Genomic DNA, 144,179 nt, shown 5'->3' on the forward strand with positions numbered 1-144,179 from the left:
CTTATAACTATGTATTTGAAACTATGACCTAATTGATCCACCTGTATTAGCAACTATATTGAAAATTCGATCACGTATCCCCATTATTGATAGATGCACATTGGCTACCAATTAGTCATAGGATTCTGAATAAACTTATGTTTCTAATCTTTAAGACCTTAGCATCCAATGAACCGCAATTTATATCTAAATCATTGATTCCTTATAAAACCCAACGATCTCTGCGTTCATCTGATCAAAGCTTATTAACAGTGCCCTCATTAAAAATTATAGGGACGAGAAGAGCAGATATGTTCACTGTTGCGGGACCACAATGGTGGAACACTCTCCCCCAGTACATTAGAACAGAACACGATATTGCAACATTCAAAAACTTTTTAAAAACTTATTTATTTAAGGATGCTTTTAACCTCTAGTATATGTTAAATTAATGCTTACGAAGTGTGCTTTGGTAAATTTCTACCCCACCTTTTGTTTTTTCCTTTTTACTTACCATACCCTATAATGTAACTATACCCGCTTCCCTCTCTCTCATGTTAGTCATAATTGGAATTTATTGTTACTACGTTAAGTTTCTTTATTGTATTTTATTATAATATGTACATCGCCTAGAAATTGAAATAGGCGATTTATCAAAAGCAGAAATAAACTTGAAACTTGAATGTCCATTTCAAACTGTCCATTGTAACTTGCTGGGTAACCGGCCCAACCTCTTGTAATGTAATCCAACTTTGAACTGAATAGGTAAAGATGGAATATAACATACTGTAAATGAGAGGCATTTTATTTCAAATGTGGTCATTGTGTCATCTGTGCAAGCACTTTTGAATGCTCTTCATTTGTGAACCCGTGGGACACTAGATTGATATCTTTATTGGAAATGACAACTTGTGAATTGAGGGAGTTATATATATTGTTCATTGTCCCTGTAAAAAACTTTATATTGGACAAACCTTGAGAACTTTTAAAACTTGCATGATGAATATGTAATGTTTATTGCATGCTAGGCTGGAGGCACCCATGGTACAACATTATATACAGTTTGAACATTTATTTTTGGAGCTACGTTGTTGGATTTTGGAACAAATACATCCATCAGTTCAAGGAGGAAACAACAAACATCTTTTGAAACAACATGGACAGAGATGGATATTTTTTAGTGCATACATGTGAACCTGTGGGACTTTATGCTACAATAGAAGAGAAAGCCTTTTTTGAACTTTTGCAAAGTTTTTGTGCACTGTTATTGGAATACTTTGATGTTTGTTCTTCCTCCCCTCCCCTTTTTTTTTAACAAAAGAGTAGTGTAATTTTAGCATGACTGCGGAAGTAACAGCTCCAATGCTCACAGGCATTCTATGAGCGCTGGAGCTGTTATTGTGGTGGCCGACACTAAAAATGCTAGCGCAGCTTTGTAAAGGAGGGGGTTCTGATTGGCTATGACATGTTGACATCACGCCAATGTAACTGATTTCTGAGCCATGCCAGATGCCAAGGAGGCATTTTAAAGAAGTTTTGAGGCAGATCGTTATTTTGAAAGGTGCCTTTATTTATTTTGGTGTTGTTAAACTTGTAATTAGGTTTTATTATTTTATTTTTTGCTTTAGTGGTTCCCCTGATGAAGCACAGGCAAAATGGGGGCCCTAGTTGGGAATTCTATTGTGGACTACAATCATCGTGAGATTAGCGGCCATGCAGTGCCATGAAGATTTGCAACTCTGCTACTCCTATTTTATTTGTGGACTGGGACATTTGAGATAAGTGAACTTTTTTTTTTTAACATGTTTGTTATTATTTGGATTATTTCAATATATGAGTGAAGAGAAAACCTTTAATATTGTTGAAGTTATGCTAATGGTGCTTTTCTGACCTGTGATGTGTCTTCCTCCTTCAGTTTTTATCTGAAGCAGGTTGTTCCCCTTTGGAAGCAGAAGTATTCTGCACTTGTGGTGACACTGAGGTATTTTCTCCATTTTTTTAATTAACTGATTCTTTATCCAGTCCAGGTATTTGTTCTTTTATTATTTAAATGGTTTAGGTTGTTATTTGGTCCTGTCCCCCTCCCCCCCCCCCCCCATTCTGCTTGTTGTTATTTAGAAATTTTATTCCAAAATATTCACTAAATGTTAAATGGAGTTCAATTGTGTTGCACCAGACTGGGGAGCTTGGAACATTTAAATCCACAAACAGGTTAATCTTTTATTCTCTATTGCTATGACATTCATCACTTACAATCAGAAGGTACCCTGGTTTTCTCAGAATGTCTTACGTATAAATGAACTATGGTTGGGTATGCTGAACTGCTGGTTTAAATTGAACTGGCACAGTACTAACAATAAGCTATTCAGAAGGATTACATTCTATTATTAGCCCTGGCAATATGCTAGAAACCAAGGTGACATCATGCTATCATATGGCATGGGAGGCTTAGAAGGCCTGCCACATGCTGATCATGATATCAAGGCTGAATCAGAGGAGTATGACCAAAAACTGCTGAATTGGTAAATCTGATAAGCAGTTCCTATCAAAAGAAATAAACTAGTTGAGCTCTCCACTACCATATTTTTATTTTTCTAGCTAAACTACATAGAATGAAGGAGCAAATCTATAAAGCACAACAGTATTTTGAAAAGTATTTCTCACCCTTCAAGCCTAAATCTCGGGGAGAGAGAGAGAGAGTCTAATTTGGATTATTTTAAACATGTTGCAACAGGACTACATGATACAATCACTTCTCCATCTTTTTAGCTAAGATCAGACCTCAGCAAAGGTCAAATGTAAGGTCCGGTTCGTGAGGATAGTCTTTTCTTGGCCTTTTATCTTGGATGGAGAATCTATATAATACAGGATGTTAACATCTTGCCACCCCACTTCCCTGGGGACATGAAACTGTTTGAATCATGCCCAAATTAGAATTATACTTTCTATTACAGAAAAGAACTTTTTGGAACATAAAACAGTTTGTGAAGACAGTGAAAGTATTTGAGAACAATAGTACTATTTTCCAGAGCTTAAAAAATTTCTCGCCAAACAAAAAATTCAAGAATTTTTAACTTGCCTTGGGCTAATATTTGGAAAAGTAATTAAACCCAAGTGTAAATGCTCAGAGGCTCCACCTCCCACATAGAGCTCAGCAATATCCACAATCTCTATGTAGTCCTTCAAAATCAGACAAGAGCAATATAAAAGGAAAAAAAAAAAAGTATAAAATGGAATTAAAAGTTCTTGGATCTGCAATATTCCTTGGACCTTTTCTTCTTGATTCTCTTTTTTGAATGAGCACCTTCTTCCTCACTGTTGCCAAAGCAGCTACTTTTCCTTTAAGAGACTTTAGCTAATTTAAGCTCGTTGAGTGTATTAGTGCTCAGGAGAATAAAACACTACCCAGGGTTGGTCGAAGGGCATTTGATGCCCTAAGCCAGGGGTAGGCAATTCCGGTCCTTGAGAGCCGGAGCCAGGTCAGGTTTTCAGGATATCTACAATGAATATGTAAGAGATGGATTTGCATACACTGCCTCTTTGAGATGCAAATCTATCTCATGCATATTTATTGTGGATATCCTGAAAACCTGACCTGGCTCCGGCTCTCAAGGACCGGAATTGCCTACCCTTGCCCTAAGCAAACCTTCAGCCATGCACTCCCCCCACTAATAGTTCAGCATGTCTGTCCTTCCCTACCTCCCCCTTGGTGTTCAGCATCTCTGTACTTCCCTCCCCTCCAGCATCTCTTCTTGCTTCCCTACCTCCTGTTGTTGCTGCCAATGCTGCCACTCTACAGTCTGAGTGCAACACAAGTGCTTTGAGCACCCCAGTGCACTGAAGGCTTGCTATGTCCCGGCCTCTTGGCCTGACCCTACTTTACTGCTGTCTTGTCTGTTGCCCTGGCACCCCTTCTATTGCCCTAGGCAGATGCCTATCATTTCATCAGTCCCGCTAATTTAAAGAAATGTATATCCCCTGAGAGAAGATAGGAATAGGGGATTTATTTGCTTACTTGCCCAAAAGAAAATAATTAGCAGAATATTTAAAGAATACTCATTGATTGAGAGGTGACAAATGCACCTGGGAGATTGGTTCCTTCAGCCTCTGTTCTAAATCTTCACAGGAGAAATGTAGGAATGCACAGTCTCACAGTTCTGAGTTGTTCTTCTCTGTCCTTTTCAAACAGTTTGAACCCTGGTTACAGCTTCCCTTTGTACCACCAGGCTTCCCTGTAACTGGATTCTGTACAAATATTCTCTCTATATAGTCTACTGGGATCTTATGTCCTTTGCTCCTTGTTTCAGCTTGTCGCTGGGTTAAGCTTAGCTGGCTTGCAGATTGTGACTTGCATAAACTGCACCACCCCCAAGCAGTACAACATCCGCATGGGTTACTCCTACTTTGGAGGGCCAGCTCCGCCTCCCAACCAAAATCAGAGATCTCAGTGGAACATGGGGAGCTCAGGAGTTGCTACTTAGCTTTTTCTCCCTGTGTTGGATCACGAAGAGCTTCAAATTTCACAGCTGTCACTTACTAGGTAAGAAGTGTTAGCTGCAAGATTTGAAGCTGTTCAGGGTTGCAGGTAAAGCAGAGATGTTTTTCAAAAGGAGTGGAGTAGGGGCAGCCATTGGAAGTTAGGTTCAAAATCTGCCACTATAAAATGCTCCTTTTCTGGAAACAATAACCCTAGATACCAACATTTCAAAATGACTAATAGTGCAGATAAGATTACCTTTCCCTGGACAAAATGAATGAGCTTACTCAATATTGGGGGTGTTCCATGCTCACTTGCATACACAGAACTGGCTCCTAGAACAACGGCATTTTCTATTTGCCTGACATCCTTGTAGGAAAAAAAGACATGGGCTCTTAAAGACTTTAATACTTCTCTCCTGTTTGGAAAGGTGACTCCTGCTGTCCAGAAACTGAGAGGCAAGTCCAGGCTCCATTACCGTATACTACTTTCTGAACTTAAACTTAAGAAGGGGTACTCCAGAACGGTTTTATGAGCACAGAGAAGGTAATTCTTTACAAGTCGACTAAAAGTTAGGTGCTAGGATGCTATGCACTAAGGGCGACTTCTATACTGGCAATTATGTAATTCAATGATCCCCAAAGCCCCTCCTTGAGGGTCGAATCCAGTCAGGTTTTCAGGATTTCCCCAATGAATATGCATGAGATCTATGTGCATGCGCTGCTTTCAATGCATATTCACTGGGGAAATCCTGAAAACCCGACTGGATTCGGCCCTCAAGGAAGGACTTTGGGGACCCCTGATGTAATTGCTGTTATAGACTACTAGTGTAATTGGGGATTTACATGCCAATATGTCGGTATGGCTGTTTACACCATGTCAAATGTCTGATGTAAATGTCAATGACTATATGATACAGTTGTGTGCATAACTGTCAGTATTCTGTAACTTTAGCACATAAGTGCTGGGCATGCCTCTGACCCACTCAATAACAATGAAGATGAAAGTGAGGTAATTCAAATCTTGATAAAGCAAAACTCCACCTCACTCTATGAGAAAAGGAAAAAAAAAATTATTCTTTCTTTAACACTTGCTGGAATCCATCATCCTCCAATCTTTCCAAAGGTAAGACAAACCAGCAAACAAGCAGCATTAATTGATAATTCAATCATTTATTCTTAGTGCAGAGTTACTTAACATATCCCCGACGGGACCCGTTTCACCCTAACCGGGCTTTCTCAAGGGTTCACAGTAGGCACTCTTTTTAAGTGTCCTCACATTTCAGGAACTTAATCTGCTTGTTTGCTGGTATGTCTTACCTTTGGAAAGATTGGAGGATGATGGATTCCAGCGTGTTAAAGAAAGAAGAAAATTTTTTTTCCTTTTCTCATAGAGTGAGGTGGAGTTTTGCTTTATCATGCCTCTGACCCACCCACACCCCTCCTATATCTGTGGAGGGACATAATCGAAAGGGACGTCTAAGTCCGTTTACGTCCATCTCGCAAGTCGTCCAAAGTTAAAAAGAGCTTAAGACACATTTTCGAAAGATACGTCCAACTTTTTTTTCGTTTCGAAAATCGTCTAATTATACGTCCTGCCGATCTGATCGTCCAAGCCACTAAATTGTCCATCTTTATACCACATTTTCGTCCAATTTTCCATCCAAGTCCAAAATGCCTAGAACAAGCCCTGTTGGACGTGGGAGGGGTCTGCAAAGTGATGGACTGCACACCCAGACATGCCACCTAAACAGTGGGATACCTTACAGGGCACTGCTGTGAACTTTACAAAAAGGGTGCTATGACTTCTCCTCCCTACAGCTCCCTTATAGGTTACAGTGAGCCCCCCAAACCATCTCCAGAATCCCCTAGACCCACTTATCTACCACCCCAATAGCCCTTATGGCTGCAGGAGCCATTTATATGCCAGTACAAAAGGGTTTTGGGAGTGTATAGGGGAGTGCACATGTTTCAATATCAATGCAGTGATTACAGGGGCTTTTGGGCATGGGTCGTCCTCTCCATGGGTCCCTAACCCAACCCCAAGATGGTTTAATACGCCTCTGTGCAGCACGACTAGGCTTTCCTATGCCAGGCGGCCAGGTGATGATGGTCTGGAGGCTAAATTTTAAAGTTGTGATTAAAATTTTTATGGGGGTGGGGGGGGTCAGTGATCACTGGGGTAGTGTATGGGGGTCTGTTTTATGTGTTTGCTATCCTTATCTGGTGACTTTAGGTGGGTTTTTGTGTTTTACATGGTCTAAGTCAGTGTTATTCAACCTTTTTACACCTATGGACCGGCAGAAATAAAATAATTATTTCGTGGACCGGCAAACTAATAAGACTGAAATTTTTTAAAAACCCATTGACGCCCTGTCCCTGTGAGCTCGGTCCCGTTAACCATCTAATCCCATCCGTACAAGCCTCAAATAGTTATGATTTTATATTGAACATATTTTATTAAAGTATAAAATGAAACAATATTCTGTACAATTCTCATTTTATAAATATAAATAATACAGGGCAAGGACCAACAAAACCCCTGTCTCCCCTCCCCTTCACATATATCCCCTCTACTATCAAGAAAACTGAATAAGCCAAATTATTACAGAATGCTACACAAATATCATGCTAACAAAATACCGCAGTCACATATGGCAGGAATGGTATTAGGGGGAGTGCAACTAGGGCAACTGCCTCCTGGTCAGAGAGAGCCCTAAGCCAGCTGGAAGCTAAAGACGCACTGCCTGGGCTTTGCACTCCCCAGTTATGTCTAACATCAGTTCTTGCAGGATACATATTTTAAATCTGATATATTCTAATCACAAGATAGAAATAAAATTATTTTTTTCTACCTTTTGTCATCTCTGGTTTCTGCTTTCATCATCTTTTCACTCTCTTCCATCCAGCGTCTGCTCTCTGTCTCTTCAATCCAGCATCTGCCTCTTCCATCCACTGTCTGCCCTCTACCCCTCCCCCTCCCATATGGTATCTGCGTTCTTTTTATGCCCCTCTCTCCTACACCAGATCTAGCATCTTTGTCCCTCTTTCCATATTTTTCATCTGACCCCCTTCCCAGCATCAATCTCTCTCTACCTTGTCATTCCTCTATCTCTCCCCTTTCCCTCATCTGATCTCTCCATTCCATCCTGACTCCTTCCCCTCCTCTAATCTCCATGCCAGCTGTTTCCTTCCAACGTTCCTCCTCCCCTGTCCAGCAGTACCTTCTCCCTTTCTTCCTTCCCTTATCCAACAGTAACTCTCTTCCCTTCCCCTTCTCCCCTGTCAGCAGTAGCCCCTTCCCCTCCCTTGTCCAGGAGTACCCCTTCTCCCTTTCCTCCTCTCCTTATCCAACAGTAATTCTCATCCCTTCCCTTCCCCTTCTCCCCTGTCAGCAGTAGCCCCTTCTCCTCCCTTGTCCAGGAGTTCCCCTTCTCCCTTTCCTCCTCCACTTATCCAACAGTAATTCTCGTCCCTTCCCTTTCCCTTCCCCCTTGTCAGAAGTAGCCCCTTCCCCTCCCTTGTCCAGGAGTACCCCTTCTCCCTTTCCTCCTCCCCTTATCCAACAGTAATTCTCATCCCTTCCCTTTCCCTTCTCCCCTGTCAGCAGTAGCCCCTTCTCCTCCCTTGTCCAGGAGTACCCCTTCTCCCTTTCCTCCTCCCCTTATCCAACAGTAATTCTCATCCCTTCCCTTCCCCTTCTCCCCTGTCAGAAGTAGCCCCTTCCCCTCCCTTGTCCAGGAGTACCCCTTCTCCCTTCCCTCTCCAGCAAATGTTTCCTCTATGTAGGCTAGCGGCAGGTCTGTGTGCTTTTAACTTCGGCACACAGCTGCCCCTAAGCAGTATTTTAACGCGGTTTCATGAGGTAGCCTCGGGGCCTTTGGTAGGCCGGCCCGCTTCGATGATGCGATGTGGGCCGGCCTACCAAAGGCCCCGAGGCTGCCTCATGAAACCGCGCAAAAATACTGCCTAGGGGCAGCTGTGTGCCGAAGTTAAAAGCACACAGACCTGCCGCTGCTTTTCTGGGAGTGCGGAGACATACGCGGCAGGAGTCGGTGGTGGCAGGCAGGAGTACCGGCATAGCGACAGCAACAGGAAGTTGCACGTCAGCTGATGCCGGCACCTTTTGCTGCGGCGGGGTCCTGAATCCTTTGCGGACCGGCAAGATTTTTTTGTGGACCGGCACCGGTCTGCGGACCGGCGGTTGAAGAACTGTGGTCTAAGTCACTACGTCCAAGTTCTGTCGATCGTGGGCTATATAACATGCTGTACAACTAAGTCTAAGCCGGCCCAAGTCCCGCCCAATTCCTGCCCTCGACACGCCTCCCAAAATGCCCCGTTTAGCTTTGGTCACTCAGCGGCACGATGAAGGCCTAGATCGTTTAGAAATACGTCCAAAACCCGTTTTTATTATCGGCACTTGGACGTTTTTGAGAAATGTTCGTCCAAATGCCGACTTAGACCGGTTTTTGGATGTTTTTCTCTTTCGATTATGAGCCCCATACCCTTTTGTAGATATGCACTATAGAATTTAAGTGCTAAGGTTATAAAATACCATCTAAGTGTAGATATGCACCAAATTAGCACAAATTAACCCCAATTATCATCAATAATTTTAGTGCCAATTAGCAGCTAATTTGTCAATTAAATTAATCATGCAATTGTAGGTATTCTGTAACCTGCGCATATAATTTTGCTGCAAAGCATATAATTGTGCAAGATTGTAGAATGAGGAGAAGGTGTATTTCTAGTGATCCTGTTACATTAGGGCAACAGCCAGATTTTTCCTCCTACTGGGCTGCTTTTTAAGGTGGTCCCTTTCCTAGGATTACCATATGGCTCCAAAGGAGGCCAGACTGAGACATCCGGGTTTTACTTCCATTGATAGCAATGGAAGTAAGGAGGATAAATTGAGATATCTGGGTTTTACTTCCACTGAAAGCAATGGAAGTAATATCTGGATGTCTCAATCCATCATCCTTTTCTGGAGCCAGGGGTGGCCCTATAATGAGGCCTCAGGTGGCACTGTTGAGGGAGCGACATCTCGCTGCTGGCCACTCCCCTTCCCGGGATCTAATTCTTTCACCCTTCTCCCCCAAAACAGCATTTTTACCATCCCCCCGCATCCACTTTCATTTGTAGTAAAAGTTGTTGCGATACACAGAGCCAGTGGCGTACCTAAGGTATGTGGCACCCGGGGCCCATAATTTTTTGACACCCCCCCCATGTAAAAAAATATTTTTTGTAATAACCATGAAACTGAATAAATGGTCATAATAGAAACAGGCAGTGAAAATTTTCTTTTATTGAACCTCATATATGTAACCATTATTCCAAACATACCATAACATAACATAAATTATGTCTGAATTGTCATGACATCAGAAGTACATATGGAGTAGTTGCAGGTGATGCTTGGGACAGTTCTGATTGTGTTAGTTCGGTTTTATGTGTTTTTTGAATAGAAGGGTTTTTATTTCTTTTTGAAGGTTTTGCAGTATGTGGTCGATGTCAATTGGTTGTAGGGTTGGGGGTCGAGTGTTGCAGCTCGAATGGCTAGGAGGTTGTCAAACTGTTTTTTTCTTTTGACGATTTTGGTTGGAGGGTGTGTGAATGGTGCGTGAGTTCTCCTATGTCTGGCTGAGGTGGATTGAATTATTTAGCTGAAGAAATTAATTACCCCCCCCCCCATTCCACACACATTAATTCTCTTCCATTTTTGTTTCCATTATAAAAAACACTGATAAGTTCTCAGAAAAAAATACATTAAAATAAGAAGTGAAAACAAAGGCCCCTACAGATGAGAACATAACATAAGAATAGCCTAACTGGGTCAGACCAATGGTCCATCATGCCCAGTAACCCATTCTCATGGAAGCCAATCCAGGTCACTAGTACCTGGTCAAAACCCAAAGAGCAGCAACATTCCATGCTACCGATCCAGGGCAAGCAGATGTTTCCCCCATGTCTTAATAACAGACTATGGACTTTTCTTCCAGGAATTTGTCCAAACCTTTCTTAAAACCAGCTACGCTATCTGCTTTTACCATAACTTCTGGCCACTTCATTTTTAAGCTGAGATCTTTCCTTCCAAACAGAGACTTTGCTAGATGTCAAATACAGCACAAGGTAACTTCACACGGACTTAGCTGTGCAGGAAATGTGAATCTCCTCATACACCCACCATATAGTGCAAAAATGTGCAAAGGTCTGGTTTTTTCTTTCGATCACTACATAGACTAATGCCACACAAGCAGCGCTGTTACAAACATATTCTGTAGGTCAGTGCTAAGGTTAACAAAGTTTCCTTCCTTGGACCAGAAGGAGATACTGACAAACCACTGGAAGAGATCCCAAAACAACTACCCAGGAACAACACCCAAAGACCCACTCAGTGTGTGAACCAGTTGAACCAGTTGTAGTGTGAACCAGTTGGAGTGGACTAACTGAGGGGTGGAAATGGGCCCGGAGTTTGCTCAGCAGAATTTCCCAGATCACCTCTTCCTCTCAACACATTGACACACTGCCACCACCACCACTAGGAACACCTCACCGGGTAGGCCCTCAATGCTATAAACTTTATAAAACACATTATTATATTTTCTTATAAAGCACATATTTTAACTGAACTCTCTGACATCCTCAGCCTTTCCATTCACAAAAATAGAAGGAAGAAAAGTTCCCATTTCCTGCTGTCTCATGTCCCCGGCCTATACAATATTTTTCTTCTGCAGAGTGCAGACCCTTCAAAAGTCTGACCAAATCCTCGTTTCACTTGCATTATAAAGTACTGAGGATGCCATCTCTCCCCAATCCCAGGTCCTAAAGTCTAAGACAGTAGCGCAAACTAGTGCTGCCAGATTCAGGAAAAAAATTTTGATTCGATTCAGCCTATTGAATTGGTTTATCGATTCGATTTTCCTGCCCAATTGGGTGTTTTTTTCAAACATCCTGGTGGGTTTATTTTATAGCTTTTTCACCCCCCTTTGGCTTCTCCTAACCACACTGGCGCTGTGGTGTAAATAAAATAAAGAAACAAAAAGGACTTTTCCTCTCTCTGTTAAATCCTAGCTCACGTTTGCGGTCTAACACCAGCTCTGGCAGGATACACATTTCAAATCTGACATATTGTAATCACAAAACAGAAAATAAAATTAGTTTTTCTACCTTTTTGTTGTCTGATTATTTTTCATATCTTGTTGGTCCAAGGCTCTGGTTGTCTTCTGATAACTTGCTTGCCAGGGTCTCCTTCTTTCTTCTTTCTTCGTGCTAACCATCCATCTGCCATCTCTGTCCTCCCCTTCCGTTTCCCTTCCCTCCCCCGGATGTCTGGCATCTTTCCTTTCTTTGTCTCCCTCCACAGATCCACCTTTTCTTAACTACCCTTTCATCCAGCAGCTCTCCCTCCTTCCCCGCCACCCCAGGGTCCACCATCTCTCCCTTTCTTTTCCCAACTACCCTCCTAACCAGTATCTCTTTCCCCCCTCCACACCATCCCTTGTGTCCAATTTCTCTCCCTTTCTGTTTCTTCCCTCCCTATAACCCATGTTCATCATCTCTCTCTCTCTCCTCTATTTTCAGACCCATTATTTCTTCCCACCCAAAGTCTGGCATATGCACGTCTCTTTGAACCCCTCCCCCTTCCCTCCGTGTACTTCTACACCAGGGCCCCTCTCTCTTGAAGGCCTGTCCCCCCTTAAAGGTCTGCATCCCACCCCTGAAGGCCTGTCCCCCCCCTTGAAGGCCTGCCTGCCTGCTCCTCTTGAAGGCCTGCCCCCCCTGAAGGCCTGTCCCCCCCTTGAAGGCCTGCCTGCCTGCTCCCCTTGAAGGTCTGTCTCCCCCTTGAAGTCTTGTACCCCCCTTGAAGGCCTGCCTGCCTGTTCCCCTTGAAGGCCTGCCCCCCCTTTGAAGGCCTGTTCCCCCCCTTGAAGGCCTGCACCCCCCCCAAAGGCCTGCATCACACGAAGGCCTACACCCCCTCGAAGCCCTGCCCCTCTGAAGGCCTGCACCCCCCCCGAAGGCCTGCACCCCCCTCGAAGGCCTGTCTCCCCTTGAAGGCCTGTCCCCCCCCCCCTCCACAAGGTCTGCCTGCCCGCCCCACCCTGAAGGCCTGTTGCCCCCCCCACTACCTCATAAGAACATAAGCAGTGCCTCTGCCGGGTCAGACCAGAGGTCCATCCCGCCCAGCAGTCTGCCCCCGCGGCGGCCCAACAGGTCATGACCTGCCTTAATCACCAGAAGGGGCCCCCTTGCCCTCTAGGTTTCTCATCGAAGTCCTATCTTCCCATCAATGTCCTAACCCTCCGGCCTTGCACCTGCACGACCTGGTGAGCTGTCTATACTTATGCAACACCCCAGCACCTCCCTCAGTACCCCACGATCCCCTTTTCCCTCAGGAATCTGTCCAATCCCTGTTTGAATCCCTGTACTGTACTCTGCCGGATCACTTCCTCCGGGAGCGCATTCCATTTGTCCACGACCCTTTGGGTGAAGAAAAACTTCCTTGCATTTGATTTGAACCTATCTCCCTTCAGTTTCTCTGAGTGCCCCCTCGTACCTGTCATCCCTTTTAGTCTGAAGAACCTGTCCCTGTATTTTGAAGGTCTCTATCATATCCCCCCTGAGCCTCCTCTTTTCCAGAGAGAAGAGCCCCAGTTTATCCAGCCTCTCAGCATATGGGCAGTTTTCCAGCCCTCTTACCAGTTTTGTTGCCCTCCTTTGGACTCTCTCAAGAACTGCCATGTCCTTCTTGAGGTGCGGCGACCAATATTGAACGCAGTATTCCAGATGTGGGCACACCATTGCTCGATACAGCGGCATGATGACTTCCCGCGTCCTGGTTGATATGCCCCTCTTGATGATGCCCAGCATCCTGTTGGCTTTCTTCGAGGCTGCTGCACACTGTGCGGATGGTTTCATGGATGGATCCACTAGCACACCCAAGTCTCTCTCAAGTCTTCCAGCAATCTCCCCCCCATTTTATACTCGAACAACGGGTTCTTTTTCCCTATGTGCATGACCTTGCATTTATCTACGTTAAAGCGCATTTGCCATTTGTTTGCCCAGTCCTCCAGCTTATCGAGGTCCCTTTGCAGTTCCTCACACTCCTCCCTGGTCCTAACTCTGGTGCAGAGCTTGGTATCGTCTGCAAATTTTATAACCTCACACTTTGCCTCCGTTTCCAGGTCATTGATAAATATGTTGAAGAGTAGAGGCCCCAGCACCGATCCCTGCGGCACACCGCTCGTGACTCCCCGCCAGTCAGAATATTGGCCCTTTACTCCGACCCTCTGTAGTCTACCTGACAGCCAGTGCTTGATCCATCTGTGTACATCCCCGCCCACCCCGTGGTTCCACAGCTTCCTAAGCAGCCTTTCATGTGGCACCTTGTCAATGGCCTTTTGAAAATCGAGGTAAATGATGTCTATGGGTTCCCCTTTGTCCACCTGACTGCTTATTCCCTCAAAGAAGTACAGAAGGTTTGTCAGGCACGACCTTCCCTTACAGAATCCGTGCTGGCTTGTCCGCCATTTTTCTCGATGTGCTTGCAAATGCTGTCCTTGATCATTGCTTCCACCATCTTCCCTATAACTGAAGTCAGGCTCACCGGCCTGTAGTTCCCGGGGTCACCTCTCGATCCCTTCTTAAAGATAGGTGTGACATTCGCCAGTTTCCAGTCCTCTGGTACCTCTCCAGTTTTCAAGGATAGGTTGCAAACATGCTGGATTGCGCCCGCTATTTCCTGACTTAGTTCCTTTAGAACCCTTGGGTGGATCCCGTCCGGTCCCGGTGATTTGCCGCTTTTCAGTCTGTCAATCTGCTTGAGGACATCCTCCCGACTTACCTCTATATGCCCCAATCTTTAGGCCTGCTCCCCACTCATGAGCTTCTCTGAGTCCGGTATATTGGACGTGTCCTCGCTCGTGAAGACCGACGAAAAGAACGTGTTCAACCTCTCAGCTACCTCTTTATCCTCCTTAATCACTCCCTTCCTATCCCCATCGTCCAATGGCCATACCTCCTCTCTCACTGGTTGCTTCCCCTTTACGTAACTGAAGAATGCCTTGAAGTTTTTCGCCTCCCTGGCCAGCCCCTCCTCGTATTTCCCTTTTGCTTTTCTAATCTCTCGGTGGCATTCCTTATGGCATTTCCTGTGCTCCTGGTGATTTTCCTCCGTTGGATCCCTCTTCCATTTCCGGAAGGACACTTTCTTGTCACTGATTACCCTCTTTACTTCAGGTGTCATCCAAACCGGGTCTTTTGACCGCTTGTTCTTGCGGCCTTTCCTGAAACTGGGGATGTACAGTTTTTGCGCTTCCTGCAGTGTGTCCCTGAGAAGGGTCCAGGCGCTCCCTACAGTCTCCATCCTAAAGCCGTTCCTGAGCTTCCTCCCCACCATTTTCCTCATAGCAACATAGTTCCCTTTCCTGAAGTTGAGCGCATTCGTTGCGGTCCTCCCCACTATGGGTGACCCCCTTTCTAATGTGAATCTGATCACGTTGTGATCACTGTTGCCTAGTGTTCCTCCCACTTCTACCCCTCTTGCAGGCCCCACTAATCCGTTAAGGATGAGGTCAAGAGTAGCATCCCCTCGCGTCGGTTCCTTGACTAGTTGCTCCATGAAGCAGTCCCTCACAGCTTCTACGAATCCTGCTTCCCTCGTGGAGTTGGAGTGTCCCGTACTCCAGTCTATCCCCGGGTAGTTGAAGTCCCCCATCACTGTTACACTTCCAGTCCTGCATTCCTGTCTCAGTTCTGCTTCCAAGTCTTGTCCTATTGTTTCTGACGCACCAGGCGGGCGATAATACAGCCCCAGCTTTATGTCTGCACTCTTCTTTCCCGGCAATTTGATCCATAGCGATTCTAGCTCCTCTGCCTTTGTTGCCGTATCGATCCCAATCGAGTAGATATAGTCCTTTATATACAGCGCTATGCCTCCCCCCTTCTTGTGGGTCCTGTCCCTCCTGTAGAGCTTGTACCCTGGCAGCGCCACATCCCATTGATTTTCCTCTGTCCACCAGGTTTCTGTAATTCCTATTATATCCAGGTCCTCCCCCTTGGCCATGACTTCCAGTTCACCCATCTTAGCCATGAGGCTTCTTGCATTTGCATATAAGCACTGTAGGTCCCGGTGTTTGTCCTCCACCTCTGCCTTTACCTGGGCTGCCTTCCCTTGGGTCTCAGGCCGTTTTCCCGCTCCCGGTGCCTCTGCTGTGCCCTCCGCCTTTACCCTCGCAACTCTCTTCCTCCCCATGTCCCCTCCACCCCACCTCCCCGCTTTTCCCCGGGGAGTACCAGCCCCCTCCCGTGCTATCCTCCCGTGCTGTTTCCTCCGTCGCGGTCCCGCCCCTCCTCTGACATCAGAGGAGGGGCGGGACCGTGGTGGAGGAAACAGCCGAAGCAGGCAAAGATCGCTGGCATCGCAATCTTGCTGCAGGCTGTTTCCAGACGCGACACCCGGCCCAGGGGGGGGGAACCGGACCGCACCGGGAGCACCCCCTCAGGGCTTGGCACCCGGGGCGGACCGCCCCCCACGCCCCCCCCTTGGTACGCCACTGCACAGAGCTACCCTGCTGCCAGTCCCAGCATCTTCTCTCCACTGCGGCCCGCCCCAGCGGAAACAAGAATTTGTCATAGAGAGTTGGGTACAATGGAGATAAGATGCCAGGAACGGCAGGCAGCAGGGTAGCTCTGTGTAGCACAACTTTTACTACAAATGAAAGGTAGATGTGGGGGAATGGGAAAAATGCTGTTTTGGGGGAGAAGGGTGAAAGAATTAGATGTCGGGAAAGGGTACAGCAGAGAAAGCTAATCAGTAAAAGGACATAGGGCAGAGCTCAAAATATTTGGGAGATGGATGGGGAAGACAGAGGTGCTAGAAGGGGGATAGTGAGAGATGGCGGGGGGGGTAGAAGGGGGACAGGGAGAGATGGACTTGGGGGAGGATGGAGGGGCAGGAAAGAGACAGAGATGGCCTTGGGGATGGATGGAAAGGGCAGGAGAGGGAAAGATGGCTTTGGGAAAGGATGGAAGTGGCAAGAAAAGATGGCCTTGGGAAAGGACAAAAGGGGCAGGAGAGGGAGAGATGGCAAATGGATGAAAGGGGGTTAGGGAAAGATGGTATAGGTATGAAAGGGGGAGAGGAAGAGATGGTCTTGATGGAGGAGGGCAAAAAGGGGAGGGAGAGATGAATAACTCAGAGATAGCAGAGGTGGGAGGAGATAAACAGGGAAAGGTGGAAGGGATATGGACTTGGGGCCAGAAGGGGGAGGGAGGGAGAAATGTCAGACTTGGGAGGAGGGGGTAGAAGGGCAGAAACGAGAGATGTTGTGGGAGGGAGGGAGTGAGGAAGGGAGAGAGAGAGAGAAAAGGGAAGGAAATGCTGGATTACAAAGGTGGAGTAAAGGACAAGGAGGGTGATGCTAAAAATGGTGGATCCATGTGGGAGAGTTGTGAAGGAGATGAGAATGAGGAGAGGAGATGAGAGGAGAATAATAAGTAGAACAGGGTAGAAATGTGATAATGGAGAGCAGATAAAAGGGAATAGGAAGATGGGAAGTGTGAAAGCTAGGGGAAAGAAGAAGGGGATAGAAAGTTGATTGCCATATATACTCAAATATAAGTCAATCCGAGTATAAGATGAGGTACCCTTTTTTCTCCCAAAAAGGAGGAAAAAAGATTGACTCGAATATAAGATGGGGTGTTTAATATTCATGTGCCCTGTCCCCCCTCCCTGCCCTGTACCCCATCAGGCCTCCACCACCTGGTAGGCCGGAAAAGGAGGGATCCCTCCCGTCTCCTGTCCCAGACGACTCTGTCAGTTTTTTTTTTACTTTCCTCCTGCCTCCCCCTAAGTACCTTATTGAATCCCTGGTGGTCCAGTGGTGTACCAGGCAGGAGTGAGCTTTCCGTGTTCCTGGCCTTTGCTGAGCCCTTCCTGCCCAGGACTGAGCTGCTCGCTAAATGAATGCCGTGAGTTCTCATGAGTCTCGCAAGAACTCTGGGCAGCCATTCAGCGAGTGGCTCAGCTCCGGGCAAAAGCAAGGATAGCTCGCTCATGCCCGGTACACTACTGGGCCGTGAAAACTCAAGGCAGCCATTTATGGAGCGAAAAATACGGTATTTCTTTCTATTTCTCTGGTGTTGTACTGCATGCAGAGCTTGGCATCTTAGGGTTTCATTAGTGTATATTAGAACTTTTAGTTTGTGGTCCTGTATTTGCATAGGGTTTATCTGTGTTCTGCACATGTGACCAAGGGCAGGCAATGGCATAGTAAGGATGAGCAGTGCCTGGGGCGGTGGTGGCCCTCTCCCGCCCTCTTGCTGCGCATGCCCCCTTCCCTTTCCCCGTACCTTTTTATTTATTCATTCATTTATCATTATTTCAACAAAATATACTTATTGAACAAACAAAAGTTTTTCCAAACTATAATATATAAGAAAAGTAAAATACTCATTCAAGTTTTCAAATACATACAAACAAACTTTTGAATAGCCCACATTAGAAAGAGAAACAATCCACATCCATTGGGAATGGAAAATTAAAGAATTTAAAAATAACAAAATCAAAATCAAATGGTAGCTCGTCTTCAATTTTAAATCAGACCAGTTATTGGGATCAATTGGAACTCTGCATTGTCACTCCCTTTCCTTCTAAGAAAAACTGCAATTGGGAAGGTTCATAAAACACATAAGTATTCTGATCCAAGTAAATTACACATTTACAAGGATTTGGGGGCAATTGAAATGTTGCCCCCAAAGTTTTCTCCAAAAGTACAGGACAAAAAATCACCTTTCTTTCCAAAAAAAAGGGAGAAAAGACCTCAGTATCTAATAGGGGCTCTATAGGCTTCCCACATAGACAGGCTAGTTTTAAACAGAATTTAATCCTAGTAGACATATCCTTGGTCAAAAAACTCCCAAATTACGTGTGAAATTCTATTCTTAATTTTTCTTATAGTTTTCAAATTTTCTTCTTGTTTTCAAAAATAGTCTCTTACATTGAACAATTATTTTCAAAATAGAAGTCACTTATCTGAGTATTGGTATTCAAGTGTAGTCCTGGGGTTAAGAAAGCAGGAGAAACTGCTCCAAGGAAGAAAAGCTACCAATCATCCAAGCTAAACATTCTTCCAAAACATCCAACAGGGCCCCCTGTTTCACAAAAAATGCTTCTTCAGGGATTTGCTGCCCTTCTGGAGTATAAGGCTCTGGTGCACTTCTGTTTCCTGGCAGAGAATGTCTGGTTCTCTTCTCTCTCCCTGTTGGGTTGAGGTCTTTTCTCCCTTTTTTTGGAAAGAAAGGTGATTTTTTTGTCCTGTACTTTTGGAGGGTGCAGTATTTTTGTGATTTATTTTGGGCATCCTTTTCTTGAATTTTTTTGATATCTTAGCCCCCAAAGTTTTAACATTCTTTTTCAATTCCAGGAATCTTTTCCTTCTTGATTGTGTCGGTCTTGAGACATCTGAGAATATAGAAATCTTGCCATCCATAAAGGAGACTTCTTTCAACCTAAAAAATAGGCGAAGCACTCCCTTGTCTTGTAGAAATACAAATGCCACTAGAAGTGTTGTTCAAAGTACTACTTCTTCTTCTGAAGTCTCCAAAATTCTATATAAATTTATAGGACTTAAATCCACATTAGACTGAGCAACTTCTGAAGAAGAAGGTTTTTTTTTTTTTTTTTATTATTTATTTATAATTTTATACATTATTCCCAAGCATAAACATCTTGTACAGTAAGATTGTTTTAAATACAAATAAAGAAAAAGAAAACAAATTACAATACAATATAGAAGATATTAAATATCATAACATCTTCTCCTTATAAAGACAATCTCTAGTCCACAATAATTGGATCCTAGACTTCAATAGGGTGGATTAAAACAAAAAGATCATAAGATTAATCTTATACTTAAGAAAATCTAAATGGATGAAATCGCGGGGAGCTAATCATGTATTTCTGTTGTTACTTCTATTTTTTCACCTTTCTCAAGACGTTTCAATGCCACAAATTTGATCCAAGATGGCCGCGAGTGGTTGAATTTCGGAGCGTCTCCTGAGCGTTCGGTAGATTGATAATTTACCTTTTCTGGATATTCAGCTTGCTCTGAAGGTTTCCTCATGCCTAAGAGGAGAGGGAGAAGTGCCGCCGGAGCCTCGCGGCGTTCTGTAATTCCTTCTCCTCTCACTATTGAGCGCCTCTTGACGCGGCTTCAGAGGGAGCCGGCAACTTCGGGGAATCGCCCGCAGGACTTGGCGGTACGGGGTGACGCCGCCAGAATCCAGGGGCTAGAGGTCACGCTGAGCCCGGAAGAAAGAGATACTCCCCCCCAACCGCAGCATACTAGCTCACCGCAGGCACAAGGCACGTCCATAGAGGCAGTGCCGGTAGCCCAGGAGGCTGGTTCATCTTTGAGCGATGTATTGAATCTATCAAAAGACTTTTTAAGTCTGGAGAGAGATACTGCGGCTGGAACATCAAAGGAAAGGGAGATACAACAAGACTCGATTCCTACAAGTATGGCAGGTGAGACTTCCTTCTTTTTGGTTGAAAAACCCACTGAAATTACAATGGAGTCTCTCTGGGACTTAGTAGTCAAACTGGGAAATTCATTGAATCCACAACTTAAAGCATTAGAAATGAAAGTTGATAAGCAGGAACAAGAATTGACCCAAATGCAATCAGAATTGACTATAGTCAAAGCTACCTCAGATAAAAATAAAAATGAGATAGTAGGGGTCAAACAAGTACAAGAAACTATGATTAGAGATAGTACAAATATCAGGATGAAACTGGAAATGATTGAAAATGGCCAACGAGCCAATAATTTGCGGTTCCTAAACTTTCCCAGGATATCTTCTATGTCTCCTAGGGAAATGTTAAAAAAATACTTCTTGGAGATTTTCTCAGTTTCAGAAGAATTAATTCCACCATTTACACAAGTATTTTACCTGCCTGATAGAAAATTGGATCAGCAATTGATCAACGAGGGACAACAGGAATCAAAATTGGACATTACTACATTATTGGAAAGTTCAATGAAAGAATTAGTTGAACCTGCGACATTACTGGTAACAGTTGTATTGATGCCAGACAAGAACTGGATTATGAAAATGTTCTTTAAAAATAGAACTAAAGAGTTCCTGGGTTAGAAAGTACAAATTTTTTCTGATGTTACCAAAGAGACTCAAAAACGAAGAAAGCAGTTTTTGTTATTAAAATCTGGTGTAATTTCAGTGGGAGGAAAATTTTTCCTTAGATTTCCTTGTAAATGTATTGTTCATTATGGTTCTGATAAATATGTTTTCTTCGATCCGACACACCTAACCAAATTTGTGGCATTGAAGAAGGTTTTTTTTAACAGAAACAGGTATAAAGTATATTTTATGTAGAGGAGGAAGCCCATCTTCAGGGTATTTAAAGACTTCTTTCAGAAATTTATAAAATAATTATTTTGGGGACATTGTAAGTGTTTTTGGGAAATTCAAGATTCTTAAATTCAACTGTTTAGTATAATTCTCCATATTTTCCTCAAAAGCACCAGTTTGTCCTAAGTAATTAAAGTACAAGAAGACTGAACTCTTTGAATAATAATAATAATAATTAATAATAATAATAATTTTATTTCTTATATACCGCTGTACCGTGAAGTTCTAAGCGGTTTACAGTAGAAACAGAAGACATGCAATAAGTAAGATTAATTAAGATGAAGAGAGAGTACTTAGAGTTCCCTGACTGTCCCAAAGGCTCACATTCTTGCTAAAGTCCTTGAGAAAAATAAATTAGTTAGGTTATAACATTGAACAGATTGTTCTAAAGATTTAACCTTCTCCCCTTGGACTTTTAAATCCTCTTCAAACTTTTGTATGTCTACATTTTGATTTTGAACAAGTGGTAAGATTTCCAGGCATGTGGAGGGAGTCCAGTGCAGACCAAATTGATTCCAAGGTGATTTCAGCAGGTCTCTCAAGGGGTTGAAGAGTTGGTAATGCTCCCTGCACTGCTGAAATTATTGTAGCCGCCTGCGGTAGAGATGATCCAGCCGGAGAGTCCTGAGAAGCCAGCAAGCTCGAAAGCTCCATAGACAGAGTAGCTTCTGCTGTCTGCGTTGCAGCCAGCGCTCCCTTTTCACCCGGCTGCAAAGGAGGGCTGGTCCTGCGGGCCTGAGTGAAATCTCGCTCCCCAACGCCGATGCTTCCCTTGCGTTTGGCTCAGCGGGAATGCCCCGAGGCGAAGACATGAAGAAGCTGGTGATGGCTCCCTGCCGCAGAAAGTATGCTCCGGTGGTTGGGCTACCGCCGCTCTACCTCTTCTTTTAGTCATGTCGATAATTGAGCTCAAGGAGCAAAAAGTAATGTTAGGCAGGAGCTGTAGTCACCGCATCTTACTACCAAGATGCCATCTTGTTTCTCTCCCTCCCCGTACCTTTTTAACTTCTCTGGCGTGAGCAGCACGCCCATGTTGGTGTCAGCTCGCCCTTTGACATCACTTCCTAGTTGCGAGTCCCGGAAGTAACTTCAGAGAAAGCGCCGATGCCAACACGGACAGCAACCTCGTGCCGGGGAAATAAAAACGGTATTGGGGAAGGCAAGGGGCCTGCGCAGGTGGCAAGGCAAAGAGTGGGGCAGGGGCCAAGAGGAGAGGTGCCACGCCCTTAGGAAGACCGTGGCCGCCCACCCCTCCTTAGTACGCCTCTGAGGCCAAGTGTTCTGGTAGGAATGAATGTCATGAAGTGTTATTGGTGTATGGAAGATATTTTTCGGCAGTTTGTCCAGGTTTTGGAAGGCCCCGAGCTCGGGGCCGCCTCTGGAAGACCTCTGTGCATTTACAGATGTCAAAGTGAAGACATCACATGCATACGCGCATGAGCATGTCAATGCATCAACATCCATGCATGCGCGGAGGCACTTTAGACATAGCCCCAGAGCTTGGGGAAGGAAACACTAGGTTTGGTGGAGGTGGGGCTGGGGCAAAATTGGAAGGGGCCAGGGGCGGAACAGGGCAGGGTCAAATGTCCTCTTTTTTAAAAGAGAAAATCTGGTAACCCTAGGATAGTGGATATTTTATTTTACCCAGAGCAAAGGATGAAGCATCATCAAACATGATTCTCTTTGAAACGAAAAAGTTTTCCAAAATTTAGGATAAAGAATTTTAAAATAAATTTTGCTGCTCAGGGCCCACGAGAAGGAAGAAGCGCACGAGCCCACTTTACGTTTTCAAAATTATACTCTGACCGCCCAGCTATTTCACAAGTGCCACTAGGCGGTCACGTGACCTAGGTCCACCAACCTGGAGTTCCAGAACTTTGGGGGGGGCTTCTGTCAAAAGCGGAGCGAGCGAAAGACAAGACGTCACAGAGAGAGAGAGGAATGGGAGGGGCGCCTTGCTGTCACTCTCCTATGTGAACCAATCGCTTAGCTGGGAGCGTGTGCGAGCTCTCTGTTTTCTGTAGGTCTGCCAGTGTTTCGTTAGGAGAGGGTTGTTGTGTGGGCGTGGTTTGGGGAGAGGCGAGACGTTGGAAGGGAGGGTACAGGGGGTTACGCTGCCTGTGAACCCTCGCGCCTTCTACGGCGGCATCCCCGAGCGGATGGAGCTGAGCAGCGTGGGGAGCGAGACTGGATTAAGGATGGAGGGAGAAAACCGGGAGGGCGGTCCGGGCCTCGGGGATGAGTATGAGAGTCTGCCGCCGAGCGCTTCGCTTAGCACGCACATGACAGCCGGAGCGGTAGCCGGGATCCTGGAACACAGCGTTATGTACCCCGTGGACTCAGTGAAGGTGAGCTCAGCACGTGTGAGAGACTATGTGGGAGTGATGTTACCTGCCTGAAGAGAAAATGACAGGGTATGTGAAGAAATCACTGTCAGTATGTGTTCTGTTGGTGGACTGTGTATGTGTGTATCAGTGGCTGCTTAGATATGTCTGTATTGTAAGACTGTGAATGCCCGTTTGGATGAGAGAGACAATATTTTTGCATGCATGTGACTAGTTATGATGTTTGTCTGATCGTGGGTTTTATGCTTTGACAGTGCTCGCTGTTAGGTCTGACTCAACTTTTTTGCATTTAGTACCCAAACGAGTTAATAGCCAAAGACTGGATTTTTTTTTTTTTGTATTGCACAATATACTGTAAATGAATGGCAGTATCAGAATTGAACTATAGGCAAATTATGCTACAGTAGCATATTCTCTCTGAGCCACTGCTTAAGTCTCATAAAAAAACAAACAAACCCCAAAATAAAATCGAAAAGCATGCAACCATTCAAAACGAGCATTTTAGGTTAGGACCTTTAATGGAAGTTGTTCACCAATAATTATATTAGAACCTCAGATTGTTATAAGACATTCTGGGTGGTTTAGCATATCAAACTTCTAAGTGCTAAGGATAGTTAATTTATATAGACTAACTTTAGTTGAAATCACCCCTGTCAAAACTTACTGGAGCTTGTAGTTAACTAGTATGCATGTGTTAACTTATTTGTATTGATAATACGCTGTTCAGTATAAATATTATAGAAATAACAGATACAAGAATGCACAAAGATAAACATAAACGCAATACAGATACATGTGTATAGACTATATTTAGTTGAATAGGCCAAACTCCTTAGGAGGTGTGTAAATATAGGGCTCCTTTTACAAAGGTACACTAGCGTTTTTAGCACATGTACTGGATTAGCATGTGTTACCCGAAAAACTGCCACCTGCTCAAGAGGAGGCGGTAGCGGCTAGAATGCATGGTAATTTAGCGCGCATTAAGGCCCTAACGCACCTTTGTGAAAGGAGCCCATAGTGTACTTAGCTGCAATAGTAAACCTAATATTAGATGTGAATATAGGTAGGATGAATGATTTGGTTTGGACATATGCAAATAAGGAGGACAATCGATGTGCCGGTAACATAAGTAGGATGATTGATTATGCCATAATTATACCGATCTTAATGACTCTGTATTGTAACACTGCTACAGAAGCTTCTGTAATTCTGTATAGAGTCCATATATTGTAACACCTCGCAGAAGCTCATGTATTATAACACCTTTTACAGAAGCTCATATGCACACCGCGCTGAATTGACTCCCCAGTCATTAGTAGCGGTATAGAAGCTCACAATAAACAATTCTGCAAGAGCCACCACACTCACATTACCCCTCTCCTCAAGTCACTTCATTGGCTCCCTGTCCGTTTCTGAATACAGTTCAAACTCCTCTTACTGACTTATAAGTGCATTCACTCTGTAGCCCCCTCAATATCTCTCCTCACTTATCTCCCCCTATGCTTTCCCCCATAAACTTTGTTCATCAGGTTCATCAGGTATCTGTACCCTTCTCCTCTGCTGCCAACTCCAGACTCTGTCCCTTCTTTCTTGCCGCGCTGTATGCCTGGAACAGGCTGCCAGAGCCAAAAACGTCATGCAGTGTTCAAATTCAAGCTAAAAGCCCCCTTTTTTGAAGCTGCTTTCAACTCAACTCACTCACCGTCAGTTACTTTTACTCATCGTATCATTCCTTCTGCTAGAAACACCCCAACCCTGAGATGTCCTTTCTGTCTGTCCAAATCGGATTGTAAGCTCTTCTCTCTATTGTAAGCTGTGGTCGCCGTTCAGCGCTATAGAAATGATAATAGTAGTAGTAGTATCCAGGCTACAAAACTAAGGGTCCTTTTACTAAGGCGTGCTAGCCGTGTAGCGCGTGCTTAATATTAGCACATGTTAAAACAGCTAGCACGCCTTAGTAATAGGACTTCTAACTTAGCTTTCTTATCTTCCTGATTGAGTGAATTATCTTTGAGAAGATTAGGTAATGCATATGCAATAATCCTGTAACAATTAACTTTTTACAACTTTTATATAATGATTTAATGTTCATTTTCATTGGTACAGGCTTTCAGAAAAGTATCAGACAAGTTGTAACTTCTTCCTGTAAACAAACTATGAAATTGTATTTTTGGAGTCCTGAACTAGTCAGAGTAATGGCAAATTCATTATCCTTAACATCAATCTCATTCTAAAGTTTTTCTGTTAACGATTTGAAACAGTTGTTTCCTTTAAAAATTGTGCAGAACTCATAAACTGAACAAGTTTTTTGATTGTGGTATTTTTTAAGGATTTAATAAGGTGAGTGTATGTGGAGGGGTGTCTAACAGGTTTTGTTTTTTTTTGTCTTTGTACTTACTGTGAATGATACTTTTTTGAATTTCCTTTTATGTTATGACAATCCATTTGTAATCTGCCTTGAACTGCAAAGTAATGGCGGAATAGAAATCCCTAATGTAATGTAATGTTATCACTGGTCTTATTAGTGAGCTGTGCATGTAGTTTGGGCAGCTTGGTAACAAATAACTAACTGCAAGGATGGAGAATACAATTCTTGGTACCTGCTAGCTCCAATGTGTGCAGGAAATTAATCTAAAATGATTTTTATCTGCTTTGTTTGCATTCAAAGCCTGATACATTCATGCATTTCAGAAGATTTGTTTTCTGATTAGCTTTACTGAGCTATTTATTGCATTTTAAATTCTTATATCAGGGAACATGACTAAATGAATAACAATAAAAACATAGATTCACATGAAATAAATTAATATTCTTCTTTATCTCTTGAAACAGATGAACCCAAGAGATCATAAAGAGATGGTATACAACATGAAATATTTAGAAAGAAAATTAGCATTAGAAGCTCATGCCTATATTAAGGGCCATTTATTAAACCTTTACACGCACTAACAGATATTACCATGAGCATGTCCTGCATAGTCCATAGGAACATAATGGGCCACATAGCTCTTAACCCATTTTAATGTCCAGTGTATGCTAATCTTTAGTAAACATTAGAACCAGTTCTACTTACATCACATGCTTTCTTTATATATGTGTGTGTATGTATCTTATCTGTTTATCTATATTTTTGAATCTACAAAGCTATATAAAAAATCATAGGAAGAATTTTCCAGCTTCACCCAATATTTACAAGAGTAAGGAATGAGTTTTGCACCCAAAGCATCTTACCTCGGTGGGTCTTGAGAAAGTAAGAATTGCCGTACCAAAGGTCCATCTAGCCCACTATCCTGCTTTCAGTAGTGGCCAATCAAATCACAAAACTTGGCAGAATCCCAAAGATTATTGACTCCATGAATAAGTGACTGCTTTGATTCTACCACAAAAAGATAGTGCTGTAATTCTCGTGGCTTCCCTTGTCAATCATAATTGCAGTTTATGAACTTTCCTTGCAGGAGCTTATCCAAACCTTTTTGAAACTTAGACTTGCCAACTGCTTTTATTTACCACAGTCTTTGGAAATGAGATCCAAAGATTACGGTAACTATTTTTGTTGAATGAAAAAATATTTTATCCTATTGGTTTTAATAGTATTATCATGTAACTTCATGGAGTATACCTCTTGTTTTTTGTACCTTTTGAATGAGTAAATTGGTTCACATTTTTTCTATAGTCTAAATAAAGCACAATAATCTCCAGTTAAGTGGATATGTTAACATCATTTCTAGACTTTTTGGCAATCTGTTTTGGGGTAGCCCGTACCTCTATTAGCCATTCCACTAAGCCAGTAGTAGAGTTTACTAAGAGATGAGATGGCATTTTCTGGTACCTTAAAAACTTCAAGTTTTACTTGAAAAGGAACCTAAATGGTTATAGCAGCAGGCTCAGATCTAGGGAAGGCAAGGTTGAAGTCCACCACTGCGCCTTGTTGTCTTGGGCAAATTACATACTTAAGCCTCTGTTGCCTCAGATGCCAGATTAGATTGTAAGTTTTCCAAGGACAGGAAAAGCCTTACTGTACCCCAAAGTAACTTGCCTTGAGCTATTAGTGAAAACAGCATGAGCTACATCTGAAATCCATTTTCTTACCTGTTGGTATTGATATAATCATGTTTTGGAAGTTTAACATGCCTAGATTGAATTGCTTTACAAAGTTATCCAGATTTCTTTTTTTTCAGTTTCCTGCAAATTAAAATCTTGTCCCCCTACCAGCAACTTGAGCAGTTATTTGTGTGGTTTCTTCAGTTTGAGATTTCTTCAGTCTGCTGGATCTGGCCTGAGAAGATGGATTCCTGAGCTTCAGAGCAAAAAACTGTTTTGAGAGGTTAAAACTGCTAATGAAATAACTTGATGTTGGGATGCCAAGGCAGCTCAGATACATTCCTATGTGATACTGGTAGCTCTGCTCATATGAAATATGGAATTTTCACTGAGATTAAGAGCAAACCAAACATAGTGGAGAGGACAAGATGCAAAACCTAAAGAAATACCAGTCTATTATACTTCAATATGACTCGACACAGGCCGTGTTTTGGCTATCAAGCCTGCATCAGAAGGCTTGAAGTGTTGGAAAAACAGGAATAGACTTCAAAAAATTATCATGTTCAGAAATCACAGGGCTTTTTGCTTCCTCCTTTTTTCTTCTATCTGTAACTTCTGAATGTGATATACGAGAGGCATTCAATAATTTATCTATCTCCAGTAGGAAAGAAAAGAGTTTTCATAACCTTTTGTTTTATTTTTCAGTATAGTACCTTGATAGCTCCATACACTTCATACATTTTTCCTACATTAATTTTAACCCCTTTGAAAATAATTCTTCTATTTGACCTTCAAACCAGGATGTCACAGCTTTCTTGACGTCTTCATCACTTGTACCTTCATCACTGCTGTCCTTGGAGAGATTTCTTCAAAACACGGAACAGGAAATAATCTAAGGGTGCCAGGTCAGGACTGTAGGGGGGACAGTTCAGCTTCTGAAACCCACATTCTTGGATGGCAGCCTCTGATTGTCGTGACGTGTGCACCAGCACATTGTCGTGAAGAAGCAGCATGCCTGCTGTGAGTTTTCATCTTTTCTCCTTGATTGACTCCTGCAAAGTGATTATTGTGTTGGTATAAATCTCCCTGGTTATGGTTTTCTTGTGTGGCATGAACACCAGAAGCAAAAGTACTTAATCATCCCAGAAGACAGTTGCCATGACTTTGCCTGTGTGCAGATTTTTCTGTCTTGAATTTTTTTGGGGTGGGGGATGACTAGTACTTCCACTGCATTGATTCCATTTTGTACTTGGGATCTCTGAGATAGATCCAAGTCTCATCTCCAGTCACCAAACGATGAAAAAAATTCATTTGATCTTTACAGAGTATCTCCAGGTTCTCCTGACAACACTGGAACCTCGTGGCTTTCTGTAGCGTCAACATTCTTGGAATTCATCTTGCACTAACATTGGACATGCCCAACTTTCATGAATTATTTTCTAAACTGTACCTGATGAAATGCCCAGTTCTTCATGGATTTGGGAAACCTTAATTTGTTTGTCTAACAAAATTAAATCCTCAACTTTTTTGTATATTTCTGTGGAAGTTCCTTCTACAGGCTGTCCAGTGTGAAGGTCACCTTCAATGGACTCTACACCGGTGTTCTTCAACCTTTTTACACCTATGGACCGGCGGAAATAAAATAATTATTTTGTGGACCGGCAAACTACTAAGACTGAAATTTTTTTTAAAAACCATCGCCGCCCCGTCCCCGCGAGCTCAGTCCCACAAATCATCTGATCCCATCCGCACAATCCTCAAATAGTTATGATTTTATATTCAAGTTTCAAGTTTATTAGGTATCTTGATGAATCGCTTAATCAAACTTCAAAGCGATGTACACATTAAAATTTACATTTGTTAGGTAACAGTACAATACATACGAATATTAAAAAAATAAATAAATAAATAAATTACACTGTTTAACATACTCTTGACATTAGGTAAGGAGGGGTGAAATACAATTCATTAAAGTAAAGAAGAGACATTCAGGGAAAAAACACAAGGGTAATAGTTAAAAAAAAATATAATAAAGCACAATGGAGTAGTAACATAAAAAAATCAGTTTGCAAAGGCATCTTTAAAAAGAAAAGTTTTTAAGTTACTTTTAAATTTTCCGAATTCCTTCTCCTCCCTTAAAAAAATAGGGAGGGCATTCCAAGTCTGAGGTGCAGTACATGAAAAAATAAATTGCCTTCTCGTACTTATACTTTTTAATGAAGGAATAGACAATAAGTTTTGTTCGTTGGATCTTAAAATTCTCCTTGCAGAATATGGAATTAATAATTTAAATAAAAAAGCGGGGGTCATATTATATAGAGTTTTGAAGATGATTATACAAAGTTTAAAAGTTATTCTGTGAATAACTGGAAGCCAGTGTGCATTTTTAAGAAGCGGTGTTACATGGTCGAATTTTCTGGATTTGGTTATTAATTTAATTGATGCATTTTGTATGATTTGGAGACGTTTTATTTCATGTAAAGCAATTCCTTTAAATAGAGAATTGCAATAGTCTATTTTAGACATCACCAAAGAGTGAATCAGAATGTTGAGTGATTTGGGACATAGAAATTTTGAAATAGAGCGAATTTTACGTAATCTGTAAAAGGTAGTTTTCATGATGTTACTAATATGGTCGTGAAAAGTAAGTTTATTATCGAAAATTACCCCTAAAATTTTAATATTTTGGACTAATTGTAGGGGAACGTTTTGAATAGCGACAGGAGTAACAAGAGGGAAACTATCCTTCCATGGAAAAAGCATGATATTAGTTTTTTTGATATTAAGTGCCAATCTGTTTTCATCCAGCCAGTGATAAATTTGGTCAAGTTTCCTATTAATATCTGAAATTTCAAGTACATCATTATTATTTAGAGGATGCAGTAGCTGAATGTCATCAGCATAGGCAAAAACCTGAAAGCCTACAGATTGGCATAATGTCAACAGTGGTGCCAGAAAAATATTGAAAAGTAAAGAATAGATCCTTGGGGAACCCCATGTGCAATGTGTGATGGTTTAGAGGAAGATTCATTGAAAAAAACTGTGGATGTGCGATTACTGAAATAGGATGTAAACCACGCAAGAACTTCATCTGTAACCCCAATAGATTGGAGTCTATTGAGAAGAAGTTGATGATCAATCGTGTCAAATGCTGCTGAAAGATCAATAGAAATTAACAGCACCGATTGATGATGATCTAAGAAATATTGAATGGAAGTTGTCATGCCAATCAGGGAGTGTTCTGTGCTATGGTGCTGTCTAAAACCAGTTTGATTCGGATGTAACACGTTAGTTTTTTCTACAAACTCTGAAATTTGGTTGAAAACAATTTTCTCTGTTAATTTTGCTAAAAAGGGGATGTTAGATATAGGTCTATAATTGGATAGGTCATCATGACCGATATTTTTATCTTTAATAATGGGACGGATGTATGACTTTTTCCAATCCAGAGGTACAATGTGTTGGTTTAAACTTTCGGTAACTAATGTTTGAATCAAAGGTCCAAAGATGTCAAAATATTGTTTAAGAATAAGTGGTGGTATCTGATCAGCTTTAGAACCTTTGATATTCAGAGTTTTAAGAATAGTTTCAATCTCATTTAGACTAGGTATTTTAAATTTGGAACATTTGGAAGATAGTGAATCTGGATTAACCTGTTCAAGATCTTTTAAAAGTAATAAGTTATTTTTAAATAATTTCCTAATGTTAGTAATTTTTTCAGTAAAGTAATTTGCCAGTTCTTGAGCAGTGGGAACTGTATTATTTGATTCACATTATTTTTTATTATTTGGTGTTATATTGTTGAGGATGGTATAAAGAAGAGAAGGATTTTTAGCTTTTAATATTTTATCGGAATAATATTTCATTTTGGTTTGATTTATTTTTGCTTTATAGAACTTCGAATGTTCACTGTATATTAGTAAATTGTTTTCGGTTTTATCTTTTCTCCACTTTCGTTCGAGAGATCTTAATTGTTTTTTAAGAAGTAAAAGTTCTGAAGTAAACCAGGGATTATGGATTTTACGAACAGAGATGATTTTACTTTGTATTGGAGCAAGTTTATTTATGGTAGATTGTATGGCCATATTCCAAAGATTGGTTAAATCATCAATTGAATTAGTGACTGATTCAGAAAAGTCTAATTTAAGTGTTGCTTGTATTGACTCGGAAGAAAGTTCTTTAAAATTCCTAAAAGTGATTGTTGTTTAGTTTTAGATTTGATACTTGGACTAGTATAGGCTAATGAAATCATGTGATGATCTGACCATGGGACTGGGAGGCAACAATTTAAAGAAAAGTTGTTTTTTGCAGATGCTGTTATAAGGGCTGTGTCAATAGTATGACCAGCTTGATGTGTTGGTTGTGTTATTAATGAACATAAGTCTAATTGCCTAATATGAGAAAGAATTGTTTTAGTATAGCTGTTGTTCTGATCATCAAAATGGATATTAAAGTCCCCCAAGATTAACGGATTTAAAGTGGAGCTACCAAATTCAAAAAGTAAGGACTGAAGGTGTGTAATGTTGTCAGAATTTATCGGAGGAGGTAAGTAAATTAGTAGAACGTCCGTTTTTGGTTTTGTTTGTATGGAAAATTGTAAATATTCAATAGATGCGTTGCCTGTAGACTTATCCACTTGTGTTAATAGAGATTCTTTAAATATTGCAGCCAAACCTCCACCTTTTTTGTTGGGACGATGGTTATAGAGACAAGATAAACCATTTGGGCAGGCAAAAGTAAGATAGGCTTCTTCACCATCCGAAAGCCAAGTTTCTGTTAGAAATAGTATATCTAAGGATTGTTGTAAAATAAGATCTCTAATAAGGTGATATTTTGTTTTCATAGAACGAGTATTGATTAGACCTATATTTAAAGGCCTGGTTTTTTGAAATTGTGGAGGGTTGGAATAAGCAGGGGAGGTTGTTTTAGTAAGGAGTAAATTAACATTTGAATTAATTTGGTTTGTCTCAGTCTTCATAGGTCTACGGCCCCAAAAAACCGGGATAGATGAAAGTGTATTATCCATATTTGCAAAGTTAGAATTAGAAGTATGAATAACGATTATGTTTAATTTCAATGAAATTAAGATACAAGAAAAAAAGAAAATTGTTGAGAAAGAGTAATTATTATTTATTTTTTTGAGAATTTTTTGGATTTTAAGCCAATTTGTTAAAAAAATCATCAGTCCGCACTGCAGTATCGCACAAAGGAGCGCATTAAGGAGCAGAACCTGCTCCTTAAGCGCGCTCCTTTAAGTGACAGGCTTTAAAGTTCATATACCGGAAGTTGGGGGGCGGTATCAGGAACGCGCCGCCGCTGTGCGGCGGCAGAGGGATCACAGAAAAATCAACTAAGGAAAATAAAAGCAAGGTAAAAAGCCTTAACACAACTAAAATCAAACAGGAACTTAAAACCATATAAACCATTTAAAACAAAACTAAAATTAAGTCTAGTGCCATGCAGTAGCTATCAATGCTGTTGAAAGTGCTAGCGTGCGCTGCAAAGTGACAGGCTTTAAAGTTCATATACTGGAAGTTGGGGGGCGGTATCAGGAACGCGCCGCCGCTGCGCGCTGGCAGAGGGATCACAGAAGGATCAACGGAAGTTGGGGGGCGGTATCAGGAACGCGCCGCCGCTGCGTTGAACATATTTTGTTAAAGTATAAAAAGAAACAATATTCTATACAATTGTCATTTTATAAATACAAATAATACAGGGCAAAGATCAACAAAACCCCTGTCTCCCCTCCCCTTCACATATATCCCCTCTACTATCGAGAAAACTGGATAAGCCAAATTATTACAGAATGCTACACAAATATCATGTAACAGAATACCACAGTCACACATGGCAGGAATGGTGTTGGGGGAGTGCAACTAGGGCAACTGCCCCCTGGTCAGAGAGAGCCCTAAGCCAGCTGGAAGCTAAAGAAGCACTGCATGGGCTTTGCACTCCCCCAGTTATGTCTAACATCAGCTCTAGCAAGATACATATTTCAAATCTTATATATTCTAATCACAAGATAGAAATAAAATTATTTTTTTCTACCTTTTGTCGTCTCTGGTTTCTGCTTTCATTGGCTTTTCACTCTCTTCCATCCAGCGTCTGCCCTCTGTCTCTTCAGTGCAGCATCTGCCCCTTCCATCCACTGTCTATTTTTCCCTGCCATCTCTCCTCTTGCCCCCCCTCCCCCCAATTTGGTCTGGCATCCATCATCTTCCTTCTGTTCCCCTCATGGTCTGGCATCTCTCTCCTTCCCTCCCTCCTGTGGTTTTTAGCATCTCTCTCTTCTCATTTCCTCCACTCAGATCTGATATCATTCTCTCCTCTCTCGTCCCTTTCCTTTTCTTCTCTGGTCTTCCTTCTCAATTTTCTGCCTCCATCTAAATTACATTCTTTCTTACTATTTAGTCCTGTTTCCCTCTTTTCACTGTGTCTACCCACAGCTTGTCACCTCTTTCCCTCACTCCTCCATTATCTTACTAACTACTGGATGGAAGGAGGAGATAAATAAAGGGCATATGCTGGATTGGGGGAACTATCTTCTTCCCCCAATCCAGCATATACCCTTTATTTATCTCCTCCTTCCATCCAGTATGTGTTCTTTCCCCACTTTCATTCAGCATCTGCTCTCCCCTCTCAACTGACATCCATCTCTCTCTCCTTCTCACTTCCATCATCTGCCCCCTTCTCTCTCTCTCCTCCCCACCACTTCCATCATCTGCCCTCCTTCCCCTCACCTTTACGGGTCGCTTTCTTTCCCCTAAGGTTGGCTCATGTCAGAGGGGAAGCTTTGGCTGAGCAGAACCACTTGCAAGGAACAGTGGAACTTACTTGACATTGATGCCGGGGCCCGTCGCTGTTTGAAGAAAAAAAAAAAAAGTTGAAAAAAGGGACCTGCAAAGGTGAGAGGAAGGGAGACCTCCAGGACAGCTGCTCTTTGCCGTCCTTCAGTGGCTCAAGAGTCTTTAGGCTAGCGGCAGCTCTATGTGCTTTTAACTTCAGCACAGAGCTGCCCCTAAGCAGTAGTTTAGCTGCGGTTTCATGAGGCAGCCTCGGGGCCTTTGCTAGGCCGACTCACATCGCATCATCGAAGCGGGCCGGCCTAGCAAAGGCCCCAAGACTGTGTCATGAAACCGCGGCTAAACTACTTATTAGGGGCAACTCTGTGCCGAAGTTAAAAGCACACAGTTGCCGCTGCTGGTCTGGAGGTGCGGAGACAAAGGCAGGAAGCATACGCGGCAGGAATCCTGGCACAGCGATGGCAACAGGAAGTTGCAGGTCAGCTGACGCTGGCACCTTTCGTTGCGGCGGGGACCCGAATCCTTCACAGACCGGCAAGATTTTTTTGCGGACCGCCACCGGTCCGCAGACCGGCGGTTAAAGAATAGTGCTCTACATCACTTAAACTGCTTGCTCCAAAATTTTACTTTGTAGAATGATGGAACAGATTCGCCATAAGCCACAGTTATGGATTTATGGATCTCCTTTGACTTTGTCTTTTCTTTTGTGAGAAATTTTATCACTGAATGGTGTTACAAATCTAGCAGTTTCTTACTTGATTCGCACGAGGACTGTCCTGTCGCTTGGAATATTAGATTAACACTAAGCTGCAGCTGTGCATGAGTAACCTTGAGACATGTCACAGCATGCACAGACTTGATTGGCTGGCTCGAACCTTCTCTCTGATGTCAGAACTGACGTTGGGGGAAGGTTTGTGGGCCGTTGATGTGCAATCGCTGCACACTGGCCCTTCCCTTATCTTCCTGGAGTTGCGGCGAGTGGTGGTGGACCAGGAGCAGAGGAGGAGGAATCGACGGCGGGTAGGTAGGCTTCGGCGCTGCAGGGAGGGAGCAAGGCAGGCTTCGGCGTGGCAGGGAAGGAGGGAGTACGAAGGAGACAGGCTGGAAGGCAGTGAGGGGGCATGAACTCGGGACATGGGAGGGAGGGAGGGAGGGAGGATGAAGGAGAAAGGCAGTGAGGGGGAGGGGGCACAAATTCGGGACATGGGAGGGAGGGAGGATGAAGGAGAAAGGCAGTGAGGAGGAGGGGGCATGAACTTGGGACATGGGAGAGAGGGAAGATGAAGGAGAAAGGCAGTGAGGGGAAGGGGACATGAACTCGGGACATGGGAGAGAGGGAATAGAAAGGGACAATTGTTGGGCCTGAGTGAGGAATGGAAGGAAGGAAGGAGACTCATGAAATCACCAGACAACAAAGGTAGAAAAATGTTATATTTTCTATTTAGTGATCAAAATTTGTCAGTTTTGAGAATTTATATCTGCTGTGTGTATTGTGTGTATATGAAAAAAGAAAGGAACAGGGTGCAGAGCTTGGCAGGGAAGGGGAGACAGGGTGCAGAGCCTGGCAAGGAGTGTGAGGGTGGGTGCAGAGCCTGGCAAGAAGTGTGGGGGTGGGTGCAGAGCCAGGCAGGGAGTGAGGGGAGCTGGGTGAAGAGCCTAGTATATATTAGAACACAATTTGGTATATATTATTACACAATTTGCTTTTTCTTGTTTTCCTACTCTAAATCTAGGGTGTGTCTTATGGAGCGAAAAATACGGTAAACAGGATGGAGTCAGTCCAGAGGAAGGGAACTAAAATGATCGGTGATCTATGTCCTAAGGTGTACAGAGACAGACTTAAAAGATTTCAATATGGTATACTTTAGAGGAAAAGCGAGAGAGGGGAGATATGATAGAGACATTTAAATACTTACGTGGCATAAGTACGCATTAGGTGAGTCTCTTTCAGTTGAAAGGAAACTCCAGAGTGAGAGGTCATAGGATGAAATTAAGAGGTGATAGGCTAAAGAGTAATCTAAGGAAATACCGTATTTGCCGGCGTATAAGACGACTTTTTAGTACCTTAAAATCCTCCCCAAAGTTGGGGGTCGTCTTATACGCCGGGTACAGTTTACATGCCTTACTTGCGGGGCTGGATGTACTCAGTCGCGCGGCTCTTCTTCTCCCTACCTTCTCTGCTTGCAGCACAGAGCCGAACGGAAGTCTTCCCGACGTCAGCGCTGACGTCGGAGGGGAGGGAGGGCTTAAACAAAGCTTAAACAAAGCCCTCCCTCCCTCCGACGTCAGCGCTGACGTCGGGAAGACTTCCGTTCGGCTCTGTGCAGCAGGCATGGCAGGTAAGGAGAAAGAGAGTAGCCTCGCGGTACCAAGAGAGAGGGGCGGCCGCCCCGCCCCGGTTGCAGCACAGCCGGCCAGGTTCCCTTACTTTTGTGGCACTTCCCCGACCGACCGATAACAGCCCGGGTCCGACAATCCTCCCTGCCCTGTAGCCGCGAATCTAAATACCTTCTTACAGCAGCTGTAAGAAGGTAATTTAGATTCGCGGTTAAGGGCAGGGAGGTTTGTCGGACCGGGGCTGTTGTCGGTTGGTCGGGGAAGTGCCACAAAAGTAAGGGAACCTGGCCGGCTGTGCTGCACCCGGGGCGGTAGAGAAGGTGTGCGGAAGAAGGGGTCGTCTTATACGGCGAGTATAACACAAAACTCTATTTTTTAACTAAAAGTTGGGGGGTCGTCTTATACGCCCAGTCGTCCTATACGCCGGCAAATACGGTAACTTTTTTTTTTACAGAAAGGGTGGTAGATGCAAGAAATAGTCTCCTGATAGAGGTAGTGGAAACGGACTGAATTCAATAAAGTGTGCTACAGGCATGTGGGATCTCTTAGGGAGAGAAGGAGATGGGGGGGGGGATACTGCGGATGGGCAGACTGAATGGGTCATTTGGCCTTAATCTGCCCTCATGCTTCTATCATGGATTGGCTCACATGCTGACAGGACAAAACTATTTTGTAAAGGCTGGCTGGATTTGCTAGCACTGACCTTGCCCCCCATCTGTCAAACTTCAAGAATTCTCCTCTTATGACCCCTTATAATGGTTAGGTGCCCCCATTTTTCAAGATGGTAGTGAGACAGGATGCCACTGGGTGCCTCCCCAACCAGGCAAGAAGTATTGGTCCAGGTCGTCAAGGGCTTCCCTGTGTTGGGTGCCTGATAGAGATGACCTGGACCAGATAGCCTTGGGATTGTTGTGGCTACCATACCCACTTGAGCTCCAAGTCCTCTGAGATGTAGTGTTGTGCTTCACCTCAGATGACTGTAGTGTTCCTGGGTAGGATCTTTATTTCACCTCTGAGTTGAAGTAGAATCTGTGCTAAAAGGAAAGTAAACAACTGCTTGAAAATTCAGCATGGTTTTATACATCAGAAGTAGTTCTGAATTTGCTGAGTTTGCATATGTTTTGCATGCTAACAAGGCTACCTTTAGTGCAGTAGTCTCAAACTCAAACCCTTTGCAGGGCCACATTTTGGATTTGTAGGTACTTGGAGGGCATCAGAAAAAAATAGTTAATGTCTGATTAAAGAAATGACAATTTTGCATGAAGTAAAACTCTTTATAGTTTATAATTCTTTCCTTTTTGCTAAGTCTCAATAATAATATTGTAATGTATAGCTAAAGAGACATATGATCAAGAAACTGTTTTATTTTACTTTTGTGATTATGCTAAACATACCGAGGGCCTCAAAATAGTACCTGGCGGGCCACGAGTTTGAGACCACAGCTCTAGTGCAACTTGTTTTTACAATGGATTTTTCCCTGCCAAAACCTTACTGCTTTGCAAGCTTAGTGTGAAAAAATCTAGTTTATTACATTGGGCTCTTTGTGTGTAATTTCATAGGGACATGGCAGCATGATGTTGCCTCTTCCCCACATATCCTGTCTGGAAGGTGCATGGGGTAAGTAAAGATAGGTAGGCCACACATTGACAGGATATTCAGAGAGTAAGAACTGTGAATGTGTTGGTGGATAACGGGAAGGGCAAAGGTCTATGTTATGATATTAGGTTTAGTGCAGTTTATCTTCTCAAGGGAAAATACGGAAGGAGTAAATTCTGATTGGCCAAAGATAATGAATGACTTAGTATAATGCTACTTTTATCTTGGAGGCAGCTGCAAAGGAAATTTTCTTGTTTAACTGCAGTAATATATGAAATGTTATAATTAGGTTGCTTTTTTATGAGCACAGTATAGATTTTCTACTCTTTTGAAAGAAAGTTGTGTAGGACCATAAATGCAGTTGCTATGTTTTATTAATGCATAATACTGTAATTTTAATCTGTTGTGTACAGTGTTTAATAGCATGTATGTGATCTTTTGGCACTAATATGGATGGTTGCCCATATGAGAGCAATTGATCTATAGGTATTAGAAAAATAACTCCTGACTTTACTGAGTTGTGATTTGCTAAGCCAGTATTATTCTAGGAGCACTAAAGATTTCCATAGTGTCTAGGATCCCTGAAACTTAAAGGAAATACTGTAGACATGACAGGAAGAGGAGAGAGAACATGACATGTAGAATATGGCTAAAATAGAGTTGCTCATCTTACATAGTAACATAGTAGATGACGGCAGATAAAGACTCGAATGGTCCATCCAGTCTGCCCAACCTGATTCAATTTAAATGTTTGTTTTTTTTTCTTCTTAGCTATTTCTGGGCGAGAATCCAAAGCTTTACCCGGTACTGTGCTTGGGTTCCAACTGCCAAAATCTCTGTTAAGACTTACTCCAGCCCATCTACACCCTCCCAGCCATTGAAGCCCTCCCCTGCCCATCCTCCTCCAAACGGCCCGCCTAAACCCACCTCTCCGGTTCCCTCGTTCTTCGTCTCTGTGGACAACACACTCATCCTTGCTGTTTTGTCTGCTCATAATCTCAGGGTCATCTTTGACTCCTCTCTCTCCTTCACTTTTCTCTTCCTTCCCCTCTGATACATCCCCCGTGCGCTCCACAACATATGGCTAAAACCTGCTGCTGCTTCTATAATATTACCAAAATTCGACTCTTCCTCTTTGAGCATACTACCAAAACACTTATCCACGCCCTCATCACCTTGTGCTTAGACTACTGCAACTCGCTACTCTCAGGCCTTCCACTTAGACATCTCGCTCCCCTCCAGTGCATCCCTCCTATTTGTGCCCTTGTCTTCAACTGCCAATTCCAGACTCCATCCCTACTGCCTTGCTGTGCCATATGCTTGAAACAAGCTGTCCGAATCCCTACAGTGGGTTCCATCTCTGGCAGTGTTCAAGGCCCATTTAAAAGCCCACCTCTTTGAGAGTACTTTCGACTCCTAACTCCTCTCACCTTGGGTTCTCCATCCCCAACGCTATATGTCATGTCTGTCCAAGTTAGATTATAAGCTCTATAAATGTCAAAATGTACAACGCTGCGTACGTCTTTCAGCACTATATAAATGATAAGTAGAAGTAGTAATAATGTTCTTTCCCATGTGCACTAACAAGTATAAGAAACCAGGTAAAAATCTGAAAAAAATCATGGAACCTCTGTGTATTGGAAATGGGTATTTAGAGGAGGAAATGAGTGTTTAGAAAAAAAGTGAAATTAGAAATGGATAGCACTTTTCAGAAGTTGGTAGTCCTGAGAAGTAAAAGATTGCATGAATAGGGAAACAAATGCACATTGGCAGGGCATTGTGGGAAAGATTCTATTTTACACTGCCTGAGTTGTTCCTAGGCTCTAGAAAGTGATTTCAAATGGTATGCCACAGCACACTAGTGTGCCACAAGAGGTGGCTAGGTGTGCCACAAACTGTTGTAGGAATATGACAATAGAAGCCTCAGTAAACGTTCCCTTGCTACAAGTATAAACTATGAAGGACCCATACAAGGCATTCAATTTTAGGGTAAGAAGAGATTGAAATGTACAATAGAGAATGACGCGGGGAGTGAGGTGATTAAATTTGCAGATGACACTAAACTGTTCAAGGTTGTTAAAACGCATGCGGATTGTGGGAAATTGCAGGCAAACCTTAGGAAATTGGAAGACTGGCAGATGAAATTTAATGTGGACAAATGCAAAGTGATGCACTTTGGGAAGAATAACCCAAATCACAGTTACCGGATGCTAGGGTCCACCTTGGGGGTTAGTGCCCAAGAAAATGATTTGGTGTCATCGTAGACAATACAATGAAACCTTCCACCCAATGTGTGGAGTGGGTGAAAGCCCGAAATAAGTGGGTCAAGACAATGGTGGTGAGCAGCGCATTCAAGTAGCTTGGATAAGAAGGGGAGGAGGGAGACTGGTTAAGGATATGGCAGAAAGCGAGGATGACAGTAGGGAAGATGGTGATCAGTAGATGGATGAGGATGGGATCAGAGGAACAGGTAGTGATTATGGAGGAGAAGAAAAGATGTGTAGTTTCCTCCTCTGTGCACCAACTGGGGCATATTTTCAGGGGTAATTGGTAGAACTGAGTACTGGTACTTTTTCCACTATCTGCTTAGAGAACCCAAACTCTTGCATACCTCAAATGCATATATGGAAATATAATATTAAAGTACTTACATACTACCCTTCACAATATCATCAAGGTGGTTTTTACATTCTGATGCTTAAGTATTTTCCCTATCTGTCCTGGTAGGCTCACAATCTACCTACCTACCTACCTTGGGCAATGCAGTCATGTCTCATATTTTTTTAAATGTTACCCCTGTATTTAGCAGTATGGCTGTAGGCTGTAATGGTTAAAGTATGTTTCCAAATAAGTTATTCATTACTTCAGAGGTCAGCAACTACCACTTACACTACGATCTTGTGACCACTATTTCAGGTTCAGAAAACTTTTAAAGGCATTTCTATACCAAGACAGGGAACCAACCCTGAAGTAACTGAAATGGTAATTGTAAAAGCCCATTTCTGAATAGTCTAATGCAGGGATCTCAAAGTCCCTCCTTGAGGGCCACAATCCAGTTGGGTTTTCAAGATTTCCCCAATGAATATGCATTGAAAGCAGTGTATGCACATAGATCTCATGCATATTCATTGGGGAAATCTTGAAAACCCGACTGGATTGTGGCCCTCAAGGAGGGACTTTGAGACCCCTGGTCTAATGCAACTCCTGGGACATAACGATGAGCCTACTGAAACTCGTAACTATGACCTAACTGTATTAATAACTATACTGATCTACCTGTACTAGAAACTCTATTGAATGTCCGTGTCAAACTGTCCATTGTAACTTCCTGGCTAACTGATCCAACCTCTTGTAATGTAACCCGACCTTGAACTGAATAGAGAAAGGAAGAATAGAAAACCTAATTAACATAACATAGTTTCAAAAACTTCAGTTACTCTTGGAATATATGAGGTGTGATTAAAAAATACAGTAAATGTTTAAATTTTTTTAAAAAAATTATTACAATAAAAGACACATGGTTATTAATCCCCTTCAGAATACTCCCCCTCGTTTTGAACACACTTATCCCATCATTCTTGCCACTTTCAGAAGCAGTTCTGGAAGTCCTCTTTCGTGAGTGTCTTTAGTGGTGGTATTAAGGCTGCCTCAATGTACTGAATTGATTCAAAATGTTTACCTTTCATTGTCATTTTGACTTTGGGGAAGAGCAAGAAGTCAAACAGTGTCAGATCCAGTGAATAAAGTGGATGAGGACACACTGTAATGTTTTTATTTCATAGAAATTGCCGTACTAGAACAATGTGTGACACAGCGTTGTCATGGTGATGGAGGATGAAACCGTTTCCCGTTTCTCAGGTTGCATTTACTCACCTCATGTTCAAATCTGTTGTTAAAATGTTTGGAATGGGAACCATAAGAGATGTTCAGATCCTTGAAAATTTCCCTAATAGTTAATTGCCTGCTTGATCAAATCATTTTGCTTACTCTTTCAACATTCTCTTGGGTTTTTGATGTTGAAGGATGTCTTGATCTCTCCTCATCTTCAACCTATTCACAATCATTATGAAATCACTCGAACCACTTGAAAAACATCTTTATGGTTACTGCGCATAATCATAAACTAATTTTAACATTTTGTGTGTTTCTTTTGCACCTTTTTGCAGTTTGAAACAAAATTTCATTTTCATGATCCATGATTTACAGCGCACATTAAAAATACACCTTTTCTCAACTGTAGCTCACAACTGACTGCACTGAAAAAGTTCAAACTTGTCACATACTGTTACTAAGGTTTGACACACTGCTTCCCATATTGAAGATCCCTGCCTTTCGGTTGGATGGCACTCGGCAGCAGTATTCACTGTATTTTTTAATCACACCTTATATACAAAGCAGAATAAACCTCTAGTCATATTAAATGAAGAAACAGCACATATTCCATGTACTATACAGTGGTGCCTCACACAACGAACTTAATTCGTTCCAGGAGCAAGTTTGTTATGCGAAAAGTTCGTTATGTGAAACGCGTTTTCCCATAACAATACATGTTAAAAAAAATAATTCGTTCTGTAGCATAAAATATGCTAAGATGACATAAAAAAAGATAAATTTTTGGTTATTATTTTTATTTAGATACATCTAAAAACATAATTGTTTTTTAAAACAACACACATTTTTTAAATTTAAAGACAGACTAAGTAGAGTCTAATTTTACAGTGAGAGGGCAGAGTCTCAGCGGCAAAAACTGGGACTTAACTGTTCATTTTTTTTTTTTTTCTACCGTGTTTCCCCGATGATAAGGCAGGGCCATCAAATAAGACAGCCCCCCCCTTTTTAGAAAAAAATGTAAAATAAGGCACCCCCCCGCAAATAAGCCACCCACCGATACCTGCGCTTACCCGAATCGGGTGGTACGGTGGGTGACTCCGTGTGGTCCCTGGCACCCCCGACACGATCGGGGCAAGAGGGAGCTCAAGCCCTCTTGCCCCCCCGACTCCCCGACACGATCGGGGCAAGAGGGAGCTCAAGCCCTCTTGCCCCCCCGACTCCCCGACACGATCGGGGCAAGAGGGAGCTCAAGCCCTCTTGCCCCCCCGACTCCCCGACACGATCGGGGCAAGAGGGAGCTCAAGCCCTCTTCCCCCCCCCGACTCCCCGACATGATCGGGGCAAGAGGGAGCTCAAGCCCTCTTGCCCCCCCGACTCCCCGACACGATCGGGGCAAAAGGGAGCCCAAGCCCTCTTGCCCCGCCGATTCCCCAACTCCCCGACAATATCGGGCCAGGAGGGAGCCCAAGTCCTCCTGGCCACGGCGACCCCCTAACCCCACCCTGCACTACATTACGGGCAGGAGGGATCCCAGGCCCTCCTGCCCTCGACGCAAACCCTCCCTCCCCCCAACGACCGCCCCCCCCCCCAAGAACCTCCGACCGCCCCCCCAGCCGACCCGCGACCCCCCTGGCCGACCCCCACGACACCCCCAACCCCCTTCCCCGTACCTTTCTGTAGTTGGCCGGACAGACGGGAGCCAAACCCGCCTGTCCGGCAGGCAGCCATCGACGGAATGAGGCCGGATTGGCCCATCCGTCCCAAAGCTCCGCCTACTGGTGGGGCCTAAGGCGCCTGGGCCAATCAGAATAGGTCCGGGAGCCTTAGGTCCCTCCTGGGGGCAGGGCCTGAGGCACATGGTCGGGTTGGGCCCATGTGCCTCAGGCCCCGCCCCCAGGAGGGATCTAAGGCTCCCGGGCCTATTCTGATTGGCCCAGGCGCCTTAGGCCCCACCAGTAGGCGGAGCTTTGGGACGGATGGGCCAATCCGGCCTCATTCCGTCGTTGGCTGCCTGCCGGACAGGCGGGTTTGGCTCCCGTCTGTCCGGCCAACTACAGAAAGGTACGGGGAAGGGGGTTGGGGGTGTCGTGGGGGTCGGCCAGGGGGGTCGCGGGTCGGCTGGGGGGGCGGTCGGAGGTTCTTGGGGGGGGCGGTCGTTGGGGGGAGGGGGGGTTTGCGTCGAGGGCAGGAGGGCCTGGGATCCCTCCTGCCCGTAATGTAGTGCAGGGTGGGGTTAGGGGGTCGCCGTGGCCAGGAGGACTTGGGCTCCCTCCTGGCCCGATATTGTGTGGGGAGTTGGGGAATCGGCGGGGCAAGAGGGCTTGGGCTCCTTTTTGCCCCGATCGTGTCGGGGAGTCGGGGGGGCAAGAGGGAACCAGGCGGAGAGAGGGCAGTTAAGCGCAGTGCCTGCGCGGAAGGATGCAGCTCGGGCGACTTCGTTGTGTGAAACGAAGTTCGTTGTACGGATCAAGACATAAAGTTCGTTGTGCGCAGCGTTCGCTGTGCGAGGCGTCCGTTATGCGAGGCACCACTGTATTTTTATTCACTTTATGACTGTAGTGCATATTTTTGACTAAAAAAACAAAACTGCCTGGTACAACTTGTGTAGTTCCATTTAAATGGTGTACAGACCTATTAATAGCTTCTATTCGTTATGGTTTTCTTCTCTTGGATGTATCTGTTTTTGGTGTACCAGAGTATGTGTGTCTTTTTTTTTTTATTATTTTTTTTAAACTTCTGTCTCTTTGACTTTTTTAGAAATGGAGAACCTTGTACCCATAAGTTTTATTGGAAGATACAGGATAGTTACATACTACACATCTTTATAAATCAGAAGTTTAAGTATTACTACTCAGGAACCTATTGGCAAATGGATAGCAAATAATGGAATTTTTGTTTTCATGTTCCAATTTACAAGACTCTTTAAGAAGTTAATTGTTGAAGCAAATGACATTTTCTTTGCATTCATTCATTATTTTTAGAACTACTACTGTACAAGTTATTTTTATTTCTTTTGGAACATAGTTGGTTAAAAAAATAAATATATATATATATATTGAGTTAGGCTATCCCAGGTCATATTTTGTTACTTGTTATTGCTTCAGGATGATGTAAATGATTTGTCAATTGTAATACTTATGTATAATTATGCATGTATGTTTTATGGAAACTTCTGAGATCCCAGGCAGTATATACATTTTTTTAAATAAATAAATAAATAAATATTGGAACTGCATAGAAACTGCATAAATGTTCACCAAATTTAATGGTTCCCTATATAAACGTATGTGCATACAGATTTTAGAGTGGAGAGTGGAATTCACATATCCAAGTCAGGACATGAGCAATTATACTGTTTTGCAAGATGCTCTGCCAAAGCTAGAGGTTCTTGTAGATGGGTACAGTAATGTACGTCAGAGGGAGCAATTTTTAGAAAGCTGCAAATGGGGGTGGAGTGGGGGAATCCACATCTTGTTTGCTTGACCCCAACCTACCTATGCTTCCGTGATACCCAAATGTATTAGGCATTCCTCAAATATGAATGGCCCCTGTTTGAAATGGCTTTAAATATGTGAGCTTCTCCAGATGTTTACATGCTGCCATTTATATGTGGGATTGCTCCTAAAATAAGGTCTTTAATGTTTCAGGGGGAACAACATCAACATGTGTCTTGTCTATTACAAGATAAACCTGTAAGTCCAGAACCTGTTGCCTTTATACAGTATCCTCCCACTGTTCTAACATGCTAAGGCATGCTCACAGAGATTTTGTAATAACAATTCTGGTATTGGGAAAGCGTATTATAGAAATGTTTTATTAGTAATAAAGATAAAATGACTCTAGTATATGGAGCTTGACAGTAGCTGGGAGATAGTCACTTGGTCTGTTAGGTAGCATATGAACTTCTTCTTAGATTAATCTATATATATTCTTGCATGCAACTTTCTAATTCACAAAGTGGGTGTTTCAAGGTCTTTAAGGCTAAATTACCATTTTAAAGACATTCTAGACCCTTTCAATTTATATGTGATAGTGCAAAATATGGTACTAGAGCAGTAGATCTCAATCAGTGTGACTAAACACACTGGTTTATCCCCAGAAAATGGGAGGTACATTCCTCCCTCCGAATCCGCTGGTTTAGTACCCGTGGATTTGGTTATTCGTGATTTATGGCCAGCAGAATCAGTCCATCCTGGACTTCCCCAGACCTTACCTGGTGGTCTAGCAGTGACGCGGGGCAGGAGCGATCTTCCTACGCTCCTGCCCCATGCAGAGCCATCATCAAAAATGGCTGCCGTGAGTTCCTGTGGTCCCAAAAATTATTCGTGAATTTTCCATATTCGCGGGCCGGCTCTGCTCCTAACCCCCATGAATATTGAGGGAGAAGTGTATATTGCAAAAAAAATTGGTGTAGACGGTAAGCCTGTGTTTCATTTAGAACAATCACCACCCCAATAATAACTGCTGTCTCCATCCCCATCTGAGCATGTTACTGGTTTGCTGTTATAAAAGTTTTTGAGTAGCAAGTTTTTCTGTTGCTTCACAGTATCTGGCAGTGGAGGGATTTTGTGCTGCTATTACCATGGTGACACCAGAATTTGATTATATATTTGTTTCCTTGTATGATGAGTGAGAAATCTGGGATTGATGGTGTTGCATACCGAAAAGAGGAAGTTGCAGCAGAGCAGAAGATTGAACTTTGAGCAGCCGCGCATGCACGGCTCTTTGAAAGTGTGCCGGTCGCCGAAAAAGAAAGCCGGCAAACTAAGGTGAGGTGGAGAGAGGAAGCTGGTTAAACGATCGAGCCGGCATGCGGGTGGGGGTTGTGGGAACCGCGTGTTCCCGGCTCACACAAGGAAGGAGGGAGTGAAAGGGAAAAAGTTTCTCTTCCTTGGAAATAGATTCTGAAGTGACCTCATCAAAGAAGACCAGCACCAAATGTACAAGAAATCCCTTAAACAATGTCAAAAGAGCCCAAAAGAGAAAACTGCTACTGCCGTGAGACTCCATTATTGAAGGAATCAACTTGAAATCACAGTTCAAGAGACAGGAAAATGTTAAATGCCTCATGGAATCCTCAGCCACAATACAAACCAAATTGTGAATGAAATCAGAGCAGACAGTAAGAATTATAAAATTGATGTCTAATGCTGAGGCATTAGAAATAATGCCTCAGCAATACAATTTTCAGAAGTTCTATTTGCTCATGGTAAGGGAGAAGAGAGACTGCTAGTGATGGTGGGGGGACTGATAGAAGATATGAAAGAAGGGTGGTAGAAAGGAACAGATGGTAAAGGAGGGAGGGAAGGGTGGTGGTGGAAAGGAATAGAACAGACATTGAAAGAGGGTAGAGAGGAACAGACCCTGAAGGGAAATGTGGAAGGCAGAGTGGGGAGAAGACGCTGGAAGGGAAGAAGACAGATGCCAGACTATGGGGGAGCGGAGGGAAGAAGATGGGTGCTAGACCAATTGTGGGAGGGGGTGAAGGGAGAGGCACAGTAACAGCAAATGGAAGACGCAGAGAGAAGACACACAGTGGATGGAAGGAATTGAATGAGAAGATGTGGAAAGCAGAAACCAGACAACAAAGGTAGAAAAAAAAATTCTATTTATTTATTTATTTATTTATTTTTTGCTTTAGGATAAAGTAGTATATTAGTTGTGTTGATAAAAATTTATAAACAAAGCCCTGCCAGCTGAACATCTCTTTCTCTAGTTCAGCAGCCAGAACTTTGATTTATAAGAAAGGAATAAGCTAAATATTGCAGTACTAAGGCTTATATGGATGCTGCAGGGACGGTGACGGGGTGGTGAATGGGATGGCAGTGGTGGTGACGGGGCGGTGAAAGGGATGGCGGTTACGGTGATGGGGCGGTGAAGGGAACGGCGGTGACGGGGCGGTGCAGAGGATGGTGGGCCGGGGACGGTGCAGTGACGGGGACAGATTTTTTCCCCATGTCATTCTCTAATTTGAATCCTAAGGCCTAAATATTCTTTTTGTCTATTTTAAAAGAATAGTTTCAAGATCCATATTTTGTCTGCCACAGACACCAATAAAGTTGAAGGTTTGGCTATCTCTATGAAATCAATGCAGGTTCCAAGTCTAAGCTCTCATGCCTTTGTGGAGAGTCCAATACTATGCTCACTGATATTGATGTATTAGCCTCCGGGATGTAATGCAATTTATTTCTTATATACCGCTAAATCCGTTATGTCGACCCTGCGGCAAACTGGTGTTCTATGGCTGACAAGAAATGACGTTGAGTGGACACTTCCAAATTGGTTTTGCAGCATTTTCAGCAAGCTGGTGCCAACTTTTTAGAACGACTAGTTACTGTTGATGAAACATGGTTGCACCGTTGTGATCCTGAGACAAAATAACAGTCCAAGCAATGGCGGCACTCAATTTCTCCAAGGCCAAGGTAATTCAAGACCCAAAAGTCAGCAGGAAAGATCATGGCCACAATGTTTTGGGATCAGGAAGGTGTTGCAATGACTGACTATCTTCCAGTTAATGCAGAATATTGCTGTAGCTTATTGTGCCAATCAAAGAAGGGCATTGAAAGAAAAAAGGAGAGGGAAACTGTGGAAAGTTCTCTTTTTGCAAGACAATGCACCTGTTCACAAGGCTGGCTAAACGATGGATGTTTTGATGCAGTTGAGGTTCCTATGTATAGACACTTCACTCTACTCACCATATGACTATTTGCTGTTTCCAAACCTTAAGAACTGTTTGAAAGGGTGATAGTTTTCAAGTGATTCGGAGGTGATTGCAGCAGCTGAGCAGTACTTCAGTGACCAGACATCAAAGTATTTACACGATGTGCCAAGTGTGCTGAACTTAGGGATGAATATGTGGTATAACTTGTAAGTTTCATGGCTCCACATCATTCCCTTCTTGGTTGGGCTGTGAACATTTTAGCACCCCCTTGCAGATGTATTTTAAAATTCCCACAGACAGAGAGCTCTGTGTAGATCTGACTTCAGAGAAAAACTTTTGGAGGAGGAAGCAGCAGACAAGGAGAGCTGCTCATCAGTTCCGCCTGCTGACAGAAAGAAAATGCATAGGGATGAGGAGAAAAGACAGATCTCTGCAGGCAGCAGTGACATTGGTCTTCCATTTTTGTTCTTTTTTTTCCCTGCTGTCACCTGCTAGCACAAATCTGTCTTGGGAGCTAACTGAATTTGTACACATGAGAGGGCCACTCCTGATCATCTAGGCCAGGGGTGTCCAACCTTTTGGCTTCCCTGGGCCGCATTGGCAAAAAAAAAAAAAAAATTTCTGGGGCCTCACAAATGCGCAAACGCTGCAGCAAAACAGAGGAGGGAGGAGGCAAGATGGTAAACACCCAGGGGCAGCAAAGGAAAACACTGCATCGCCCTCAACTGGGGCCGCACAAAATACTTCACGGGGCCGCATGCGGCCCTTGGGCCACAGATTGGACATCCCTGATCTAGGCCCTAGATACATACCTGCTTTCCCTATATTATAATCATGCCATAGACCTGGGCCAAAACACGTTCTTTTTGTTAAGATAGTTATGAGGTCTCACTGTAGGGCTGATGCAGAAAGCTAGCACAAGTTATACATGCCAAGCAGTGTAGAAAAGGGATTGTTAATTTGGGCTGAATACATGGCTGCACAGTATTTTAAATGAATACATATGAGGCTATTAAATATGCTGCAGTAATGCAGATAAGGAAACAATGGTTTTTAATGCATTTTTACCTTAAGATTTTTGTCCAGGGCAGTGTAGGCTGACCTGAGGCCCCATTTCACTAGTTTTCCTGTCAGTGCCTGAGTAGTGATTGGCTCAGGCACTGACAGGAAAGGTGACATTTTAAAATGTGTATGTTTAAAAAAATCAGCCCCAACAAACTGCCCCAACTTAAAATGCATCCCTGGGGTGTACTGTTCCTCACCCCACTCTGATCCTGACTCCAGCTCCATTCCCCCCCTCCCCAAGTTCATATTTTAAAGTAGGCAGAAGCAATGCCATCTTGAAAAATGGTGGCACCCAACCTTGTGTGATGCATTCTATGAAACACTGCTCTATAAGGATTTTGTTCTCATTTCTATGTCAGACTGACCATTTTTCAGTCTTGCACTGCTAGAGGCAGGAGTGAGTAGGCATCGCTTCTGTCTCTTTTTAGGGTATGAAGGAGGGGGAGGGAGGTGGGGTGTACTAAACCCGCAGAAAAATGTGCTTTTTGGAGTCTGGGGGAGGGAGGTCAGGGAGTTCTACCAGAGATTTTTTTGGTGGCAGGGGCCAATGCAGAGCAGCAACCCCCCTTTTTTAATGTCACCATTCCTGTCAGTGCCTGCAATTAAACTATGAAACGCAACCATTTAAAGAACAAGCAGCATCCTTATACATCACTATAAAGCATGAATTAACTAGAGAATTTGTGGTGCCTATTACATTACCACGTAAAACAGAATCTTTGTATATAGCAATACATGTATCATTACTAATTGACCTTCCCAAGTCATACCTATGGATAGAAGTGCAGCTAATGCCTGGCCGATCTCTGGTTCCATTCGACTCCTAGACCTCCCTCCTGTCTCCTTTCTGGTGCCAAGTATCCCTCACTTGATAGATTTTGCAGCTCTACCTGTGTGTCCTGGTGCTGTCTATGTCCCAGCTGTGGCATCTCCTCTTCCTGAGAATGTGGCAGAGCTTTCCTTCTAGGGAAGGGTTTTCATTGGCCTTAGTAGTTGGTATTCTGCTAGGTTCAAGGCTCAGTACCTCTAGCTTTTTGTGAGTTACACCCTTTGCAATTTTAATTCACAGAGCCCATGGTCTGCAGTTTATCATATCCATCTTGGAGGAATCCCTTTTTTTTTTGGGGGGGGAGGGGGGGAGGATTCTTTGTTTTGTTTCAAATAAACTACATATCTGTGAAATTAGATACTAGGGCAAAATCATATCTGTTGTGATGAAGTCTGCCTTCCCTGTGAATACATTCCTGCCACTTCACAATAACATATATCCTAATACATACATTCTTATCCCCAAACGTTCAATTATAATTTTTGTGATTTCTTGCTAACAGTGAAAATCATCTCTTTGCATGGTCCGTCCGTGCAGTTCTCTTTAGTTTGGGTACAGCAGTTGCTAGCTGTCCATTGAGGTTATCAAATTACACCTTGTATCAACTACTCTCTTGGGCTGACAGTTTATTTCAGCAAAATAGTCCTTACATCTTCCTAAAATCCCAGGGATTCATAGGCAAATTATAGTAATATGGTGGTACACTGTAAGTACTGTACTCATTAAAATGACAGTAGAATATTTATAATGTCATTCATAATGTCAGTACAATACAGTGAAACATTTTACAGTAGTATGTAGCGAGGAGGTGGTTGCAGTAGGGAACAGTATGTTGGTAAGCCAAAGGCACTGGGATAAATCAAAGTGGGTGGCTAGATTGAGGATGGATTGTAGAGTATATGCAGTTAATAAGGTATGTTCAGCTGGTGTCAGAGGGTGTGCAACAAGCTTGTACTGATGTTGTGTTTGTGTCTAACATTTAAGGCCTGGGAGATGAGCCAGGCTTCCACTTGCTTCCTAAGTAGAGGTGTGTCAGACAGAGCCCCACTGGGAGTGAATTAAAGAATGTAGGAGGGCTACTCCAGAGAGAACTCTGGCAGGTGTCAAATGTTAGGATTTTCTGTAGCTATAGTAAAGTCTTCATAATTAGTGAACTTATGCAATTGGGTAACTACCTTCCTACACGGGCTTAATGCTCTAGGCGTGTTATAGTGGATCATAATGAATATGAACAGGGCACAGTGGGAACAAGGAGAAGTTATAGCTTGGGGCAGTCATGCCTATCACATGCTCCTGACTATGTTGCAGTTAGCAGGAGGAGAAATCAGGAAAGACATGCAGAGGATTGCCTAGTTCCTGGAGCCTCAAAGTGCCAAGGTAAAAGGAAAAGCAGCTGGCTTACAATGCGATGCATTGTGAGTTTGTTCCCTCCTCTTTGATGCTAACCAGTTCTCTGCTTCATCCGCTTTGAGACTGGAGCTAGTATGGGCAGGAATGACGGGGCATTGCTCCTGCCCCAACTTCTGCCTATCTGCCTTGATACTAGTGTGCTGGGTTTTTCAGCAGCTTTTGGCACAGTGGATCATAATATAATGCTTACAAGACTGGCAGAAACAAGTACAGTGTTTGTAGCACAGGATTTACATAATTCAATCCTTTTGTTAGACAACAATCAGTTCTATTCGGCAACAGCACATCATTACCTTGGGCACTGAACTGTGGGGTGCCATAGGGGTCCATACTGTCTCCCATCTTATTTAATATCTACCTTAAGCCTCTGGCTGAGCTACTTTGGTCAATGGCCACAAAATTCTATATCTATGCCAATGATGTGCAACTGCTCGTACCATTGAACCAGGTCTACCCACAGCTTTGAGTAAACCGACTGCCTTTCTGACCACAACTCAGGAGTGGGCAAACAGCAACAAACTGCCTGAACCCAAGCAAAACAGAGATTGTTTGGGTTCCTAACACAAGTGAAAAAATACCCAACTTCAAAATATCTTTTGGGAAGTATGAACTCCCCCTAAAATCACAGGTCAAGAATCTCATGATACATGTTACGGCAGCTGCAAAAAAATTTCTCCATATATTGAAAAGACAGTGGTCCATGCATGATAAAATCACAACTAGACTACTGTAATGCCCTGTACATTGGTCTAATTCCGAATGCTGCAGTATGACTGATAAAAAGCTGCAAGAGACTTGATCACATCATAGCCTTCCTGCACAAACTTCACCAGCTACCAATACCATACAGGGCTAAATTTAAAATTGTTTGAAATTTTCAAAGTCCTCAGACAAAATGGGATAGAATATTTTAAAGAATAAGCTAACCCTTTACACACCTTTTGAGACCTCTGAAATCCTGTCAAAGAGCATCACTGTCTGTAACCTCATCAAAATAAATTGTATGATATGATACCTGCCAGCAAGCCTTCTGAGGAATAGCCCCCACACTCTGAAATTTACTCCCAGAAGGGCTACGTCTTAACTCCAGACTACCCCTACTTCAGGAAGCAGGTGAAAGCTGGCTATTCACCTAAGCCTTTAATACATAGGGTGACTATTCACTCATCTAAATTCACTGTAACTAAATCAGTCCCCAATGCTTAAAACTTACCATGCCTGTAACTTTAGACACTAAACCAGTTCTAACTGATTTAGCGTATAAGCATTTTAGCTTCCGGTGTACAAAATAGCTCTGCGCAGTCTTTTCCATGCCTCATAGCAGCCTCCAAGAATACTATGGAGATGTATTACAATGAACTCATTAATATTAAAATGAGCACTTTTGGGTGATGCCCAGATATTTCCAGGTTATGCACAAAATGAAGCGCCAATCTTTTAACACTCTAAAATTACCGGCAGGTTTGGAGGTGCCGGTAGCGTTGAACACAATATACACATGTGTAAAAGTGCATATCACGCACAATCGTTAAAAGTGTATACCGGCAGGTCTGGAGCTGCCGATTGCATGATAGGCGGAAGTTCAAAAAAGATGAGGTCTTGTTCCTCGCAGTGCATAGGAGACACAACCAGCTTCAGGAGTGACGCTGGTACAGACGGAGGACCTCAGCATTGATGGGGCTTCTTTGAGCCCTGATCAACAATCGGCTTCCCTCCTTCCCGGATTAGTCAGCCCCGTGCTGCAGGCAGCGGCCAGGTCTTCTGGAGAGGAAATGAAAATGCAAAGTCCTGGAGGACCCCGTGTGGTTGAAAACCTGGATGGAGATATAACAATAATCTCCAGCTTGGAGACTGAAGAAAGAAGGAAATTCGGAGAAGAGAACTTATATTATGGAGCGTTGGTGAAATCTGCCATTGTTAGTATGGAAGCTATTTGGAGGGCAATAGAAGTTATGCACTCCAACCTGAAAAAAGCTGTAGCAGTGTTGAGGAATGATTCTGATAAGATCAACTCTAAGGTGAATCTCCACAGTGAAATTCTGAAAGAGCATGGTGAGACTATTCAAAAGCATGAGCAACAGATAACAGTGGGATCTGGATAGGCCCCGTTGTCACCCTATAACCCAACTCCTTTGACACCATGATACTCCCCATACCTTTACTACAATAACACACCGACTACTTTTGATGGTAATTAGCCGCAGCTCAGTTTATTAATCATAACACAACATATTACAACTTCAATTATAACATTAATTAACATGAAATCCAAGAGCTCCTCCAAAGCTACCCCATAAAAAACATTCAGTGCCCTCGACCCCGCCAACTCAGGAAGGGTCAGAGCGGTGGGATGTCCCTCATGCCCCTTTATCCGGGTCACCTGACACACCAGGCACGGCACCCCGCCGGCCCACCGCTCATCACCTGATGAGCCCCAATGACCCAGTAGCTCGGGAGATCCGCCCCCCGAGCTACTCCCTACTACCAGAAAAAACATTGGGTGGGTGGTTGGGAGGGAAAAAACCGCCCTGGAGGACCCAAACGGTTGAGTCCTCCACTGCCTCCCCCTTAAATAACCTCGACCCCCCCCGCACGCCCTCTGCTTCCTTCTAATTAATTTAAAGATTGGCACCTGACTCACCAGCTAGCCAATCACGCTGCACCCTTATTCACACCCCCCCCCCCCCCGACCGCCCCAGCCCATGGACGACACGCAGGCTTGCCAGCCCCATGTTATCTTTCGCCAATCGACACGGGGTCTCGGGCTCCCCTTTAGTCTAGTCAAGTTAAGTATTTGCAACTAGATTTTGTTAAAGAAAGAGCTGTTATTCAGAAAAAGTTGGATTATATAGAAAATTTTCAAAGGACTTTGGAACATCCTGAAGTATCTGTAATAGATATTTATATAGCAGACTTCCATCTCAGAGCAGCAGCATATGATTAGCAAGCCATTGAACGTAGTAGTGAAGCCCTGGTAAATAACTTTACTTTTAAGACCAACTTTTTAAAATATTTAAAATTTGTGGTAGGAAATGGATGGGATACTAATGATGACATTGATGTCCGGCGGTTGGTTGTAAATTTAACCTCAACATGCCTTCAGCTACCTCGCCTTGATATAGGCAATCTCCAAAATAACCAATAGCAAAATAGACAAGTAATTGTCCTAAACATTCAATATAGCAGGTGAATTACACAGCACTAGCCATAGTAATAGTCAATGAGTAAGAATCAACCAAGGGAAACAGGAGCAAGGCAAAAGCAGTACAGGACTGGAATGAATCTAAGTACACTGGAAGAAAGAATCACAGGAAACAAGGCAAGCAAGACATGATAAACCACCAAACTGTGACCCAGAAAAGAACTGGTTCAGGGGCAGGGCAGCGCTAGCCCAAGCTCTCTGGGCTGGCCCAAGCAAGGTAAATCAGAATAGAGAAGCACCACACCTAGCCAGCTCTCTGAGAGGCCCTCCAGGAAAAGCACAAAGTTTTTATTAGTGCAAGCAGGGAGTGAGCCTCCATTCCTCAAGACTAGCCCTCTGGCATGCCTCATGCTTTTGATCTTTAAATGTGAATGTGTTGTGGATTATGAGCAGTGATGTATCGTGTCCGCTTTTTAAAAATATCCGCCTAGAAACAAGTCACATCTTTAGTATTGCATGAATGAATCCTTTGTGTGACTCTCATAGTTTTCAGGTATTATACCAGTGGTCTCAAACTCAAACCCTTTGCAGGGCCACATTTTGGATTTGTAGGTACTTGGAGGGCCGCAGAAAAAAAATAGTTAATGTCTTATTAAAAAAATGACAACTTTACACGAGGTAAAACTCATTAGTTTTTCACTTTCTGCATGTTGCACTGCTTTCAGCTGTGTATAGCTGAAATTATCAGAAGCAATTAAGGAAAGATTTATAAACTATAAAGAGTTACCTCATGCAAAAAAGTGATTTATATTGCAAAATATCAACTGCAAGAGGCAAGATTTTGGTGTAGTCCTCTAGGCTTTTTTGTAGAAGGGAGAATCAATATCCGAATTGTGCCTAGAAAACTTGTGCCTTAAGTGTCTGGTGGCCACATCCGCAACCGCCTTCAGCTTTCACCTCCTCCAGCACCAGACAACAGCCATCTTATATCAAGCAGTCAGTGCCAGGAGTGGTGCCTAATTTTGCGAGAGTTCATGAAATTACGTACACATGCACAAGCTGCACTGCCTCCAATGGTTACCTGACATTCTGGAATGTTGTCCGCCTCACGCTGTAACCTCACGCAAGCGCTTTCCTGCGTCTGTACGCGATTGTCCTCTTTACTCCACCTCACAATCGCATACAGATGCAGGAAAGCGCTTGTGTGAGGTTACGGCAGTGAGGAGGGTAATATTCCAGAACAATGGTAACATAAGGAGGGCCTCAAAAGAGTACCTGGCGGGCCGCATGTGGCCCCCGGGCCGCGAGTTTGAGACCACTGTATTATACGGTTGCATTTAATGTGGCATTGCACTCTATAATACAGTTCCACATGTGAAGTAAACCTTCCATTCTAACCCTGTCTCGTCCCCATCCCCCCCTCCTCCAGGCCGGTCTGGTCTCTCCCTCCAACCTACTCCAGTGCCCCACCCCCTTCCCGTGAGATCAGACATACCTGTGGACCTCACAGAACAGCAGTAGCGGTGGCAGCTGGGCTACAGAGGCAGGGCTGTGAATGAGCTGCTTGTGGCCGACCTCACCAGGGCCTTCCCTTTGCTGCATCACTTCACTTTCTGTAGACAGATGATGTGGCAGAGGGAGGGCTGGCTGCTGCCACTACTGCTGTTCTGGGAAGCCTACAGGTATGTCTGATCTCACAGGGGTGGGGGGATCATTTGGTCAGACAGAGGCTAGACCTGGGAGGGGGAAGGGAGATGGATCCTGGACTGCAAGTGTGGGGTGGGAGAGAGGAGGAGACATGAATGCTAGACCTGCAGGGGGATATGGAGATGGGAGGGCACATGGATGCTGTACTGCAAGTGGGAGAGGGGGGGAGAGGAGGGGGCATGGATGCTGGACCTGTAAGAGATGCTTGATCATAGAGAGGAGAGAGAGATATGCCAGACCATGGGGAGTAGGGAAAGGATTCAGGGTACAAGTGACTTAGGGTGGTGGGTGGGGTGAAGGGACATGGACGCAGGACCTGCAGGTGGGGTGGGGAGTGGGGTGGTATAGAGAGGAAGAGGAGTGACCAAGACCAGAAAGAGGATGGGAAGGGTGGAAGAGATTCTTAGTGGATACAGGGAGAGAGAGATGCCAGACGAGGGTGCCAAGGAGGGATTTAGTGGGAGACAGAACTGCAGTTGGACAGAAATAGGGAACTGAGGAGGCTGGAACCTGAGAAAGGAGAACTCAGGAAGGAATTTCAAGCCTCAGGATAGGAGAATTCTAAGCAAAACACTACAAATAAACTACAGAATTTTTGAAATATTGTGTGCAGAATTTTCAGGAGTATTATATTCATAAGGCATGTATAACTGTAGATGCTCAGTTATAGAATTGCCTTTCATGTACCTTAAGCAGAAAGGGAATTTTCTTAGTTGAAACCTGAGAGGTAAAATTAAAATGTTGAAATTAGATGTTTTAAATATGAGGAATTTTTGAAATGGCATTAAGATGGTAAAATTGGATAATAACTAGACCTCCAGAATAGGGTCCCAGAATTAGATTGAATAATAGGTTGCGACTTTGTTTAATTGTTCTGAGAAGAAATTTGAAATAAAATGATGGAGTCAGATAAATCCCAGTGTTGGGATGTATCTATGCAAAATATTCAGCTTCTAAGTGCCAGCAGTAAACTGGAAACTATGTAGAAACGGAAATGTCTCTGCTGCTGAGGCAGCATGCACTAGAATGCTACAATTTTACTTTTTATTAGAAATGCATTTTCTGCATATCAGAAAGTAGAGAAGTATATTTTTAAAACAGTTAAAGTTATTCTTGTTTAAGTAGTGGATCTGCATGTCTAAAGGTCAATAATCAAAGTGATGTAATGAACTAGAAACGGCTCCTGGCCTAGCGCTCATTTTCAGCACCACTTATCTGATTAGTGCTGCTAGAAATGTCTGGTTAGCACTAAACTCAAAATCAGCTATTTTGGGGTGTTCTGGGGGCAGAGTGCCAATATTCATCACTTAGGGCTAGATTCACTAACGATCCGGGCAGGTCCGATGAATTCACAAAACTGCAACATGCAGATGAGGGCGATTGGAGGAACGCCCCATCTGCCGGCACGGATCGCTCTATAGCGATCCTTGCGCATGCGCAGACCATCTATAGACGGTCTGCGCATGCGCTGGACCTCTGGCCCGGCACTTTTTTATATTTTCTTTTTTTTTTTTTTAACTTTTTTTACAGCCCATGGTTTTAACCCACTTAAAGCCTGCGGGTTAAAACCACGGGCTTACAACTGCAGGGAAGGGTGGGAGAGTCGGGGCAGGCAGGCGATGAGGGAAGCTCGGGGCAGGCAGGCGATCAGGACAGCTTCAGTCGGGGCAGGCAGGCAGATCAGGGAAGCAGGCGATCGGGGCTGACAGGGCTGAGAGCAGGACGGCAGAAGGCCGTCGGAAAGGGCTTCAACGACTGGTCCTCAGCAGTCACTTTTTGAGTTGATCGGCTAGCCTAGTCGGATCGGTAAATTTGTTTAGTGAATTGTGTCCCTACCTACTTTGCATGCAGTTCCCCTCATTTGCATGCGCAGATCGGAATTGGATCGCAAAACAGGTTAGTGAATACTGCAAGAGGGAAATCGGGCCGCAAAGGGCTCGCAAACAGATCGGTACACGATCGGTTTGCTTAGTGAATCTAGCCCTTAATCAGCTAAGGCAATCTTATAAAACAGAGTCCTATCTCTGTAATGTGCTATAAATTAGAAATTCAGTGCCAAAACCCAGACGTGGCCCAGCATTGAATTTCCAGGCAAAAAGCTAGCGGCAGTCAGCAAGACACTGAACACTGCTAGTTGAATATTGCCTACCCAATTTTTTGTTTCCAATCACTTCTGTTATGCTTTCTGTGCAAGATGCTGTGGATGGGCCATTTGGTCTTTATCTGTCATTTTATTTCTATGTTTCTATAGTATACAATTTTAATTTTGTATTACAGACACGTATGCAGAGTTTGCAGCCAGATCCCAAAGCCCAGTACCGAAGTGTATATGAAGCTCTTAAAAGGATTGTCCACACTGAAGGTTTCTGGAGGCCTTTACGAGGAATCAACGTGACTATGCTGGGGGCTGGTCCTGCCCATGCATTATATTTTGCCTGTTATGAAAAACTGAAAAGGAATTTGAGCGATATTATTCGGCATGGTGGAAACAGCCACATAGCAAATGGTATCTGACAAATCCTCTTTATTATTTTCATGTAGCAGGAGTCATTTTTATTTTAATTTCAATAGTCTGTCTGTCTTGAATAATGGCAAAGTTGCATTATAATCAACATAGGATTCAACAATTTAAACAGAACAGCCAGTCAAAAAAATGTATCAGAAATGTATTGGCAATGAGAGTCTTTCACAAAAAGACTTAATTTCTGTCCTTTTCCATGTATCTTTGACCTCAGGATAGGACATGATTAATCAATTTAAATGAATGGATGACTAGCTTCTGGAACAGACAAAGTCTAAACAATGGAACAGTATGTTAATCATCCATTAGAGACAATGGGCTAGATTCACTAAGGAAATTGATCGTGTCCTGACCACTTTGCAATCACTTTGTGACCCCGACCCGATTCACTAATCTTACTCCCAAGCCGATCTGTATCTGATCCACACATACAAATGAGGGGGAATGGCATGCAAATTTAGGAAGGCAGCAATTCACTAAAAAATTTCAGGAACACCGACTGGGCTGGCCGATCAAAAAATAAGCGACTGCTGAGGACCAGTCGCTCATGTCCTTTCCGACTGCTCTGCTCTCTACCCCGATTCTCCATTTGCAGCCCTGCTCTCTGTCCCATCTCTCCTCTTGCCGCCCTGCTCTCTGCCCCGACTCTCCTGCCCTTCCCTGAAATGCGAGCCCATGGTTTTAACCTGCGGGTTAAGATCACGGGCTTGCGAAGTAAAGAAGTAAAAAAGTTTCAAGCTCTGTAAGCATGCGCAGACCATCTTCAGCGATCCGTGTGGTCGATTGGGGGCATGACTCCGATCGCCCCCATTTGCATGAGGATGCGTTGTGAATTGGGAGGCCGGCAACCTCACGGATCGGATTGGATCCGTGAGGTTAGTGAATCTAGCCCTATGTCCTATACCTTAAATCCAACCCATTATACCACTGGCATTCAGTAGAGGGAATGCCAAATAAGTGTAATATGATCTCAAAGACCATCCGACAGTAACAATCTGGCTGAAGCATTCTGAATTTTCTTTGACTAATTTTTTCTTCCTGCTGAAGCCTCATATAGGAAGTAATTTTATAAAGATTTTTTTAATGAAATTATTCAACTATATATAACATATAAAAAGTAGTTGATTTTAAAATATATACATATATTTTCTAAAATACACAGGTATGTGTGTAGAATCCTTTACACATTTATCAGAGGAGGTATGTTGAGTATTTTTGTGCTGTACTGGAAGCCTGTTTCATAAAGACATATAGACACAGGGACTCTTTTACTAAGCTGTGCTAATAAGTGGGTTTGTTGTACTCCTAATTAGAGAGTTGCGCGGGGACAGAAATCCCACCCGTCCCCGCCAAAGTCCCACCCGTCCCCACCCGTCCCCGTGAGGAATCCCTCCGTCCCCACCCGTCCCCGCGAGGAATCTCTCCGTCCCCACCCGTCCCCGCGAGGAATCCCCTCCGTCCCCACCCGTCCCCGCGAGGAATCCCCTCCGTCCCCGCCCGTCCCCGCGAGGAATCCCCTACGTCCCCGCCCGTCACTATAAACTACAGAAATAGTTATTTCATTTAATTATGCTACTGAATTAAAGGCTCTGGTAGAAACCCATTTAAAAATAAGCAAAAAGACTTTATTAATTTGGAAATATTAATTGGGAAGAATACATACTTTGTAAACGGGTTTCTACCAGAGCCTCTAATGTTTATAAATTTTTATCAACACAACTAATATACTACTTTATCCTTAAGCAAAAAAAAAGAATTTTTTTCCTACCTTTATTGCCTGGTTTCTGCTTTCTTCATGTTCTCATTCAATTCCTTCCATCCACTGCCTCTCTTCTCTCTGTGTCTTCCATTTGCTCTGTTACTGTGCCTCTCCCTTTCTCCCCCCTCCCAAATTGGTCTGGCACCCATCTTTTTCCCTCCGCTCCCCCCATAGTCTGGCACCTCTGTCTTCTTCCCTGCCAGCGTCTTCTTCCCATTCCCTCTTCCCCATTTCCTTTCAGTGTCCTTCTCCCCCACCATCTTTCCCATGTCCTGTCAGGCAGCATCCTTCTCCCCTCTCTGCCTTCCCCATGTCCTTTCAGCGGCCTTCTCCCCCCTCTGTCTTCCCCATGTCCTTTCAGTGGCATTCTCCACCTCTTTGTCTTCCCCAGTGCTTTCAGGGTCCTTCCCCCCCCTTTCTCCCGTTTACCCCATTTCCTTTCAGCGTTCTTTTCCACCCCTTTGTCTTCCCCAGTGCTTTCAGGGTCCTTCCCCCCCCCCCCTTCCTCCCGTTTACCCCATGTCCTTTCAGCGTTCTCTTCCACCCCTTTGTCTTCCCCAGTGCTTTCAGCGGCCTTCTCCCCCCTTAAGCGTCTTTTCTTCTCCACTCCACCTTTCCTCCCTCCCTGCCTCCACCTTTGTGGCGCTTTTGCACCGGACCGACAACAGAACAGGCCCGGTCGGACAAATCTCCCTGTCCTGTAGCCGCGAATCTAAATTACCTTCTTACAGCAGCTGGAGTAGTGAAGCTGCTGTAAGAGGTAATTTAGATTCGCGGCTACAGGGCAGGGAGATTTGTCGGCCGGGCCTGTTGTCGGTCGATCGGGGGATCTGACCGGCTGTGCACATTCTCAGGGGCGTTCCGCCCCATCCCCCCTCTTTCGTACGCCATTGCCTTCTTCCTACCTGCCCTGCCGCACACAGCCGACCGGAAGTCTTCCTGATGTCAGCGCTGACGTCGGAGGAAGGGAGGGCTTTGCTTAAGCCCTCCCTCCGACGTCAGCGCTGACATCGGGAAGATTTCCGTTCGGATGTGTGCTGCGACAGGGCAGGTAAGGAGAAGGAGACTACCCTCGCGGCTCGACCAACCCCGCTGCGATCCAACCCCGCAGGAACCCCGCGACCCTCGGAGGCGTCCCCACGGGATCCCCGCGACCTTAGGGGGCGTCCCCACGGGATCCCCGCGACCCTAGGGGGCGTCCCCACGGGATCCCCGTGACCCAAAGGGGGAACCCGCGGGATCCCCGCGGGTCCCGCGGGATTCCCGTCATCCCCGTTCCCGTGCAGCTCTCTACTCCTAATGCAGGACATTTTTCCACTTGTAAAATTTCAGGTGCTAATGGTAGCATTAATGTGCAGCTATTTAAAACAAAAAAAATGAATCTGGGAACATTTATGCACAAATTTGGGCACCTGCCCAGTGTGCACATGCAGTTTAATTGCTTAATGAGCCAATTAATGCTGATAATTGGATGCTAGCAATCAATTGTCAGAGCTAATTGGCAGTAGCTGAAATTTAGGTGCACATTTTTATAGTCTCTATTCTATAAAGATGTGCATGTAAATTTTCCAAAAAGAGGCTTGGCCATGGGGAGGGGCATGAATGGGCCAGGGGTGTTTTGGAATTTGCGCACGGTGTTACAGAATAAGGTGTAAATCCTTGGGTCTAAAGTTTAGTGTAGATCCAAGTGCCAAATGCTGTTCTTTAAAATGGCACCCAATTTGAAGAACCGTTTATAGAATAGCACTTTTATACCTATCTTTTCAGCATCAATTTTTCCGTACCATATACAGAATCTAGTCCTCTGTTTCAGTAACAAACGTATTGGCTGTTGATGTTTTTTTTTTGTCTTGTCTTTTAGGGGTAGCAGGGAGTGTGGCCACATTACTTCATGATGCAGTAATGAATCCAGCAGAAGGTAAAACAGAAACTAAATGCCAGTTAGCCTAGCCAACATTCACAGTCACAGTGGGGGGAAAAATCAAGTAATATAATTAGTAACCAAGAATTATGTATGACTACATGTCTTACTTATACACAATAGCGACATAGGTTGGGGGCAGGGAGTATTATAATAAACCACAGCTTTTATATTGCGTGCAATAAAAGCTACACTGTGTATAGAAATTGTATCATGGTACCCTCAAAATATGTCCCATCATAGCGGTTGAAAAACAGTTAATGTGAGTGTGTATGTAATTATTTTACTTTTTATGCGCATGTAGGCTGCTGATCGGTTTTTAGTCATTGTATGTACCTCTAATAATTGGTACAGAATTTTTCAAGGCCATTATAGTGGTCTTCATACTTGCATGGTACTCCCCCTCCTCCCTCACCTCCATTTGTGTGTGTTCCAAAGGCAGCACAAAAGAAGTGCAAAGTGCTCTACTTTCTGTATTTTATCAGATAATAAATAAAAATAAAACAAAGAGAAGAAAATAAGGTGGGGTTACCTTTTTATTTGGACTATCACTTAGGCCCTCTTTTACTAAGCTGTGGTAGAGTTCGGAGTAGCATGGGAGCATTTGGTGCTCTGGGCTGCGGTAAAAATCTCCCTTTCTGTTCCCTCCTTCCTATGTCGCAAGTTAGTTCCCCTTTCTTCCCTCTCTTGTGTCCCGAGTTCGTGACCCCCCTCCCTGCCTTCCAGCCTTTGTCCCAAATTCGTGCCCCTCCCATTTTCCAACACACTCCTTCTCCCCCTCCTTTCTCCCACATTCATATCCCCTCTCTCCCTTACTTATTCTCTTCAGGGCCACACTTGCTCCCTTCAGGGTCATCCAGCTGGGCTGCTCCTTCTTGCCTTCAGCCGCACTTGTTCTTTAGAGAGACGCAAGCAGTGGCTCTTGCACACTCCACCCACAAGCCTTCCCTTTGATGTCAGCTATGACGTCGGAGAGATGGCTTCCGGGTCAGCCACGTGCAGTATGCAAGAGCTGCTAAACTAAACTAAACTAAATCTTGGGTTTATATACCGCACCATCTCCACATTTGTAGAGCTCGGCACGGTTTACAAGAATTGTAATGAGAAAGGAACTCCAAGGGAGGGATGGGTGAAGATCAGAGGGGGAGAATGTTAGCGGGCTGGGATATCAGAAGAGGAGGGAGTGTTACATTTTTGAGAAAAGTCAGGTTTTCAGATGTTTACGGAAGGGTTCGAGGGCATTCAGGTTCCGAAGAGGGGAGGCAAGGCTATTCCAGAGCTCGATGAATCCGAAGAGGAGGGAGGTCCCCAGTTTTCCTGGGTGGGAGATGTCTTTTAGTGAGGGGAAGGATAATTTTAGTTTTTGGGTGGGTCTGATGGTATTGAGATTTGAGGAAGTCCAGGTGAGTGGAGGATCTTGAAAGTTAGGCAGATGCATTTGAAGTGAACTCTGGAAATTATCGGGAGCCAATGAAGCTTGGAAAGAAGCGGTGAGACGTGATCGAATTTACTTTTTGCAAAGATAAGCTTGGCCGCGGCATTTTGAATCCGTTGGAGTTTGTGAAGGTTTTTCTTTGTTAGGCTTATGAAAATAGAATTGCTTATGAAAAAGCAGCTGCTGCCTGCTTCCCTGCAAAGAACAAGTGCGACTGAAGGCTGGAAAGCAGCCCACTTGGAAGGAGGCCTGTTGAGGTAACTGGGATCTCCGGCTTACTCGGAAGGCTTCTCTCTGATGTCAGCTCTGACATTGGAGGGAAGCTTTCCAGGGGGGCATGCATCTGGAGGGCAGGAAAGGAGACCTATTTACAAATTAGATCCCTGGCATGGGGGCGAACGACAGTGGATCCCATTGGGGAGGAAGGGGGTGGGAGACCCATGCAGTTCTGCGTATCCCCCACAAGTGGTTAATGGTGGTAAGGAATGAGGGGGTGCTTCCAACTGCAGGGACAAAGCTTTCTTGTGGGCGGTGAAAAGTTTTGTTCCCCATGCCTGCGGTGAGTCGGGCATTGGCATTTCCGTAGCTACGACTCACCATGGTGTTTGTTCACTATGTCATTGTCTACACTGTACGTATTACCCTGGGAAAATTAGTGAAGTGCACCACAATTTAATACATAGACCCTTTTTGTCCACAGATGGGCAAGCAGTGGGTTCCCCTATGTCGTTCAGGACCTTGTCCAAACCTTTCTTAAACCCAGCTACACTAACTGCTGTTATCATATCCTCTGGCAATGAGTTCTAGAGCTTAATTATTCGTTGAATAAAAAATATTTCCTCCTATTTGTTTTAAAGGTATTTCCATGTAACTTCATTGAAGAATCTAGGAGAATTAAAACACCAGAGTGCTCCTAAATTTTCTATTTCCTTCCGTTGAGGACCATTGGAATGTGAAGTATGCTTTACTTCAATTTCTGGACACAGTATTTGCTCCTTTGGCTGGCAATGGCCAGAGATGCTGCAGAAGTAGGGAACAAGTCAGGGATGGGGGAAGTTGTTGCAGCCATTACACAATGCTATGAGGGGAGCCAAATTCTGTCTTCCTACTGAAGATTGTTGCTTAGATGGCTTGGTTATGGAGGAAAGGTGGCTAATATGTAATTATGTAAGTGGTGGGTGGTGGGAGGGGATTTTTGTGAGTTTTATTTCATTTGCAAATATAAACATTGTATTACATATAACATGGTGCTTTATTACACATTTTTTTTCTTAAGGTCAAGCAGGTTATATAGTCCTCACACATGGATGATATGTGATGGAGCCCAAATCTGCTACTGCTCAGACATTTGAGTTCTTAGCATAGTAAAGAGAATGACTATGGCACCCATTTTCAAAAGAGAAAAATATCTCAAAAGTGGCTCAAAGTGCCAGATTAACTTTTTCCCATGAAAAATGTCCAAATTATGGTTTCCGAAACACATATTTGAGACTCTTTTTTTCTACAGTTCATTTAAATTGTAAGGGGGCATGTTTTGGGCGGGCCCAAAATTTGGACATTTTTCAGGGATGATGGAACAATATAAAATGCCTAGGGCAAAAATTGAGACATTTTTTCTGGACCCGTATCACAACTAAGTCACAAAAGGGTTCCCTAACTGACCAGCTGACCAGTGGATGTGTCAGTGACACCCCCTTAATCCCCCAGTCACTCACCTCCTCCCATCAATCACAACTAAGTCACAAAAGGGTTCCCTAACTGACCACCTGACCAGTGGATGTGTCAGTGACACCCCCTTAATCCCCCAGTCACTCACCTACTCCCATCAATCACAGCTAAGTCACAAAAGGGTTCCCTAACCGACCAACTGACCACTGGATGTGTCAGTGACACCCCCTTATTCCCCCAGTCACTCACCTCCCCAAAAATGTGACAGTACACAGCAGGCTCTTTGACAGCTTCAGATATTATGGCCATGCCTATTAGAACACCAAAGTCCCAGAAGTAGGTTAGTAATCAATGCAATGGGCTGTAGAGAAAGGGACCCATTTCCATATCCCACTCTTAACTAGTACACCTGTGATGGAAACTGTGAACTTTCCAAAGCCTACAAAATACCAACTGTATCTATAGATAGGAGACACCTGCAGACCTGAGGGCTTTGGTAGTGGTGTTCCTGGAGGGCTCACAGTACAAAAGGTTTGTGTCTGAGTCCTTTTATGTGAAGTCTACTTCACTGACCACTAGGCTGGCCCTCTGCTCTTTTGGGATATCTGTATAACCAGTTTACTAGGATTTACACCACACACCAAACATGGCTAGTTTTTGTGCGTTTTTCTCTAGGACTTTCTTTATGTAACAATTTAAAAAAATATATGTTGTCCCAGGCTTGCTGGAGTCAAAAGAAACAAAGGCTGGGTGGTTTAAGGGCTTTAATATACTCCACATACATAGAAACTCAGGCTCTTTCATGATCCAAGGTATGCAAAGCACATTCACCACCTTTGTGAACACATGTCTGAGGAGTAACACTGGAAGGGCTATTCTAGGTGCATACTGTCTAATTGGGTAGCAGTTGCATCTGCTTTTACTTATACCAAAGCAGACTTAACCCTGAAAGAGCATGTCAAGGCTCACAGTGTCAGAGGTGTGGTATCATCAGTAGCCACCAAAGGTCAGCCTTGGTGAAAGAGATGTACAGGATTACAACTTGAAGTTCTGTTCTTGCTCACATCCAGGATTGGAATGACAATGATCTAGGTCCTTAACTACCTATCAAATTGATTAAACTAGTTGGAGGGTAGGGTAGAGTGGGCCTCCAAGTATTGTGGTCTCTCAGGCACTGCCCTGTGGTCCCAATCGCTGATCTGCCCCTGCTCACATCTTATTACTGTTTGGAGAAGGCTTCCCCATTTTAATGATAGGTGTGGTCAATCTATCCTGTGGAGTCTGTGAACTTTAGAATCCAGCTCTATCTTTTTTGTAATGCCCAGTTTAATACTCTGGGTTGCCTTTGGATGGCTTGCCCTTGAGTGGTTTAACAAATGAATAGAAACTTCAAATAGAAACATGGCCTTGTGCCAAGAAAAACATTTTACCTATTGGAACTTTTTTTTCTCCCACTTCTCCATTTTTGTTTTAAGGGCAGCCTTTACTGAAGGACTTGGTATATGAGGATTATGGGGAATCATTTTTATTATGCATTATGTATTCTGGTTCTTGGAGAAGGCAAGTCCTTGTGAAACCTATTTTCCTTCCTAGGCTGCTCCTAATTGTAAGTTTTTATATAAATTTGATGTGGAGATGCAGCATGGGAAGCCCCCATTTTTGCTCTTCGGTGCTCTTGAAAGCTTTAAGCACTGCTTATCAAACTTTCTGTGGGCCTGAGCCTTGCCATGCTATCCATGCTTCTGCTTTTTAACCCTTATATAAAGTGGTCTACAACAGTGCTGTCATGCTCTTCATCCCGTGAAGACCTAGTTATAGTGTGGGTTTCCACTCCATATGCTAATTTTATGATCATAGGCGGGGTTATGCCTCATATTGTAGGAAGCACTGACTTAGGCCTCCTTTTAGGAAACTGCGATTATCATTTTCTAGTGCGGGGGAGCCGCGCTGAATGGCCCTCGCTGCTCCCGATGCTCGAGTTCCTATGAGGGTCGGGAGCAGCGCAGCTCCCCGCGCTATCTACTGCTGTCGCAGTTTCGTAAAAGAGGGGGTTAGTGTTTGTTAACACATGATTGCATGGCTCGAGGGGAAGGGAAAGTAATCATCCACGTGTGATGACATATCCTGCTTGTCACTGGAGAACTCATGTTAACAGGTAAAAAAATTTTTGCTTTATTAAACTAATTGTTAATATATCTGTGATGAGCTTTAGAGAGTTATTCTCATGCGAAAGCTTAGTCATAGATGCATTGAGTTAGTTCAATAAAAACTATTGTCCACAACCTATTTGACAATCCTAACTTCATTTTGCTTTATTACAATAAATTGTTTAACTTTAGGCTGCTTGTTTGTTTGTTTTTCTCTTCTCCTTCCCCTTGTGTTTAACATGGCTTCCTCACCATATCATGGAAACAAATCTTACATTATTTCCATCCTGTTGTACTTGGACTCTTCCTGAATAATAGTGGTAAAGCAGCGGATGCAGATGTATAATTCCCCTTACAAGTCTGTCTTGGACTGCATGAGGACAGTGAGCCGAACAGAAGGGTTAGGTGCATTTTATCGCAGTTACACCACCCAGCTTACAATGAACATCCCTTTTCAAGCCATTCACTTCATCATGTATGAATTCATGCAAGAGCAGATCAACCCCCACCGCCAGTACAACCCCCGCTCGCACATTATCTCGGGTGCCTGTGCTGGGGCTGTGGCCGCTGCCTGCACCACTCCTCTCGATGTCTGTAAGACATTGCTGAACACTCAGGAAAACAAGGCATTAAGTTCAGTGAATATCGGTGGCCATCTCTCCGGCATGGTCAATGCTTTTCGAACTGTTTACAAGCTGGGCGGAGTTGCTGGATATTTCAAAGGGGCCCAAGCACGGGTGATTTACCAAATGCCTTCCACTGCGATCTCTTGGTCTGTCTATGAGTTTTTTAAGTACTTCCTTACAAAGCACAAACAAGAGAAAAGAACGCCATACTAAAAGGAATCCACGTAAAGGCAAAAATTAGATAAGAATGCAGCTGAATCAGAGTAAGATGTTACTACAGATCCAAATGAATAGGATGATATTTATTTTTATAAGAAGGAATGTTGACTGCTGAGACAATTAACTGAAGACTAAAGTCTTAAAAAGAAAATCAGCAGCATTCTGAACAACAAACAACAATGGATAATGTTTATCCTTTTTTTCCCCAAAATCTTTTTATGCTGGTATTACAGCTTTGCAGCTGACATGTTTAGATATTAAGAGCTCTGTTCAATCACGTTACGTAAGCACCAAAGTGGGTTTCTTGCTGCCAAAATGGATTTACTGATCTGTTTATCCTAAACTGAGTGCTTTATTTCTTCCCCCTTTTGAAGAATCAAATCATGTATCAATTTTAAGAGGACCTTTATTTTATAAAAGAGAAAATATTTTTTAATCAACAAACCGGTACATTTTTTAATAAAGATTTTTAATTTTGTAGTTTTATTGAGAATATAGTTGAGCTCCACAGCAAATATATTTTATCACTTTTATTTATCCAGATTCTTGCTTTCCTTCTCAAAGCTGAAACTGCTGTGGAATATGTTTTTTGATTTATTGCTACATTGATGTAGCGATTATAAAGTAACTGGATCTGGTACAGAAAGTACAATGCAAAAATGATGTTAAATATATGTATATCAAAGTGACTTTCAAGCAATAGGTTTGGCACTTATGTGCTTACATATATTGTAATGAATTGTTCTAATGCTTGAAGTTTATATTGTGTACTGTTTGGTTTCTGTCTGCTGATGCTGTTTAATGTTTGATGCAGCAAATTATTATTGTTATATCTCTGTAGTCAAAAGTAATGAACAAACTCATTAGAAAATTAGCTCTCTTTGCAAATGAAAGAAAACTGTTTCTACTTTTAAGCACCATCATGCCTTACTCTTCCTAGTAGTACCTGAATTTATTTATTTTAAATTATTTTTATTAGGTGAAAGGAAATACAGTTCCAAACAAGGTATTGCAATTTTCTGGTACCTGAATTTGATTTGCATGCTATTTTTTTAGCAATTAAATCGTTTGTGTCCAGAAGTGCCAAATTTTTGCTTCAGTAGGGTTGCAGGCAAAACTCTGAATTGCAAATGTTGTTGGTCAGTTGTGTCAGTGACACATGCTAGTATATTCTTCATTAGAGAATGGTTGATTATATCCAATTAAAAATCCCATTTTAGGCCCTCTTTTATTAAGGTGCGCTAACCAATTAGCACGTGCTAAATGCTAACGCATGGGTGTTAGTCTATGGATGTGTTACTGATTAGCGCGCGCTAATCGGTTAGTGCATTTTAGTAAAAGAGGGGGTTAGTTTTAAATTAGCTCATGGATTTTGTTGTCCCTTTATATTGTCAACTCAAGTCCTTAATACCCCCAGGGGCCCTTTTACTAAACTGTGTTAGGTACGAACACGTGCCTAATGCAGTTTAAAAGGGCTTACCATGGGACATGCTCAGGCATCCTGCAGTAAGTGTGGTATTTGTACACACAAAAGAATTTTTAAAAAATTTGTGGAGTGGTATGTGAGAAGCAGAGAGTCGGTGTTAAAGCATGGTAATGTAGATACACTAATTCAGGGGTAGGGTCCTCAAGAGCCGTATTCCAGTCGGGTTTTCAGAATTTCCCCAATGAATATGCATGAGATCTGTTTGCATACACTGCTTTCAATGCATATTCATTGGGGAAATCCTGAAAACCCGACTGGAATACGGCTCTCGAGAACCGGAGTTTGCTACCCTTGCACTAATTGATTAGTGTATGGGCCCTTACCACCTGCAAAACAGGTGGTGATAAGTGCTCACACGCTAACTTTGTTTTTAATGATATTATTTAGCACATGGCCATTAATTGCATAAATGGAAAATAGGCCATTTTACTGCTGCAGTAATAATGGCCTTCATGTGTGGGGAAAACCCACATAAGAGCACAATAAGTTAGTAAAAAGGCTCTTAATGCAGTGCTCCTAGCTCAGATTCCTATACTTGATCTCGTTGGGTTGCATTGACTAATGAAGTAAATGCCTCATTAAAAATCCTATTTTCTAATTTTATAATACAAATTTATTGAATTGTATATATAACTTCAAATAGTTCTCATGTGTTGGGAGTGTTCATATGAGAGAAAGTCTAGTTGATTTTATACTAAATTCCAAATTTATCCCAAAAACAGGATTGCTTCTAGGATGATAAATCTTTAATTTGTTTAAATATGTAGCTATTTTCTCTAATTAAGAGAGTCTTGTAGGTAGAGAAGGACCACGATTCAGTTTCTAAACTTAAAAAGAACTTAGCTGATACACTGAAGAGGTAGATGGGGCTTTCCATTCATAGCTAAGGCTCATTTGCACCACCTAGTGAACTAAATTATTATAAAGCTTCAGTTGGATAGCAAAGTTAAAGCTATTGACCAAATGTAGTAGGTGATTCTGCCAAATGTAGTAGGTGATTGACCAAATGTAGTAGGGATGACTGCTTAGTACACTTAGCTCTACAGAATTAACAAAAATTATCTTGAATCGGTACATTTTTTGTTTTGTTTTTTTACCTTTAACATTGATTGTTTAAGGGAAATGGCAAGGGCAAATCAAAATCAAGTATGCATATTTGAATTGTCCAGAAGTTTCAAGTTTTATTGGACTTTGATGAATCGCTTATTTAGTTTTACTAAGCGAGGTACAAAAATTAATATAAACATATATTTTTACATACAATTTAAAAATTTTAAATAATGGGGTAGACAATTAGACATACAGACCAACTAATACAAAAGGGGAGAGGGATAGAACTACAATTAAGTATTTTTTTTAAAGTTCAGAGGAGAGACATATATAGAAAGAACAATAGGGCAGGGGATCTAAAGTTGGAAACACTTTGCAAATTGAAGTTTTTCCCATGAATTTGATTGTTCTTGATCAGAAAATAATTTAAAAAAAATATTTTAAAGCCTATCCTGGAATTGCTCAAAGCCAGTGATTACATAAAGCTCAGTTTTTCTTAAAATTTGCTATTATTTTTGCTTAATGGAGCAAATTTCTTTTTATTATAATTATAACTTTTATGAAAAAGAATCTAGCAGTATTTTGTTAAATGAACCTTCAATATCTGTACTTTATTGTGGAAAAATAACAGAAATTTATCATTCTTCGCTAATATCTAAATATGTACACTTTTTGGTGTAGTCATCTACCCATAGCATTCCAAACATTCAAGCATTCAATGTCTTCTTGAGATAATGAAGCTAAAGCTTGCGATGCTGTTCAACTCCTTGCAACAAGGACTCGTACTACACTGGGTCTGTGGTAATGCCAGTGGCAAAGTCGCCCCCCCCCCTTTTTTTTTTTTTTTTTTTACGAAGCCATGTTAGGCTTTTTATCACCAACTGCAGCGGTATTAGCTCTGATGCTCATAGAATTCCTATCAGCGTCAGAGTTAATACTGCCGCAGTCATTGATAATAAAGCCTAACACGGCTTCGTAAAAGTTATCAGTTTAACATTTCGCTCAGCTGTGTCATTAACCGCCATCACTGTGTTAAACTGTTCAGCAGTATAGAAGTTTAGATCTTCAGACCACCTGTCCATTGGCTTTGCCAACCATTCATTGGTTACACCAAGACTCTTTGTCAACACAGTGAAGAAGGTGGTTAACATCACAGCTGAGCAAGATGTCAAACTGATAATTGATTTTGCCACTGACTTCACCACAGACCTAGTAATATGTGAGACCTTGTTGTAAGGAGTTGCATAACGTCACAGGCTTTATTCTGATTATCTCAAGAAGACCTTGAGTGTTTCTAACACCATTGGTAGATGACAACACCAATGTGTTTAGCTATTAGCAAAGCATGTTAAATTTCTGTTATGTCCCACAATAAAGTGCAGATATTGAAAGTACATTGTATAAAATACTCCTAGATTTTTTGCATAAATGCCTTTTTATCAATGTATCATTGCTGGTATTAGAATATAAGTTATAGCTATAATACCAAGAAATTTGGAAGAAAAAATAATAGCAAATTTTAAGAAAAACTGAGCTTTATGTAATCAGTGGCTTTGAGCAACCCTAGGATGGGCTTTAAGAAATTTGTAAAAATTATTTTCTGATCATGCACAATCAAATTCATGGGAAAAACTTCAGTTCACACAGTTTTTCCAACTTTAGGCTTTTATGGACAACCTTAATGCATATGTAGTATCACATCGTACCTTATCGATTTACCTTGTTGGGTAGACTGGATGAACCCTAAAGATCTTTATCTTTATCTGTGAGACTTTAAATTCTAATCGGTCACCCTTACAACTGGTTTGATGGCTAGCTTGGTGAGACTAGACACTGAGGTGGTAGGAAGTGTGGTTTTAGAAGTTCATGCAAGTTATTTTCTCTGCTTTTCTGCCTGACACATAAGACTGCCCAAACTACTTTACATATAAGCCTCCAACCATGGTGATTGGCTAGCTCAAGAGAATTGTCACAGAACCCTTCTGTTTACCACTGGGTCAAATCTAGCTCAAGCCAGTAAGGACTTTAAAAAGTGGGTCTCTGTGAATTCAGTAGAATTCCAGGAGCCATAGTAAAAGCATTCCCATTGTAGCTTGCCAGATTACTTCAAATCTGAATGCTAAATAATACTTTAATGATTATTTTAGACAACTTGAAGTGTAGTCCTACAAACTTTGGACTGACCCCCCCTTTCTGAGAACTTACTGTAATTGGTAAGCCTATTTAAGTTGAAAGGAACATGTATTAAGATCAATTGGGAAGATCCAAGCCCCAGAAGGATGCAGCTGAGGATTCCATTAGCCTGGAGTTTCTTTCTAACTTCAAGGCTAGTCTGTGAAAATAAACTGTAGGCTCTTTCACATCCCTAAGGCCTAGTGAGGCTAAACCTTCTGTGCTAAAATTTGAAATTTTTTGTATATAGAATTTCCATGAGAAAAGGCCAAACTTTTGGGGCTTTTTTTTCAAATTTTAAGTTTTAAGCCAGATCACAAATAGTAAAATCCTGCCCATAATTCATTAAACATTCAATTTTATTTGCATTAAAAATAAGCTACTATGATTCAAGGTAGCTCAAACCCTCTCCATTCACAAAGATGCCAAGTATCGCAGATTCAGGCTGGAGTCTTTTTGGCCAGTCTTCATTTTGAACTTAAATCTCAAAGCAGTGTGGAGTATTCAAATGAATACTGCAAATCCCGTAATGCACCAGAATGGGATGGTTAAAAATCCAGGATGGTCCTAAAATCTCCAGCCTGTTCTAGTGTTAAAGGACCTGGTTGCTAGAATCAGTTCAAAAATAAATGAATTTATCAACTGAAAATTCTAGGCCTCTTGGCCCTGACATTCATTTTTGTAGTTTACAAAACCTGGCTTCAAGATGATGCCCACAGGCTATGCTTTACAGTCCACATTATAAACTGATAACCACGGGGAAGTATGTGTTGGGATATCAATTCACCAGAAATATATCAGCCCAACTGAAGCTCAAGACAGTGCTGCAGCAGTCCATTCCCTGCTCAAAGGCAACACAAGGCAGGATAAAAAGGACTTCTTCAGGTGGAAAGGGATAAGGCAAGAAGGGCTATAATTCAACTGGATTTAAATGGCTGATCTGAAATATACTAACCAGTCAGTAGGGTCCACAAATCCTGACTGTTCATAGCAGCAAGAAGAGCAGGAGCATACTTAAGGAAAATTTCCTTTTCTGCTTAAGAAAAGAACTGTTGTTGAAGGGTGAATATCACTTACCCAGATAGTCACCCCCCTCCTGTTCTTAGTAGGGGAATTCTCACTTAGTTGCTAAGAGAGAAAGGAGAAACGCACCAGGCACACACACAACTAGAATCATATAATATACAGTAACTGAAGCTTCAGGGAGATTTATATCTGATGCTTAAAGCAGCAGCATCAAGAAATGACCCCGAAGCATATAGCACTGACTCCTTTTCTTGAAAAGATTGGAGGCAGAATAACAAGCAAAGGTCAAATTATTGGTAATGACAAGTGCAAGCCATAGGTCATATGGTCACTGGATAAAAGATACATTACGCACATCATAAGTCATAATGTCATAAAAACCCTTTATCTTCAAGCAAGGATGTTTTCTAGGGCAGACTGCAAGCTTTCTACCATAGCAAGTCTTAGCTGATATATCAGAGCAATATTCTTTATACCTATATTTCATTATATAGGTTTTCAGTGGGGAGGGGCAGGTAATCCTCATATAACCCCTTTCAGGGTCTACACTGTGAAGTTAAGTATGTGACTGCACATGTTTGTATCTTGTGTTATCTGAGGACAATCTGGGTGATTTCTTCCATGGAGCCCCAATGCAGACAGTCAAAAAGTGTACTGTCATTTTAAAACTGCCAGTACCATGCTCATGTTGGTGCCTTCCTGCCAGACATCAGCTCGCAGGACCATCAGTTCTCAGTTTTCCGCAGAGCTGAAAAGTTGTTAATTTCTTTAAGTGCGTCAGACTTGTATGTTTTGTGCCTGCCCTTTTCTTTCCGTTTAGTCCTATTGTTGTCTATAAAAATGTTTCCATTTTTATTGAAATTCTTTTTTGGACCTTCTGTCCAGGATCATCGATGCTTTTTCGGATTGCTATTTATTCAACCTCCCCAGACCATGAAATCCTTTGATCTTTTATCAGTGATTTTTCCTTCAATGTTCAAGGCTCCTAACGACTTATTATTACTCTGTGCCACAGGGTCATTTCAGGTACAGACCCACACATGGTGATTCCAGTGCCTCAGTCCCAAACACTGGGACATATCCTGTAGGCTTTAATCTAAATTATAGAAGAGGTGGCTTTAATGCTAGGAAATTGCAATACGAGAAATTTTTTGGATCAACTTTGGGTGCATCAAAAATGGCAGGAGCCTCCGACACTGACACTCATCGGCACCGACAACTGGTTCCATTCTGCTTCATTGGTGCTGCCTTGCTTGAGAAAGTCTGTTTTATCAGACAGATGGGGCAAGCTCTGCCAATAAATATGGAACCAGAAAGAGAACCTCAAGCAGAGCTGATGGACGCTTTTGGACTACAAGGAATGGCCTGAGGACTGCATAAAGATACCTCTTCATAACTTAATGAAAGAGGCTTTACTTAAAAACTGGGAAGCACCACTCTGTCCCAGTCGCTTTACACGAACTTGATACCTTGTACAGAATCCAATCTTGCACAGCCTCTGATAGGCCACAATTAAAACACTAGTCCTTAGTTGTAGTGTCTGCTTTAAAAAAGGCTCACAGTTCCACAACAGATGCCAATATGCCACTTAGAAGAGAAGGTAGAACTCTTGATAAAATTTGTGTACAAGGTGTTCCAAAGTTCCATGCTGACCAGCAGAATGCTGAACTACAATTCTTGTATGAAATTTTTTCTAAAGTCATTCATTCAGAAGATGTCTCTTTATGAACAATATATTCCTTTGGAGCACCTCAGTTCCTTCCAAAATTTTTCAAATGACCTGCTAGAGGCCAGAAGATATATAGTGCATTTCACCTTTGATGTCTTTTCTCGCACATCAGTAAAGTAAATTGCCAAGCACAGTCAAGCATATCTCAGAATCTCCAATCTTGATGCCAGTGTACAAGATCGCCTTTCAAATATTCTTTACAAAGGAGATGATCTATTTGGGTATTGTACAGAGGAAGCAACACAAAAGATCAAGAAACATGAGGATTGTATGACCACCTTATCTTTCTCCAAGCCATCCCATTCTCAATCACCAAGAAAATATTCCAACACTTCTAGGCATTCCACTTATTATTCCAAGCGGAGATATAGCCTACCTTCCTCATCCTCATGAGTTTCTACACAAATTTCCAAAGCATCAAAGAATGCAAAAATCTCAGTAATAGGCTGTCATAAGAACATAATAATTGCCATACTGAGATAGACCGAAGGTCCATCAAGCCCAGTATCCATTTTCCAAAAATGACCAACCCAGATCCCAAGTAGTAAAACAGATTTTATGCTGCTTATCCTAGGAATAAGCAGTAGATTTCCCCAAGCCATTTCAATATTGGCCTATGGACTTCTCTTCTAGGGAAATTATCTAAACCTTTTTTTAAACCCTACTAAGCTAACTGATTTCACCACATTCTCTGGCAACATTTTCTCCAGTTTGTTTTAAATCTACTACTTAGCTTCATCGCATGCCCCCTAGTCCTAGTCATTTTAGAAAGAGTAAACAAATGATTCACATCTACCTGTTCCACACCACCCAGTATTTTATAGACCTCTATCATATCACCCCTGAGCCATCTCTTCTCCAAGCTGAAGAGCCTTAACTGCTTTAGTCTTTCCTCATAGGGAAGTCGTCTCATCCTTTTTATAATTTTTGTCGCCCTTCTCTGTACCTTTTCTATGAGGGTTCTTCACAATTTCATAATTTTGTGGGAGATGGAGCAGAAGTGATAAGAGGGCATATTGTAGAAGGTCATGTGACTAGTCAGACAAGCAGAAGTGATAAGAGGGCATATTGTAGAAGGTCATGTGACTAGTCAGACAAGCCAACTCACCTTGCAGGTAGTGATGTAACTTGCTTTTGAGATATTTATAAATAGTGCTTAAAAAAAATAGCAGACATGCAGAAACTTTTTGAAGATCCCATGTAATTCCACTATATCTTTTTTGAGATACAGGAACCAGAATTGCACACAGTACTCGAGGTGTGGCCATACCATAGAGCAATACAAGGGCATTATAACATTTTCATCTTTATTTTCTATTCCTTTCCTGATAATTCCTAATATTCTGTTTGCTTTCTTAGAACACACATTGAGCAGAGGGTTTCAACATATCCTCAACGATAACACCTAGATCCTAACTCCTAACATAGAACCCTGCATCACATAGCTATAGTTTGGGTTCCAAGCAACAACAAACAGTCTTTTTGATTCCATACTAGAGTGCAAAGTCAATATTTCTCAACCCTTACCTCAGGCTCTTCCTATAGGAGGTTGATTTGCCCACTATTTTGATTGATGGTCTCTCATATCCTCAGAGATCGCTGGGCCCTCTGGCTGCTAAGTCAGGGCTATGCTCTTCATTTCCAAAAAACACCTCCACCTCTTCCTCCAAAAGAGTCAAGTTTCATTCTCATCATAGACCCCTCCTTCAAAAGAATCTCTAAGGAGCTCTCCAGCCCAGTGCCATAGAACAAGTACCTATGCAGGAGAAGGGCCGAGGGTTCTACTCAAAATATTTTCTCATACTAAAAAAGTCTGGCGGTCTGTGCCCTATTCTAGACCTCCATGCTTTCAACAAGTACTTAGTGAACGAGAAATTTTGCATGGTCTCTCTGGAAACCCTGCTACCACTGCTAGAGAAGGATTGGCTTTGCTCTCAGACCTCAAAGAAACCTACACATAAATTCCTATCCTCATAGATGTTTTTGTGAATTTTTTTTTTTTCCTGTTTCTTTTCACCTTTTATATATTGTACCTGTTAATTGATATGAGTATATAGATTTACATATATGTGTGTGTGTGTTTTTATGTATGTCCCTGATGCAGGTGGACATGTCAAAACACGGACTGTTGGGTCATAAGAATAGCCTTACTGGGTCAGACCAATGGTCTAACTAGCTCAGTATCCTGTCTTCATGAACGCCAATCCAAGCCACAAATACCTAGCAAAAACCGAAATAGTAGCAGCATTCCATGCCACCGATCCAAGGCAAGCAGTGGCTTCCCCCGTGTCCTTCAATAAATTTGCTTTTTGATTGCTTGGAACTTGAAGGCCCCTTGTGCTTCTTTGAGATCCACCTTACACAACCCCGATAGGGTAGTTCTTTGTATTCATCCAAAGTTCCTCTCAAGGTCAGCTCAGAATTTCATATAAACCAGTCTATAGTTCTCTCTGTCTTTTTTAATATATGTATATAAATTTATATATAACTTCATTCTCACCCTGGTGAAGCTGCATTCCACACGTAGGACTGTAAACATGCTCTCTTATTACTTGATCGAACTAAACCTCACAGGACTTCCACTCATCTGTTCCTGTCATTCAATCATAGCAGAATTGGAACTCCTTTCAGCAAGAGAACCATCTCCACATAGCTGGCAGACTGTATCTCTCTTTGCTTTGCTCAGGCTGGGCTGATACTTGAAGGCCGTGTTTCTGCATATAAAATTTGAGAAGTGGCTCATCTACTTTCCATTTCTATCGAGGACATTTGTAAAGCAGCCACCTAGTCCTCAGTTCATACCTTCACATCCCACTATTGTTTAGAGAATCATTCCTGGTGAGATATTTAGTTCAGCCAAACAGTTCTACAAAATTTGTTCTCCACTTTGATGCAAATTTCCTTCTGGCTCTTTTGGTTTTGCCTGGCTCATAGTAGTTATCAGTAACTCTTTTTTTCAGAGGCATGATCCTGGCAGCTAGGGAGTCCCATAAGTGAAAGTATGTTGCCTGCTTTCCCTCAGATAAAGCATAGTTATTTACCTGTAGCAGGTGTTATCTGAGGACAGCAGGCAGGTAGTCTCACAACCTTCCTACCTCCCCTTGTTGGCTTCTTAACTTTGTTACTGAGCTGATGGCCTCATGAGCCAACGAGTGGGAAGGCGCTAGCACACAATAGTATAGGTGGTCTTAAAGTTTTAAAAATTACTGTACACTCTTTGACTGTCCATGTCGGGGTTCCATATGTGAGAATATCTGCCTTCTGTTCTCAGAGGACACTTGTTACAGGTAAGTAACTATGCTGTAAAGGTGCAGAAAAAGAGCACTGTGATCTAACAGATGTTACATGTAAGAGGTCCATACTTAAACTCTGTAGTTTTTGGTCTCAGTATTAAATCTAACAAGGTGCTAGACCAGACACGGGCAACTCCAGTCCTCGAGGGCTGGAATCCAATCGGGTTTTCAGGATTTCCCCAATGAATATGCATTGAAAGCAGTGCATGTAAATCTCATGCATATTCATTGGGGAAATCCTGAAAACCCAATTGGATTCCGGTCCTCGAGGATCGGAGTTGCCCATGTATGTGCTAGACTCTTTGTTGCCAGGTTCTTAATTTTATTGACTAATTTTTATGAATGTGTGGGTTAGATAAATTGTGTGTTCTTTAACTACTGTTGTGTTTTCTGTTCATATGATTCTGATAGTTTCTTTCAGATTATGCATACATTATTTTCCACAAGGAGTTAATCAGGGTAAATAATCCTACTAGATGAACATTTCATATCCCTTTTTAGTAGGGGGGCAGTGATTAAAAATTTTAATTGCGCTTAATCACAGCATGCGAAGGTGAAATAGGAAGTTGTATCGAAGAAGGGGCAGAACACAGCAGGGGAAGGCGCTTAAGTCAGCCAGGCCTCTTAAAGTAAACATGGGGAGGTGGGAGAAGAGATGCTGGACCATGGAATAGACAAGGGGAGAGAAAGCAATTCTAGATGAGAGGGGTTTTTTTGAATAGAGGGAGCAGGAGAATTCATTAAAGGGCTCTCCCCTTTAATCCTTTCAGCATTCTGCTGCACAACTCATATTTTGCCAGAGTCACTGTGCCACATCACCCCTCTCCTCAAGTCACTTAAGTAGCTTCCCATCCATTTTACATACAGTTCAAACTCCTCTTACTGACCTACAAGTGCATTCACTCTGCAGCTTCTCAATATTTCTTCTTTCTTATCTTTCCCTACATGCCTCCCCAAAAATGCCATTCATTAGGCAAGTCTCTTGTAGCTGTACCCTTCTCTACTGCCAACTCCAAATGATGTCCTTTCTTGCTTGCTGCACTATAGGCCTGGAACAAACTCCCGAGTCAGTACATCAAGCTCCATCCCTGGCAGTTTTTAATTCCAAGCGAAGGGCCCACTTCTTCTAGGTTGCTTTTCACTCCTAGCCTCCACTCGCTTGTTATGTACCCATGCCTAAGAAACCCCCTAGCCCCTACTCGTCCTGTCTGTTAATTAGACTGTCTCTTATATGTCTTAATGTACATATGTCTAGCAGTGCTATAGAAATGATAATAGTAGTAGTAGAGTGCTAAACTCATTAGTGCATGCCAACCGCTAAAGACACCCATAGGAATATAATCTTTAGTGATTAGTGTGCACTAACACACCTAGCGCCCTTTGAATTCCTCCTAAATGCCCACCTGTACTTTTTAGTTCTCCTTTTTAATGTGTTCAGAAGTGGCAGCATTTCTTGAGTATCAAGTGCAGTGATTTCAGAGATTACTTTGTTTTTCAAAGGAAGAAACATTACCGTAAATGAAATTCAAACTTCATTTTTAGGTACGCAAAGAAAAATGACAACACTTAAAGTTTGGATTATTCGGGTGTATTTTTCTCCCACTGCCCTGGTTGATTCCAGCCAGTGTTGTGCTCTATTAGTAATCTGCTATTAAGACATGTTGGGTAGTAGATGACACAGGGACATATTTATCCCCCCATCTCTTCAGGAACTCAATTTCCCCATCCCGTAACTACAGGTTTTGTTACTGTCCCTGCCCCATTCCTGTAAGCTCTGCCTTAACTGTACAAGCCTCGAACACTTACGATGTTAAAGCGTTTGAGGCTTGTGCAGATGAGGACAGAACTTTCAGGAATGGGGCAGGGACATGAAAAGAACTTGCGGGGATGGGACAGGAAAATGTGTTTCCGTGGGGACGGGGAAAAATTTGTCCCCCATGTCATCTCTAGGGCTGGATGCTGAGTAAAAGCATAACTGCATGTGCTGTTGTATACAGCTTAGTGGAGTGGAAATGAAATAGCATTGTTAGGATTTTAAATAAAAATTGTTTTTATTATAGCCATATGATATGAAGATCAAAAAATTATTTATGACGATAGTTTATCTAATCCCCCCTCCCCCCTTTTTACAAAACAGCAAAAGTGTTTTTTTTAGTGCAGGCCAGAATGCTGAATGCTCTGTGCTGTTCCCATTGCTCATAGGAACTCTATGAGTGTTGGAGCAGTGCAGAGCATTCAGCGTGTCGGCCTGCACTAAAAACTGCTTTCACGGTTTTGTAAAAGGGGGAGTTTCTTTGTTCTTATACAATAGGGCTGTCCAAGTCCGGTCCTCGAGATCTACTGGCAGGCCAGGTTTTCTGGATATCCACAATGAATATGCATGAGAGAGATTTGCATACCAAGAAGGCAGTGCAGGCAAATCTCTCTCATGCATATTCATTGCAGATATCCAGAAAACCTGGCCTGCCAGTAGATCTCGAGGACCGGATTTGGGCAGCCCTATTATACAAGAAGATCAATAAACTTGTAGTCATTACCTAGAACAGGAGTAGGGAACTCCGGTTCTCGAGAGCCGTATTCCAGTCGGGTTTTCAGGATTGCCCCAATGAATATGCATTGAAAGCAGTGCATGCAAATAGATCTCATGCATATTCATTGGGGAAATCCTGAAAACCCGACTGGAATACGGCTCTCGAGGACCGGAGTTCCCTACCCCTGATCTAGAAGATATACAAACCTTAACCATTTTTTTTTCTGTTTGCAAGATTGCTTAAAACTACATTCAGAAATGGTCCTTTGCTGTATTTTGTATCTCAGTTAGTAGCAGTTTGACTTCTGAATTACCGGTCAAACTTAAACACCAAGCTATGCAGTGTTTCATCTCTTATCTGCTTTGCAAGTATGGAATAGTTTCTTCTTTAAGTAATATGTGCTTCATCCCGTTAAAGCTTTTTTTTTTTTTTTTGTTACATGTCTCTGAAACATAAATGTATTGCTGCTTATGTTTACTAAAAGCGCACATATTTTTAGACGGGAAAAATGCAGTGTTATTTAAAATATTTTAGAGATGTGTAAAGTTTTTGGCTGCATTTCTTTTAGATGTGATATTACATTTGAAGAGTACAAATAAAAGTTTATATATTTAACATTGTGGAAAGGTTTTTTTATCTTTCTGAACGTGCTGCTACAGTTGTAACACTGGAGGGAGACAAAATAAAGTATTCAGCCAACTTTGAATTGTTTTGTGGTGTTTATTATAATTGTGGTGATTAATCCCCTAGCAATTTCCTTCTCCTCCCATCAGTCCTTTTATTTTCAGTCTCTGCAACCTGCTCAGACCTTAGAGTATCCGTTCTCGAGAATGTGTAAAGAGCTTCTGCTGAAACACTATAATCCTCGGCCTTTAAGTATTGCTGTTGTATAGTGACAAGGCATTTTTCCTCCCATGCACTGTCTCCCGTCAGCCCAGAAGACAGAAAACCTGACCTGGGAATCAAATGCAAGTCCTCATGGCAAACCACTGTGCCAACTTGTGTTTACTGTTAAGCTCTTTTCTGTGTCTGTTGTGCTTCCTGGCACAATCTTCTGTTTAATATTAGAATTCAAGGATTTGCACCATTTTTTAATGTCCTAAAAGAAAGGCAGAGTAAAGAACCTCACAGAGGTGCTGCTTTTCTCTACATACCATATATACTCAAATATAAACCGATCCAGATATAAACCAAAGTAACCTTTTTTTCCCAAAAAATGGAAGGAAAAAAGTTGACTTGAATATAAACCGCGGGGGGGGGGGGGGGAGAGAAATATTCAAGTGCAGTACCCTGCCAGACTCTGCTTCCAGCCCCCCATCCTTCCCCCTTCCCTGTCAGGCCCTGCATCCACCCCCCTCCTTCCCCTGCCAGTGGGCCGACAGGAGGGATCCCTTCTGTCTCCTGCCCCAAGCTGACTTTAAATAACTTATCTCCCTCCTGCCCCCTTCACATACCTGTTAAATCCCTGGTGGTCCAGTGGTAAACCACGGCAGGAGCAACCTTCCTTTGCTCCTGCCCATGCTGCGAGCTCTCTCGGGATCACAAAAACTCACAGCAGCCAATTAGCTAGCTGCTCTGCATGGGCATGAGTGAAGGAAGGTTGCTTCTGCCGCAGTTCACTGCTGGACCACCAGGAACTTAATAGGTACACGGAAGGGGCAAGAGGAAGATAAAAGTTGTTTAACGTCAGCCAGGGCAGGAGACTGAAGGAATCCCTCCTGTCTTGGCCCTCCAATGATTTAAAAGGTATGGGAGGTGGCAGGAGGGAGATTAAAAAATTGTTAAAGTTGGCTGGAGATCAGAGGAATCGCTCTTGTCCCAGCCCACTGCTGAACCACCAGGTCTTATTGCAGGCCCAACAAAGGCCTGCAACAGGTTCGGGAGGGGGGGGGGGGGAAATCTGTGCTGGCCCAAATATAAACTGAGACTCCTATCTATGGACCATTTTTTTGGCCCAAAAATCTCGGTTTATATTCAAGTATATATGGTTCTTTATGTACCTATGTCAAATGTGGAAATGGACTATTTTAATTGATGGAGCAGGACATAGTATCTAAAAGGATAAATGACACTGCTGTTCATGATGGATATTGACAGCCCTCAGCTAGCACGTAATAGATGGTTGGCCTTTTTCTTACATTGCACCAGCTTCACTTAATACAACACTTTGTATTGCCAGTATAGCAACACCCAACTTGGCAGACACAAGATATTTCCAGGGACTAGTGTCTTCAAATGAGTTAGTTTGTGTATCTTCTGCAAATGAAAAATGTAAATTTTACCAGTTAAATGTATAAATATTCTCAAAACAGTCTAATTCACTCTTTAATATGGTAATTAAAAGTGAAAAAGCACTTCAAATTCAAACCTTAGCTCATTAGTGTTCCAGGCCAATGTATAACGAATCTTCAATGAAGTATGACAATGTCACTTACACTGGATATATGGCCTTTAAATAAAGGGGCCCTTTTCACTACTGATTGAAATTGAGGCCTCTGGCCTCTACTACTTGCCTTTCTTTTTGTGGGTTTTATCTAGTTTTCTGAACAGCTCATATTCTTGGGGAGGGGGATTAAGTTGGTGATGTCGCTGGTCTGGAGGGCCATACGAGTTCAGGCTCTTCGAAGTTCAAAATATGACTTGATGGGGACATGAATTGGCAAGGGGAGGGGATTTTGGAGGTTACGACAGTGTTGGGTGGGAGTAGGTTATTGGAAGCGAAGAAATTTATAAAACATTGAACTACTGTGTGTGTTCCATTGTTTTTTTATTTTGTTTATTTGGGGGAGTTGAGAGGGGGTGCATATTATCTGATTAAAAATAAACAGTTTTTAAAGGGATCCTTTTACTAAGCTGCATTAAGCAGCTAGTGCGAGTTTTATTATGCATTAAAAATTAGCATGGGCCTGACCTAAGGTCTAATAATTCATTGTTAAACCAGCAAGGTAATAAATCCATGGTTCCTGCTTAAAGTGGGAGTGGATATGATAAGGGCAGAGCAGTAAAGTGGCCCTGCTGTGCTATCCTGTGCTCATGTCATTACCACATGCTAGGTGTCATGACTGCCCTTAGCACAGCTGTCACCTTGAGAAGGAAGCACTTATGCTACCAGCAGTTGATTATGTGGTGGTTATTACAAGCCCCAAAATGTCTGACCCCTCCTTGGATCTACCAGGGGTTCAGTAGTGGTGATCTAATCAGGAGCCATGCCCTACTAATGCCTGGGTCCAAAATGTCCAAAATGACACTGATGACCCAAGCGGTAGGCTCATGGTTTTCTGGCAGTAAGATTTTTATTGGTTGAAAGGAGCATTCCAGTTAAATATAAAATTTTTGCTTTTCATTATTCTCTCCTCAGTGCTCTTCCACCATAGTCATGTAACGTTTATAGTGGATGAGATGTGCCATCTTATTTTGCTTTTCTGCACATAATATTTCTCCCATCAGAGTTTTAGAGCCTATTATGACATGAGTCATTTTTAGCTCTTCCTTATAGATTCTAGGTATGTCATTTTTCCCAGTTTTTTCCTACTCCTACTGTGTACCATATCACCCAGGTTGTTATTATAGATGATTGATGCTGCCAGTTTCCTATCGAGGCATGCTCACCAACATTGCTCTATTCCATGAGGCATTCTTTGTATGAAACAAAATAAAAACTCCTAAGAGCATCCTCTAAACCTACCAGTGTGTCATCTGCTCCTCCTTACAGATACTGCGGGTCCAATGAGGAAAATTCCCATTTTCAGGAGGTAGAGTTGTATATTAAATATATTGCTAAATTTGGTAGTTGTTGTTAAGTGCCATTGACTTGTGTTCATGTCCTAGCGACTTGATAATGATATCAAGTTTTCATGGCAGAATACAGAAGTAGATTGCTGGGCCTTTCTTTGGTGCAGTGTAAATTCACTGTTGTCGCATCAAACACGATCTCTGCCTCCAACACTGCCGATGTGCTGCTGCTGCCGCCCAGATGGATGGTACATTATTAGTCTGATCACTCCGCTGAAACATGTCAGCCTTGGGAGGCCCTGCTGGAAGTGAAACTACCAACGGCATAGCTTTCAGCTTCACAGATGATGCACGTAAGCCCCAGTGGCACGACAAGCCCATGTACCATGGCTGAAGCATATACTACTTGTGTGCCCTTGCTGTCAAGAATTTCTACCCACAGGAATTAAAAAAAAAATATATATATATATATGATTGTGCTGTATAAACAAATGCTTTGTTTATTAGCTTTTATTTCTCTGTTTTCACATGGGTTAACACAGAAACCACACTAACATGCTAGTAACTGGAGGTCATACTAACCAATCGCAACATTTGTCTCATAGGAGGGTTTTTCAACTTTTTTTATAGCAGTGGCAGACTTAACCTTTCTCCTACTCATAGGCATTGGGAGGGGACAACCTGTTCTCACCCTCTAAACTGTGAGTTGCGGCAGACCATGTACCCCCGTTCCCTCCCCTCCCCCCCCCCCATTGCATTGGGCAGCCTAAAATAAGGATAAGGTGAGGCAGGATCATCACTTGCAGTGATAGGTGGTAGCAGGGGCAATGTTAGCAGCATATGTCTGCCTTTATGTAGTTGCTTAATTTGCCTGTTAGTAAGTCCATCCTGTAGGAAAAAAAACATTCATTGTTCTTTAAATCTGATTGCAAAATAATTATATATATTTTATATTTTTCATGGCTCTGTTACACAATTTGCTTTCTAACTCTGTTTTATAGTTTCAATAAATATCTCAAGTTTATGTCTTATCTATATAAAATTTGCCACAAGATGGCATCAAGTAGTTATCCAATTACTAAATTCTATCCTTCAGATTACTGGTTCAGTCGCTGATTCTATCCACCCTGGACTATTGCAATATTATCTACTTGGGGATACCTAAAAAAACCGTAAGAAAACTGCGAATAATTCAAAACACAGCCGTCCGCTTAATATTCAGACTAAAGAAAAGTGATCACGTTAGTCCCATTTACAAACGACTACACTGGTTACCACTCGAAGAAAGAATTCTATTCAAGTTCTCCTGCTTTTTCTATAAATTAATCTGGGGAATGGCCCCTAATTACCTCCTACCTCATTTTGAATTCTATTCCCCCATTAGATCTACCAGAAACAACAACCTGTTTGCATACCCAGAAATCGTTGACTGCAGATACCGAACCTTCCTGGACAGAGCTTTCAAGTTTCAAGCTGGTAGACAGCAATCATGGCTAGGCTATCTCATCGATACCGCTAGGTTGACCTACAACATATTCCGGAAAGAACTAAAGACCACTTTGTTTAAGAAATTCTTGTCCTAGCCAGACACTCTCCCGCCAACATAACTTCAACACCTTATCCTGAATTTCTTCCTCACACTAGGTATTCACATTCCCTGTCTGCTAAAAATTCACTCTTCATAATTGTATCCTGATATTTGCTGATGTTAGAATATTTTCAATTGTAAGATGTAAAATAGTTATTTATATATTACTTGTTGGAATATTCATATTTATCTCTATCTTTATATTTTTTTCTGTATTTTTCATAAATTGTTTCTTCAGATACTTTAGTTAGATTGTGAGCCTTTGGGACAGTTAGGGAAATTTCCAAGTACCTATCTTATTTATTTTTATCTATTGTATCTTTGTAATGCATCATTTTTGTAAACCGCTTAGAAACCTCACGGTTATTAGCGGTATATAAGAATTAAATTAAATTAAAAATTAAATTAAAAATTAAATGATAGCAATAGAATCTGTCAAGTGTCTGAAAAAATCTGCATGAACTAAAGCCTTCATTCATAAGAACATATGAATTGCCGCTGCTGGGTCAGACCAGTGGTCCATTGTGCCCAGCAGTCCGCTCACGCGGCAGCCCCTAGGTCAAAGACCAGTGCTCTAAATGAGCCCAGCGTACTTTCCAGTTGAGCAGGAACTTGTCCAACTTTGCCTTGAATCCCTGGAGGGTGTTTTCCCCTACAACAGACTCTGGGAGAGCGTTCCAGTTTTCTACCACTCTGGGTGAAGAATAACTTCCTTATGTTTGTACGGAATCTATCCCCTTTCAACTTTAGAGAGTTCCCTCTCATTCTCTCTACCTTGGAGAGGGTGAACAACCTGTCTTTATCTATTAAGTCTATTCCCTTCAGTATCTTGAATGTTTCGATCATGTCCCCTCTCAATCTCCTCTTTTTGAGAGAGAAGAGGCCCAGTTTCTCTAATCTCACTGAACGGCAACTCCTTTAGCCCCTTAACCATTTTAGTCGCTCTTTTCTGGACCTGATTTTTTCTTGTTCCATGGGCATGGATGGGGGGGAATTTCATGTTTGACTAAGGCCCACAGTCTGTATTCACCCACTCATTCTTTATATTGCAATATTCCTTGTCTTGTGGTTAGTCATGACGGGGAAAAGTCTTGAATGTGATTTGAGTTGTCCCATCTTTTGACTAACTTTATTGCTGAATTATAGTTTGTTGGCAATATTCGGTTCTGTTATCTTTCTAACTGCTCAAGTTGTCCAGGGGCAAGAAAAATGCTTAAATGAGGAGCGTACCTAACAGAAGAACCAAGCATCATCTGTGATATCAAACATGACTTAATACATGATAACATCCTATATTCAGTCAACCAGAAAAAAGTGTGTAATTCTATCTCCAATCATAACAAAAAGCATATAAATATAAATCAAATGTAAATGTATACTATGTCCCTTTCAGTGGTAACGCTGTTGGTTTAATCATTACTTCTATTGGGAGGGGGGGGAGTTACTAAGTTGTGGCAAAATGTTGATGTTTTACCACAGATTAATTTACTGTGTGAGTCACCTGCAGAAATTTGTTTTTTGAGCACAGAAACACCATCTTTTCGGTAACAGCCCCCCTCCCTCTGGAATGCAATGCCACCATATCTCCACTGTGAAAAATCTCTAACCAAATTTAAAACCAACCTCAAAACATTTCTATTGAAAGATGCATATCAAAACTGCAACTAAGAATACTTTCCAAGGGAAAAAAAACATTACAGAGAACCGCTTTTAAGAAGCGACCTCCCTTTCCTCCTGTATTCTCCTCCCTCTCTTCCCTTCCTCTTATTTTTATTTCTTAATGTAATTATAATCTCCCTCCCCCAAAATTCCTCTTGTATCCAACTTGTCTAAACCTTTGTCCTTGTCTTGACTTCAACTTGCCTTATTTTATTTCTATTTTTTATGTTTTTATTAATTTTTTATATTGTAAACCTGTCAGATACCAAATTAGAAATAAACTTGAAACTTGAATTGCTTTCTAAATGTCCAAAAACTTTATTCATATAAAACATATTGGTCCAATATTCAAAGCATTTATGCTCCTAACTTTGGGGCTGTTTTAATAAGCTGTGTTAGACATTAGCACATGCCTTAAACAACTTAAAATAACATAGTGTAGAATACATACAGGAATCCTATGGTAATGATACAAAATACAAAAACACCCACTCTTTCTATGTTTATAAATAAATAACTGAACTAAATTCAAAGTGCTCAGAACCAATCAGCTGGTAGTAAAAAGATCACGCCGGGCTTTTACCCCTGGAGAAAATCTTCGCTTGTTCAGTCATCGCACTTTAAATGATTATGCTATATTGATTACAATTCCAACTCCTCAAAGTGTCATAAATAATTCAAATATAATTTTTTGTACTCATCTTGGATGTCTAATTGTTCCAGTTTCTAGGTTCTTTGGGTACCCTATGGTAACTGTCAAATGTGCGTGTCTCTAAACATGTGCTATAAAATATTGTTTGAGGAGGCATGTTGAGGACATTCCTGAGCTGGCTGCATGGATGGTGTATGAGCCCTTAATGCTTTACAGCCCTCTTCCTACCCTAAACATCAGGGGCGCCCACACTTTTTTGACTCGTGAGCTACTTTTAAAATGACCAAATCAAAATGATCTACCAACAATAAAATTTTAAAAAAACACAACGCACACTGTACGCATAGAATTGTTAATTATCATTCCTATTCCAGGGTTTTTTCAAAGAGGTCAAAGCAGATGACTCTATGCACTGTCACCTCAGTAACAACCATACAAAAATAGACAAATACCCACCCCCTCCCTTTAAAACAAGCTCCGAGCCACATAGGGAGGAGCGAAGACAAATCGGCCGAAGCCTTGGGGCCAATCAGCTAGGGGTAGGGGGGGGAGGGGAGGATAGATTAGGGGTGAGCGGAGGGGAGGTCGCCCCTCTCGATCCAGCATCACACGAGGCGGACGCGGCTTCCCTTCTGCTCACCAATTTTTTCTCCTTACCAATTTCCCTTACCGGCTTTGGATTCTTCCGGCGGCTGGAGCGGCTCTCCTGTTGCTTCCTACATGTGCGCCCCACGTGGGACAGCAGTGGCTGGCCCAGTCCCGATGCTGACGTCTTGGGGACAGCCTTGCTGCTGCATCCTGGATTGCCCCATGTTCCTCCGGCCTGCAGAGGCGCCTGCAGGGTAGCGCTGGAGCGCTCCTGTTCCCCTGCAGAGCTTGGCCGTACAACAGGTGAGCATGTGCCGACCGGGAAGCGGGGAGGCAGGTCACCATCGGCCACGTGGCGCACGAGCGATCAGCTTGGCCGCCGTTCTGCCTCCGATGCCGACGACCACAGCGGGAAGCAGGCCGGCCGACCGCGGCGGCGCTCCCATGCGAGCGCGAGAGGCCATCCCGACCGGGTGCCCTTGGCGGACCAGGCCCGGCTTCTGTCCGGGGCCGGCTTCTCGGCACTGCCGGTCAGGTTATGGGGAGGAATCCGGTGGCTGCAGAGGAGCGTGTTCCTCACCTCGTGGCCTGGCGCCTCGGGCGGTTCTCGCTGGATCGGGTGATGCGCCCAAGTTGCTTCTCTGCCGCTGCCGGTGGGTCGCCATTAAAAAAAAAAATAAATAAAATAAAAATAAATAAATAAATAAATAAAACAACCGGTCATGCGGCCAGAGCGGCCTCCGCCGCTGCAGGGGTTTGCGATGCCGATGCCCCATTGGGAGCGGAGCAGAACTCTGATGCAGGGGGTGGAGTTTTGGACGCTGAACATGCGGCCTTTTATCGTTTCCGGCGCTGCCGCGAGAGAGCTCAATTGAGACCTGTGTGCGTTCTCCGACTGGGCCACGCGCGCCGTGAGTGCAGCGACCCGATGTGTGCTGGTCTGCAGTGCGGGGCCAGTTGAACACGCTACCGCCGCGGCCGGGCAGAAGAAGGTATGCCAGAAGAAGGTATGGTACCTGCCCTGCAAGGGATTGTCCCACCACAAAAAAAAAAAATTTAAACTGGAGGGTGTTTTCCCCTGTTGCGGACTCGGTAGGGGTGTTCAGGGATGCATGGAAGGTGTGGATTGATTCCTGAAGGATAAGATACAGACAGAAGTAGTGATAGTTTTTCTAGGATAAGGCAGGGACCACTTGACAGGTCAGGGACCTGATGGGCCCCGCGGGTGCGGGCTGCTGGCCGCGGTGGAGGCAACTTCTTATGTTCTTATGCTACCGCTCTCTGGGTTAAGAGGAGCTTTCTTTCGTTCGTGCGGAATCTGTCCCCTTTCGATTTTGGGGTTGCCCTCTCGGTCTCTCTACCTTGGGGGGGGGGGGGTTACTGGGTCTATTCCCTTCGGTACCTTGGGTGTTTTCTATCGTGTCCCCTCTGGTCTTTCGCTGTGCGGCACCTCCTCCAGCCCCGTGGCCATCTTGGTTCCTCTTTCCTGGACCCTTTCGAGTGGTGCCGTGTTCTTGCTGGATGCGGTGCTCCAGTGGACGCGCCGTGGCTCGGGGCAGTGGCATGATGGCCTTTTTCTGATCCGTTCATAATCTAGCATTCTGTTTGACCTGTTTGTCGCCGCTGCACTTTGTCGGCTGGTCCATCAGAACTTCCGGGTCTCTTTCCTGGGGGGGTATCACCGGGTGCCACCCGGACCTCCTGTAATTTTGTGCATGAGAAATTTTGGTTACTGACAGGCTTCACTTTACACTTATCCACTTTGATACGCATGTAAAGACCATATGGCTTAGCCATTCTGCCCATACCTTCTCCCTTTGATTCACTTAAAGATTCTAGGTACTTGTCCCAAGCTTTCTTGAATTCCTGTACAGTCGTCATCGTTAACAACTCCACTGGGAGGCCGTCCCATGAATTTATCACCCCCTTCATAAAGACCTAAGCGGCCTTCCTGCCTCAAATGGCCTATCATGTCTGTCCCTCTGTGAGTCTGCTCCTCTGTAGTGGGCCTCGTCGTGTCCATCTAGTCGGCCCCTTTTGGCGTAAAGGTGAGCTCTTTCTAATGGCAGATAAAAGACCAAGGAATTATTGTATATTCCACTCCCTGACGTGTCCCCCGTGCTTCACTAAACCACATTGGCGATAGTCGGCCCAACCACAGTAACCAGTATCTATTTTATCCCGAGGGCGCAGGATATCAACTTATGATACCTAATGAAGCACAATAAGGACCGCCCAGGCATTTATAGGTGCGTGGAGAGTTGGTCTGTTGACCTTCCGCGAGAGGTGTGCTTTTTGCACAGCGATGGCTGTACTGAGGCCGCTAAAGTACCTTTCTATGTCACATGGCGATCCCTCGGGGGAGACACACAATGATATCTGCTTTCATATCCCAACCTTTTCCACATCATAAATCTGCTTTCATAAACCTGCTTTTCCACGTTATAAATGTTATTTCATAATTGCTTCCTCATTAATATTTTATCCCAGCGAATCAGTATGTCCTTTGCCAGTGGCCTCCGGAGCCGATTGCTTCAGTGGGTTATTCGGGAGCCAATCGCTTCTGTGGGTTATTCGGGAGCAGATCCCGTTGTGACATATATTTCGGATTAACAGTTCTGAAACAGCCCCGTCGGCATCAATCAATCTCCATAGCCAGGTGGTATCTATCCCTCTTCAACACGACTCCTTGCATCCGAGCATGGGATCACTTTTCTTCCGCCATTCATGTATGAATTCCTCCTTCACCAGCCCTCATATTTGGTTTTCTTGAGGTTTTCTCCTTGACCATAGCAGACCCTTATACGGGGTTATCCGACTGACACGATATATTGGGCCTCCTTGAGGTTTTCTCCGTCACCTTAGCGGTCCCCTTATACAGGGTTATCCTAACGACAAGATATGTTGGGCTTCCTGGAGGTTTCTCCTTGACATTAGCGGGCCCTTATACGGGGTGCTGCTAAGCGAGGTGTGCCAGACCTGCTCGATTGACCTCACCAGCACGATTGACCTCACTTCTACATACCCCATATATTAACTGTTTTCTTTCCCACACAGTCTATTCATCACCTAATATCATTTACCATCTTCCTTACGACCTCATTACCAGAGACCTTAGCCCTGGTGCAGGGACCAGCTAACATGTTGAATCCAATACTCACAAGTATCGGCAGTACTAAGAGGTAAGAGCGGAGGGGGTAGAGGGAAGCGTATCTTACAATCAAAGACACTATATCCAGGTAAGAGACTATATCCAGGGAGTATCACAATGCTATCAATTTATCTACCTTGATTCATTAAAGGACCCTTCAGGACAGGCTGAGAGGTCAGAGTTTAGCGGGCCCTTATACGGGGATCCTACTGACAAGAGATGTTTGGCTCCTTGACCATAGCAGGCCCTTATACGGGGTGATGCTACTGACAAGCGATGTGTGCCTGACCAGCTCGATTGACTGCACTTCCGGCATACCTCATGTATTAACTGTTTTTCTTTCCCCTCTCATGACAAGTTTCAAGTTTCAAGTTTATTCAATATTTGATCAATCGCCTATCAATAATTACTAAGCGATGTACATAAAATATTAATATTGGGTAAACAAGAACAAAATTGAGTAAAAAGATAAAATCTTTAAACATAGACAAAATACAACATGATACATTAGGATGGAGGGGAAAGAACTACATTGTCTGATAGAAAAGGAAGAACAATTAAGGGTAATATACAAAGGGTAGGGGAAAATTAGTTTATTGGGAATAAAATACATAATTAAGTAGAATGAATTATTACTATAAAGAGCAATTGGCTTTTCAATTAAACATTGAAAGCGTCTTTAAAAAGAAAGCTCTTAAGTTGGCCTTTAAATTACCGTAGACCTCATTACCGTAGACCTGAAATCATAAGCATCGGCAGTACGACAGTCAGCACCTGGAATCGGCGGGTTCATATCGATTACAGATAGTGGCTGGATAGAAACAAGGTTAACATTAAGTTTACATGATGGAGGTATGCTACATGCGGGGGTCTTATATCAAAGGGTAAACATGGTGGGGGTAACATAAAATAACATCAGGGATACAGCCCCCCTTCATAATGACGGTTTACATTACCCCAACAACGGCTACAGGACATTATGTCCGAGGCTTCCCTTAAGGTTTACATTACCTCCAGAGCTCTTACACACACACATTCTGGGGTTATGGGGTTGACGGGATAATATATAGATTTAGCACATTGATTGGGTGAAGTATCAGTTCATGGGTTGGGTTTGGGTTCATCATTCCATCATGTTCAGTACTGTCGTCTGATGAAGTTCACCAGTACACTGATCCGGTTAGGCTTATCAGTACATTGGATATGCTCCTCTGTACATTGGCTAGGCTCATCAGTACATTGGATATGCTCCTCTGTACATTGGCTAGGCTTATCAGTATATTGGATATGCTCCTCTGTACATTGGCTAGGCTCATCAGTACATTGGATAGGCTCCTCTGTACATTGGCTAGGCTCATCAGTACATTGGATAGGCTCCTCTGTACATTGGCTAGGCTCATCAGTACATTGGATAGGCTCCTCTGTACATTGGCTAGGCACATCATTACATTGGATAGGCTCCTCTGTACATTGGCTAGGCTTATCAGTACATTGGATAAGTACATTGGATAGGCTCCTCTGTACATTGGCTAGGCTCATCAGTACATTGGATAGGCTCCTCTGTACAATGGCTAGGCTCATCAGTACAGGGGATATGCTCCTTGGCAAGGCTCATCAGTACATTGGATATGCTCTTCTGTAAACTGGATATGCTCATCAGTATTTTGGTCTGGTATACGCTTACCATGCAGCTATTATGGCATCGATATTTGGCTGGTCAAGTTATTTTGGATTATATATTTGGTCAGTACCCGTACAGTGGGTTGCATATATTTTCAGTACACTGAGGCAATTCAGTACACTGAGGCGATGAAGTTATCAGTACCTTGGCATATATATATATTTCGTGTGGCAAAGTTATCAGTACCCCTGCAGTGGGTGGCATACTTTGAGGCGATGCTGTTATCTATACCCGTGCTGTGGGTTGCATAGATATATTTTCTGTACACTGAAGCGATGGTTATCAGTACCCGTGCAATGGGTGGCATATATATATTTTCATTACACTGAGGCGATGAAGTTATCAGCACCTTTGCATATATATATTTGGTTCGGCGAAGTTATCAGTACCCGTACAGTGGGTTGCATATATATATTTTCACTACACTGAGGCAATGTTGCTTCACGGATGGCCGCAGCTACAGCACTTGGGGGGAACCCGCGATAAGCAAGGTTTCGCTATCCCGGGTAGTGGAGGGTAAGCACAGCATATGAGTCAACGATATACACCTTTACATTGCTTATGAAATAGGGCATGTCACCTTGCTTGGACGGCAGGGAGGCCAGGCCATGATCTTCACAGCAACGGACTGCTGATGAGAGCACACATCCTTGAACGGGATAGGTCCAGCGAGCAGGGGAAGCTGGTACGGCAACCCCACGTTGGAAGAGGATGGAGAGGCATATGCTGTGCACCTGATCATGTGGTGGTTATACCTAATAAGTGTTATACATGGCTGTTGTGATGTAATAGTGCTGTTATGGCTGCGGCCAAATAAAATTCCACACTAGTTGAAAACGCTTGTGTATCGTCTTTGTTTTCAGGAAAGCCAAGAAAGAGTATGAGGAGAGACTGGCCAAGGAAGCAAGAAATTTCAAACCATTTTTCCGATATGTGAAAGGGAAACAGCCAGCGAGGGAGGAGGTGGGGCCCCTGGATGAGGGTGACCGGAAGGGAGTGGTGAAAGAGGAAAAAGAAGTAGCTGGTAGGCTAAACAAGTTCTTCTCGTCGGTCTTTACAATAGAGGACACATCCAGTGTGCCAGAACCGGAAAAAATCTTCAGGGGAGATCAAGAGGGGAAATTATCATGCATGGAGGTAAGCCTCGAAGACGTTCTCAGGCAGATAGATAGATTAAGAACGGACAAAGCTCCGGGTCCAGACGGGATCCACCCGAGAATACTGAAAGAGCTCAGAGATGAAACAGCAGAGCTACTGCAGCATATTTGCAACCTGTCCTTGAGAACAGGGGTAATCCCAGAGGACTGGAAGATAGCGAATGTTACACCGATCTTCAAAAAAGGATCGAGAGGCGACCCGTGAAACTACAGACCGGTGAGCTTAACCTCTGTTCCGGGGAAGATGGCCGAATCACTGATCAGGGAAGGTATCAATGAGCATATAGAAAAAAATAATCTGATGAGATCGAGCCAGCATGGTTTCTGTAAAGGCTGATCATGCCAGACAAATCTACTGCATTTCTTTGAGGGGATAAGTAAGCAATGGGACCAAGGTGACCCAGTAGACATTATATATCTAGATTTCCAAAAAGCCTTCGACAAGGTGCCCCATGAGCGCTTACTGAAGAAACTGTGGAGTCACGGGGTGGAAGGGGACGTGCACAGATGGATCAAAAATTGGCTGGCGGACAGGAAACAAAGGGTAGGAGTAAAGGGGCACTACTCTGACTGGATAGGGGTCACAAGTGGTGTTCCGCAAGGGTCAGTGCTGGGACCACTGCTGTTCAATATATTTATTAATGATCTAGAAATGGGGACAAAGTGCGAAGTTATCAAGTTTGCGGATGACACAAAACTCTCCAGCAGGGTCAGAACTATTGAGGAATGCAAAGAACTGCAGAGCGACCTGAACAAACTGAGTGAGTGGGCAAAAAATGGCAGATGAGCTTCAATGTGGAGAAATGTAAGGTCTTGCACATAGGGAAGGGGAACTCCATGTACAGCTACGCGATGGGAGGGAGGGTACTCGGGGAAGGCAGCCAAGAAAAAGATCTGGGGGTATTGGTGGATAACACAATGAAGCCGGCGGCGCAATGTGCAGCGGCCTCAAAAAAAGCGAACAGAATGTTGGGCATTATCAAGAAAGGTATCCCTACCAGAACGAAGGAAGTTATCCTACCACTGTATCGAGCAATGGTGCGCCCACATCTGGAATACTGCGTCCAATACTGGTCGCCATACCTCAAGAAGGACATGGCAATACTCGAGAGGGTCCAGAGGAGGGCAACGAGGATGATAAAGGGTATGGAGAACCTTTCATATGCCGAACGGTTAGACAGGCTGGGGCTCTTTACCCTGGAGAAGCGGAGACTGAGAGGGGACATGATAGAGACTTATAAAATCATGAAAGGCATAGAGAAGGTGGAGAGGGACAGATTCTTTAGACTAGCAGGGACAACTAAAACAAGAGGTCATTCAGAAAAACTGAGAGGAGACAGATTCATAACGAATTCAAGGAAGTTCTTCTTCACTCAGAGGGTGGTGGACACCTGGAACGCGCTTCCCGGAGAGGTGATAAGACAGAGTACAATTCTGGGGTTCAAAAAGGAACTAGATGACTTCCTGGAAGCGAAGGGGATTACAGGGTACAGATAGAGGTTTACCTTACAGGACATTGAGCGAATAGGGTATGGATATTTTAGGTTAGGTAGGGAACACTTTCAGGTCATGGACCTGGGGGGCCGCTGCGGGAGCGGACTGCCGGGCACGATGGACCCCTGGTCTGACCCGGCAGAGACAATGCTTATGTTCTTATGTTCTTATCTTGGGGAGTACAGCAACAAGTGCTGAGTGCACGATTTGTTACTAAACCACAATAGCATTTTTTAGCACAGGGAGCTCGCTGAATGCCCAGCGCTGCTCTCGACACTCATAGGCTCCCTGCGCTAAAAACCACTATTGTGGTTTAGTAAAAGGGGACCATATTGTAAAATATAGACAGCAGATATAAATTCAGACACATTTTGATCACTAAATTTAAAATAAAATCATTTTTTCTACCTTGTCTGGTGATTTCATGAGTCTCTGGTTGCACTTTCTTCTTCTGACTGTGCATCCAATCTTTCTTTCAGCCTGTATGCTTCCTCTCCTCCACACCTCATTCCCTCCCCAACTTTTTCTTCCTCTCTCCCTGACCTTTCTTTCTTTCTCTCTTCATGCCCCCTTTCTTTTTTCTGTTTCTCTTCTTTCCTTCTGTTTTCCTGCCTGCACCCTTTCTTTCTTTCTTTCTCCCTGCCCTTCCCCAAGCCACTGCCACTGCTGCTGCCATCGGGGAATAGGACCCAAACGCCACCAATGGATAAAAGGCCCCAAAGCCGACGCCCCATGCTCTCTCTGCTTCGGGCCGATCAATCTTCCTCTCCCCGATGTCAATTCTGCCGTCGGAGAGGAAGTTCTGCCCAGCCAGGCAGCGATTGGCTGGCCCGAACTTCCTCTCCGACGGCAGAATTGACATCGGGGAGAGGAAGATTGATCGGCCCGATAGATCACCAAGGCAAAGTGAGTCCTGGATGATCGACTCACTTTGCCTTGGCGAGCTACCGGTCGATCGCGATCGACCTATCGGGCACCCCTGCTAAACATAATCCAGCAATGCATAGAAGGAGCAATACATTACATTTGAGTAGTGACCAAAGGGCTGTACATTTTTCTCACTTATAAATGGGATTTCAATATAATAAAAAAAATATTTTATATGCTGTACTGTTTCACAGAGTGCTGATAGAATTGAAAATTGAACTTGCAGAGCTATTGTTAGTAATTTTTCATTTATCTTTAAAATCCAACATAGTACTGGAAGTTACTTCCTACTATCACTTCAGGAAATTACTGAAAACATACCTCTTTTCTCTGCAATCTAAAGACTAACGGACATCTGTATTCTAGATGAATCATTGTTACTAGCATGAATGGTACTAGTCTTGCTGTAGGCAGTAGTGCTGCCCAATTCAAGAAAAAAAAAATTTGATTCAGCCTATTGAATCGATTTTTGGATTCGATTTTCTTGCCCAATTGAGAATCATTGGCAGTCGGTAACAGGAAAATGTCTTGATGCTTTGATATTGGCCCTGAAGCAATGAATAAAGAATAAAATCCGTGAAACGCTGGCCGCGTCAAAAACACTGAACAAACACTGATTAAGATTAGTAACTAGCTGTCAACTGTTTTTCAAACCAATAGAGCAATGCATCTTTGGTGATTTTAAATGTTGAATGATATCTTAAGTTATAGATTAAGTTATAAAAAATCAAAAAAAGTAATAATAACTAAGATATTGAGAATAAATGTAGATTTCAGGTTTTTTTGGCCAATGACTGGAGCATGGAGCAGAAAAAACTACGCTGATTTCTCAGTCTATGATAAGACTGTACGTAGGCTCCAATTCTGAGGCCTTTTCCTGAAAAAAGAGAGGTTTTTATATATAATAGAACACTGTAGATGCACCTCCTATATTGAGTAGAATATAGAAAAACCACGTTATATTGATTATTTAGGCCACTCAGGGTGCTAATACTTTAAGTTGGGTTCATTTTATAGCCCTTTCACCCCTTTTATAGCCTCTTCACCCCCCTTTGCCTTCTCCTAACCACACTGGCGCTGTGGTGTAAACAAAATAAACAAATAAAAAAGTCTTTTCCTCTCTCTGTTAAATCCTAGCTCATGTTTGCGGTCTAACACCAGGTCTGGCAGGATACACATTTCAAATCTGACATATTGTAATCACAAAACAGAAAATAAAATTATTTTTTCTATCTTTTGTTGTCTGGTCATTATTCATATCTTGGTCCCAGGCTCTGGTTGTCTTCTGATAACTTGCTTGCCAGGGTCTTCTTCTTTCTTCTTTTTCCATGCTAACAATCAATCTTCTATCTCTGTCCTCCTCTTCCGTTTCCCTTCCCTCCCCTGGAGGTCTGGCATCTTTCCTTTTTTTCATCTCCATCCACAGATCCACCTTTTCTCAACTACCAGCATCTCATCCAGTATCTCTCCCTCCTTCACCACCACCCCAAGGTTCACCATCTCTCCCTTTCTGTTCCTTTCATCCCTAAATCCATTTGTCCATCATTTCTCTCCCTCTCCTCTGGTTTTAGACCCACTATTTCTTCCCCCCAAAGTCTGGTATATGCACCTCTCTTTGAACCCCCTTCCCTCCCTCCCTCCCTCCGTGTACTTCTACACCAGGGCCCCCTCCCATGAAGGTCTGTCCCCCCCTAAAGGTTTGTCCCCCCCGAAGGCCTGCACCCCCCTGAAGGCCTATACCCCATCCCTGAAGGCCTGCCTGTCCCCCTGAAGGCCTACACCCCACCCATGAAGGCCTGCCTGTCCCCCATGAAGGCCTGCACCCCAACCCTGAAGACTTGCATGTCCCCCCTGAAGGCCTACACCTCACCCCTGAAGGCCTGCCTGTCCCCTCTGAAGACCTACACCCCACCCCTGAAGACCTGCATGTCCCCCCTGAAGGCCTGCACCCCACCCCTGAAGACCTGCCTATCCCCCCTGAAGGCCTACATCCCCCCCACCCACCCCCTCCGGAAGGCCTGCATGTTCCTCCTGGCCTCTCGGCATCAATTTACCTAATTTCAGCAGCCTGCATAGGATCGTTGGTGCTAGCGATCTTTGCAAACTGCCATAGGTCTTCGGAGCTGTTTCCTCTGCCACGATCCTACCTCTGATGTTAGAGGAGGGGCGGGTCCGTGGCAGAGAGAAGAAAGCTCCGAAGATCTATGGCAGTTTGCAAAGATCGCTAGCACCAGCGATATATCCACGTGTGTGCAATCCTATATGCCATGCTGAAATTAGGTAAATTGATGCCGGGAGGCCAGGGGGGAAGCCGGACGCCAGCAGGGAAGCCGGATACCAGCATTTCTGACTGACCCTCCCCACTCGCCCTCTAAAGCAGGAGCCACTCCTGCTTTAGGGGCAAGGGGGGGGGAAGGGTCGGTCACCACATTGGGAGGCCGATTTTTTTGTCGTTGTAAATCGATTCAAATCGATTCACCCGAAGTGAATCGGTGAATTGATTCGAATCATGAATTGGGCAGCACTAGTAGGCAGCACTGAATCATTTGTTTCTGTAATCCTATAACTTCAATCAATTGTAACCACATGTGTTCTACCGTAACTACTACATCTGTTACAATTTTTATTGTAAGCTGCACTGAATCCATGTACATAAGAACATAAGAATATCCTTACTAGATCAGACCAATGGTCTATCAAGCCCAGTAGCCTGTTCCCACTGTGGCCAAAACCCTAGGAATAGCAATATTCCATGCTACCGATTCAGAACAAGCAGTGGTTTCCCCCTTGTCTTTCTCAATAACAGACTATGGACTTTTTCTCCAGGAACTTGTCCAAACCTTTCTTAAAACCAGCTATGCTATCCATTCTTATCACATCCTCTGGCAACACGTTCCAGAGCTTAACTATTCTCTGAGTGAAAAAAAATTTCCTCCTATTGGTTTTAAAAGTATTTCCCTGTAACTTCATCGAGTGTCCCCTAGTCTTTGTAATTTTTGACGGAGTGAAAAATCAATCCACTTGTATCCGTTCTACTACACTCCACTTCTGCTCGTATCTCCCCTCAGCTGTCTCTTTTCCAAGCTGAAGAGCCGTTTTAGTCTTTCCTCTTACGAGAGGAGTTCCATCCCCTTTACCATCTTGGTCGCTCATCTTTGAATCTTTTCTAACGCCAGAATTGAATGGATTACTCCATATGAGGTCGCACCATGGAGAGATGCAAGGGCATTACAGTTCTCTCCCACAAATTCACGATCGACGGTTCGTGGTCCCAGTCATTCGTTGTATTTTCCGACCGTGAATGACCGGGCAGGAGAGGGTAGCCGGAGCGCCAGCAAAGGAAATCATTTGCTCTATGCTCCGACCACCTCTTCCGGTACTAAAGTCAGGCTTTACCAATCAGGAGCTGCATATCAAAGCTACCTTTGAGGGGTGGGGGGTGTCCAGCAGGAGGGATGGGGCATTGCTCCTGCCATTGAACTTTTAGCAGGGTGGGGGGTGTCCGGCAGGGGAGACTGGGTATCTCTCCTGCTAGAGAAGTATAGGGGTTGTGACGGGACGGCATCCCTCCTGCCACAATCATTTTGGGGGAGGGGGTTTGGAGGTGCCAGACACGAGGGACAGGGCATCCTTTCAGGGGGGTTGCGGCAGGTTTCAGCAGGAGAGATTGGGCTTCTCTCCTGCTGCGATCATTCATCTAAAACCTGTTTCGATTATTGGTATTTGGACGACCTTATTGCATTTCTTCGAAGGGATTAACAAACAGATGGACAAAGGAGACCCCATTGACATCATATATCTAGATTTCCAAAAAGCCTTTGACAAGGTGCCCCATGAACGTCTACTCCGGAAACTGAAGAACCATGGGGTGGAAGGTGACATACATAGATGGATCAGAAACTGGTTGGAGGGTAGAAAACAAAGGGTAGGACTGAAGGGTCACTACTCCGACTGGAGGAGGGTCACGAGTGGCGTCCCGCAGGGCTCGGTGCTCGGGCCGCTACTATTTAATATCTTCATAAATGATCTAGAAACAGGGACGAAGTGCGAGATAATAAAATTTGCGGATGACACTAAACTATTTAATGGAGCTCGGACTACAGAGGAATGCGAAGAATTGCAAAGGGACTTGAACAAACTAGAAGATTGGGCGATGAGATGGCAGATGAAGTTCAACGTTGAGAAATGTAAGGTATTACATGTGGGGAGCAGAAACTCGAGGTACAACTATACAATGGGAGGGATATTATTAAATAAAAGTACCCAGGAAAGGGACTTGGGGGTATTGGTGGACATGACATTGAAGCCGACGGCACAGTGTGCAGCGGCCGCTAAGAGAGCGAATAGAATGCTTGGTATAATCAAAAAGGGTATTACAGCCAGAACGAAAGAGGTTATCCTGCCATTGTATCGGGCAATGGTGCGCCCGCATTTGGAGTACTGCGTCCAATATTGGTCGCCGTACCTTAAGAAGGATATGGCATTAGTCGAGAGGGTTCAGAGGAGAGCGACGCGTCTGATAAAAGGTATGGAAAACCTGTCATATGCTGAGAGATTGGAGAAGCTGGGTCTATTTTCCCTGGAGAAGAGAAGACTTAGAGGGGATATGATAGAGACTTATAAGATCATGAAGGGCATAGAGAGAGTGGAGAGGGACAGATTCTTCAAACTCTCGAATAATAAAAGAACAAGAGGGCACTCGGAAAAGTTGATAGGAGACAGATTCAAAACAAATACTAGGAAGTTCTTTTTTACCCAACGTGTGGTGGACACCTGGAATGCGCTTCCAGAGGACGTGATTGGGCAGAGTACGGTACTGGGCTTCAAGAAAGGATTAGACAAATTCCTACTGGAAAAGAAGATAGAGGGGTATAGATAGAAGATTACTGCACAGGTCCTGGACCTGCTGGGCCACCGCGTGAGCGGACTGCTGGGCACGATGGACCTCGGGTCTGACCCAGCAGAGGCATTTCTTATGTTCTTATGACCTGTTTTTTTGATCAGCCAAGTACCAATTTAGGCGGGTTTTTAGATGCATTTTCTTTTTGATTATGTACTTCATACTGCAGTTGGAACAGATAAGCAATACATCATTACTTTTTTTGAAAATCAATTTCCTTTATTAGTGTCATTTATTTTGTCCAGGTTAGACAATTATAATGCTCTCTTTTGCAGGTACAGTATATCTATGAGTCTTCTAAGAAAACTTCAGTTACTCTAGAACACAGTGGACAAAGGAAAAAATTTGTTCATGTTTCACTACTACTGAGAGACCTCTATTGGTGGCCAGTTATCGGGTAGAATCGAGTTTAAATTAGTCTGTCTTATTTTTAAAGCTTTACATGTGTCAGCATCTGAGTTTATATGTCGCCTAATCTTCTTGCTTCCTATTAAGAGTACTTATTAGCCTAAGGGATTATGCTTTAAATATTCCATCAGTTAAATATATATATTATAAGAAGAAAATGACTTTTCAAATATCAGGCAACTAAAAATTGGAACTCCCTAGCATCCCTGGTCAGACTACTGCCCATCTAAATGCTTTTCCGTTAAAATCTAAAACCCATCTTTCAGAAATATTTATCCTAAATTGCCAGAGGATGTGGTAAGAGTGGTTAACATAGCTGCCTTTAAAAAAGGTTTGGACAAGTTTCTGATGGAAAAGTCCATAGTCTTTTATTGAGACAGATATGGGGGAAGTCACTGCTTGCTCCGGATCGGTAGCATGGAATGCTTCTACTATTTGAGTTTTTGCTTTGTACTTGTGACCTGGATTGTCCACTATGAAGACAGGATACTGGGCTAGATGGACCATTAGTCCAACCCAGTATGGCTATTCTTATGTTTTTAGATTGATAATTGGAGAAGTCAGAGGTGTCAAATGCTCAGAGGTGGTCAACCAGAAAGATTCAATATGTCTGGTAAAGGAGACACAATTAAGAAAGATGAAAAGCTGTTACGCTATGCAAAAATTCCCCATAATTATTTTGCTTTCTAATAAAAGAGAGAAAAAGTGTGTGGGAGGGATGAGCATTAGGGAGATTCCTTTTATCCTGGGTAACCCTGAACTCAATGATATATTATGAGTATCAATACACCCAATACTAAGCAGCATGATTTGTTTGAAGCTGGAGAGAAAATATATTAACCTAGGGGAAAGGAGATGGATTTTGAAAGGAGATTTCAACTTTACAGTGACTCCAAATCTAGATGATTCAGCTAGGGTGAATTATAGGAGGATGGATAGAGTTGCCATATTCCATGAAGTTAGCATACTGAGGGTAATAGATGACTGATGCCCTCTGTACCCCATCTCATATGCATATACAGTACATTCTACTTGCATGTTTACAATTCATATTCTAGAATGGACTATATCCGTGTGCATAAGTAAAGTAGTGGAGTTGAAGTCATGGCAAAGTGAGATCATGTACCATTTTGGGTTGAGTTAGAAGAGGGACAATATAAAAGGGGCTTGCAATTTCAGAGGCTCAGAGAGAGCCTTTTGGATACTATAAGGATAACTATGGCAAATTGTAACCTGTAAACTGTATATTATGGGGCTCATAATCGAAAGAGAAAAATGTCCAAAAACCGGCCTAAGTCGGCACTTGGACGAACATTTCTCAAAAACGTCCAAGTGCCGATAATAAAAACAGGTTTTGGATGTATTTCTAAACGACCTAGGCCTTCATAGTGCTGCTGAATGACCAAAGCTAAACGGGGCGTTTCGGGAGGCGTGTCGAGGGTGGGAGTTGGGCGGGATGTGGGCCGGCTTAGACTTAGTCGTACAGCATTTATAACTGAAAGTTTTACAACAGAGCCTAGACGGAACTTGGACGTTGTGACTTAGACCATGTAAAACATGGTCTAAGTCACAAAAACCCACCTAAAGTCTGCAGATAAGCACTGCAAAGACATAAAACAGACCCCCACACACTACCCCAGTGATCACCAATCCCCACCCCACCCCCATAAAAATTTTAATCATAACTTTCAAATTCAGCCTCCAGACCATCATCACCTGGCCGCTTGGCATAGGAAAGCCTAGTTGTCCAGCCCAGAGGCAGCTTAAGTCATCTTGGGGGTGGGTTAGAGACTCATGGAGAAGAGGACCCATGCCCATAAGCCCCTGTAATCACTGCATTGATCCTTAAACATGTGCACTCCCCTATACACTCCGAAAACCCTTTTGTACTGGCATATAAGTGGCTCCTGCAGCTATAAGGGCTATTGGGGTGGTAGATAAGTGAGCCTAGGGGATTCTGGAGGTGGTTTGGGGGGGCTCATCATGACCTATAAGGGAGCTGTAGGGAGGAGAAGACATGGCACCCTTTTTGTGAAGTTCACAGCAGTGCCCTGTAAGGTACTCCACTATTTAGGTGGCATGTCTGTGTGTGCAGTCCATCACTTTGCAGACCCCTCCCACATCCAACAGGGCTTGTTCTAGGCGTTTTGGACTTGGACGGAAAGTTGGATGGAAATGTGGTATAAAGATAGACGATTTAGTGGCTTGGACGATCAGATCAGCAGGACGTATAATTAGACGATTTTCGAAACAAAAAAAAAGTTGGACCTATCTTTCGAAAATGTGTCTTAAGCTGTTTTTTTACTTTGGACGACTTGCGAAATGGGCGTAAACGGACTTAGACGTCCCTTTCGATTATGCCCCTATTATGTGTCGAGTTAGAATAAAAACTTGTATCTTAAAACTTGCACTGAATCTATGGCAAATCGTATCCTGTTAACTGTAACTGTATATTGTGTATGTAACCTGTTCTGGGTACACATGCACAGAGATCCTTGAAAAAAAATGAATATTTTAAGCTAAACAGACAGAAATATCTATGGCTATACTTTGTGATTGATTTAAGGCAGGTTACATTACATAGGTTCTTATATACTGCAATGACCTCACGGTTCTGTGCGGTTTACAAGTCAAGAATTGCTAACAATGTAGTGGATCACAATCGATCATAAAGTTTACCAGAGATTATATTTCCAACAATTATCTAAAAGCTGAAATGTAATAGATCACAGTGAATTAGTCATGATGTTTGCCAAAAAGATATGTTTTCAACATTTTTCTAGAGGCTGGATGTGAGAAATGATATATGAATACCAATTTATTTTTCCCATAAAGCTGCCTGAAATGCCAACATTTTACCAAGGAAACGTTTGTAGACACATCCCTTCACTGATGTGGGCCCGTTAACAGAAAAGATAATTGAGGGAGCAGAAAGCAATCTTATGAAAAGCTATTCAGGAGCCAGATGGATGAAGAACCGGAAAAGTACCTAAAGCAGTTCAAAAGATGTTAGTGGAGTAAAAGAGCAAGTGAGATTGCTATGGACAAGGAGGTTGACTAGGACAAAATTATATAACTTGCTTTTGAAAAAGGAAAATGTATCATGTGTTTATTCAAGTTCCCTTTGCTTAATATTGCATTGTTTAAAAAAAAGAATCATAAACCACTGGGCAAAACTTTCACAGAACCCTATCAGGCTCATTTTCAAAAAAGATAGACATCCAAAAAGAAAGCATAAACTGCCACTTGGACGTCTTACTAGTCAAAACGTCCAAGTGGGTATTCTCAAAACTGACTTTCTGGACATCTTTCTAGTTGTTTTGTCTCCAGTGCATCTAAATCTTAAGGAGCTATGTTAGAGATGCGTTTTGGGCGGGATTGGGGTGGGCTTAGCATTTTGATGTTCGGCAGGGATAATCAAACTTATAATGAAACGTTCAGGACTGTATTTAATATGTATGGAGCTAGACCTGTTTTAAAAGAGCCTAAATACTGAAAAGGTGCCCAAACTGACAAGATGACCACTGGAGGGTTTAAATTACTTAAATATGAAATATTCCTTAAAACAAACACCGCAAAGTGCACTAATAACGTGTGAAACTGCTCTTATCTATCCCTTAGGATTCCAGCATTGTCTGTATTTCACTCTCGACGCCAGGGTACAGCTGACATACTGTCTCCTTTGGCGTTTCGATTATTAAACCTTCATCGAGGGATTCCTCAGCACTCATGCATGTCAGTGTCACGCTCAGGGTATCTAAAGTCTTCTTACTTGCTGCCGTTGGCCTGTCAGTATAGTTCTGCTGATCCTGGCAGGGAAATCCCCAAACAGCTGAGCTGGCAGGACTCCAAAATACTGGCTCAGCTGATTGGGATTCCCCTGCCGCGATCAGCTGATGGGAAGCCTTTCAGACACGGTAATTGAGTACCACGTCCAAAAAGCTGGCTTTTGTGCGTTTTTCATGTGGACATCTTTATATTAGAGAATAGGCAAAAAAGATAGATGTACTGTACTAGGAACCAAAATGTCTAGATAGGTAATTCTCAAATAAAAAGATAGATGTCTTGCTGTTTTGAGAATGGCCATTTTCTCTACTGGATTTCTGGACATCTTTCCCAAAACATCCAAACTCAGGGGTCCTTTTATCAAGCTGCGGAAGGGGTTTAACGCGCATAATACCAAGCGTTAAACCGCCTGCCGCGCTAACGGCTAACACCTGCATTGAGCAGGCATTAGTTTTTTAGCTGGCCGCGGGGGTTAGCGCGTGATGAAATGTACGACGTGCTAACCTCGCTAGCACAGCTTGATAAAATGACCCCTTAGACGTCCTATCGAAAATGCCCCTCCACATCTATTGTAAACTGTTTTGATTTGTTTACCAAGAGGACTGGTATAGAAAATTTCTAAAATATAAAAATGTTACATTTCACTCTGGAGAAAGGCTCTCTTTAGCACAGTGTAAATGCTGAGGTTCGTGATTAATGCTTATCTCAACAACTGAAATCACTTCCAGCATACCTTGGCATGGGGAGCAGTTCATTACTGTCATGAAATGTGCAAAATTAAGGAAGTGGGAACGGACAATGAACACTCCACTGAAGATCAGAAAAGGAACCAAGCAAAACACAGTGCTGTGGACCCGACACAGCACTGTGTTTTGGCGTCTGAGGAACGCCTGCATCAGGGGTCATTGTGGCGTATATGTTCACAGATGACAGGTCTGGGATGAAACAAAGCTCGGTTCAAATAACATGCCAGAGTAACCAAAATCACTGAACATATTCGCCAAAGTGACCCCTGATGCAGGCGTTCCTCAGACACCGAAACACAGTGCTGTGTTGGGTTCACAGCTTCTGCTTGGTTCCTTTTCTGAAATAAACAAGTTGGTTTTACATCAGTGATCTTCAGTGGCGTGTTCATTGTCCATTCCCACTTCCTTTTGTACTGATTTATACCCGTGGGTTCTCTGTTCTGTTGGACTTTTTGGTGTTTACATGTGCAAAATTAATCCATTTTTAGTCTTCAAGGTTCCTTCTAGTTGTGTGAGTGTTTGCTGCTAACCAAGGGGTACACTACAGTCTTCCTACAGTTTGCTTGGCATGTGGTATGCGAGTTCTACAGCAATTCTGTGGGGTGGTTCAAATTACAGGAAGGCTGCAAAACGCTTGTAGATTCCCATACATTCTGAGGTGGATCCATTCATATCAGTGTAAAACAGAGCTGCTTTTTAATAGAGAAATGAAAGCTACAAGTACATGCATGTGGTGGGATAAAACCAGAACTGGTTTGCAATCAAACTGTATGATTGGCTTCCAGAAGTGGACTGTGTTCACTATACCAACTACGTGACTGTTTTGAAAATAATTTATAACAATTTCTTGAGCTTGGTCACCACCTGTCATCACTTTAGGGATCTGGTTGCAGCCACAAGAATTATTATTGGCATTAAATCAAAGGTAACCCATATAAGTGTCTTTATATTTCTTGGGCAGGTTCTTCAGAAATTTATGGCTTTATCTCATTCCATCATTGAAGAGCATACTTTACTGTTTTTTTTTTTTGGTTCACTGTTCCTCTGGAACAATAGATAGTTCTCTCTGTTATGGCTTAAAAAAACTGAGGATCAGTCTGGGCGGTCCTGACTTGTCAAGTCACAATGAAAATAACCACCAAAAGCACTTTAGTCTGCTGTTTACATAGGGAATACATATATTTTATCTTTGTAATCAGTACATAAGGGAAAATATGTGTAACACCATTCAGATGACACTTTAGTCCAGAAGGTGAAAATGTTTCATCTCTGTGATCAAGCTTATTTGTTTATTTATCTCCTTTTTATATTCACTCATCTAAGTAGATGAAGGTGGTTAAAACAATAAACACAAAACAATCACCATAAAATAACCCACTCAAAATCAGTTATTACTAACATTAATAGTTAACCGCACCAGAGCTAAGATGTCAACAGCCGTATTATAATGAGAGATAGATTTGCTCTTAAGTTCTGTAGTTCATATATAATTCAAAACCATCTACTACATGCATTGTAAAGTGTGTGGGAGAGATTTCCAGGGATGTGGTACAGCCTAAGAAAACACCTGCCATCATCTACTATGTTACTATTTTACCTTGCTCCTGATTTAACAGCCATCTATGACAAGATATCAGGAAATCTTCAAGTACTTTGGAAGTTTCTCCTTTGGGACTCAAAAGTGACTTGTCTCAACCCTCTCCTGAACTTGTACACTCAGTCAGTTGGGTTTTCAAGATTAGCACAATGAATATACATGAGATAGAATTGTGGGCAATTGGTATGCAAAATATGTAAATTCATCTCATGCATATTCATTGTGCTAATCTTAAAAACCTGATTGGCTAGAAACAGTAAGGTTGAGAAGCATTGATTTTAAATTCAGTATTATAATGCCAAGGCAATATATATCCACGTGTGTGCAATGCTTTCAAGAAAAGAAACCTGAAATCAGCACAGTGGTAGTGCTGGGTGCTACTATACCGAAGAGCTAGGCTTGATTCTTAGGCCCAATTTCTGCCATCCTTGTCCTTGCGTAATACATACTATACTATATGCCATGTTTAAAAACATTTGAATTAATGTCCAGCGAATAAAATTATGTTCTATAGAAGGTATATATCAACCCACTGTTGGAAGATGGTCCCCTAATTACCTTCTACTTGAAAAGTGAATTCTTCAGACCCTCAGAGATGCCAGTGGTTATGAAAACTTTTGAACCACTGGTGACATCTCTGAGGGTCTGAAGAATTCACTTTTCGAGTAGAAGGTAATTAGGGGACCATCTTCCAACAGTGGGATGTTTAAAAACATAACATAAGAATAGCCTTACTGGATCAGACCAGTGGTCCATCAAGCTCAGTAGCCCGTCCTCACGGTGGCCAATCCAGGTCCCTAGTACCTGGCCAAAACCAAAGGAATAGCAACGTTCCATGCTACCAATCCAGAGCAAGCAGTGGCTTCCCCCATATCTTTCTCAATAACAGACTATGGACTTTTCCTCCAGAAACTTGTCCAAACCCTTCTTAAAACTAGCTACGCTCTCTGCTCTTATCACAACCTCTGGCAATGTGTTCCAGAGCTTAGCTATTCTCTGAGTGAAAAAAAAAAATGTCCTCCTATTGGTTTTAAAAGTATTTCCCTGTAACTTCATTGAGTCTTTGTAATTTTTGACAGAGTAAAAAATTGATCCACTTATACCCATTCTACTCCACTCAGGATTTTGTAGACTTCAATCATATCTCCGCTCAGCTGTACTGTGTCTGCCATGTTATGATTGCTCATGTTTGCCACGCAATGTTTGCTGTTCCATGTCTTCCATGCTATGTCCTGTCATGCAAGCTTAGCTTACCATTTTTGCCAAGTAGTGTCATAATATATTAACCATGCTTTGTAATTTTATGTTTGCCGTGCTATGTTTTGCCAAACTATACTCGCCATGCTATGTCTCACCGTATCATGTTTTATCAAACAAGTTTGTTTTACAATGCTTTTCTAGCTATGTTTTGCCATCTTTGTAAATGTTTGCCATGCTATCTTTTATCATACTATGTCTGAAAATGCAGCACCATGGTTGGAACTGCAGCTTCAGTATCCTATGATTGTGGGTGCAGGCCCACACTACTCCTTGTCACCATGGGCAAGTCATCTGTTCCCCCATTGCCCCAGGTACATTAGATAGATTGTAAGCCCACCGGGACAGACAAGGAAGAACGGTATAGAAAATTGAATCAATAAATAAATAGTGCCGGGGGGGCGCTAGAGTGCCCGATGGGATAGGACGCTAGAAGCGCGAGCTCCGGTGTGAAAAATCGCTGTTGAACCGGGAAATAGACTCAAACACCACTAAACTACATTAATTTGCTCTCTGAGCTCGGCGGAGCATGGCTGCAAGTAAATCTAATAAGCGGAAAACCGCTGAGCCCTCGACACCGACTAAAGACGGCTCATCAAGAAACGACGACTCCGCTACCGCCGCCATCTTAGACGAGCTTCGCTCGATTAAAGAACTGCTGGTAGACACAAAAAACGATGTCTCCGAAGTAAAAAGTGATCTAGCAGCGTTGAAAGCAGAATGCACAGCGGCTCGGGACAGGATGGACACCATAGCAACCAGGGTCGAGGTGGCCGAAAACTCAATTAAACAACTGCACAGGCAGTCGGCTCGCATTACAATCCTAGAGCGTGCACAGGAAGACTCGGAAAACCGGGCTAGGAGGAACGGATTCAGGCTGCTGGGCCTAGCGGAAGGACGGGAAGCTTGCGACATGGTGGATTTCCTCGCAGCACTGCTTCCCCAGGTACTACAGATGAAAGACGACATCAAGCTTGAATTTGATAGCGCACACCGCCTCCCTCAACCGCCTAACTCGCACAGAAAATTTCCTAGACCAATATTGGTAACTATGATGAGACATCAGCAGGTTATGAATATCATGCAGCATGCTAAAATGCATGCTCCGATTACATTTGAGGGGGGTAAACTACTAATACTGCCTGACCTCACAAAAGAAACAGCAAAACGCAGGAAGCTCTTGTTATCTTATAGACCCCAACTTAAAAACATGGGAGCACGCTTTGGGATGCTTTACCCGGCACGCATGAGAGTAACTTATAACAATGCAACAAAGGATTACTATTTACCATCTGAATTGGCTGATTTTATTGAAAGTGTCAAACCTACATCTATTGACAAAACCTGAGACTCTTATACTCACTGGTAGCTAATCTGAATGCACACTCTTGTACAATGCATAATGCTCTTGTCTTAAGTGCACACTGCTGTTGCTTAATATGTTTAACATTTTTCCTTTTCAAGATGTTATCCCGGAGTTTATCAAGACAGTTTGGAGTTTGGCTTCATGACTTCCATTCCCTGATAGCCTTTAGACCCACAGGGTTAATTGTTTTGGTTATTATGAGGTTTATGTCATTGCAGCCTAAGTTATTCCTGCTTATTCATGTCCAGCTCTATGTTGCCTTATTGCCTTTACATCTAGGCACTTTTTCACTACTATTTTCGAAAGTCATTCTTCACTTTGCTATTGTACAATTTCCTATGTTGATATCACACATTAATTGTTTAATATGTCATTAACCTGCTTCTCTCTAAATGTGAAGGGATTTAATAATCCGGTGAAGAGACGCAAAATATTAAACTATACATCGCAATATAACCCTGACATAGTGTTTTATCAGGAAACGCATCTGTCTAATGCTGAAGCAATCAAAATAGCTCCTTCTTGGGCATTCCCACCTCTGATCTCACCATCGCTTGGTAAAAAAAATGGAGTCATAACATTGGTAAGAAAACGATCGGACACTAAAATCATTTCCTCTTCCATAGACTCTGAAGGCCGATGGATCAGCCTGTCACTCCTTATGGCAGACAATCCACTACATCTTCTCAATATATATGCTCCTAACAAGGATTGTCCTACTTTCTTTACTACTTTAGCAGATGAAATATTGAAATTTGGAGATCAACCTTGCATTATTGGTGGAGACTTTAATTTAATTCTCAATCCAGATATCGATAGAAAATCTAGATCTCCATATAGAAAACCTAACTCTTGGTCTACTCTACAAAATTTGATGTATATGTTCAAACTTTTAGATCCTTGGAGATTACTGCACCCAGATGAGATGGCTTTCTCCTTTTACTCTCCGCCACATTCATCATATTCACGAATTGATTTCTTCTTGGTAAGCCACTCTTTGGTGAACAAATTGGAATCTGCTGACCTCCATCAAATACTTGTATCTGATCACGCCTCTATATTGATATCTCTCAAAGGTATTGTTGCGTCACATTCCAAACCCTGTTGGCGTTTCAACTCAGCATTGCTATCAGATCCATCATTTTCTGATCATGTCCGAACACATATATTGGAGTTTTTTGAATTCAATAGAATTGAACTGACCTCTTGGCAGGTAACGTGGGACACCTTCAAATCTTATATTAGGGGAATTATTATCTCTTTTGCCTCTAAGAAACGAAAACTGGATAGGACTCTACTCTGTACATTACAAAATCAGATTGCTACACTAGAAGCCTCACACCTCATGGATTTGCCTAATCTCTCTCTACAAGAACAATTGAGAAAGCTACGTTATGAATACAACTTACAACTCAGTAAGGTCGCGGCCTCAGAGGTCTTTCTACAGGCTGCGCATTACTATGCCACCTCGAACAAAGCCGGTCACCAGCTAGCTGATTACTTGAAAGTGAAAGCTGAGAAGACTAATATCCCGGCCATCACTGCTGAAGGTGGCAATGTTCTGATTAATACTCCGGACATTTGTGACTCCTTTAGATCCTTTTACAAAGATCTTTATTCCACAGATGCTCCGAATGACAACTCTATACGAGATTACCTGCAAAATTTGAAGGGTCCAAAGCTAGACTCGGATGCAGTGGAGCTTCTGAATTCGCCAATCAAGCTGGACCATCTTAGGGAGGCGTTATTAGGAATGGCTAAACGTAAATCGCCTGGTCCAGATGGTCTCACAGTAGAGTTTTATACTGCTTTCCAGGATGTTCTGCTACCGATCTTATTGGACTACTTCCATTATCTAGTCCTTCAAGGCTCTGCAACCGGCACCTTCACCGAAGCTCTCATCATTGTTATATTGAAACCGGACAAGGATCCCTTGCTACTACAAAATTATCGTCCGTTGTCCCTCATCAATGTGGACGCCAAAGTATTTGCTAAAATACTGGCTAACAGACTGCAACAAATTCTACCCAAAATCATTACATCGGACCAAAACGGCTTCATGAAGGGGAGGCTGCCAAGTGACAACACCAGACTCTTTTCTCATATATTGACCTATGCCCCTGTCAAACTTTCATCATATGTGAGTATGGCATTAGACGCTGAAAAGGCGTTCGATCGAGTAGAATGGCCATACTTATTTCAAGTCCTGAGTTGGTTTGGCTTTCCGGATATGTTTATACAAATGATAAGAGTCCTTTATTCTAATCCGTCTACAAGATTAAGAATCAATAATATGCTTTCGGAGTCCTTTACACCCACTCGAGGCACGAGACAGGGATGCCCGCTATCCCCTCTCCTGTTCAACTTGGCTCTGGAACCTTTTCTTATCAGCATCCGATCACATTCATCCATTGTAGGACTCCAAATTGATGATCTGCAGATAAAACTGTCAGCTTATGCGGATGACATACAACTGTATATCACTGTTGAGTCCCTGCCATCTGTACTGCTATGCATCGAATTGTACTCTAGAGCAGTGTTCTTCAACCTTTTTACACCCGTGGACCGGCAGAAAAAAAATAATTATTTTGTGGACCGGCAAACTACTAGGACTAAAATTTAAAAATCCCGTTTCCGCCCCATCTCCGCGAGCTCGGTCCCCACAAATCATCTGATCCCATCCACACAAGCCTCAGTTATGATTTTATATTGAATGTATTTTATTAAAGTATAAAAAGAAACAATATTCTGTACAATTGTCATTTTATAAATACAAATAATACAGAGCAAGGATCAACAAAACCCCTGTCTCCCCTCCCCTTCACATATATCCCCTCTACTATCAAGAAAACTGAACAAGCCAAATTATTACAGAATGCTACACAGAAATATCATGCTAACAGAATACTGAAGTAACACATGACAGGAATAGTTTTAGGGGAGTGCAACTAGGGCAACTGCCCCCTGGTCAGAGAGCGCCCTAAGACAGCTGAAAGCTAAAGAAGCACTGCCTGGGTTTTGCAGTCCCCAGTTATGTCTAACACCAGCTCTAGCAGGATATATATTTCAAATCTGATATATTCTAATCACAAAATAGAAATAAAATTATTTTTTTCTACCTTTTGTCGTCTCTGGTTTCTGCTTTCAATCTTTTTTTCACTCTCTTCCTTCCAGCGTATGCCCTCTCTGTCTCTTCAATCCAGCATCTGCCCCTTCCATCCACTATCTGTCCTCTCCCCCTTCCATATGGTATCTGTCTTCTTTCTATGTCCCTCTCCCCTTTCCATCCAGCTTGTGCCCCTCTCTCCTATTTACATGATTCATTCCAGCTTCACTGCTCTCTTCATTTTTATCTCTCCTACACCAGATCTATCATCGTTGTCCCTCTGCTTATTTTTCTGCTGACCCCTTCCTATCATCAATCTCTCTACTTTCTCATGCCTGTGTCTCCCCTTCCCCTCCTCTAATCTCTCTGCCAGCTGTTTCCTTCCTTTTTTCATTCTCCCTTCCCTCCTGTCCAGCAGTAACTCTCTTCCCTACCTCCCCTCCCAGCAGCATCTCTCCGTCTCCCTCTCCAGTAGCAGCTGTCCCTTTTTTTTCCTTGCCCAGCAGCTTCCCAGATTCCTTTCCCTCCTCCCCTCCCTGAAGCATCTCTCCTTCTCCCTCTCCAGTAGCAGCTGTACCTTTTTTTCCTTGCCCAGCAGCTTCCCAGATTCCTTTCCCTCCTCCCCTCCCAGAAGCATCTCTCCTTCTTCTCCCTCTTCAGTAGCAGCTGTCCCTTTTTTTATCTTGCCCAGCAGCTTCCCAGATTCCTTTCCCTCCTCCTCTCCCAGAAGCATCTCTCCGTCTCCTTCTCCCTCTCCAGTAGCAGCTGTCCCTTTTTTTCCTAGCCCAGCAGCTTCCCAGATTCCTTTCCCTTCTCCCCTCCCAGAAGCATCTCTCCTTCTTCTCCCTATCCAGTAGCAGCTGTCCCTTTTTTTCCTTGCCCAGCAGCTTCCCAGATTCCTTTCCCTCCTCCCCTCCCAGAAGCATCTCTCCTTCTCCTTCTCCCTCTCCAGTAGCAGCTGTCCCTTTTTTTTCCTGGCCCAGCAGCTTCCCAGATTCCTTTCCCTCCTCCCCTCCCAGATGCATCTCTCCTTCTCCTTCTCCCTCTCCAGTAGCAGCTGTCCCTTTTTTTTTTTCCTGGCCCAGCAGCTTCCCAGATTCCTTTCCCTCCTCCCCTCCCAGATGCATCTCTCCTTCTCCTTCTCCCTCTCCAGTAGCAGCTGTCCCTTTTTTTTCCTGGCCCAGCAGCTTCCCAGATTCCTTTCCCTCCTCCCCTCCCAGATGCATCTCTCCTTCTCCTTCTCCCTCACCAGTAGCAGCTGTCCCTTTTTTTCCCTGGCCCAGCAGCTTCCCAGATTCCTTTCCCTCCTCCCCTCCCAGATGCATCTCTCCTTCTCCTTCTCCCTCTCCAGTAGCAGCTGTCCCTTTTTTTTCCTGGCCCAGCAGCTTCCCAGATTCCTTTCCCTCCTCCCCTCCCAGATGCATCTCTCCTTCTCCTTCTCCCTCACCAGTAGCAGCTGTCCCTTTTTTTCCCTGGCCCAGCAGCTTCCCAGATTCCTTTCCCTCCTCCCCTCCCAGATGCATCTCTCCTTCTCCTTCTCCCTCTCCAGTAGCAGCTGTCCCTTTTTTTTCCTGGCCCAGCAGCTTCCCAGATTCCTTTCCCTCCTCCCCTCCCAGATGCATCTCTCCTTCTCCCTCACCAGTAGCAGCTGTCCCTTTTTTTTCCTGGCCCAGCAGCTTCCCAGATTCCTTTCCCTCCTCCCCTCCCAGATGCATCTCTCCTTCTCCTTCTCCCTCTCCAGTAGCAGCTGTCCCTTTTTTCCCCTGCCCAGCAGCTTCCCAGACTGATAGTGGTTTTCTCCCCTCCCAGCAGCTCTTCTTACTTCCCAGCGCAGCGATTCACGAAGGCAGCCTCAGGTCCTTTGTTGGGTCGCGCCGCCTCTGAGGAAAGAGGAAGTTGCATCATCAGAGGCAGCCGCGACTCAGCAAAAGCCCCGAGGATGCCTTCGTGAATCGCTGCGCTGGGAAGTAAAGGAGAGCTGCAGAGAGGGGAGAAAGCCACTGTCGGAGGCTCCCCAAGATCTCTCCGGCCCAGCGCACGCTTCCGATGCTGATCTTGCCGGTCCTGCGCGGACCGGCAGGAAGTTCAAATGAGTCAATCTTGCCGGTCCTGCGCGGACCGGCAAAAATTTCCTGCGGACCGATACCGGTCCGCGGACCGGCGGTTGAAGAACTGTGCTCTAGAGTATCTGGTTATAAACTTAATTCTACTAAAACGGAAGTCATGCCGATAGGAGACCGTCCTTGCAGTGATATTGTAACCAGTCTGCATCTTAAATATACCCCTACTAAATTGAAGTATCTGGGGGTCTACTTTGGGACATCTTTAGAGGAAACACTGATGTTTAATGTTGACTACATTTTGCAGATAATACGCTCCACTACTACGAGGTGGTCCCCATTGAAATTATCTTGGTGGGGTAGATTGGACTCAATAAAGATGGTCCTTGTACCCAAAATCACTTATGTTCTATCAATGATACCTTTTCTCCTGCCTGCCACTGACTACAAGAAGTTTGAATCTCTTATGGTACAATTCCTGTGGAATAATAAAGTGCCTCGCATAGCACTTAAGAAACTGAAATGCTCTAAAGAAAATGGAGGAGTCAACTTTCCTAGTCTGTATGACTATCACATAGCCTTCTTGTGCAAACAGGGTTCCTACTGGTTGTTAGACTCTCCTGAATCAAATTGCCCGACCTGGCTCAAACTGGAACATAAGCTTTTTGATAAATACTATCTCAATTATATTTCATTTGCGACGCCTGATGCCTCGGTTAAACAGAATCGAATCCTGTCTTCTACTAGAGTGGCTATACGAGAGATTGATTCTCTTGCTCCAATACAATGGAATGCCACTTTACACTCACCTCTTTGGAGAAATCCACATGTGAAAATCCAAGGTCAGTACATTGAGTGGAAGTCGTGGCGTAAAATGTTAGTTTGGGCACTTTTTCATTTATTGAATCCCAATGATCATACTAAATTTTCTGACTTCAATACTCTCAAATCTATATTTAAGTTAGATTCTCTACAGCAATACAAATGGCTACAAATACGACATTGTGTTCAAGCTTATCCTCAACTTAACAAACTTACCTCTGAAACACCGACCATACTTACGTGGTCCAAGGCCTTAGTTGCTCAACCAGGTCAGGCCTCTTACTGGTACAAATTTATGCATAGTAAAAAATTTGGTCCTTCAACTACTCTGTACGACATTTGGGCCACTGACACGCAAATGGATTTTGATCATTCAATATGGAGAGATAATTGGTTATCATCTTTTAAGGCGCTGAAGTCCTCAGCTATTTTACAAATGGTATTGTACTTATATCATAGAGCCTATTGGACGCCTGTTAAGCTCTCTAGGGTAAATAGCACTGTATCTAATAGATGCTGGTCGTGTCTCACAGATATTGGTACTTTGAAACACATGATATTTCACTGCTCACACTTGCAAATACTATGGAGCGAAATATGGGAAATGATCTGTAAATTACTACCTATCTCAGAGCCTTTGTCTTATGCGATTGTTATTTATGGACCTTGTGCACTCCAGTTGCCTTTGAACAAATATGATACTAAATTGCTTAGAGTGTTATTATTATTGGCGATCAAAACTATATTATCTTGCTGGAAAGATTTTTCATCTGTTAATTTTAATATGTGGTGGAACACTATATGCTTATATTCCAAATATGAATATGTTGCAGCGGAAAAAACTAATTCCCTACCGCACTTTCGAAATGTTTGGGCACCAGTATTAGACTATTGCAAATGTGATTGATATTACATGGACATATATAAATTATGTGACTACTGGAGATGACGACATATAGCTGTATGATGATATCTGCACTGACATGTTTACTTATGTAAGTTTACTTACAGTTTTGTTACATTTTTTTTTTTTTTTTTTTGTTATGTGAAAAAAATTTAATAAAAAAGATTGAACACAAAAAAAATAAATAAATAGTGCCAGGTGGAGATGGGGCTGTTGCAGAAACAGCATTCACAACCCCAAGAGAGGGGAATTATATTCATCAAACAAAGACAGCACCTACTTGTAGTGATGCAGTAAGGGTCTCTAGATGGGGGCAATTTTGTATTTGCACCCCCAACCCCACCCCATTTACAGCCAACCAATTCTAGCTGACAGCAGAAGAGTATAGCTGGTAGTATGGTAGCTCCACAGTTTCTTTATTGTGTTCTTTTTGCCCACAATCCCCCATACACTTTAAAGGTAACTCAAATTTGCATACCAAAATTTGGGTGCGATCCTGGGATATGAGCAAAACTTAAATTGGTTAGTGAGCATCCGGGGAGGGGCCTAAGGCTCTGATTGGCCTAGATGCCTAAAACCCCTCCCATAGGAGGTGCTTTAAGTAACCTGGACCAATCAGAGAACTTAAGAACATAAGAATAGCCTTACTGGGTCAGACCAATGGTCCATCAAGCCCAGTAGCCTGTTCTCACAGTGGCTAATCCAAGTCACTAGTACCTGGCCAAAACCCAAGTTGTAGCAATATTCCATGCTACCAATACAGGGCAAGCAGTGGCTTCCCCTGTGTCTTTCTCAATCACAGACTATGGAGTTTTCCTCCAGGAACTTGTCCAAACCTTTCTTGTCCAAACCTACCCACTCTTACCACATCTTCTGGCAACATGTTCCTCTTCTTTCACAGCCTCAAGATTTAGGTCTTTATTTCCCATACTTTGAGCATTAGTATACAGAGATTTCTAGTTGCTGCCCTTTTCCCTTCTTAAAAATCTCCCATACTTCTTTCTCCTTGGCCTAACATGACCAGTTCTCCCATGTTATTCTGTAAATACGTGCATATCTTCCATATGCACATATTTTGCATATTTTTACAGGAAGGCATATACATGTGTAAAGTTTGGACAGGATTCACATATGTACCACTTAAAGAACAGTATTAGTTAAACATGAGCACTTATGCTACCTCTAAGACTAGTATAAGTGCTTGCATCTAAATTAAAGGAATGTATTTTTGTTGTTATGCTAGTATTTTACAAAGGAAAGTAGATGCCTATATTCCTTTTTAGAATAGGCACTTAACCAAGTACCCAGTTATCGAATTACCTCTAAAGTGCCCACATGCTTAAAATGGCCCTCCTAGTAATTCTTCCTTTCTTCTGCCCTGAAGGACCTGGAAAGTAAGGAGAGTTGTTTCTCCTTCCCATTGTAGCCCTTGGATATGTCCCATTACAGAAGGTATCTGAGGGGTACACTATTTACTATACATATATATATTTAGTTCAGTTGAAAGATGTTATTTGATTATTTATTTATTACATTTATAATCTGCTCTATCATAGTTTCTAAGTGGATAACACATTAGCATACATATTTCAAAAAGACATTACAATCTATGATCAAAAAACATCACACTCATAAAATACAATAGAAACCTAGTCTTCCAGATACCAATCCAATAAAGCACTTTGGCCCGGATTCTATTAACAGCCCTAGCAGCGCCTACATTGTAGGTGCCACTTGGCGTGATTATCAATCAACCGCTAGGCGCCATTTATAGAATCACACCTAAGCAAACGTAGGCATCGCTAGGCTTCCTAGACATAGGCGCCGCTCCATTAGGCCAGCTTTTCATTTGCCTAATTTGGCGGCACCAATGTCAGATGCCTAACAATGCCTAACTCAACCACACTTATTCTCCGCCCATAGCCATGCCTACTTTTTCAGATAGGCATTGTTAGGCGTCCTTAGGTGTAAGAGAGTGCCTCCACATAGGCATTGCTAGGCATCCTAAGAGTTAGATGTCAAACTCTTAAATTGTTTAATTAATCTTTTCTTGTGATTGGCTAAAACCTCGGTGTGGTCAATTACTATGCAGATAAAGCCAATAAAAAATTGGCGCAGATCCAGAACTTAGGCATCACTAGGCAGCTGTAATTAGGGCACCTAGGGCATAGTAACATAGTAGATGACAGCAGATAAAGACCCGAATGGTCCATCCAGTCTGCCCAACCTGATTGGGCACCTAATGAAGGTATCCTTTATAGAATATGGCCCTTTGTATCCAGCAATTCAACATTTTTATGTTTATTGGAAGCTTCTATAACACTTCCTTGAGCAAAAAAGTTTGTAATAAACTTTTAAAACTTTTTCAATTTTGAGAAATTCTAGTCTGTTTAGGAAGCAAATTCCACCACTGGGGGCCTCTTGCTTAAAACACAGAACTCCTCCCTTCATCCAAGTAAATCATACAACTAGTAGGCTGTGGATAAGCCATTTCATTAAAGTATATCTCAAGGAAGCCTCAGCCCCACCACTCCACCGCTGTATAATCTTGCAACCGCGGGAAGCATTACGTGGTGCCTCATCATTGGCAGTCCCCTTTAATCTGCTCAAAATGGTTATATTGTGTAATTTTTAATAATTTATGATTTTCAATAAATAGGTGCTTTCAAAATATCAAAATGTGTAATGCTTAGTACTTAGCTTTAAAACTCGCTTGAACTTTGCTACATGGTCCACAGCCTACTAGTTGTGAAGTTATGATATATTTGGGCTGGATATAAGTAATTGCTTAAATACTGCCAGTATTGAGGGTGGTTACATAACATAACATCGTGCTTATTGACTGCGTAACCAGAAGTTCAATGTGGTTTACAAAAAGTTATAAAAGTAAACATGTTACATGAAATAAGATGATTCATTAAACAGTCAAATATTTAGAAAAAAGATAAGTCTTCAATTGTTTTCTAAAATGGCCATAGGAATAGGTAGTAAGCAACAATATTTGGAATTCGTTGTCATGAAGAGCTGCCTGAGATGCCAAAGTATGATTTAGAAATTTCTTACTCCTGCAACCCTGGACAGATGTAAAATTAAACAAAGGATGAGTGCCCCCCCCCCCCCCAGTTTCACTTTCTTGAAGTACTCTAAGAATTAGTTGTGTACAGTGTAGCTCTAGATAGCATCGTATCAAGTCTCCACTGTCTGCTCTTTTCCACAGATATCTGTTTGGTAGCTCTGTAGCATGGGGGGGGGGGGGGGGGGAAGAAAGAAAGAAACACTTTGCCACTGCTCAGTTTTATCCATTAGTGGAAGAACTGCCTTCATGGCCCTAAAATGGTATCTCCTTGTGCCATTGTTCAAAATGTAACCAGAACAAAGCTTTTGCTTGCTTGGAAAGGAAGATTTTCCATTCAGTCCTAAGACCAATGTATTCCTTACAATGCACAGACCTGTGACTTACTGTATTTCCCAGTCATCCGTGTAATCCCCTTTCCTTACTGCAAGGAAGTAGGAACAGCAGCCATGCACATCATATCATCATTCATTTAATCCATTTTGACATGTCCAGGGCTATGTAAACTGGTTAATGATAAAGGAAACCAGTCAGATTGCATGGTGATTGAACTGTGCATGAGGATGTACAGCAGCTGACAACCAAGGAATATAGGAAAACAATGAGAATGGTTCACAAATTCTATGCAATTTAATTAGAGGGATTTGGTTGAATAAGTACTGTATATATAGTACACAACTGCAACCTAAATATAGTTTAGTTCAGTGGTTCTCATTGCCAATCCATAGGCCTTCCTCTCAACTGTTGTTTTTAGGCAATGCACAATGGATATTTATGAGCTAAAATTGCATGCATTCATGTAACGAACCTAGAATGATTTTCATACTTTGTATTCCTAAAAATAAAAAAAGGAATTTACTTAGCTATAAAGAACAATGGAGGATTTTTCATCTGAACACCTTCCAGCCTACTGGATTAAATTTAGAAATTGAATGGATGTCTGCAGTTTGAATTGGAATATTCATTTTGTGATCCAGTTGGAGGGCGTATGTCATGTGATTTTTTGCTCTGCAGTTTAAGAGTACCGATGGCCATCTTGGTGTAAGAGGTGGCAAAACGAGAGTGTGTGCTGAAGGTACAAGTGGGTACAGGGATCATGAAGACACTTTTGAATTGTTTCAAAAACTTTTAATGAGTGTATGTGGAGTAGTTCAACTATTATCAAGTCTAGTATGATACCAGCTGGCATAGTGAATTGAACTTTTTTTTATTCTGAGCATCATAATTAAGTCATCTGTAAAGGACTGACAAAGCATTATGGGACATTGTTTTACATGAAAGATACTATATAACATTAACTTTCATATATCAAGGCTTTCTAAACCTGTCCTGGAACTCCTAGAAGCTAAGCAAAGAAGGGCCAAAAAAAAAACAGGCAAGCAATTTGCAAAATCTGTAATATCCAGTACAAAAACAAAACCAACAAACCAGCATAAAAATATATAAATAAATTGTTTTATTGCAATGAACACAAACAATTATCAATTGCCCAACATGGCCATATTTTGCCCCCTCTGGGGCTGTGTCAGGGGTTGAAATAAAAATTTCCAGTCACCCCAACAATATATGTCCTCCCTAAGATTCACAAATTTCTAGATAATCTGCCAGGAAGACCAATCTCAGCAAATGGCTCCCTTTTGGAACCTCTTTCAGAATTTATGGACTACTTTCTTAGACCATTTGTACAAAAAATGCCACCCTACACATGTGATTCTAGTGATATAGGAGACTTATCAAAATAAAATGTTAAGATAATGTGATCCTAGCAATGTTTGATGTAGAATCTTTGTATACTAATATCCCACAACAAGAAACTATAGAAATTATAAGCCACGTAATCAGACAGAGGGATTCCTGTCTAAGGATTCCAACAGAGTTTGTGATTGAAGTTGCAATCATAGCCTTTAATGCTATGGGGGCAACCATGGCCCCCCTCAATAGCAAACTTATAGGTAGCAGAATTTGAGAAAGTGTATTTAACAGATAATCAATATAAAGATAAGATCATGTAAGGGAAATGATACAGTGATTCCCAACCCTGTCCTGGAGGAACACCAGGCCAATCGGGTTTTCAGGCTAGCCCTAATGAATAAGCATGAGAGAGATTTGCATATGATGGAAGTGATAGGCATGCAAATTTGCTTCATGCATATTCATTAGGGCTAGCCTGAAAACCCAATTGGCCTGGTGTTCCTCCAGGACAGGGTTGGGAACCACTGACATAGACAATATTTTTGTGATTTGGAGAGGAGTAATGGATGAGTCTTGAGCTCTAAAACAGTGTTTTTCAACCTTTTTACACCTATGGACCAGCAGAAATAAAAGAATTATTCTGTGGACAGGCGGTTGAAGAACACAGTCCGTGGACAGGCGGTTGAAGAACACAGGGTTAAGTTGTGGGCCAGACCCCGCCCATCTCTACCAAATCTCCACCCCAGACCCCGCCCCCATAATAGTACTAATTGCACCTTGCACGTCCCGTGCCTCATCTGGAAGCCTTTCCTCTGACGTTGCAACGTCAGAGAGAAGGCTTCCGGTTCAGGCGCAGGATGCCCGTAGGAGCCACTGCCCATGGCTTTATGCACTGAATCAGTTAGGAAGAGGTAGCTGGCTCAAAGATAACGCCGCATCGATCGCCCCATGGACCGGCGGTTGAAGAACACTGTTTTGGGCCTGATGCACGTGCTGGACCTGTGGACTGGCAGGAAATTTCTGTGGACCGGCACTGGTCCATGGACCGGTGGTTGAAGAACACTACTCTAAAACAATCGAGTCCTGCCACGGATACCGTGTTGCTCTCTATAGTACACAAATGCAATGAGATGTACACATGGGCAGAGTATGGGCGGAACACAGGTGCGGCTTCCAGTTAAACTGAATATTGTAGGCTATATTTTCTCATGTCCCATTTAGGTGCTCTCATATTTACACCAAGCTTATAGCTGCTCTAACTGCAAGCACTTAAATATGAGGTGTGCTAATGCTAGACTATGCAAGTATTCTATAACAGTATCTGAATGCCCAGATGCTTTTATAAAATAGACATGGCATCAGAGCCACTTAAAGGAAGCACTATACCACCATAGTGTGGAGGTATAGTGTATCATGATGCTGAAAACTTGCAAATCATAAAAATCACTCTCTGCAATTAAAGCTATGCTCCAATCAGAGTCTGAGCAATATGTATATTTCTTTCTTGAAAAAAAGGAAGTCCTCAGTTATTAGTACCAGGTTTACCATCATTATTAACCTCGGTACTCTTAATTAGTATTATGCGTATAGTGACACTCCCAACACATGTAAGTGCAATTTATATATATAAAATCGGAGGTATGTGTGTATGTGCCGCGATCACGCAAAAACGGCTTGACCAATTTGAACGAAACTTGGTATGCAGATCCCTCACTACCTGGGATGATATGTTCTGGGGGTCTCGCGGCCCACCTGCACACGTGGGCGGAGCTACAAACAGAAAATCAGATTTCACCCATTCATGTCAATGGAAAAAATGTAAAAAGCTGCCATTCTCACAGTAATTCAAAAACGGCTTGACCGATTTGAACGAAACTTGGTATGCAGATCCCTCACTACCTGGGGTGATATGTTCTGGGGGTCTCGCGGCCCACCTGCACACGTGGGCGGAGCTACAAACAGAAAATCTGATTTCACCCATTCAAGTCAATGGAAAAAATATAAAAAGCTGTGGGACCGATTTGAACGAAACTTGGTATGCTGATCCCTCACTACCTGGGGTGATATGTTCTGGGGGTCTCGCGGCCCACCTGCACATGTGGGCGGAGCTACAAACAGAAAATCAGATTTCACCCATTCATGTCAATGGAAAAAATGTAAAAAGCTGCCATTCTCACAGTAATTCAAAAACGGCTTGACCGATTTGAACGAAACTTGGTATGCAGTTCCCTCACTACCGGGGGTGATATGTTCTGGGGGTCTCGTGGCCCACCTGCACACGTGGGCGGAGCTACAAACAGAAAATCAGATTTCACCCATTCATGTCAATGGAAAAAATGTGAAAAACCGCCATTCTCACAGTAATTCAAATACGGCTTGACCGATTTGAACTAAACTTGGTATGCAGATCCCTCACTACCTGGGGTGATATGTTCTGGGGGTCTCGCGGCCCACCTGCACACATGGGCGGAGCTACAAACAGAAAATCAGATTTCACCCATTCAAGTCAATGGAAAAAATGTAATAAGCTGTGGGACCGATTTGAACGAAACTTGGTATGCAGATCCCTCACTACCTGGGGTGATATGTTCTGGGGGTCTCGCGGCCCACCTGCACACGTGGACGGAGCTACAAACAGAAAATCAGATTTCACCCATTCAAGTCAATGGAAAAAATGTAAAAAGCTGTGGGACCGATTTGAACGAAAATTGGTATGCAGATCCCTCACTACTGGGGGTGATATGTTCTGGGGGTCTCGCGGCCCACCTGCACACGTGGGCGGAGCTACAAACAGAAAATCAGATTTCACCCATTCAAGTCAATGGAAAAAATGTAAAAAGCTGTGGGACCGATTTGAACGAAACTTGGTATGCAGATTCCTCACTACCTGGGGTGATATGTTCTGGGGGTCTCGCGGCCCACCTGCACATGTGGGAAGGGTGGGTTCACCCAAGAATGTATATGTTCTTGCTCCTGGAGGTGAAACTAAAAATGTTGTTTATAATCAAGTTTTGTGCTAGTTGTATTGTATTCATTTTGTCAAATATTTCACATTATAATTTGATTATTGTACTTTTTATAAAGCTGTAAAAAAATATTTTCATTCACCACTATAAAGTATCTTTATTTGAATCCATTTACAGTGTTATTGCTATAATTAAATACCCATGCAACGCCGGGGCATCAGCTAGTAATGCATAAAAAGCACTTATCACATGGCACAAGCAGATGCTTGAAGACTCGACGAGGTGCCCCATTTCAATTCTTCATTAGGAGCCCATCTGTTAAGTGTCCATGGCACAAAAAAGCAGCCAATATACTGTAATTCTCAAGCTTATTGAAAAATTGCAGCCATACCCATTCATATGAGGGCATAGGCTGCCATTAAACATAAAGGAAGCTTTGTTAATAAACCACAGGAAAAACTTTGAGGAGAGGGGAGGAAGATAATCCTAGATTTATTTGGATTCACAACCTGCCTAACAATTGATGCGGGTAATTTGGATTCATTTTTTCTTGTTCTTTGTTTAAATGCAGCTGGGCTACTTCAGCCTTTATCACAACCTCTCTGCCAATATACTCTAACTTCAATCCTTATTTCCTGGTGGAGCATAAAGTCCTATTGTAGCAGATGGAATAGCTGATGTCACTGAGTAATGAACAAATGGTGAAATTTATTTTAGCAGAAATATAAGGTCTCATCCATAGCCTGATTACTGATATATTCCCAAATGAATTCTACCAAAACAGTGCATTTGATAATGGGGCATGCTGGATGCTTCATGCTCTAGACAGCAGAGATTAAATGACATGGGACTGAAATGAGAGAATTGTTTGCATGAAAGATACATGTCTCTGATAAGATAGTTCATGCAAAACATGGCTGGTTCCATCAGGGCCAATCCTAACTGCTCACCACACAGTTGAATTTGAGTGCTATTGAATGACATCTGGTGTCATATAACGTTCAGCATCACCATTTAAAGTAGTTTGATCTTGCTTCCATTTCCGAGCAGTTCTGCTAGCGGAATGACAATGTTTGGCTCTATGCCATGGCACTCATTGCTTGATGCACTTGGACTCTTACAGTTAAAGTAGCAACTGGATTCAGAATCTGCTTTTTAAACTTATTAAAAAACCCTGAATATGCTGTATGTTCATAGGAGATGTAAGTCACAGCTCCTAGATATGGGGAAGATTAACCTAGCGGTTAGAGCAATAGACTGAGAGCCAAGTAAGCAAGGCTTAAAATGCTTCTAAGGGATCTCAAAGTCCCTCCTTGAGGGCTGCAATCCAGTCGGGTTTTTCAGGATTTCCCCAATGAATATGTATTGAAAGCAGTGCATACACATAGATTTCATGCATATTCATTGGGGAAATCCTGAAAACCTGACTGGATTGCGGCCCTCAAGGAGGGACTTTGAGACCTCTGCTTCTAATGCTTCTTTTGTCCTTGGACAAGTCATTTATTCTCCATTGTTTCAAACACAAACTTAACATAACATAACAAATCATTCTTATAGCGCAACTACCTTGCAGTTCTGTGCAGTTTACAATTCTAAGATACACATGGTGCTATTTTACCAAACGAAAATTTGCCTTAGGATTCAGTACCTTGGTACTATGATTTAGAGCAGAGGTAAGCAATTCATGCATATTTATTGTGGATATCCTGAAAACCTGACCTGGCTCCGGCTCTCGAGGACCGGAATTGCCTACCCCTAGTTTAGAGAATCTTGCAGTCAACTTTTCATGCATCGCATATTCCTGAAGAACTGAAAAATATCTGTTTTTTGTAATTTTTATTGCGAATTTTCTGTTGTAACCTGCTAAAAGCGTTGGATTATGTGGGTTGTAAATAAATAATATTCCTGACCGCAGAAATACACATTTGGCAGACACCAACTTAGGTCTGCTATTTTTTAAAAGGACAGAACAAGGCAGATTACAAAAATAGCCCCTCCCCCATGCTGTTTCATTCAATGTTAAAAAAGGGTATCCTCCATCTCCAAGGGAAGATTAGGTTCTTACCTCGATAATTTCTTCCTAGGTATTTGAGACTTGAACCAATGGGTTATTCTCATTTACTCACGAGTTTGTAGATGGCATCATTTACCGTTTTCTCTTGGCTTCGCCTTCTGCATCTCTGGGCTGTACCCCATCTCCTCAGTTCATATTAAAACAGTTGACAATTCTTATAAGAGGAGTGATAAGGAGGTAAGAAATAGGGTACTACCTGACCAGCCAATTCTGTTCTGATCTGCAACAAGTCAAATGCAACAAATCAGTGCCAATATAATTATAACTGAGAATAAGGTAGAAATGAACAAGTCACTTACCTGAGAGCACTAACACTTATGTAGCTGTCAAGCCTCATTTTTCTCAGTCTCAGGGCTGCCACAGACTCTTGGCTGGTGGCCCCTGTCTGAGACCCTGCAAGATTGAGGATTCAGACTGGGGTATTAAGAGCATTGACTCTGATCCCCTTTCCTCCCAGTCCTTTACTGACTGGACCTATGTATCCTATGGATGACACTTAGGCGGGTTGAACCACGCTCTGAGATGCCTGCAGCCCCCAATAATTTAAATATACTGTGAACATTAAACTTACATAATCTGGAGTAAACCCCTGAACAGGAAGCCCCAAGGACTCCTGCAGGAGCTCACCTTATCTCCTTGTAGTCCCAGAGGCATCTGTGTATCTGTGCTTTGCCAAATCCACTAAGTCACTAGCTGAGGGCTCTAGGGTGGATTTTCAATCCCCAAACCAAGTCCCAGAACTCCATACCATTCATATGCCCCATGGCATGTGGAACATGGGTGCTCAGCTGGGCATTCAGCATGAATCTGGCATGAATCCATATTAAAACAGCCTAAGGAGTCCATCTGGAATGATTTTAAGTAAAAAGGTGATTTGAGGCAGATAGAGGCTTAAAATCAAATCAGCATTTTAGGACAAAAAAAAAACAAACAACAGCCCAGGAGGGCTAAATAAAAGCACTAAAAATTCTACAAAGAAATTTTTGGAGGTGAGGAACCCAAATACTAACCCCAGAAACTTGTAAAACTTCAATTTGTAGACCACTCTGATGTCTCCCATAGGCTACAATAGCCAGTTGTGCTGATGCTATGTCTGCTTCAGCTGAAACTGCAGCTGGACAAAGAAGAAAGCTGCCCAGTCAAGCTTGAAGTTCCACTCCAAATGCTTGTTTCTTTGGGCTGCCAGTCAGACCTTAAACGAGCCTGAGACCCTAGACCCCCACAGCAACTCACACATCTTCAGGGTGTGGGGGTATGGGTGGGGAACACAGATGGAACCTGCTAAAGCCTTCAGCCATGCTCCCAGGGTAATGGTCCCCAAGCCACCAAAATTTTAGGGCTGGCTGGCTAGGCAGGTCCTGTAAAAGGGTTACATTCCCAGCTAAAGACTTCTGACCACAGAGTCTGTGTCTTCTCCCAGGCAGAGCTGTCCCAGTCAAACTCGGAACCTCTGTAGCACCACAAGCCTCACAGTTCGGATGAAGACCCATTAGAGCAGATTAGAAAGACACTTTTCAACTTGCATGTAGAATGAAAAACTGAGAGATGTAGGAGGCTGAGTTGAGACTGCAAACACGCGAGTAAAGGAGAATAACCCATTGGTTCAAGACTCGTATACCCTTTGCATTAGAATGCCCTATAAAATAAAGGATTTCAGCCTGGATCCAAACCACAATTCATTCTAAAATTATAGGCTGTCCCTGATCCCTAGTGGTAGCCTCTTTCTGAGGTGTTGTTACCTTTGTGTGAATAATGCAGCTTGCAAAGTTGAATGCAGGCTGCTATTTTGCAGAATAATGAGCTGCTTCATATTAATTTGGCTATTAAGCAGACGATTAATTTTTAATGTGTTTTGGAATGAGTTTTGTGCATTAAGCTGTATTAGCAAATACTGTAATGCATTTAGCCAATTAGTCATTTTGTAACAATAGGCATGTATAAGAGTCATATTCCATGTGTAAAGCTTTACAAATGGAAAATACTACGGGCTAGTTCACTAAGCAAACCAATCAGTTTGTGACTCCTTTAAGACCAGATTTCCCTCTGGCCCGATTCACTAACCTCTCTTGCGATCCACTTCCAATCTGTGCATGCAAATGAGGGGAAATGCATGCAAAGTAGACAGGGATGCGATTCACCAAAGAAATTTTTGAAACCGACTGGGCTGGCTGATCAACCCAAGAAGTGACTGCTGGAGACCAGTCGAAAACGTCTTTCTGACTCTCCAGCTCCATTGAAACTATGCTCTCTGCACACCCTGCTCTCTACTGCCCCAAATCTCTCTTGCCTGCCACCCTGATGCTCTTCGCCAGATCTCTCCTGCCTGCTCAGCCCTGAATTGCTGCCCTGCTCTGCCCCGATCTCTCATGCCTGCCACCCTGAATCTCTCCTGCCCTTTCCCGCACTGCAAGCCTGTGGTTTTAGCCCACAGGTTTAAAGCTACAAAAAAGTTAAAAAAGTTAAAATAAAAAAGTTGCAGCTCAGAGGGGTCTTAGACACATGCGCAGACCATCTACAGATGGTCTGCACATGTGCAGGATCGCACACTAGCGATCCATGTTGGCAGATGAGGGCGTTCCTCTGATCGCCCTCATTTGAATTTTTTCCATTTGTGAATTTGTCGGGCCTGCTGGGATTGGCCACGGATCGGCCACGGAAGACAGGTTAGTGAATCTAGCCCTATATGAAATAATTCCTGTAGTGTTTAATCTAATGATTTACAACCAAGTCTTCAGGACATACCTAGCAGTCTTGTACATATTCATTGTGGATATCTTGAAAACCACTACCTAGGACGGGATTGAGACCCTTTGGTTTACACTAAATTTTATTTCTTTCTTTAGTTGTGTGATTATTCCTGCATTATTTCCACACTCTCAAACCAGGATCCTCACTCTTTCTCTGTCGAAGGACACCCGCTGATTGGAAAAGTTAATTCTAGTTTCAAGTATATCTCATAATTGTGGCAGGATGTGGCTTAATACCTCATGGTCTTGGAATGTTCATGTGGGATTAGCAGCAGGTTTCAAGGATGTTATTTTCTAGCCTAAACTGAAAGGAAACAAATTATGAATGATTGGTTTGCCAGCAATGTGTGACATAGACCTACAAATGGTTCAGACACAGAGCTGGAGCAGGTGTGTCTGGAAAGGTGTGCAGAATGGAGTGACTTACCGTCCTGGAGGTTACTATTGTTTCAGAAGGGCCGAAAATGTTTGAATACTCTCTGGTTCTGCTTTGATGTGGCTCATAAGTGGGGAATGCTATGAGCCACTAGTCATCTCCTAGAACATTGATATGCTCTTTGGACCCGATTCTATATATAGCGCCTAAACAAACCAGTGTCTGTCATAATGGTGCTTAGCATGATTCTATAAAAGACATGTGTCATATATAATCATACATAGTGGCCATACACGGCGTGCCCATTTAAGCTAAGGAAAACCAAGCCTAAATACTCGTGTCTAAGTTGTGCACAGATTGGGCGTATTCTATAACAGTGTGCGTAACATTTAGGAATACCCACAATCTGCCCATGCTCCTCCTTTTGAGATTTGCACACTAGAACTGACACCACTTTATAGAACGCGCCTACCAAGTTGTATGCGTAACTTCTAATTATTGCCAATTAGCATCATTTATGAATCATTAATTGCCAATTATTGGCACTGATTGGTCTTGTTGAACAATTAGGTTGTGCATGCACATTGGTTGGGCAGACTGTTTGGATCATTTGGGTCTTTATTTGCCACCATCTACTATGTTACTATGTTAATATGCGCATACAGATTATGGCACAATATACAGAATTTGGGACTATATGGATGACTGCACAGTTCTATCAAGATACACAGTTCTATTCAAACCTCTTGCATAAAAGCACAACTTCGTTTCATATCTTTCTCCAAATAGCAATCATCTGCCTGTGATTTCCAACTTGAGCTATGTTCTTGCCCCATGCAAGAGGCTGCATGAATCAACATTTGATTTCTATTAGCTTTTATTTCTCTATTTTAGGTGCACTAACATGGCAACCTGCCCTTCTTGCACAAAAGTTTGATATTTGTAAATACAGTATATAGAACAAAATCCCACCAAAAATCTGGTTTTCAACAATTTTTTTTTTTTTTTTTAGAAAAAAAAGATTAATAAAAACAAAACAAAAATACAAGATAATACCTTTTTTTTCTTAATTACCTTTTTTTTTTTTTGGGGGGGGGGTAAGTTATCAATGTGGGCTCTCATTAAGATGTTATTTTACCACTCAGACACGATGGAGTGGATAAGTCCAAAGAAAAACTAGTGAACTCTAAATATTCCACAGCGTTCTTTATTCTTTAATTCAACATACATCGACTCTACATGCGCATGTTTCAGCCCAAATGGTCTGCTTCAGGAGTCTCACAAATCTATGTATGACTCATAAAAACATCCAAAAATCAATTGGGCATCACATGATACACGTCACAAAACGTCACCTCTCGCGAACTCATGCTGTTTTAGCACACGCCCTATTTTATGCAACAAGACCTAACCCCCTCTTCTACTAAACCACAGTTACCATGCCCCGGAGCACTAACATCCCCCCCTCACTTTTACAAAACTGTAGCTGAACGTCGGAGCTGTTACTACCAGAGCCAGTCCTATAAAACGTGCTACGGTTTTGTAAAAGGGGGTGTGTGCGTGTGTGTGTGTGTGTGTGTAAATGTTCTGATGTTTCTCCAGTGTTCATAGAATTCTATTAGTGTTGGAGCATTTAACGCCCCCAAGCCGTGGTAGAACGGTTCCGTCGTTAAAAATAGCGGGTACTAGGAGAAATGAAATGTTTTCTGTTTTAGCTCCTCAAACCTGGAACGCCCTGCCACTCTTTATCAGAAAAGAAAAAGATCTCATCTCTTTTAAAAAACTTTTAAAAACATTTTTATTTAATGATGCTTTTACTAACTAATCATTCAAGCCAATGTTCACCTTTATAAAATTTTTTTTTCTCTCTTTTTCTCTCCCCCCTTCCTTGTGTTTTTACCCTTTTTATGTTTTTCTAGACCAAGATAATTGTAACTTTCTTTCCTTTTCCCCTTTTTTATCTTGTTTGTCTCTAAACCACATGTATAAAGAAACCTTTTAAATTTCCAGACTTTTTTACATGTGTTTTAATAATTTTTGTTTTCTAAATTGCTGTTTTAAAATTGTTTTAAGATTGTCTGTTTCCCCATAAGCTGTTTTTTAAATTGTTCATCGCTTAGAATATTTTATATAGGCGATTTATCAAATAAACTTGAACTTGAACTAGAAACCTCTACTGCGGCTTAGTAAAAGAGGCCCTAGTTACCTCACAGAAACTACCAGAATGGAACCCAACTACACCACCAGAAAAAAATGAAAACCTACCTCTTTGACACTTGAACATCTTTGATTTTCCCCTGCCCAAATGTTCCCTCATTTCTCCTCTCCTCTCTCCCTTGCCCCTCTCTGCTCCTCTCACTTCTTTTTATAGATATTCAAATTAGTTTGGGGTCCATTGATGTCTTTTGTAGATTTGCTATAGTTGTCCTTTATCTTTATTTTTTGTTGTTTTTCACTCACACATCCAGGGAGGGTGGGAGCGGGGTGGGGGGTATATCTTTTGTTTTGGTTTTATTTCTGATGGTAATGATGGCTGGGGAGGGAATTTTTATCTATTGTATAGATACTGATTGATTATAAGTGCTTGGTTGATTATCATTATTTGTATATAAATTGTATTGCACTTTTTGTTGGCATTAAAAACTAAATAAAGTTCTTTGTAGGTCGCCTTGAGCCTGCTTAGGTATGCACAACGCAGAAATAGCAGTTTAGATTAGATAATAATTGGGGTTAACGGTAAAAAAAAACACAAAACAGCAACAAAAAAACGGCAGCCCACACTGATAATTCCCCTCACCTTTGATTAGTTTTGTGAGCTGAAAAGGTATCACTTTATAGTTTGTAATTTTTTAAATTAACCTTTATTTCTCTATTTTAGGCAACCTGCATCTCTTTAACAAATTTTTAGAATTTTGGAAATTTAAGGAAAAAGAGGATTTAAAATGTAACTTCGCGGATCAGCTTGCACCCACACAGTTAACTCAGAGCTGCTGGAAACTGTTCTGAGAGTGCAGTCTTTTACAATACTGTGTCACTTGCCAGATGGTTTTGTTTTTCTGCTTAATGAGTTTGTCTTATTAATGCCTGCCTGAATGTCTTTGTGGCTTGTGTTGAAGGTTTGAATACACAAGATTATCAAAGGATTTTCCTGACTTTATTTAGAAGGGGCCAGATCCTGTACAGGGTTTCAGACCTATTTTTGAATAGAAACCACAAATGCAACAAACCAAATTTTCCTTCCTAGCTTCCATTCTACTGGAACAGGGCTACAGGTGTTCTGCAATTGCACACAATGTAAAACTTTTGCAACACTTCGCTCTGAATGAATGGCTTCTGACCCTGGCTGCAAAGTGACATCTCACAGTTTGCATTTCATTCATCTACCAGTTTGTAGATAGCAGACATTTTTGTTAATGTGATTGAAAGAACACACACAAAGAAGGAAAAAAAAAAACCCAAAATTCAAATTCAGCTACTGAGTGATGGAAAATGAGTGGAAATGGACAGGTAATATTTTTATTAATGTGAAAATGGCACAGCTGGCGGTCAGATTTCTGGCAGCAAGGTTAATATATGAATTTTTGAATAAGAAACTAAAGACTGGTCTTCGTGACATTTGGAGCACTGAGATAAAGCAGCAGATTTCTGCATCTCAATGGCCACGAATTTGGACTTGGAGGATGAGATGTACGGCGTCTGCATCTATGAGACAAACATGATTTTTTGTTACATAGATCTTTTTGGACCCTTGTTCATTTACAGAAAGTAGATAGTTCCAAGTCTAATAGATGCTGACACTGTCATCTGTCGTCATGAGGTAGGGACTTTGGATCATTTACTGTACTATTGTCCCTTGATACTTGGGTTTTGGAGATCCATTTGGGGTCAAGTGAATAAAATGTTGGAAAATCCAATGGCATTGTCAAACGATACCGTTCTATTTGGCACATTAATGAGGGCTAAAAGCCAAATATCTTCCCAGAATAATAAACTTCTCTTTATTATGACAGGGGTTGCCATACAACTTATTATGAGAAACTGGAAAAGTTGAGATCGGTTAAATTATATTTTCTGGTAGGAATCTCTATGCCACACGTTTAAAATGGAACATATGATTGCTATACAGCAGGGACATTATAAAAAGTTTATGGATATTTGGGAGCCATTGACAAAATTCTGTAAGGAATGACTGTTGATTTTGCCCTTTAATCATATACGTCCAGGGTGGGTAGGAAGATACTTTTAATTTGAGTGCAATTTTTGGATATGTAGAAAGGGGGGGATGATATATGCATTTGTCATAGAATATAATTTTGATTGAATTTAAATGCTGTTAAAATGTAAAATGTCTGTATAATATGTTGCACTTATTTTTGGCTTTAAAATGAATAAATATTAAAAAAAAGGTTTATATATGAAAATCATAAAAATATAGAAAAATTTAGCAGGACCTCCTTTCCTTATGAGGAATAGTCTGGATTCAGCAGACTCCTATATAATGTGATGTAGTGGGAGATGGCCTCTATCAGTCAAGGGACAGTAAAAGTCACCTTCGTTTTTGGAGAAAGGTATAAAGAACCTTTAAAAAAGCAATACTTAGGGTCTTCCTTCACAGGAGCCTAAAACTAAGGGGAGACAATTTGAACCTAAAGCTGAAGCACAGCATAGCCAGGAGGCTACATACAAGGAATCACTGAAAAGTTCTTGGCCCAACCAAGAAGAGAATGATGTGTAGCCATGAAATTTACAAGTTAGTCCTCACTGTTGTTGACTCTTTTCATTTCAATGATATAAAATGAAAAGTGTCAACAAAGGTGTGGAATAATTTGTAAGTTTTATGGCTTCATGTCATTCTCTTCTTGGTTGCACTGACAACTTTTCAGCGGTCCCTCGTATCTGACTAACTCAGCTACTCCACATAATTGCAGTTTAGCCCACAAGTTTCTACACTTGATCCAGCAGCACACTGTGAATCATAGGGAGAACACAAACAAGAGAGTTCTGTGGCGATCAGAAATAATCAAATAGCAGAGAAGTGAGTGTACCAGGAGAAAAGTAAGCATCCATCTATATATCTGTGAGAAAAGATGAAATACAAAAGACTGCAGGTCAAAATAGTAGGAAGATATCGCTGTTGTACTACATGTGAACCTGTCACCCAGGTGGATTCCTGGCATCCCAGTCAGTATTAAATGCATTTTTGCACTTAAACCTTTGGTGAGGTGAACAAGTGGGTCCCTGAGAAGCAAACCTCCTCCTAAGAGTATTCTCCTCTTTGTTATCATAAATATCATCTTTACATTGTAGTATGGATTCCACTCATGATGATTTTACAGAGCCTACTAGACCGTTTCTCAACATGCAGTATGCGTACCCTGGGGAGAATATTCCCTGCCTGTCCATCCATTGAAGCTGCGCTGCAGCCATCGGGGATCCTTCCTTGCTGCCTGCCCTGCCCACTGAAGCTGCTGCAGGGGATCCCTGCCAACCTCCTCCCTCTCTCCCAAAGCCAATTCACAGGGCTTCCCTCTGATGTCAGAGGAAAGCCTTCTAGGTCAGCAAGGAGTGGGCGGGGGAAGGTTCCCAGTTACCTCCTTGCCACACTCGCTCCTTCTGTCTTTAGCGGCTTGTTGGGGGACGCGCAGCCAGCAGCAGTTCACATGCTGCATGTAGCTGACCCGGAAACCTTCTCTCCGATGTCAGAGCTGACATCGGAGGGAAGGCTTGTGGGTTAGCCACTTGCAGCGTGTGAATCGTTGCCTGCGCGTCCTCCAACATGCTGCTAAAGGCAGAAGGAGAGAGTGCAGCTCGAACAAGTAAGTGGACACAATCTTTCTGGGACAAAGGGAGAAAGGAGGGGGGAAGGAGCGTGTTGGGGCATTGGAGGGGCACGATTCTGGGACAATGGCTGGAAGACAGGGAGGGGGCACAAATGACTTAGAAGGAAGGGAGGTGGGATGAACATGGGGCACAAGGGAGGAAGTAAGGGGGCACTAACCTAGGACATATGAGGGAGGGAATAGAAAGGGAGAATTGTTGGGCATGAGTGTCTGAATGAGAGTGAAAGAGATGGTGACACATGGGGAAAGGAAGAAAGAGGAAAATTGGGCATAGAGAGAGAGGAGAGAGGTAGAGATGCATGAGGAAGAGAAGGATGAGAGGGAGAAATGTTGGATATGGTAGTGGAGAGGGAACAGAGGGACAGATTGAAGGGGATGCAAGGGGGAGGAATGTTGGATATAGTGATGGAGGGAGAGATGTGGCATGGTGCTAGATTGTGGTGATAGAAGGAGAAATGGGCATGGGGCTGGTGGGCAGTGATGAAAAATGCTGCACATGATCCGGGAGATATGAGAGGGAGAAATGTTGGACTCATGGAGGGACAGAGAGAGATGTTGGTTGGGGAAGGGAATGAGGTCTGGAGGAGAGGAAACATGCAGGAGGCAAAAAGAAAGAAATATTGGATGCACAGTCAGAAGGATGTGCAACCAGAGACTCATGAAATCACCAGCCAACAAAAGTAGGAAAAATGATTTTATTTTCAATTTAGTGATCGAAATGTGTCCATTTTGAGAATTTATATCTCTGCTGCCTATATTTTTGCACTATATTTTTCTGTTTTCCAATAGTTGTTACTGCGATGACATTGCATATTTTAAAGTCATCTGCCTTGACTTCTTTGGGAAAAAAACCCCCAAAGATAAATGATAATTAACATTTTCTTTGCATTCAGTGTACTTAAAAAAAATAAATAAATTTGTGGTTACCATTATGTATTAATTAGATTATATTGTGTATATATGAAAAATGGATGGAAGAAATTACATTACAATTAGTACTATTATTATGGGGGTAGGGTCATGGGTGGAGTCTGTGCTGGTCTAGGGTGGAGCCTGGGTGAGGGTACTCTGTTGATATTTGTTAGACTTAGGGGGGGTACTTGGCTTGAAGAAGTTGAGAAAACTGTACTAGACAGACCTTTCTGTGGTTGATATGCCAGAAAAACTGCCCAATGTCCTAATTTATAGATTTTTAATTCTGCTGCCTTCCAAATAGAAATAATTATGGTGAACCTTGTCAGTGCTTTTGCCTGCTGGATTAATCCAACTACCAGCTCTATGTTTCATCCTTACTCTTCAGTTGTAGTCTTCTGCTACCAACATGAATACAACTATGGTCTGTAATACTGCTGGGTTATGCATTTGCTCTCTCATTTTCCCTTTGCAATCCCATACTTTCCTGAAGGTTCTTACGGTTTTAGCTTCAACCATCTATTTCTGTATACAGTTCAAACTCCTCTTATTGACTTATAAGTGCATTCAGTCTGCAGCCCCCCAATATCTCTCCTCACTCATCTCCCCCTATGTCATTCCCCCCCCCCCCCCCCATGACCTCCGTTCATCTGGTAAGTCCCTCTTTCCCATAGCCTTCTCCTCCACTGCCAACTGCAGTCTCCATCCCTTTTATCTTGCTGCACCATATGACTGGAACAGAATTCCTGAGTCAATATGTCAAGCTCAGTCTCTGGCAGTATTCAAATTCAAGCTATTCAAGCTAAAAAAAACATTTTTTTTCAAGGTTACTGTCAACAGATAACTCCCACTCACTGTAAGATACCTATGTCCATCCTATTATTCTCTCTGCAAGAAACTCCCTAACCCTATATGTATTGTCTGTCCAAATTAGATTGCAAGTTCTTATCAGGGACCATCTATTACTTGTTAAATGTACAGCACTGCGTACATCTTTCAGTACTATAGAAATGATAAATAGTAGTAGCAAAAGAAAGGATGTCCAAATTAGAAGAGAGACATCCAGCTGAAAATGTCCAAATTGAATGTCTATCTCACGTGTATTTTCCAACAGGAAATGTCATGATAGGTATCTGCATCTAATATATATAGCACTGTGAACGTTTAGTAATTCTGTAGAAATGATTAGTAGTCGTAAAGTATAAAACCACCTAGTGGTGATGTGACACAATTATATTAAAATTTAATTATTACAAATGTATAAAATGTTATAATCACGTCAGATATTTCAATAGTTTTCCCCTTCAATTCATATCAACACAGAGGTTAAACATTTAAATATTTGTATTTATTTGTTGTAACTGAAATAACAATAACAATTGAGGGTGAAAGAAAACTAAATAAGTACCGTATGTCCAACAATTGTTATCAGATGTTGTTTAAACAAGGTAAAATAATTTTAAATATAAATGAATATCAAAGCAAATTTACCATTCACATGTGATCAAGTTTACATTGATATCACAATTATAGTTAGTGATAATATTCAAACCTCAGAAATATATGTCAATGCCTTTCAACATAATACCGGTGATGTCATCGGCAGCATGTGGGTTAAGAGCGGGGTGACAATGCTGGACAGGAAACAGTTAACCCAGACAGCACCTGTGAGAGAAGCATTTGTTTTTGTGGATTCCTGCTTCTTTTGCTCTGAGCTGCCGAACCGCCTAACGTCTACTTTGCCTGCTGGAACAGTGCTAGCCCCACCTACCAGTGACATCATTGGTAGCGCATGGGTTAAGAGCGGGGTGAGAAAACCAGAGGCGCTGCGTGCGTCAACAAAGGAGCACGACTAAGGAGCACCTTAGTTTACTCCTTTGTTAGAGCCATAGGGTTTTTTGTTTAAGCTTGTTAATGTGTTTCATACCTGTTATCATCGGACAAGGGCAATAAGGGCATTTGATGGGCGTAAAAAAGGACATTAAGTGTGCAAATGTTAGAAACATGGTTCAGGTTACTTTGAACAGGTGCAGGGGGAATCATATGCTGAGGGTGAGGCGTTTGAATGTTAGGTCACTAAAGTCTAAAACATTGCTAGTGGATGATTTGATGGAACAGTATGAGTTGGATGGGTTGGGAGTGACAGAATTGTGGCTGGAGGATTCTGATGTGTTTGTTGCAAATGAATGTTGTCACCCTACCCCTCCCCCCCCCCCCCGGACAGATAAGGAGAAATACTTGAGGAGCTGAATGTAAACCACTTAGGCTATAAGTAGTCTATAAATGCTAAAATAAATAATTTTATGGGTCTTCATCTGGGTGCCTGCTGCTAGCCATGCTCTTCCCTTTTGCTTTAATCTTGAGCCTTATACTTTGCTAAAAGTGTACTTGCAACCCCAACACTACACAAAGATCTCGTGTAATGAATATCTGCTAATTGTTTCCCAGAGAAAGTTTTGAAACACTTGCTTGATTTAAAGTCAATAGAATCAAATGTGATAGGTCATAGCTTGTTCCCACCGGATTTTTTTTTTTTTCATAGCAGTAAGTAGAAGTTACTACAAATGATTTATAGTGAGTTTAAGAACAACAAATAGACTTTTGGATCAAGAGCTGTTACACAGCAGGGGGATTATATTATGTGGTTTTCCTATGGCATTACCTCAGCGAACAAAAATTCTTCAAGGCTGGCATAAAGCACTAGAAAACTGGAGGCAATGGTGCTAGGTGTCACCAAGTGAATCCAGTGGAATCTCCATCTAGCGAATGTGAAATTTGTGTTCTGGCCACAAAACCTTGTCCATCTTGCATTATAGAAAGGAATTTCATAAGCAAAAGTCTGACTGTGAATCATGGTTCCCATGTAACTGCAGCATTATGAGGGTCATTATATAATTGGGTGCTCCAAGGAAATACTTATTAAATGTCTATTCTGTAACGAAAACTAGATGTTCAGGTTCTGGTATAGAAAACAAGCGTTACCCAGTGTCTAACATGTAGGTGCCTGCAACTAAGAACTTACTGGGTCAAACCAATGGTCCATCAAGCCCAGTAACCTTTTTCCAATAGTGGCCAATCCAGGTGTAAATTTTACATGTGGATCTGAACAGGGAGCATGGCCATGGGAGGGGCATGTGTGGATCCAGGGTGTTCCTGGAATGTGAATTGTAATGTGAATTGTATGCATTTTGATGCTTTGACCCCCCCCCCCCCAGTTCCACATGCCAGTGCAGGTTCTAAAAGTATCTTGAATAATGGATGGTTTTCAGATTTGTAGACTCAATCTCAGACATTCTTGCACAACCATTCATCTCTGTGCATTTTAATGTAGTACATGAGATGTAGAGGCAGATGAAGATGCTATACTGATGTCTGCTTGAAGTGAGGTGTCACATTTAGATAAGGGTCAAATTGCCCTTGAATGGATCCCAGATGGCAAAATAGCACTTAGCCAGCTATCCACCAATATTCATCGGGAGATCGTCAGCTATCTCTTGCTGAACAACCCGTTTGTCAGAGAACTGGCCACTGCCAATATTCATCGACTTGCTGGCTAACTTCAGTGGACAAATAGACCCATCTGAAAAACAGATCTATCTTTGACTGTTAGGACTTAGCTGACCAGCCGATAAATATCAGCTTGGTTTGGTTATGCCACAGCTGGCCAAAAAACTTTGGAAATTCAATGCCGTTCACCAGATAAGGTGCCGTCATTGAATTTCCAGTTTTGCCATGGGTCATGGGAAACAGCCAGCTATCTCCGACTGTCTGAATATCGGGCAGAATGCTTTTTATTTGCCATTAGCTATTTGTAGCAAACTATTCCTAAAATGTGTTAAGTCTACAATTAAAACCTGGTTGTTTCAACAAGCTTATGGCACTTACAGTAGTTTAGGTGGGACTTGGCTGTCCTTGGTCACCTTTCCTTGGCTTCAGAATTGTTGCTTATTATTATATTTTTGCTGCCGGCAGGCTGGCTAATCTACTGAAGAGGACTTTAAACTAGAAGTGATTGGGCAGGGTGATCAAAGCTCCTGGGTGAGTATAAGCCCTCAGGTAAGTAAATCACTGAATACCTCTACACGGATGGGAAAAGGGGGCAATCTCTGGAAAGCAGGATATGCTAAATCATGCCAGGAGTCTCATCCTATTATTTTTTTAGAAGACTATTAAAGACACAATTATTTGACAAATTTGTAACCCAAGTTTCCTAATTGCTTTTAAAATATACCATGTATTGTGTAATTCTAGAAATTGATGTATCTTTTTGAACTATATATTCGCTGGATGTTCAGCCTTATCTGCTGTGAACCGCCTAGAACCATTTGTGGTCTGGCGGTATATAAGAATAAATTATTATTATTAATGCTCGAAGTATGGAAAACAAGATTCTGGATCTAGAAGCTGTGATGGAAGAAGAGGGTTTGGATATAGTGGTGATCACAGAGATGTGGTTCATGGAGAACCATATCTGGGATGTAGTTATACCAGGCTATAATCTGTTCAGGAAACACAGGGTAGAAAGAAAAGGAGAAGGGAGTAGCGTTATATGTTAAAGATCATATTAAAGCCACAGAATTACAGGAAGAGACACTGTGGATCAATTTGGAACGAGAGAATGGTGAATATATTTACATTGGTGTGATATACAGGCCTCCTTCACAGACGGAAGAAGTAGACAG

General features: G+C 42.6%; 1 protein-coding gene across 4 annotated transcripts; it reads left to right on the forward strand.

The window, feature by feature from the left end:
• The first annotated feature begins 22,919 nt into the window (after positions 1-22,919).
• SLC25A37 (solute carrier family 25 member 37) lies at positions 22,920-69,920 on the forward strand. Of its 4 annotated transcripts, none has more exons than XM_033947877.1 (5): positions 22,920-23,234; positions 45,487-45,531; positions 58,931-59,159; positions 62,795-62,851; positions 68,423-69,920. In XM_033947877.1, exons 1-5 carry the CDS (start codon positions 23,046-23,048, stop codon positions 68,941-68,943), a joined length of 1,041 nt encoding a protein of 346 aa, XP_033803768.1. In that variant the 5' UTR covers positions 22,920-23,045; the 3' UTR covers positions 68,944-69,920. The 4 variants fall into 4 exon arrangements, with proteins under 4 accessions (XP_033803768.1, XP_033803769.1, XP_033803770.1 ...); XM_033947879.1 differs by lacking the exons at positions 22,920-23,234; positions 45,487-45,531 and adding exons at positions 34,677-35,095; positions 37,972-38,029; XM_033947878.1 differs by lacking the exon at positions 45,487-45,531 and having other exon boundaries at positions 22,923-23,234.
• The last annotated feature ends 74,259 nt before the right edge of the window (positions 69,921-144,179 follow it).

The sequence above is a fragment of the Geotrypetes seraphini genome, chromosome 6, assembly GCF_902459505.1.
Source record: "Geotrypetes seraphini chromosome 6, aGeoSer1.1, whole genome shotgun sequence".
Lineage (NCBI taxonomy): Eukaryota > Metazoa > Chordata > Amphibia > Gymnophiona > Dermophiidae > Geotrypetes > Geotrypetes seraphini.

Coding starts and splice junctions, on each gene's coding strand:
- SLC25A37 (XM_033947877.1), top strand. CDS start 23,046: ATGGAGCTGAGCAGCGTGGGGAGCGAGACTGGATTAAGGATGGAGGGA. Junction 45,532..58,930: donor GTCTATTACAAGATAAACCT/GTAAGTCCAGAA, acceptor TTTGTATTACAG/ACACGTATGCAGAGTTTGCA. Junction 62,852..68,422: donor AGTAATGAATCCAGCAGAAG/GTAAAACAGAAA, acceptor CCTGAATAATAG/TGGTAAAGCAGCGGATGCAG.